At 38.0% G+C, this 144179-nt stretch overlaps 9 protein-coding genes, 1 non-coding gene and 1 pseudogene across 10 annotated transcripts; all 11 read left to right on the top strand.

Annotated features, from left to right (window-relative positions):
- Nucleotides 1-19193: 19193 nt before the first annotated feature.
- LOC100754552 (olfactory receptor 5B3) lies at nucleotides 19194-20120 on the top strand. Its single transcript, XM_027406796.1, has one exon. It carries the CDS (start codon nucleotides 19197-19199, stop codon nucleotides 20118-20120), a length of 924 nt encoding a protein of 307 aa, XP_027262597.1. The 5' UTR covers nucleotides 19194-19196.
- A 5967-nt stretch (nucleotides 20121-26087) lies between these two features.
- LOC100757164 (olfactory receptor 5B3-like) lies at nucleotides 26088-27620 on the top strand. The gene is made up of 2 exons (XM_027406795.1): nucleotides 26088-26975; nucleotides 27600-27620. Exons 1-2 carry the CDS (start codon nucleotides 26088-26090, stop codon nucleotides 27618-27620), a joined length of 909 nt encoding a protein of 302 aa, XP_027262596.1.
- An 8833-nt stretch (nucleotides 27621-36453) lies between these two features.
- On the top strand, nucleotides 36454-37374 carry LOC100756873 (olfactory receptor 5B2). Its single transcript, XM_027406794.1, has one exon. It carries the CDS (start codon nucleotides 36454-36456, stop codon nucleotides 37372-37374), a length of 921 nt encoding a protein of 306 aa, XP_027262595.1.
- An 11342-nt stretch (nucleotides 37375-48716) lies between these two features.
- On the top strand, nucleotides 48717-50993 carry LOC100754265 (olfactory receptor 5B2). The gene is made up of 2 exons (XM_027406793.1): nucleotides 48717-49631; nucleotides 50976-50993. The coding sequence occupies exons 1-2, from the start codon at nucleotides 48717-48719 to the stop codon at nucleotides 50991-50993; spliced, it is 933 nt and encodes a 310-aa protein (XP_027262594.1).
- Nucleotides 50994-61764: 10771 nt separating this feature from the next.
- On the top strand, nucleotides 61765-61836 carry Trnak-cuu. The gene has a single exon. It is a non-coding gene; the product is annotated as a tRNA-Lys (tRNA).
- A 1394-nt stretch (nucleotides 61837-63230) lies between these two features.
- LOC100756581 (olfactory receptor 5B3) lies at nucleotides 63231-64157 on the top strand. The gene has a single exon (XM_027406792.1). It carries the CDS (start codon nucleotides 63234-63236, stop codon nucleotides 64155-64157), a length of 924 nt encoding a protein of 307 aa, XP_027262593.1. The 5' UTR covers nucleotides 63231-63233.
- An 11364-nt stretch (nucleotides 64158-75521) lies between these two features.
- Nucleotides 75522-76433, top strand: LOC100756288 (olfactory receptor 5B3-like). The gene has a single exon (XM_027406594.1). The coding sequence runs from the start codon at nucleotides 75522-75524 to the stop codon at nucleotides 76431-76433; it is 912 nt and encodes a 303-aa protein (XP_027262395.1).
- A 12693-nt stretch (nucleotides 76434-89126) lies between these two features.
- Nucleotides 89127-90053, top strand: LOC100753967 (olfactory receptor 5B3). Its single transcript, XM_027406791.2, has one exon. It carries the CDS (start codon nucleotides 89130-89132, stop codon nucleotides 90051-90053), a length of 924 nt encoding a protein of 307 aa, XP_027262592.1. The 5' UTR covers nucleotides 89127-89129.
- Nucleotides 90054-98798: 8745 nt separating this feature from the next.
- On the top strand, nucleotides 98799-108574 carry LOC100756002 (annotated as a pseudogene).
- Nucleotides 108575-117606: 9032 nt separating this feature from the next.
- On the top strand, nucleotides 117607-118539 carry LOC100753670 (olfactory receptor 5B3). The gene has a single exon (XM_027406790.2). It carries the CDS (start codon nucleotides 117607-117609, stop codon nucleotides 118537-118539), a length of 933 nt encoding a protein of 310 aa, XP_027262591.1.
- Nucleotides 118540-132565: 14026 nt separating this feature from the next.
- LOC100753369 (olfactory receptor 5B3-like) lies at nucleotides 132566-133504 on the top strand. The gene has a single exon (XM_027406828.1). The coding sequence runs from the start codon at nucleotides 132566-132568 to the stop codon at nucleotides 133502-133504; it is 939 nt and encodes a 312-aa protein (XP_027262629.1).
- The last annotated feature ends 10675 nt before the right edge of the window (nucleotides 133505-144179 follow it).

The raw sequence follows: 144179 nt of genomic DNA, 5'->3' as shown, positions 1-144179 counted from the left end.
ATAAACTATCCTCTCACAGGATCTATCTTCTTCCAAGACCATATTAACATTTAATTCATTTGCTTACTATTGCCTTTTCTATCTTCTCTAATTAAACTTCAAATTGAACCACAGAAGTGACTCTAACTCTTTTACAAAGCATGGCCATAGATATCTGATTTGATGTCCTTGTCATTGGAGATTTCAGAGATATTTTAATTGAGTAATAGTAATACTAAGCTTCTAAAGTGATTATTTTAACATGAGAGTTTGGTTATATAGAATTGAGCTCAACGGCACCATGGGGATCTTTGAATTTTTGTAAATCTTGTATGAGATGCATCCACATGAACATGCAGAACATTTTCAGAAACACATAGAATTTTCTGCTTTACTTTCCTTGAAGTATTTTTCCATTTCTTTTGATACACATTTCTCAAACTTCTCACTTTTAGACAGAATAATTTCTTGGAAGTCCTCATGGAGTAGGATATTTCAAACACTATCATAATTGTTTAAAAAAACAGATGTTAAATATAAGATTAATGACATGTTTAATGATAATTTTAAAATTCATGAAAACAAATTATACAACAAACAGAAATTATTTTAAATGACCCAAGTCTAGTCTCAGGTCAAAATCTGTTTGGTGAAACAAATTAATTCATCTTAACACCTGGCAGAACTTTCTTCCAAAAATCCAAGGATCCACACTAAAATTCACATGCAGTGACTCACTACTTCAAAAGCACCTTTAATAACCATGAAATATTACATCTTCTGGATCAAATGGCCCAAGTGACAAAGATACTTCATAGCATAGAGAGTCATTGAAGAGTTTCACCATATAACTTCTACTTAATATTAGGAGAATTTCAGTTAGCTCAGTAAAAGGCACAGAGTAATATGCCTAAAGAAAGAGAAAATTAAACCTATGCCCCAAGTTAGCCACTGTATAATCTCTGTCTCTGTCTCTCTCTCATTTTTTTTTTGTAGAAAGAGAGCCATGTACAACAGTTTGTTCTGCTCCTAAGAGCAAGCATTTTAACATGTCCCACAGCAGCTGAAACAGAAAATTCTCTGAGGTTGGAAAACCTGAACTTCAAATCATTCCCATCTGTACAACTCTAAATACCTTACCTGTAATATTGCTCGCTAGGTATTATAAAAACATTATCAATGGCCTAACAGAACATAAATAATGTATGAATTGAATAAATAAGAAAACACCCCATCAGACAGACCATCAGGCCAAGTGACTTCACAGATGAAATTGAATAAACCTTAAAGACTTATACCAAATTTCTCTGTCATTATAACATATACATGAAATCATATGCATACAAGCAACAACATACGGACTGAATAGATTGCATTTATATATTTTGGAATACACACACACACACACACACACACACACACACACACACACACACACACACAGGGGAAGAGGCAAAATCCATGAATTTAAGAGAAAACAGAAGTATGGAAGGGGATTGAGAGAAGAAAGAAGGGGAATTTAATATAATTGTATTTTAATTTCATTTTTCTATTTTCAACATCTTTGATTTTTTCCATTTTCTTAAAAATGGGTTTCTCAAAGAAACAGCTGACCTGAACAAGAGGAGCTCTTGGTCCCCAGACTGATCACTGGGAAACAATCATGGAACTGATCCAGACCTCAGTGATGTGGGTGTCAGTGAGGAGGCCTCAGAAATATATTGGGGCTCTTGTAGTAGATCAGTACTTATCCCTAGCATAGGAACAGACTTTGGGAATCCCATTTCACATAGAGGGATACTCCCTGAGCCTAGACACATAGGGGAGGACCTAGCCCCTATCCCAAAGGATATGACAGACTCTGAAGACCCCCCCCCCATGGAAGGCCTCACTCTCCCTGGGGAGCAGAAATGGTATTGGATAGGTAGGGTGTTGTTTGGGGAAAGGAGAGGAAGGGAGGGGAGAGGGAACTGGGATTGACACATAAAACAATCTTGTTTCTAATTTAAATTAAAAAATTTAAAAAGTGGGTTTCTTTCTCATATATCAAAATTACAGTTTCCCCTCCATCTGCTACTTTCAGTTCATCCCTATCTTCCATCACATCCAGATCCACTCTCTTTCTTTTTCTCTTTAAAAAAGAACAGACTTTTTTAGTTTTTAAATTTTAATTATCCTAAATTGCAAGTTTTATATCATATTTTATAATTGGTCAAATACAGTGGTTTTAATTTTATTTTAAGAATTTTATAATTTATTTGTTCCATTAGATTACATTTTACATTCCAAGCACAGTTCTCCCTCCCATTCCTTCCTTCTCCCATTCCCACTCTCTTTGCCACCCAGCTCACCCTCAGTCCGTTACTCACAGGTAAGTGCTCCCATGAGGAGTCAACAAAGTCTGGCACAATAGTTTGGGACAGGGCCAAGCCCCTCTCCCATGCATTAAGGCTGAGCATTTCATCCCACCATAGGGAATGGGCTCCAACAAAGTAGCTACCAGGATTGGATCCTGGTCCTACTTCCAGGGGCCCCTCAGATAGTTCAAGCTTCACAGCTGTCTCCTACATACAGAGGGATTAGTTTGGTTCCCTGGAGTCTCCACAGCTGTCAGTCTAGAATTCATGAGTTTCCATGAGCTTGGTTCAGCTGTCTCTGTAGATTTCTCCATCATGATCTTGACCTCCCTTGCTCATATATCTCCTCATTGATCTCTTCAACTGGAATCTTGGTGCTTGATTGTGGATCTCTGTGTCTGGCTCCATCAATTACTGGATGAAGGCCCTATGATGATAGTTGGGGTATTTGTCAAGGAGAACCCTAAGAGGGACACATGGATCACCTAAGGAAGGGAAATTAGATGAGATCTTCTGGGTAAACTGGGGGCAGGGAAGTGGTAAGTGTCGGGGGTAGATGAGAACATGAGGGAATGGGATAGTCGAGGTATGGAGGGATGCAGTGGAAGAGCAATGAAAGATATTTTAATTGAGAGAGCCACTATGGGGTTAGGGAGAACCCTGGTTCTAGGGTAATTCCCAAGAATCCACAAGGATGATCCCAGCTAAGACTTCTAGCAATAGTGGAGAGGATGCCGGAACTGGCCTACCCTTGTAATAAGATTGGTGAATACCCCAAAGAACAGGTTTTTAAAAGATAAAAATAGGAACTATATGTGTTGAAATTGAAGGTTTGCTGGGCCAGCCTCACTCCCCACTGGCCTGGAGATAGATGGCCCTGCCCCTTGCCAGACGTTGTAGCAGGAGAGAGACAGCTGGCTCTACCCCCCATGATAGAATGTACTTCCACACTCAGAAGATGTGTTCCCACCCCTCACAATGGCCATGGGAGAACTGGCACTGTGGCATGGGCCCAGGAGAGTTGGCTCTACCTCTTGCCTGAGAGGAAGTCCCAGTGACCCATACCAACTAGCTCAGCTCTCATCCAGACACATCCTTGGCCCACCCTAACATCTACCCCATCTATAACCTACTAGAATGTTTGAAGGGACTGGTGCAGTGGAACAATAACTGTAGGATATTCATGACTCCATGGGCAACAGCAGGTTATCAGGGTCCAGTGATGGTGGTGTGCCAGAGGCCTTGAATAAGGCCAATTATTCATAGCAATGAGCATTTTGGGGGTAAGGCTGAATGAACAAAAGAGTGTACTACATGGCACATCACTTATCTCAATGCCATGAGGATGAATAAAGATGTGTTAGAAAAACACAGGAGCAAAGTGTTATTTTTTTGTTTGTTTGAAATTGATTTGAGGGTAGTTTTTTTGGGGGGGTGCTGAAGAGGTGAGAGGCAGGTATGGAAAAACTGAGAGTGAGTGGGATTTGGGTGCATGATGTGAGTTTCCCAAAGAATCTATAAAGAATTACATTATAAAAATTAGCAAAATAAAATATATGACAAAACAAATACCACCACTTTGAAGTTGGATAAGGCAAACAAACAGAAGGAATAGAGCTTAAGAGAAGGCACAAGAACAAGAGACTCAGTTGTTCACACACTCAGGAGTCCCACAAATACACTGACCCAGGAGCTGTAATATATATGCTGAGGAGCTTGTACAGGCCCATGTAGACCCTATCCATGATGCCACAGTCTCTGTGAGTTCATATGACCTTTGCTCAGTTGATTTAGAGGACCTTGTCATAGTGTATTCCATCACCTCTGTCTCTTAACACTGTTTCTCCCTTCTCTTTCACAGGGTTACATGAGCTCTGAGGGAAGGGATTTGATGGACATGCTATTTAGAAATATGTGTCTCTCTGCCTATTGTCTGATAGTGGTTCTCTATATTTATTCCCATGATGCAGTAGGTAGCTTCTCTAATAATGGCTAAATAAAGCAGAATTTCACTAGGAATCAATTTATCACTACTTTTTGTTTGTTTGTTTTAAAGACCAGTAGTATTTGGTTTCACCCTAGAATTGTGGGCTATATAGTCTCTGGTTCTTGATAACCCAAGCAGTGTTGGATATGAGTTTCATCTTGTGAAATGAGCCTTAATTCAAATAAGAGGTTGGTTGGTTACTCTTATAAGATTTGTTCTAACAATTACCCTAGAATATTTTGCAGGAAGGATTGCATAGTAGAATAGAGGTTTCATGACAGGGTTGGTGATTACATTTCTCTTTTGGTAGCTTTCAGAGTACTTTCCTGAAACGTGAGCCTGTAGTTTAAGATATCTTTATTCAGAAAATACCAGCCATGCATAAGCCAGAGCATGCCCAGAGGCAGCAAGCTAGGGAGGCCAGAGAGAAGAGGCTCCCACGTGTCTGCAGCACTTTAAGAACCCCCCATGAGTCATCCTGAACACCCCTTGACCACACCCTGACAGGCATGGTTAAGCACACCTGTAGCCAGCCCTTAGGAGGCATAGTTACAGTGTCTCCCTACAATTCCTCTTTTAGTCTAAAAGAGGATTAAAACTTAATAGTGCAAAATATCCAAAATGAACAATCATTAAGGTGAAATACAAGAAGATACAATAATCTGCTATTGAACATCCTAACTATGCCTATTCCAACTAAGCCCTAAAGTCATCTGAAAGGGGTGTCCAACCTGAATGCCTCCTTCTAACCCCAACCCTAAACAATAAAAAAGTTAATCCTAACTAGGCTTACACCACCCTAATAGACAAGAATGGGGAATGGGGGCGTAGCATCTTCCAAGTTACTTCCTGCTGAAATGGGACAATGGTAGCCTTGTGGGGTCCTGTGGGAAGAAAATGTTAGTATAGTCAAAGTCTCTAATGTGTTATATCCAGTCCATGTTAGATGGGATTTGCTTGATTGAAGATCTAGGTTGAAATCCTCAACTTGATTGAAGTCAATACTGGAAGCTCTGGTCAGAGTGCCAGTTGAAATGGAGTAAGTTGGATCCAGTGCAGTCTAGGAGGAATGGCCCAATTCCTTTTCCGGAGCATCCAGGGATTGTTGTCAGGTGGGTCTTCATTGGCTGTATGGGACTCAAACAGAAGTGTTAGCAGAGAAATGTTTTCTTGTGTATGAGTGCATGCTGGGAAAGGCAACCATGGGAAAATAACAATTATGAGAGGGTGTAAACTTTGAAAGAAAGAGCCAAGAAAAGACAAAAGATAGTCCTCAAATTCTTCATTTATTCTGTATTACATCAATTGCCTTCTTGATATAATACAGAAACTCTAAAGTTTAGTTAAACAACATGCTTGGATTTTAGGGGAGGAAAGCCAAATCCAGCTCTAAATCCAGCATTGATTTACTTGAATCGGGACTAGGAAATGATGAAAGTTTACCGTATGACACATTCCTTTTGTTTGATAGTTATAGCTACCTTCTTTTCTTAAGCATCTAGCCATGTAGTGTTCTTGGACTTCTGGAGATGAGTTTTCCTGTGAAGATAGAAACAGACCACTTCCCTTTCCTTTGGGAGGCTTTTATTTAGTTTAGGAGGTATACCTCAGTAAATACCTGTCACTTGTCCTTGTCAAGAAGGTTGTCTTTTTCAACTCGAATCTTGATCAACTTTGATGGTATCCAAAGTTTTTCTTCTTGCATTGGTGGAAACCAATGAAAAACCCCTATCCCAACATAACACATGTCCAGGCTTCAATACCAAGGTCAGTACAAGTTTGAAGTACACTAGTTGATTCAGTTCAGCAGTTTTTTCCATAGTCCAGTGTCTTTCTGTAGCTGTTTGTCCTTTGTCATTGGCATTAAGAAAGTTTAGTGTCAATAAAGCATTATGCAATCTTTGGGGGGGGGTTGACTTACCAGCTTGTCTATGGAGCATCTCCTTAGGTGTCCTATTAGATCTTTCAATGACTGCTTGTCCTGTAGGATTGTGTGGTATACCGGTGACATGCTTTATGTTATAATATTTGAAGAACTGTTCCATTTTTGTGGAGACATATGCTGGAGCATTGTCAGTTTTTATCTGTGCAGGTATACCCATAACTGCCATCACCTCTAGCAGGTGTGTAATAACAGAATCAGCTTTTCCAGAGTTGAGAGCAGTAGCCCATTGGAAACCTGAGAATGTGTCAATAGTATGATGCACATATTTCAAATTTCCAAATCCTGTAAAGTGAAAGACATCCATCTGCCAGATCTCATTCCCCTGAATGCCTTTAGGATTACAGCCTGCTGGCAGCGGAGTTTGGTTATAAAAGGAACAAGTAGGACAGTTTCTCACTATCTCCTTGGCTTGTTGCCAAGTGACAGAGAAATCCTCTTTTAAACCTTTGCTATTTACCTGAAGATTTTTTTAATGAAATTCTGAGGCTTCTAGCACAGTACCAATTAATAAACGATCAATCTCATCATTGCCTTGTGATGGTGGGACTGGCAGACCCGTAGGGGATCTGATATGCATAATGTATAGAAGATTGCTTCTATTTCTGATTGTTTCCTGTGATTGTAAGAACAACAAGGTTAATTTGGTAATATCAGGGATGAATTATGTGGTCTCTCTGTGTAAGATGACTCTCTCTGCATATTGGGAATCAGTAACTATGTTAAGAGGTTCTGTGAAATCAATAAGCACCATGATAATTGAATATAATTCTGTCTTCTGTACAGATGTATACGGACTTTGAACTACTTTACTTACCTCACCTGCTTTATATCCAGCCTTACCTGATTTGTTAGCATCAGTGTAGAAGGTAAGAACTCCAGAAATGGGAGTTTGTCTTACAATGCGTGGAAAAATCCAGACTGTCTTTTTTATGAGTTTAATTCTGTCGGTTTGGGGATAGTTGTTGCTAATTGTTCCCAAAAGGTCAGTAATAGCTATTTGCCAATATTCATTATCCTTCCATAAGGAGGGAATTTCCTCATTAGTTAAAGGTACTATAATTTCTGCTGGATCTGTTCCAGTCTTAATTTGCCCTTTAACATCAAATCAGAATTCTTTTCTATATATGTCTTTAACTTTTTATTCTGTTTATGTGGCAGAAATATCCATTCTAATATAGTGTCTTCCCTCTGCATCAGAATTCCAGAAGGGTATTCTCTGGATGACAATATTCTTTTTTCTACCCATTGTAGTTCTTTTTCTGCCTCGGAAGATATTCGTGGACTCTTTATGTCCTTATCACCTTTCAGCACCATTTTTAAATGTTTTAAGTCATGACCTTCTACCCCAATAATTGTCTGTAACTGAGAAATTTCTCCTAGTAGCTTCTGAAGACTATTAAGAGTTTGATAATGATCCCTACTAATTGTCACCTTCTGTGGCCTAATTCTTTGTAAGTCTATCTTATAACCTAAATAGTTAATAGAATCTCCTCTTTGTATCTTTTCCTGGGCTATCTGTAACCCCCATCTAGGCAGAACTTCCTTCACCATATGTCTAACATACGTTTCAAAGTTTCCTTAATTGGCATCTGATAAAAGAATATCATCCATATACCGATAAACAAGAGATTGTGGAAGTTTTTCATTAATTATTTCCAAAGGCTGTTGTACAAAGTGTTGACATAAAGTAGGACTATTTATCATCCCCTGAGGTAAAAACCTTCCACTGATATCTCCGAACTGGCTGTGAGTTATTAAGAGTTGGTACAGTAAATGCAAATTTCTCTCTATCACTTTCTTGTAATGGTATAGTGAAAAAGCAGTCTTTCAGGTCAATTACTATTATAGGCCATCCTTTAGGTATTAGGGAAGGCAATGGCATTCCAGGCTGTAGAGAGCCCATACATTGAATTACCTTATTTATGGCTCTCAGGTCTGTCAGCATTCTCCAGTTACCTGACTCCTTTTTGATAACAAATACAGGAGAATTCCAAGGGCTGGTAGACCCTATGTGTCCAGCCTCTAGCTGTCCCTATACTAACTTTTCTAGAGCCTCTAGCTTCTCAGAGGTCAAAGGCCATTGCCTTATCCAGACAGGTTCATCTGTAAGCCATTTTAATGGCAGGGCCTTTGGTTCCTCTGATGGTCTATCATTTGTATTTAGTTTCTGTACAGCCTGGATGGTTGGTAACCATTTTCCATAGCGTCTTACCCGATCCTTCCTACTATCCAGCAATTTTCTATAATTTGTATATGACATTGGAGGGATGTTAATTTGAGTATTCCATTGCTGTAAGAGATCATGACCCCAGAGGTTTATAGCTATATTTGCCAGGTAAGGTTTTAGTCTCCCTTTCTGTCCTTCTGGTCCAATGCAGACTACCGAGAAAACACTCTGTTAAACTCTAGATAGTGTTCCAATACCAAAAAACTGTACATTCGCTTCCCTGTGTGACCATTCCTTTGGCCAGGACTTGTGGGTAATGATAGTGATGTCTGTGCCTGTGTCTAGTATCCCGTTAACAATTTCATCATTAATTTGTACCCATAAGTGAGGGTGCTTGACTTTGATTGAGGTCTGCCAAAATGTGTGCTTTTCATCTAGTTCAGTCTTACCTGATTCTTTATCGCTAGCCAAATTACCATCTATGGCATTGTCATCTTTTACAATAGATGAAGAACTATCTATTTATCCTGTGACAGATTGTCTTCTCCAGTTACTGGAAATGACAGAACCTTCTTCGATGTGGGGGAATTCTGGAATCCCCCACTCAGAGTTTTCCGGCTTTAACAGGTTCCCTTTCATGTCCCTGGTCGATCTACACTTATTAGTCCAATGTCTGCCCTTACCACATCTCCTACACAACCCAGAGGGCAGTGGCCTTTCACGTGAGGGATTGTTAGAATTTCTTTGCCTACAATTTCTCCTTATACGTCCCATTCTACCACAGCTGAAACCTCTATTCTCCTGATGCTTCTGTGGACTCCTGGAGAAGGCTTTTCCTATTCGAGGCTCTGGTTCATAGTAGCAATGAACCCTGGCCTCTTGATACCTGTATGGATCCCTGTAAGGTGTCTCTTCTTCCCAAGTCCTTCTGTCATCATCTCTGGGACTCCTAATCTCCTGCTGCCTTTTGAAACCTCTTGGGATAGCTTCTCCTGCCCAGATTCCAGCATCTTGCATATTATAGTCAATGTGGGAAGTATGCAAAACCCATTCTTCTAGTGGAGCTGATCTGATCTTCAAAGGCAAAAGTATTGTTTTGCATATTGGGTTTGCATTGTCATAAGCTAAGGTATACACAATCAAATGTCTTATGGCTCAATCTGTCACTTGTAAGTCTACTGCTCTGGTAAACCGGTCTAAGAAGTTCTTAAATAGTTCTGTTTGTCCCTGTTCTATTCTGGTATAAGCTTCCAGTCGTTCCCCTGGCTCATGAACCTTATCCCATGCATTTAGTGCTGCATTCCTGCATAGGGTCAGCATATGGTCATCATATTCAGCCTGAACCTGTGGCTCAGCAATAATACCTTCTCCTAGAATCTTTTAAAGAGGCACGTCAAGACCATCTCTAATGGCTTGACGCTCTAGGAACTTTCCTTACTCTCTCAGTAATGCCTTCCATTCGATTTGACAAGAATTCTCAAGGACAGCTGACACCAGCCCTACCCAATCTGTGGGCATCAATCTGCTAAAGGTGGCCCATGAATATAATAGCTGTTTTATGTATGGGCTAGAAAGACCATACAAGACAACTGATTCTTTAAAGTGCTAAGATCTTTCAACTGGATAGGCTGCCATACATATGCCACCTGTCCCTGGGAGTGTTTAGTTGGTGACTTTTCTACCAATGTTGCTGGATATACCAATGGTGTACGCATAAGGATGTTAGAATGATTGAAATACCTGTTTGGAGTAGGTGCCTCAGAGTGAAGCGATTGCGTCTCTTCATCCTCAAATCGCTCCTTTAGCCTAGTGATGATGTCCTCATGGGAAGTTTTAATTTCATTCACCATGAAAGATTCAAGGCATGATAGTGAATCCATGAATTGCTGTGACTGTTGTTCTACAAGGTTTTCTAGATGTGTAATACATTTGTCCCTATCTAGAATCTGGGTGTCATGGAGATTGCCATCCAGGAATTGAAATTTAGAATCAAGTTTGTGATTTGCCTCAGCAATTGACTTGATAGACATTTCTAGTTTGTTAGCTCTGTTTTGTAATTCATCTTGCAAGCTTTGAAACTTAGATTCAACTCTATCATCATCCCTCTTGTATTTTTCAGCCATTGATTTAATGGCATTATCCAATTGTTGAAACCTATCCTGGGTATCTTGCATCTTAGTAACAAAACTATAGGACAGAGAGGCTATCTGAGTTTCCAGTTGATCCAATTGTTTAAACCTATCCTGGGTATCTTGCATCTTAGTATCTAGAGAGTAGGACAGAGAGACCATCTGAGTTTCCAGTTGGTTACATATTTTCTTTAATTCATCATGGTCCTCTGACCACCTAGCCTCTAACACCTCTGAAATGGAGCATCTTCTGTGTTTATGTTATTATAAATGCACTGCATTTCAGCTTGGATAGTAGACAGCTCTGCCTATATTGTATAAAACATAAGGCAAAGCTTATCATCTAGCTTATGTTCTACCTGCAGCATAAATGTACCATGGGCCAATCTGGTCTCCAAAACCTCATTACGTAAAGTTTGCATGTCCTGTAGGCAGATGGTGAAATTAGCCTTCTTCCTTTTCCTTAGGAATGACAATATGTATATTAATACATTCACAGCTAATAAGGCAAATAGGTCAATATTCAGCAGGTCAACCTCTTCCTTGAACATTGAATTTACATAAGAATTGGAAAGGTTGCCGAGTGGGAGAGACAATAGAAATTCGGCCATATTCACCAGTGGTATCATCTCCAGATGTAGTAACCACTTTTGACCAGCAGGTGGAGAATTTGTGTTTATTTTGAGTAGGACCTGAAATTTGCTGAAAAATACTAGGTACCTGAAGACCTTTGGACTGTACCTGGAGAGCAACCTATCGTCTTGGCAACAGCCAGGGTTGTATGGAATTTTCATGGTTCCCCTTTGGCCAATAACTCAATTGGGTGTAATCCAATCCTGGTACTGTAAGTTTCATTTGGTGATGAGAGATGGCAAGTTGTAACTCTGGCTCCCCCATATTTGGGAATCCATTAAGGTAACCTTCATGTATTTTAGGAGGTTTCCATTGCACTAGTTTTTCATACCACCCCTCAAATGCCTCTCAATTCTATCTGTCCCTCCCTGCAATCTTTCCCTCAACCCTACATCCCAGTCCCCTCCCCACCTGATAGTTGTTTTTTGTTCCTGTTTCCTCTGCCATCTGTTCCCCATAAAATCCACTCAGTTTCTCTCTATCAGGGAGACCCTTGTGTTCCCCCTAGTCCCTTAAGTTCATATCTAACCTCATTGGGTCTATTGATCTTAGTATAGCTTGGTTATCATTTATTTAGTGGCTAATATTCACCTATAAGTGAACAATACTGTATTTATTTTTCTGGTTCTTGTTTATTTACTTCACTCAGGATGATTTTTTTCTGTTTACATCCATTTGTCTGAAAATTTCATGATCCCAGTCTTTTAAAAGCTGAGCAATACTCTATTTTGTTAACGTACCACATTTTCTTTATCTCTTCTTCTGTTGAGGGACATCTAAGTTGTTTCCAGTTTCTGGCTATCATTAACAGAGCAGAAGTGAACATGGTTGAGCAAGTGTCCTTGTGGTAGAATGAAAGTGTCCTTGTGGTAGAATGAAGCATGTTTTGGGTATATGCCCAAGATTGATATATCTGGCTACTGAGGTAGATCAATTCCAATCTATCTAAGTAACCACCATACTGATTTCCATAGTGGGTATACTTTTCACTTCCACCAGAAATGGGTGAGTGTTTCCCTTATTCCACATCCTCACCATCATGAACTGTCATTTGTGTTTTTGATCTTAGCTTTTCTGACAGGGGTAAGATGGAATCTTAGATTAGTTTTGATTTGTATTTCTCTCATGTCTAAGGATAGTGAATATTTTTTTGTTTCTCAGCCATTTGAGTTTTCTTTATTGAGGATTCTTTGTTTAGTTCTATACTCCATTATTAATTGGACTATTTGTTTTTTGGTATCTAGTATTTGTTACGATAAATCTTTCCACCATAAGCTGCCTAAGCCCCATTGCCACGTGTATGCTTTACGCCAGCCGCCTGCCCGAGTTAGGCCCAAATGAATACATAGAAACTTGTATTAGGTTCAATGTTGCTTGGCCAATGACTAGGATTCCTCATCTGTTAGCTCAGTCTTAATTATCATAAATCTATATATTTTATAAGACTTATCAGGCGCCTTGTTGGCGTCCCTCCTGTCTGGTGGATCACATCGTGCCGCTGGAGCAGGAACGGAGTGGAAAAGAGGGCCCTTCCTGTTTCTCCTTCGCTTAAATATGAGTCTCCTTGCTATGTCATTTCCTGCCTGGATCATCACTTCTCTACTACATTTCCCAGAATCCTCTTTGACTCCTATTCCCGTCTACTTGCTGTCTCATTGGCCAAACAATATTTTATTTAACAATCAATAAGATAAACATACAAAGTACATTCCCAATCATCTCCTCTTTCTGTCTAAATAAAAGAAGGATAACTTATCTTTTATAATAACTGAAGAAAACTATAACCATAACTATCTGTCTTCAACTCTATCAAAGACCACAGAAGGATAATATATAAACTCTAGAATTGATAGGACATCTTGCTACCTGGATAGTCACCCAAAGCTTCTCTGTAATGCTGGGGCATCCATCTTTAGCCCATAGGCCACAGTGTGTCTGGCACACTTCTCCATTTCAACAGGAACCCTTCAGTACTATCTTGTTTTGTAAGTTTGGCAGTCACTTTCTTGTGGGTCCTCTATGTCCAGCTTATACAACAACAAACAGTCCAGGCAAGAGCAGTTTCTTGCCCAAATGGCTAATCTTGCCATGTTGAAATCAAACTCCATAACGAGTTTCTTCGATGCCCATCCTCCTTTCTGACATAATTGGTGTGCCAGGAGCACTTGTGTCTCACTGCCAAGAAAAGCCCTAAGCCATTTAAATGCCATATTTCTGAAGGTCTTGGAAAGGTTTGAAGAATATCTAACCATCTCAAATATATCTCTATATCTAGAAAACCTAACTAACCTAATTATAAGTTCTGACTATTATAGGAAAAAGATCTGTATAAACATAATACCTAAGCAAGAGGAGACATATACATATCACAAAATTGACCTTAAAGTTGTATCAATAAATGAAAATCTATACCAAAGCAAAGTATTCATTCCTATATCCTATTCCCCTTTTCTTTCTTTAAAAAGAGATTGACTGTGCTCATTACCATTTATAACTAACCCCATTTAAATGAAAGTATTGATTAGTTTACATATATTTAGCTATTAGTTCTATATCAGATGTGTAATTGGTAAAAATATTTTCCCATTCTATAGACTTCTGCTTTGTCAGAAAGATGGTGTCATTTGCCATATAGAAACTTTTCAATTACAAGGGGTCCCATTTATCAATTGCCAGTCTTCATGACTGCACTATTGGTGGCCTGTTCAGGAAGTCTTTTTTTGTGCCAATGACCCTACATTCTTTTCTTTCAGGTTCCATGTGCCTGATTTTATGTTGAGCTGTTTGATCTATTTGGAGTTGGGGTATATCAGAGTTAAGAGAGAGTAAAAGCAAGAGCTTATTATAACTATATTTTAATTAATTTCCATTTTTCTGTTTTCAACACAATTTTTATATAAATAAAAACAAAATCTTTGATGCCAAAATCAGATAGAGAAATGTAATATTTTTTGCTACTTGACAGAATATAGAGTCACCTGGGAAGGGAGGGAATGTCTAGTTTAGACTGATATGTGAATTTCTGTGGGGGATTGTCTTGGTTTACTGGAAGGCTGGACACTGTAAGTGGCATCCTTCTCTGGGCAGGAGATCCTGGATTTTGTAAGAGTGGAGAAAGTGAGCTGATCATCATAATGCAGCATTAGTTAATTGTTCTCTGCTCTTGACTATGATCAATTTGAGGAGTGCCTTCAATTTCCTGCAGCCTGGAATTCCCACTATTGATGAACTATAACCTGGAAATGAGTCATAAATTAATTATCTAACTTTTAAATTGCTTTTGTCAGAACATTCTGTTACAGCAACAGAAAATGAAGCTAAGACAGGGCACAATAAAAAGGGAATTGGAAGCTAAATATATCTGATGAGTGTAGATAATATTTCCTCAACATGGTACTTACAAACTTAAGTCAAGAGATGCATCAGAAAAAAGTACTTACCATGATCAAATGGGACCTTTCCCAAAACATCAATAAAACAGACATTCTAGAATTAAGCCATGTATCTATAGCTTGAAATTTTCCCAAGAGAACACACTGGGACAAGGAGCTGTCTTCAATAAATGAGATTGGGAGACCAAGATATCTATTCACTTAAAGAAGAAAACTACATATGTCTTAACTTGCCAGCTACAAGACTGTCTTCAAAAAAATGAGTGACTTAAATTAAAGGCACAAACCATGAAAATACTAGTGGAAAATACAGAGAGACATTGAGGACATTTGAGGTCATTGCACGGCAATGGATGGAGTGTTTTCATTTTTTGTTTCATTTTACAGATGGCCACACATAAAACATAAACAAATAGAAATGAGCACAAAACATGATTGTCTTAAGGTAGAAAGAATATGATTGGCAAAGAAAATAGTCTACAGAATTTTAAGAAAAATTTACAACATAGGAAAATACAGCTAAAATCGTGCATCTGTAAAACATTTCTGATTTGCCGAGTAGAAAAATAATTACAAAATGCAATAGTAAACAATTAAGGAATAGGAACTGATGAGATGGCTTAGTGGTAAATGAGCTTGTTTCCATCCCTGATGGTCTTTGTTTAAATCCTGGGACTCACATGTAGAAAGGAGAGAACTGATTTCTGCAAGTTATTCTGCCTTCTACTTGCAAACACCATAAATGAGTAAATAAACACATAAATAACACACAAATGTAATACAAATTTTAAAAATTAGTGTTCAATAGAAATAATAGACATATTTGTAAAATGTGACATACAATTTTCTGTAGAGTACTATAAGGGACAATACATAAAAGAATGATAAAGGAGCCAGGCATTGGTTGTGCACACCTTTAATCCCAGCACTCGAGAGGCAGAGGCAGGCAGATGTCTGTGAGTTCGAGGCCAGCCTTGTCTACAGAGCAAGTTCCAGGAAGGTTCCAGGAAGGTTTGGGGGTGTCTCAACCACCCCCCCCAAAAAAGAGAGAGAATGATAAAGGATCATTAGATATTATGCCAAGTTACAGTTGACTAGGAACAGCAAGATGTACTATTGGAACAGCAAGATGTACTATTGGGCACAAGGGCTACTATAGATAACAATAATGTATTATGTTTTTGAAAGGACTAGAAGAAAAGAAAAGAAAATTTTAGAAGAAATGAAGAGAAGCCGGACAGTGTTGGTGCATGCCTTTAATCCCAGCACTTGGGAGGCAGTGGATCTCTGTGAGTTTGAGACCAACCTGGTCTACAAGAGCTAGTTCCAGGACAGCCTCCAAAGCCACAGAAATACCCTGCCTCAACGCAGGGGGCCCCCAAAAAAACAAAGAGAAAATTCTAGAAGGAAGGATTTTGAAAGTTATTTTTCCACAAAGGTGTAGTGCTTAGCCTAACTTGAACTTTTACAATATACTTTATGTGTAGAAACCCTGCCTGGTATCTCATTAATTTGTATGACTTTTGTGTTTTCATTTATCAATTAAAAATGAAATTTAACTTCTAAGACATAGAAACTAGATTGGTCCCCAAGGCTGGTTAATTGCTTTTCTCCTAAGAAGACAGGATGAGGATCTTCATATACACTATTGGGACACCATCCTGAGCTCACTGACTGTCTATATTTCTATCCACACAACAATGTATTATTCTTTGAAATCCCATTGTGGCTCACTAGGAACACACTTCATTCCACTATCTATTAGATGCTGTTTATTTTCTGAATGGCAGTCATTGTTAACACATGCAGGTCTTTGACTCACCTGAAGATCAGCTATGGGCCTTCCAGCAAACTGAATGAAAACACCCAAAGATAAAAATCACAGCGACTGACTCTTATCTGGAAAGTTCCTCATGGACTTCTGAATTTATATACAGATACAACCTGGGTACTATGGGAGAGGAGTAATCTTGTCTGGTTTTCCTGTAGTATGTATTCCTAATAAGGAGGTAAGTGACTCTTTCAAGGGAAGAGGAGTAATGCATGATGAATTCAGAACTTGATCTGTGCAGAATTTCTTTCTTCCCCTCTTTCTTTAGACAGGATTGAAACATTGATCATTTTCTAAGGACAAGCTTCTTAGAGAGGATTGTGAAATACTGAATAGTGGAGTTTTAAGATTTTAGAGGGACAATTTTATGTAAAACATTTCCCTACTAAAAACTGGCTACCTATATTTCATGAACATCTTAGCCACAAGTATAATTCCTGAAAAAGAAATGGGATATAGTTATATACATATATGTAATATATGTGTATATATTATGAATGTATAATATATAATGAATTACTTGAAAATAGTTTCTTAAAAATCACTTTGAGATCTAAAACGGTTTAAAGGCTACATGGTTATTATTCTAAAACTAGTTTTGAAATGCTGAGTATACGTGTAGTTGTCAAAATACTGCAGGAGATATAATGATTCATAAAGTCGTTATTCTCAGAAGGAATATAAAATGTAATTTGGTTGATGTAACTTCATTTTTTCCACTATATGTTTGATTTACTTAGAGATTAAAAACAGTCACAAAAGACACAGACCCAGGAGATAAAAAAATCTTTCTGCACACTAGTGAAGGGATAGAAATAAATATTCTTTCAACCACATTTCAACCCTTATGCCTTGAGTTCAGGCTCATTGTTGGATGGAATCATACCTCTTACATCTTGAGTGTTTTTCATACCACTTACAAAAACTAAGATAACCATGTAACTTATTAGATCATAAGTGTTCTTACAAATAATGTAAGAAATAGTACTTCCTATTCAACTATGCACACACACACACACACACACACACACACACACACACACACACACCACACACTATTTGTAGTTAATATAGAAAATGCTAAAATTTATCACATGACATGGATTGGCAACTAAAATGTTTTCAATGTATACATATATAAAGTTGCCAAAGGCTCAAGAAAATGAGGATAGCAAATAATTGTTAGAGTTGATATCCTTCCAAATATGCCAAGCCAAACAAGAAAGTTTAAGTATCATTACACTATAAGAACAACATGTCTATGAGATAAACAAAGTCCATAAAGTAGGTAAATGGACTCCTTGGCCTCTGTTCTTACTGTGGGATGATATCCCTAGAAAAATAAAACTAAAAATTAACAAAAGAGGAAAGTAATATCTAAAATTAGGGATTACAAGAATGAAACTTTTGAAAGGAATATTTCATGTGAGATTGCATGACCAGCACTGATATTCTTAGAGTAAAATCAGATTCATAAGAAGGCACAGACAATCCCAGGGTCCCAAATGCCGAAAAGGCAATTTGGAGGGAAAAATTCAAGACTAAAACTTACCCAGAACTAAAGCTCTGTATGCTATTATCAACTAGCAATAACAACATGGTCAGTAGTACTCACAAACCATGCTCAAAATCCAGAATTTTCTTGCCTTTGATATACTACTTTATTTTCCCAATAATACCCCAAGTAGGCCTCATTACTGTCTTCATTTTGCAGATAGCAATATAGTGTTTAGGGGAGTTAGGTACTTTCTAGGTTGTCAGTGGCTGATCTGGTAAGTATCTCTTACAAGAACTTAACTCTATGTTTTAGTTAATGACATTTCTTCATTCCAAACTGTTTCTAAGATTGAACATTCTAACAAATTTAGAATGTACATTGTTGAACAATATTGATTCAACATAAAACAATCTTTGAGCTAATCATAACGTCATGTTTCTGGATATATCCTTATCAGTGTATCTAGACATGCTATATTAAAATCATGAGAACATGTGTGGAAAGAAGAGTTAAAATGCAATTCAAGCTCATTACTTCATTCAGAACCTTTTAATATTCAGAATAAACATTTCACTGTTAGGGAATACTCACTTGCTTGATTTTTAATGAGAATAACTATATAGTGACCAAGATGAAATTAACAGACAGTATGCTATTCATGTCACTGTGACTAAACAGAAGAGAACAATTATTCATTATAATTAAGTTATTTATTTAGATCATTAGCTTGCAATAAGTGAAAAGTTTACCTGGATCCAAAACAGAAATTGGTAATTATGATATTTAAATATGCATAAAATTTATATCTCTGTGTGTCACAATTTAGATAGATGTAACAATTTATCAGTCATTACATTATGGAGAACAGGCTATTTCTGTAGTAGCACTTATCAGGGAAACACAGTTGAAATTATATATATATATATATATATATATATATATATATATATATATGTTTGGTAGAAAATAAATAACATTCACATGTTTCAATTCCTTTATTACCCTATTCTTAATTAAGAATTATTCCATGTGTGTGAGTGCTTTGCCTACATGTATGTCTGTGCCTAATGTGTGTCTCATTTCTGAGGTGTCCAGAAGATGGTGTCAGATCCCCTGGTACTGAAGTTATAGATGGTTGTGAGCTTCCAGGTAGATGCTGAGTGCTTTGGAATAGAAAGCCAGTGCTTGTAACCGCTGAACCATTTCTCCAGTCCCTTATTCTACACTTTTTTTAAAAAAAAATCTTTAAAGCCTTCTGTTGATTAACTGATATCATTGATGGAGAACAAGACAGAAGCGACATGGTTCATCCTGCTGGGACTCACCAATAACCCACATCTGCAACTTCCCCTCTTCATCACTTTCCTCCTCATCTACACCATCACCCTGGTGGGGAACCTGGGGATGTTTCTACTTATTGTCTTTGACTCTCGGCTCCACACCCCTATGTACACTTTCCTCAGTAACCTGTCCTTAGTGGACTTTTGTTACTCTTCAACAGTCACTCCAAAGGTCATAGCTGGATTCTTTTCAGGAGACAAAATCATGTCCTACAATGCATGTGCCTCTCAGATGTTCTTTTTCGCAGCCTTTGCCAATGTGGAAAACTACCTTTTGGTCTCAATGGCTTATGATCGCTATGCAGCAGTGTGTAAGCCCCTACACTATGCCACCACCATGACAACAGGTGTGTGCACATGGTTAGTCATTGGCTGTTATATCTGTGGTTTATTGAATGCTTCCATCTATACTGTGAATGCATTAAGTCTCTCCTTCTGTGAGGTCAATGTGGTCCATCATTTTTTCTGTGACATTCCAGCAGTAATGATTGTATCCTGCTCTGATAGAGATGTCAATGAACTGATTCTTATTTATGTAGCCAGCTTCAATATCTTTTTTGCTCTTATACTTATCTTAATATCCTACATGTTTATTTTCATCAATATACTAAAGATGCACTCAGCTGCAGTGTATCAAAAGGCTCTCTCCACTTGTGCCTCCCACTTCACAGCTGTTTCCATTTTCTATGGGACAGTCATATTCATGTACTTACAGCCTAGCTCCAGTCACTCCATGGACACTGACAAAATCGCATCTGTCTTCTATACTATGGTCATCCCCATGTTGAACCCTCTGGTCTACAGCCTAAGGAATAAGGAGGTGAAGAGTGCATTCACAAAGATTGTACTGAAGTCAAAATAATGTTACAGCTTTTATTTTAACTTTTAGGGATGCACACCATCTGGAATCATTTTTTTGTCTTAACTCTACACAGAAACACATTTTCCTTACCACACTGAATCCAAGAACTTGAAGTGACATCTTCTCCTCTGCAACAGTTTGTTGGTGGTCAAAAAGATAATATCTTGTTCAGAAGAGTAAAACCTGAATAGCTTGTGAAAAACTCAAATGACTATATTATCATATTCAGTCATTTTTCTTGTAATATTTTTTCTGTCACATCAATAGAAATCTATGTATGCAGGTGCATAGAGAAACCAGTCAAAGAGAAGACACATTCATAAGTTTCTTGTGAAGATGTATTACACAGTTGGGTGTCAGAAAATTTCCAGACTAAAATGTAACATGGATTTGTGCTATTTGTCTACATTTGTGTTATTTAACTGTGCTCATTTCATAGGGATATCCAAATGAACACAACAGATATTTAATGTTTGCTTAATGTCTAAAATATAAGGTTGTATTTAAAGAAGTGCTACCTGAAATAAGAAGACTTACTTTAAAAATGCCAGTTCTCCTTCTCATCTCTAACCCATGGAGGGATCACCTGAATAAAGTTGAAAGTCATGGAAAAAGGAGCTAACTCCTCCTTTAAATTTATTGAGTGATACTTATCCCTCTTTCTTCTACCTTATCCTCTAAACTTTTCACTCTCCAAGAATATACTAACTACATTTTCCTTCCTTATTTTCAGGTATTCAGTTGAATCATTCAACTATATTTCTTGGCTGTTTATCATAGAGATGGTTCAATACAGGTCTTACTATCTTTCCTAATCCCGTGAATTTAGCAAAAATTAAATTTGAAAAGCTAGGGAGATGACTCAGAGGGAAAAGTGGCTATTGTACAAACAGAAGTTCATGAGTTAGATCTCAAGAACCTATTTGAAATCTGAGCAGTATGTCAGGTGTCTGGAATCCTGGCACTGGGATAGCCCAAACCACAAGTGGCTGTTACCTTAACACAGAATCTACTATGGCAATGGGCATGGAGAAGAGTAACTGCTGCATATTTCTGACTTGAATATAGATTAACATAACCACTACAGTTAATTATAGGCAGCATCCCATACCCTGTTACTGAGTAAAAATTCAAAAGAAATAAAATCTCTTTGGAAACAACAACAACACACCATGGCACTACACAATCTTTGCAGTGTTAATCATAATAAACAGTGAATGGAAAGACATCTGTAAAAAAAGTGACTTGTATATAATATATAATAATTATCCATACAAATATTCTATTATTTATAACAATATCAATATGATTGGAGATCATTAAGGTTTAATCATAGATGGGGACATGATGGAACAGAGGAGATTTATCTAAATTAAGTATGTTTGAAAACACCAGGTGGAAGCTTACTTCTTTTTTGTTTCAATTCATTTCTTCTTTTTTCTTTTTGAGATTATAATATAATTTATCGCTCCCATTTCCTCCTCCTAAGTTCTTCAATGGACCCTTCTCTAGTCTCGTGCAAATTCATCCCTGTTATTTACTAATTGTTATTGCATGTATACATGTACACATATATGCATAGGTTCCTAAGTACACCAGTTCAGTCTATATAATGTTGTATGCATGTTTTCAGGGCTGATGTCTTCATGCTGGATGTCTAATGGATAGACTCTTCCCTGGAGAAAACAACTTATGCTCCTAGCTTTTCTCAGTTGCCTGCAGTTCTTTGTGAGGGATATGGACTTTTTCCTGTCCCCTTTGTCATGTCCATTGGTGTCATCCTTTTCCAGCTCATGTTTGGCCAATCATGTAGTTGACATTTCAGGGATGTAGGTTTTGATGTTACTAGGAGACAGAATCTCATAGCAAACTTCCTGATTCTCTATCTCTTACAACCATCCCACATCCTCTATAGCAATGTTCCCCAATACTTAGGTGCGTGAGTATTTTGTATCTATTGGCGCAGGGCTTCACAACTGCTCATTTTGATTGATTATGGTTTTTGATCTTTGTGGGAGGAAAATGAAATGGAATTGTAGGGTGCAAGTGAACTCATATGGAAAATGGCAAAAGGAGGACTCTTTAGGTAGAGTGTGGAGAGAAGTACAGAAGAAACAGAGGGTGTATAAAATAAAAATTAGGAAATATGAAAAGGAATCATGCTATTAACTATTTACCCAGACAAACATTATCATACACACAATTAAGTGTATAAATATACATGTATAGTTAAAAGATCTTTTATCATATGGACTTACAATGGTTCTTCCAAGAGTGAAAGACCTCCTAAGAAAAGCATTAATAACAGACATGAGAAGCCTTCTTTTGATTGTTGGACAGGGATATCTAAGAGACTCCTAAACAATACAGTCTGTTGTTGCTCTTCATTGCTCCATGGGTGGAAGGAGAGTAATTATTGCTGAAGATACCATGCACTTCAGAAACAGAGTCCACAAACCCCTAATCTGAAACTAGCCTGAATATCACCCCCAGATTAGTTTTCATCATAACAGAAGGCACCATGCAAGCCTCCAAAGAATGAAGATAACCAAGTATGATGTCTATGAACCACATAAGACACTAACATTGTATATTAACCCTAAAGGTGCAATAGTAGCAAAAATACCTTGGCAGTAACCAACAGTTCTCTAATTAGACTTGAGACTTCAGTCAACAAGAGATACACAATTCCTGGTACTGGAAACCTATATAACTACTTATTGCCAATTAAGTTATGGGTATTGGAAGAAAACCCACAACCACTAATTCACTAAACCAGCATAATCTATACAACAATACATAAAAAATTGTGCCATGATGTTGTATAAGGAGATACTTGGCTGCTCAACTTGCTAAGAATAAGTGATATTGGGCTTTCAGATCTAAAGGGAGCATTTATGTCACTCACTCAAAGGCTCATCACTCAAAGAACATCACAAAGGAGGAGGTAGAAAGTATATGAGTGCCAGAAAATATGGAGAAGAACTGCAAAATATCTCCACAGTATGAGGCAGTGTTTCTAACTATGCTCTTACAACAGCCGCTGCTTCCTGAAATTTCTTGCACTGAGCTGGGCCTGTCAAAAAAGTATGGCTCATAGAACTTTACACTGCCCTGATCTATTGGCTATTGCTGGATTCTGGGGGACAGACAATCATACTCTTCATTTGTGTACCCACTGGTGAGTCCAACCAGGAGCCAATGGATATTTACAGATCTAGGCCACATACATAGTACTGGTTAAACGCAATGGATCCCCAACATCATGAGTGTGAGTGAGGGACTTTGGTGTGGGGGAGGGGCAGAAGGTGAAGGGAGACAAACTAGGATGAGGTGAGAATAAGACTGAGTAATATACAAGAATGAGGTTGTCAAAGAACAAATTTAATAAAACTTAAGAGATTCCTCACTAATTTGCATAATTTCAATTATTAGCTAAAAACTTTCATTTTATAAATATACCAACTCTTTTGATCCCTGCAGGCATACTAATTGTCTATTCTCTGGGAAAACTGGTTGAGATTTCTTCAAGTATTCTCACAGGGGAAATCTCCAGAGCTTGCCCAATCTGTACAATTCTCCCAAGTTCCTCGTGCTCTGGCCTCTAAATCCCAATCTGACTCTGAATCACATTGTTAGAAAGGACATTCTGCAGGGCATGACTCATTAGACACCATTAATCATCTGAGTGATATTCATCATGAATACAAAAATGCCTTCTATTTACCTGAAGACTCACTGAACTTTTAGCCAACATCAAAGAGATTTCCAAACATAAAGATTACATTGATGAACTTTTCTACTATCAGTGTATATTGATTATACAAAATAATGTGTTTCATTAATATATTTTCTAGACATATATAATGTATGTTGCTCATATTTACTGATAACTGGTTGACTTTTGAACTATACAATTATGTAAGATAGCTATCTGCTCCTATTATTTACAGAAATGCTGAGTTGTATAAGAGAAAGAATTGTATCGTATCTATTTTACCAAAAAGGAGGAGGTAAGTGATTCTTCTCAGGTCAACAAAATTAAAAAAAATTATGTTGATTTGAAACTTGATTCATGCTTGTGTTCTTTCTGCCAATTCTCTTTGTATTAGAGAAGTTGGAGCACATATAATAGAATTTTAGAAATATTGTTACTTTATAAGAACAGAGATTCAAATAACATTTTTAAAACTATGAAGCTTTGGAGTAAACATATCTGTGGTAAAGAAAGTTTGCACTGATCTGTAATAGCCTATTTCAGAATACTAATGAGACAAAGAATGGATTGTAAATAGCCGGGATTTTACCAAACTGAAATACAGACTTCAAAGAATAATTGACAGTAGTCTGCACAAAAATGTAGAAAGGCAATGTTATTCTTTGAGTAAAGACAGAGAAACCCTAGCAAGTATAGAAATGATCACTCTCTGGAATGTGGGAGAAAAAGAAAAAAAAATGGAGATGGAAGCTTCAAGACTTCAAAACTGACATGCAAGTGAAGCCTTGAACTTCAGTATTCATCTTGATCTAACAAATGTGAAGTTCCTTGACCCAGCCTAATACTAGCATGATGGCAGTTGTCAGGCTGTGCTCAACACCCAGTATACCCCTCTCTTACGCGCTTTATTTGCTGAATTCATCTTGGGTTTTGCGAGTTTCGTTATTCTGTGGTTGGAGAAACAATGTTCTGGGGAATAAGGCTACAGTGACTCCTACCTGGTAAGCAATTGCTCCAATATAGATCTTTTTCAATGATGAAAATTCTCTGCCAAATCACTTGATTCACTCACTAGGCAAATTGTATTTTCAGGTTGGACTCATTTCTATAACAACTATCCCTCCAAAACTGCTGTGTACAAGAGCTAAATTCCTCAATCAATTTAAAAGTTTATGATTTAGCGATGACTTTCCAACATGTACAGACGTTGGTGATGTGAAAACTTGTCTGAGATGGTGAAGATGAGACATCATCAAAAATTTAAGAACTTCTTTATGCAAGTTTGTTTGACTTTTGTTATGAGACCATATTTGGTGTATTCCAGTCTTGTCTAATTGAGAAATTTTAATTTCATGAAGACCACTTTTGCTTTTAAGAGAAGGATCCTTTTTACTGGGATTTTTGTTCTTTTTATTTGCAATGAGAGGAAACTATATGGTGAAAAACATGAAATTATTACTTGATCATTACCTTATTAGTTCAGGGTGAAATACTGATTTTTTATTGAATGGTGACAAAAGATTAATTATGAATTCAGGTGATTGGATTTGATTTAAATTCTCTTCAAACTGAGAATTAACTGACATAGAGTCATTTAAAGGTTGTCATGAGTTCAAAGCACAGAGTGCCAATTAATAGTTTAGTAACAAGAGTAAATCACTCAACTTCTTGCACATTACAATTTACATAAAAGTGGCAACTGATAAAACTTATATGTTCATAGGAAGAAACACTTCAAAAATGTTCACAACAGTTGTTAGACAGATGAACAATATGGAAATATCAACTGGTCTGAGTTCAAGGGAGATTACTTGGTAAAAGTTTCCACCAAACAAATAATTTACATTATATTATTAAATTGTCAACATCCCATTTATAAAGTGCACACGCCTTTAATCCCAGCACTCGGGAGGCAGAGGCAGGAGGATCTCTGAGTTCAAGGCCAGCCGGGTCTACAGAGCAAGTTTTTGGATAGGCTCCAAAGCAATACAGAGAAACCCTGTCTCTAATAACCAAAAAAAGAAAAAAAGAAAAAAAAGAAATAATCTATTAGGATTCCTCACTTCATAGAATAAATAACACCATATAATTAGTGCACTCAACTTGATTCTGAAGCCCGGTCTTTCTTTGAAGAAGTTCAAGGCACAAGTCATATATCCATGGTTTCTAGACATAATTAACAGTTTTTATATCATTTTTATTGATCCCTCTTATTCTTATGGTCATAGAGCTTCCAGTGATCTCAAATAATGTGGATGGAGAACCGGACAGAAGTGTCACACTTCCTGCTGCTGGGACTCACCAATGACACAAATCTGCAGCTTCCCCTTTTTGTCACCTTCCTTCTCATCTACACCATCACCGTGGTGGGGAACCTGGGGATTATCCTGTTAATTTTCCTGGACTCTGGGCTTCACACTCCAATGTACTTTTTCCTAGGTAATCTCTCTCTGGTGGATTTTTGTTATTCTTCAGCTGTTACCCCAACAGTGATGGCTGGACTTCTTATAGGAAACAAAATCATGTCATACAATGACTGTGCTACACAGATGTTCTGTTTCACTGCCTTTGCCAGTGTGGAAAACTACCTATTAGCCTCAATGGCATATGATCGCTATGCAGCAGTGTGTAAGCCTCTACACTATTCCACAACCATGACTACAAGTGTGTGTGCATGGTTGATCATAGGCTGTTATGTCCTAGGTTTCCTAAATGCTTCCATCTACACTGGAGATGCATTCAGTCTCTCCTTCTGTGACTCCAATGTAGTCCATCATTTTTTTTGTGATATTCCTGCGGTTATGGTTCTTTCTTGCTCTGATAGGCATATCAATGAGCTGCTTCTTGTTTATGTAGTGAGCTTCAATATCTTTTTTGCTATAATAGTCATCTGGATATCTTATATACTCATTTTTATTTCCATCCTACAAATGCACACAGCTGCAGGATATCGAAAGGCTGTATCAACCTGTGCCTCCCATTTCACTGCAGTCTCTATTTTCTATGGGACTGTCATCTTCATGTATTTACAGCCCAGCTCTAATCATTCCATGGACACAGACAAAATTGCATCTGTGTTCTACACCATGGTTATTCCCATGCTGAATCCTATGGTGTACAGTCTGAGGAACAAGGAGGTCAAGAGTGCATTATTAAAGCTAAAGAGCACATTCACTTTTTGAAGAGAAAATAATCATTAGGAGTTTTTCATTTCTACACTATTTGGGATGCCCAAATATGGGCTTATTCCTCTCAGATCTTGTGTATGTATTGAGTTATATTTCAAGTTCACTCTGAAGTTTTCAAGGTGATTTGTTTGTATATGTAATGGCTAATGTCTGGTAAAACAGGACATGATATACCTAGCAATACATATCTGAATTAGAATAGCTAACATTTCTGGAGGTCAAGACCCCTAAACCCTTCTTTAACATTGATGTATTGTCTCATTTTGTTGGTATATTTGTTACATGTCAATGAAAATGTGAATATAACAAATACTCAAAGAAGTCCATGAACTGAGCAAATTTACACAGTTCTCCCATGATAAGAGACACACTGGATATGCTGAATTTGTTGGAGTTAAATATAATATGGCTACTGTAGAGGTTATTTTGTGTGTTGATTTGAATGTATTACTGGATGTACAGATAGACAGCATGATGCTTTTCTGTGAGGGTAACCCCCCCAAAGTCCAATATTGATAAAGTAAGTTGAAACAATTATCATTTAGATGAGTGGCCATAATTCATTCCATTGAGGTCTCAAATGAATTGAAATAAATTGTAGAAAAGAAAAAAGTTTCCTTTCATCTTCCCCCAACTGGCCTACCTTCCTCCCTTTCAAAGCTTCCAAGTAGCTCTTATAGAACCTCCTTCATTTGGCACTTCCTGTAAGGTTTCTGGATATATTAATGGTGGTTCTCTTAAGACCTTAGGTTGTTCATATTTTACCTGAAGATGCAATGCTGAATTTGGTTTTCCACATAATTTCCATGTAATTTCTCGGTCTCTATAATCTGCTTTAATAAGTTTTTCTAAGGCCTATATCTTAGCACTCATATCAACCAAGTTTTTTAGAGATAAACCAAGAATTATCAAAAGAACAACAAAGATTATCAAAATAACAATAAACAAGATGAGGCTGGGGAAACCCATAGAAACAGCTGACCTGAACAAGGGGGAGCTCATGGATCCCAGACTGATAGCAGGGAAACCAGCATAGAACTGAACCAGGCCCCCTGAACGTGGGTGTCAGATAGGAGGTCTGGGCAGTCTACGGGGCCTCTGGTAATAGATCAGCATTTGTCCCTAGTGTAGGAATGGACTTTGGGAGCCCATTCCACATAGAGAGATACTCTCTTAGCCTAGACACATGGAGGAGGCCCCAGGTCCGGCTCCAAATGATGTGACAGACTTTGATGATCCCTGATGGAAGGCCTCACCCCCTGGGGCGTGGATTCGGGATTGGAAGGGGGGGGTCGGTGGGAGGCATGGGAGGATGGGAGCGAGAGGGAACTTGGATTGATATGTAAAACAAGATTGTTTCTAATTTAAATTAAGAAAAAGAGAAAAAAGTTTTTTAAAAGAGAAATGAAACTGTTTCCAAGGAGAAATTTGTAACCAACAATTATATCAAATGGGTTATTTTCATGTCTTTATCTCTATAATGTCATTGTTCAGGTGTATATGCATTTTGTAGATGTGACTGTAAATGAGGTACAATTGATTTCAACCAATTTGATGGTTAAGGCTATCCACTACCATTTGTTCACAATTTATAAATAATACTGTTTTGAATTTTTTGTTCTACCACAAAGTTTATTCTCATAGAAGAAAACATAATAAATACTGATATACAGACAACAACAACAACAAAACAAAAACCAATTAACAGTATGCCTTTCCTGGTTGATTATCCCTTCATGTTCCATTTTAAAACTATCTTTTGTTTAATCATATTCAGATCTAATTTTATCCATTTTAATAGTGTTTTCCATTTTTTAGTGTGTGTAAAAACTCTCTTTTTAAACTAATCCTTTCCTTTAAGAATTCCCAGTAAATTTACCAAATATGCCAACAGTGTCAGTGAACTGTGAGGCTTAGCAGATCTGAATCAGAGAACTAACATGTCGCCCTGAGCTCAGAGTTTGAGCTCCAGGAGAAGGACTGTAGGAAAAGCCCAAAGGCCTCCTGAGTTTTGGTGGCAGCTGAAGACTGTTTAGAAAAGCTATAACTGAAAAATCCCATACTTGCTCAAAGATTTTAGGAGAAAACCAAAAACAATACCTACCTGGATGGGCAGGGACTCAGACAGAAATCCTGCCAGCAGTTCAGATTTGGGCTGAGCTCAAAGTGATTTTTTTCATGAATTCCTACTTTAATGTTGGGTACCAATATGTAACATGAAAAAATAAAAGATCCAGAAACAGATATTGGGGTTCAAACCTGAAGCTGAAGATCAGAAAAGCAAAGTACCTGGTCACTAGCTGATGAACTTATTGCCTTTATATATTGTGTATACTTATTGTATATAGTTTTCCTTATATTAGTTGCAGGGAATTGTGGTGATATATTATTTATGTTTTACTAAAGCTTGCCTGAGGATTCAGAAAGCAAAGACAGCTTCAAGCTATAGAGATCAGGCAGTGGTGATACACACCTTTGATCCCAGGACTCAGGATTAAAGGTAGACAGATCTCTGTGAATCCAAGGTCACCCAGATCTACACAAGTTTGATCCAGTCCTAAAGAGAAACATCTCACACAAATATCTCAGCTCCTGGGACCACACATCTTTAGTCCTAACTCTAGAGGTGTATAAAAGATAGGACCAGGGTCTTGCATAGTCAGTATTGAGCATTCATTCTCCAGCCACATTGTGGATAGGATGGATTCATTCTTCAGTCACACTGAGCTAGAAAGCCATTCAATCTTAGGATTCTACAGCCACACTGAGGAGAGGCAGCAGAATCAACCCATTCAGCCTGAGGTCCTGGTAAGAGCTAGTGGCCCACTGCTTTGCTTTTCTAATCTTCAGCTTGAACCTTGAACCCCAGTATCTGTCTCTGGGTCTTTCATTTTTTGTGTTACATTAAAATAGCTAACTTGATCCCTATATGTTACTTACAAGTATCTTATCCCCAATATAGACTTAGAAGTTATAATTTGTCTCAGGAGGGAAATCTCCAGAGCGTGCTCCAGCTGTGTAATCAGCTCACTATCTCAATACAAAGACTTTGAACAAGTATGATTCCATTTGATATCATGTTAGAGGTAATGCACATTCAACCTCTCCTTCAGAAAGTCCAATGCTAATTATAGTTTCTCTGTGATATACCAACAATCTTGACTCTCTTTTTTGATAGATATGTAAAGGAACTGTATGGGAAACCAGGTTAAATCACTTTCCCCACCTTATAATTACCTTAATGTCTACAGTATCATTTTCATCACAATTCCGAGGATGCCTGATGTTCAGAATATTGGAGGCTGCATCCACCTGTGTCTCCGACTTCACTGATGTCTGCATTTCCTATAGTACTGTAATCTTCATGTATTTGAAACCCAGCTGAAGTCATAAAATGGGCATTTACTGAATAATGTTTGTGTTCATCTGCATGCTGAAACTTCAGACATATAATCTGAGAAACAAGGCCAAAATCACATTTGTGAAGATTATTATGAAGGAAGAATACTATTTTTTATTGTCATACCTGTGTGGGACACACAGAATTAGAATCATACTCATTGAGTTATTTAATGCACTGCTTGCATTTTTTTGTTCCTGAGGTTACCCTGTCCTCTGCAGCAGTGGGTTCTTTTTTTTTCTGGGAAAAGAAAACATCATGTTAAAAATGTAGCATTTAAAAGAGAATGCTTTGGTTATCTTTGCCTATTTTTCTTTAAAAAACATTACCAATATTTCTGTCTGATTACTTTATTTTGTACTTTTTGTACCATTACATTGACAACTGGTCTGGATTTAGATACACCATGGAAACACACCTCAGTATATCTATGAGGTTATTTCTAGAAAGTTTCAGCTGAAAGAAGATCATCACTCTGACTGTGGGTGTTACAATCCAATTGCCTGTTATTTTAGCACAAGTAAAAGTAGGATTTAGGTGGGTCCCAGAATTAATTTGTATTGCTCCTAACTGTAGATACACTGTTATTTCATTTCCTGCCATCACGTCTTCTCAGCCATCATGGTCTGCAATATTATCTTAAGCCCGAACTCCAGATGAACCTCATCTTATGTTTCTTTAAGATTATAACATGAAATAAAATCCATATAAATTTGGACACAACCTATTATTAGAATGAGAAATCCTGATTATTCAAATTATTCTAGTAAAGACTCTTTTGGAGTGGGTGATGCACTTTAGAAACTAACAATTGATGGGCTGAAGTGTACACTCTTGAACACTTATCAACCATATCGTGTAGTTCTGAAATGAGAAAACAATGATTTCTGCTTGGTAATGAAAATAAAAATATCAAATAGTATTCATTGCTGTAGATAGCCCAATCCATGAATCCTCTTGAGCTCAAGGGGTAAGTGTCATGTATCAAATCAGCTGTGTAGGTCTGGAAATGACCCCAATGCCTGGTGAACCACAGAGAGAGGATTAGTGCCTTTGGAGAGAATGGAGGAGCCAGCAGCATATGTGTGCCCTATGGGCTTTATCAAAAGCCCTGTTTCTTTTTAACACCAATGATTCTTTTCATGGGTTTTAAAACTATATCAACCACTGTAGATTCAATTCTTGTCTCTGAAATTCAGAAGTGCAGATTATTTTCATAAAGTCACATTAGCTGGCATTTAGATTTGCTTCTCACATACATAGTTTTCAGCTATCCATATGGGCTTTAGGCAATAAATTTAAAACTCAAACAATCAGTTAGTCAGAGGAGCTACCTTCTTATACTCATTTTACATTAGATGTAAAAAGTCTAAAATAGAATTTATTCATGACAGAGAGCTAAGATTTTCCTTTAAAGGGACATTGTTTTAGATCTTATCTGTTACTTTCCTTAGCCTTCACATGTCATTAAATGCCAATACAATTAATTTTCATATCTGTGAATTGTGAATAATAATTCATTGACTCATGATGCCTAATAATAATGTGGCAGGGTTTCTAGGCTGCTGATAGAAACATGATGATTGGTTTTATACTTATTTTTAGTTTTGAGATTATAATATAATTATATTTCCCTTTTGATTTCCTCTCTCTAAACCGTCCCATATACTATTTCTTGTTCTTTTTGAAATTCATGTCCTCCTTTTATATATATATATATATATATATATATATATAATATATATGTGTGTGTGTGTGTGTGTGTGTGTGTGTGTGTGTGTGTGTGTGTATGTGTGTGCATCTGAGTGTCTGTGTGTATGAGTGCATAATTACAACTACTCTGTATGATATTATTTTTACGAATGTTTCAAGGTTCACTATTTTGTATTGGGTAACTAATTGGTAAGTGCTTCCTGGGGAAGGTCCTGCACTCAGAATTCCTTAGCCGCTGCTGATTGTAGTTTCTTTGTGTAGAGCTGAGGCTTCATGGGCTTTTCTCAATCCACATTAGCCTATCTATTGATGTTATTCTTGCTCAGCTCATGTTTGCATAATAAAGTTGATGAACCTTTATGAGTGTAGCTTCTGACATTCTCAGAAGATACAACCTCACAATTAATTAGCTAATCCACTGGCTCTTATAATATTTTTATTCCCTCTTTTGCAATGATATTTGAGCTGTGAGTATGAGAATTGTATTGTATATGTATCCATTGTGACTGGGATCCACAACCATACATTTTGATTGCTTGTAGTTTTCTGTAGTGCTCTCTTTTTTTGGCAAAGAGAATTTTCCATGATGGGACATGATTACACTGATCTGTGGGTATAAAGACAAGTATTTAGAATGCAATTAGGGATCATGTCACTACTGAAACAATATGTATATTCTGCAAATCTGCTTTGTTTTATATCTTGAACCAGAACTAAGTTGATTAAGTAGGTTTTAAAATTAATGCATGGAGTTTTGAGAAAGACATTGTGGGGATATGGGAATATATGGAAATGAAGGAATGGGGGATAGATTTGGCTAAAATATATTGTGTACATACATGAAATTCTCAAATATTTAAACATTAATAAATGCAAAACTCTGCTAAGATTACTTTATCAGCTATTTAAGTTTTCCTTATTCCTAATAACCAAATGTTTGCATCAGCACAAATGTTCTGTTGCAAACCAGAAAAAGTAATATGCAATATTCATATACTGGCACATTCCTCTTGCTTGAAAATGATTCTACAGGATGGAGAGATGGCTCAGTGGCAAAAGGGCTTTCCATATAAGTAACATACATGAAGACCAGAGTTCAGATCTCTATATCACACATAAATGACAAGGTGGTCATGGCAACCTGCCTATGATTCCAGCAATCTGAAACAAAGACAAAGGATCTACTGAGTAAGTTGACTAACTAGACCATGGTTATTGGTCAGCATTAAGTTCAGTTGAGGGACTCTTCCTCAAATACTAAGATGGAGAGCACTCACAGACATGTCCTGACATCATCCACTAGTTCTCTCTCTCTCTCTCTCTCTCTCTCTCTCTCTCTCTCTCTCTCTCTCTCTTTCTCCCTCTCACACACGCACGCACGCACGCACGCACGCACGCGCGCACACACACACACACACACACATACACACACGTGAATGAACACAAACATGTTCACCAATTCATGCCTGGGAAGAGGGAAACTCAATTGAGGAACTGTCTCCATCAGATTCACCCATGAGTATGTCTGTGCGGTGTTTTCTTGATTGCTAATTGACATAGAAGGGTACTATCCATTGTGTGTGGTGACACCCTAGGCAGTTGGATTTGGAAAACATAAGCAAGGTGGCGAGAAAGCCAGAAGGACCAAACCAGTAACAACTTCTTCCATGGATGCTGTTTCTGTTTGTGCATCCAGGTTTTTGGTTTGGCTTCTCTCAGTGGTGTATTGTGACATAGAAACGTAAGTCAAATAAAACCTTCCTTCTCCATGTTGTTTTTAGTCAATAATTTATCACAGCAACAGAGAAAAAAGCAAGAACATGTATATACTCACTCAATGCAATTTGCATACATGTACACAGACATTTTAACACACACACACACACACACACACACACACACGATCGAGACAAAAAAAACCCAAAAATATCCCTGTATCCCTGTCACAAATGGCATTGCAGATGGCACTTAATTGCTAAGTGAAACACAGACTCAAAAGACATATACTTCAGGGGTATGGTTAGGGAGTTACAGCAAAAATGAAATCAGTTGGATAATTTAATTCACAAGATGGGTTGTAGGTGGAAGGAAGAGTTATCAAAGAAAATTTCAGATGATTTGCCTTACTTGATTATGTATTGGAAATAGGGCTAGATATTTGACATCATTCTTAGGACTATATACTACTATTTAGGTATTTGTACTGACCTGCTCCTTTGGGGTCATGACAGGATATACCCTTAGCTGCTGCTGCTAAGAGAACCACCTGTGCCTATTCACTACATTCCCTTTTAAAATGGCCCTAACCACCATCTCTCTCTCTCTCTCTCTCTCTCTCTCTCTCTCTCTCTCTCTCTCTCTCTCTCTCTCTCTCTCTCTCTCTCCACCCTCTCTGCCTTTCTTTTTTTGCTCCCGTTCCCAGAAGTTGGTCTTCCCTGTCCCCTTTTCTTAATTAAAAAAAAAACCCTCAGCTTACTCTGTTACATGGCATCTTTCTTGCACCACTTTTCAAAAAAAAATTACAACACTTTACACTAAAATTTCTGCACCTCACAGAGCATTAATTAACTATTTTGAAAAACAAGAAGTAACAAGTAATGCAAACACATTGGTATACACTGAAGTAGCCAACCTGATCCCACAGGTTGTTTAATTGCTTCCTGTTCACCATGCAGAGTCAGAAGCATCACACAACCTCCTGGGAAGAAATCCCCAGAGCTCCCAAGTCTGTATGATTCATTCCAGGTCTCCAAGCATTAGTCTCTGAGATCTAATAGGACTCTACATCTCATCATTTTATAGGAAACAATCTTCAGGTCATATCTTTTTGGTCTCTACTTTTCATTTCAGTGATAATGGTTCTTAGTATAAATGGCCTTCTGACATGTGGGATAGTTGTAATGCTCAACCATGGTAAGGCGTATTAGATTGCTCACTTTTTTAAAATAGTTAATCTAAAATCATGATTTGCACAAATGTCTCAATTCGTTGATTTTAATTAAATGTCTGTGTATTTGTGTCTCTGAGTGTTTATGCATGATTGCCAGTGTCCCAGGGCTAGAATAAAAGGATCTTTCTCCCTGGAGCTGGACACAAGCTATCCAATGTGGGTGCTGGGACCAGAGTTCAGATTCTCTGCAAGAGCAGTGTTCTCTTTTAATCTCTCAGCCAGTCCTCCAGCACATCATATCCAGGTTTTACAGCTAGAACTTGTAAAATTGGGGCAGAAATGATATTGTGGTTTTTTATGCTAAAAGAGATGAGGTGAGCAACCTATCTTTGAAGAATACCTGTATAACCAACTTGTAAACTAGTCCATTCTAATATAGATTCTTCCGTTTTTCCCAGTTTAGTGAATTTGAGATCTTTTGAGTACAATTTGAGAGAGTATACCTATAATCATATCTAGGCAACACTCCATGTCTAACTTAAGGGTTGCATACTGACTATTAATCTGTTTTTATCCACAATAAATGACAAGCTGGAATAAGCATTTTAGCTAGAAGAGTAATTCATACAAAGGCATGGGGAGTTATATTGAGTATGGATTACTTAAAGGTTAAAATTGATTTCAACCTTTTTCTAAACAACTAATATCAAATTGAAGTATAAAAATAAAATCTGCCAATATAGAGAATTTCTTGATTGTCATTTACATTATACTTATTTCTGCAGAGGTACAAAGAAAAAATGATAAACGTTATATTATCACTATATTTTTACAATCAGAGGAGGATGTTAGGAAGTAAACAAGTAAGTATAAACCATACAAAGAATGAAGAAAAGAAAATGGTTCTTGTTTGTATGATAAATTGTACTAATTGAATAAATGGGTGAGAGTGTGTTTTATCATATCACGGCAAATGAATATTGTGAAAATAACAACATTACTGAGTTTACAAATAGACAGCAAGATAAATTAATTTACATAGTATTTTGGGGGGCAAATCATTAAAAATTTACTGAGTGGAGGTGACAACCTTCACTGAGTTCACAAGTGAACAGCAAGATAAATTAATTTACACAGTAGTTTTTGGGCAAATTATTTAACTGTTTAAGACTTAGTTAACATATAGATAAGGCTGTAAGTTACATGATTCATTAGCACTTTTCAGAGTCAACAGCATCTGACTGTGTACATAATTAACACAGTGAATTGGGATAAAATTCCTAGTCTTTTGTAGAGTATCTTTTGGATCATATGGCTCTTAAAATGCATGTCTATATCTTGTGTCAGTAATTTGCAAATTTGTAATTGTTATGATTTTATTCCTATTTTTATTATCACAGAACATCTAGTGCTGTAAGAAGACAATGATGGAAAACAGGACAGAAGTAACACATTTCATCCTCATGGGACTCACTGATGATCCAGGCCTGCAGCTTCCCCTCTTCATCACCTTCCTCATCATCTACACCATCACCCTGGCTGGAAATCTGGGGATGATCCTGCTGATTCTCTTGGACTCTCGGCTCCACACTCCCATGTACTTTTTCTTGGGTAATCTTTCCCTTGTTGATCTTGGTTACTCTTCAGCTATCATTCCCAAAGTCATGGCTGGGCTTCTATTAGGAGACAAGGTAATTTCCTACAACAACTGTGCTGTTCAGATGTTCTTCTTTGCAGGTTTTGCTACTGTGGAAAATTTCTTGTTGGCCTCAATGGCTTATGATCGCTATGCTGCAGTATGTAAGCCCCTACACTATGCCACTACTATGACTACAAATGTCTGTGTGTGTCTGATCATAAGCTGTTATGTCTTTGGTTTCATGAATGCATTTGTCTTCATTGGGGATACATTCAGTCTCTCCTTCTGTAAATACAATGTGATCCATCATTTTTTCTGTGATATGCCTGCCATCATGTCTCTCTCTTGTTCTGATAGACGTGTGAATGAGCTGGTTTCGGTTTGTCTAGCCAGCTTCAATATCTTTTGTGCTCTCATAATTATCTTAGTGTCCTACATGCTAATTTTTATTGCCATTCTAAAAATGCACTCAGGATACCAGAAAGCTATATCCACCTGTGCCTCTCACTTCACTGCTGTCACTATTTTCTATGTGACTCTTATCTTCATGTACTTACAGCCAAGTTCCAGTCATGCAATGGACACTGACAAAATTGTGTCTGTGTTTTATACTATGGTCATCCCTATGTTGAACCCCCTGGTCTACAGTCTGAGGAACAAGGAAGTCAAAGGGACATTTAGAAAAATTGTTCATCTAGAAAAATAAATTTTCTCTATATACCTTAATCTTTTCTTATACACACTTATTAGAATCATTATTATCTAATTACCTCCATGTCCAGGGTTAACCAATGCTTTTTGAAGTGCCTGAGAGGTGACCCCTCCCTCTACTTTTTACTCAGAAAAAGGAACATTATGTTTAAAAGCATGGCCTGAATGAAAATGCTTTTGATATATTTGATTCTGTTTCGTCAAAAATGTCATTACTGATACTGATACATTTAATCATTTTCCCTGAACATTTACTATAACATATCATGATGATTAATCCTCATTGCCAACAAGACTGGATCTAGTATGTTTGTGAATACTTTTCTGAGTAATGCCATAAAGGTGATTCCTGAAAGTTCAACTGTAGAGAATACCCACCCTCTCCAGTGAGTATGACCATTCCATAGACTGAGCACCTCTGATGATTAAAAAGGAAAAAGAGGACTAAGGACCAGGAACTATTTCTGACACTCCTGACTGCACAGAAACATGCATCCAGCAGCTTTAAACTCCAGCTACCATGCCTTCTTTAACCTCATGGAACATATATATTCTTTGTAAGCCTTGAGCCAAAATACACACTTCTGTTTTTTAAAATTGCTTTTGTTGTGTACCTCATCACAGCAACAGGAAAGGTAAGTGACAGACTTAACAATAAAAATAAATGTATGGCAAAAATGAAGAAATCCATGAGTAAGAGAAATGTTTAAAGATGCTGAGTGAGGATTCATGAAAATACATTTGGAAAATTAAACAGAATGGAATGGTGTGTGTGTGTGTGTGTGTGTGTGTGTGTGTGTGTGTGTGTGTGTGTGTGTTCATGTGTTAACCATACAAAAAGAAAACCTGCATTGGTCAGAACAAGGTTTTATAGTTACTGTTGTATTGTATTGTGTGTATTGAGTGTGTCTGACTATGGGTAGTCTATGCAGATAGACTATTACCTGACTCAATAGAATTACTATTTCCTTGAAGATATACTCAAACCACTGAGGGTTGCAGAAATAGAACACTACATTATATAAAGAACACAATTTTTAAATTAAAAAATCTATGTATACTCACTTTCAAACATCAGAGTTATTGGATCTTCTGTTTTTCACTCCTCCAGTTTCATATGAGTCACTAGTTGCCTACTCCCAACCCCTGACTGTTAACACCACATCTTTAAAATCAGAATAAATTGTATCATAATCCTTCCTGTTACACAGCTTTCAGATAGCATTTCACGACACTGCTTAGGATCCATACTTATTCTCGCATATCCTATAACAAATATCACATTGCTCTATACTTGTCCTGTGGATTTGTTTACTAGAGAATGTTAATAAACATGTTAAGAATCTTGATCTAGTTTTAGTAGATGTATTAAAATATAAATTCTGTAAGTTTAAAAAATTCATTTCCGCCAGGCAGTGGTGGCACACGCCTTTAATCCCAGCACTTGGGAGGCAGAGGCAGGTGGATCTCTGTGAGTTCGAGACCAGCCTGGTCTACAAGAGCTAGTTCCAGGACAGCCTCCAAAGCCGCAGGGAAACCCTGTCTCGAAAAACCAAAAAAAAAAGAAGAAGAAGAAGAAGAAGAAGAAGAAGAAGAAGAAGAAGAAGAAGAAGAAGAAGAAGAAGAAGAAGTTCATTTCCACTCGGCCTTAATTTGAGAAAATACTGGTGAGTGTAATATGTTGTAGTTCTGAACTGACTATTTTGACTACATATATGAATATATGCAATATGTAGATCTAATAGAAATTTATACTCAATTTTTAGTCATTTGCACAACCAGTTCATTCATATTGACACTTTTAGGAGATAAAATCAGAGATAAAATATTGTTTTTGAAGATTGAAACATATTATTAAAAACAAGTCTTATACTTTAGAACAAAAATGTGGTCAATTTGGCTAGCTGCCTAGCTGAATGTTGAACAACAATATTAAATCCTTATCTACTACCCTGCACAAAACTGAAATCCAAATAGACCAAAGCTCTTAACATAATACCAGATACCCTGGATCTGATAGAAGTTAAAATAGGTATGGGCACCAATAGTGCAAACATTAAGACCTACAACCAATAAGTGATACCTTATGAAGGTGAAAAGTTTCTGTACAGCAAATGGCAGCAGAATTCTAGAAAAGTGGCAGACTACAGAATGAAAAAAAAATCTTCACCAATTATATATCTGACAAATGGTTACTAACAAGAATATAAAAACAATGAGAACATCAAAGACTTAGCATCAAAATTCTTCCAGTCTTACTTAAAAAATGGGGTATAGAACTAAACAGAGAGTTCTCAAAAGATGAAACACTAATGACTGAGAAATACTTAAAGACGTGTTCAACATCTTTGCCATCAGGATAATGAAAATTTAAACTACTTTGAGATTTAATTTTACATCTAGCAGAATGGTCAAGAATGAAACAAATAACAGGGTATTCTGGCAACAATGCATGGAAAAAGAAACACTTATTCATTGGTCGTGGGAATGCAAGCTGGTATGATCATTATTCTTAAAAATGCTGAGAAAAGATCTACCCCAAGATCCAGCCATCCCTCTCTTGGGCATATGTCCAAAGGACTCCACATCTTAGTACATGGATACTTGTATAGCAATAGTCACTGATGTCATACACAATTTCTAGAAAATGGAACCATTTTAGATATCCATAGGCCAATGAATGGGCAATGAAAATGTGGTTCATTAATATAATAGAATATTATTCAACTGTTAAGAAAAATAACATTTGCAGGTAATCAAATGAAGTTAAAACAGTCATCCTGAGTGGTGTAACCCAGATTCATGAGACAAGCATTACTTGTTCTATAGAATATAACCTTTAAGCTTTAGATAAGTGTGTTTCATTTATTTCAACCACAGGGGATAGAAAGCTGGTAAATAACCAGAGTGGGGGGAGGAGATCACCTAAGGAAAAGAAATAGAATATAGTGTTATAAAAGAATAAAGTGAGCCTGCTGTTGTAATCCCTTGACCAGAGCACATCACTCCATCCCACCACATAATCCCCAGAGACTTGGGGACATTCAAAACCATCCAGTGCTGCATCTGCCACCATCGGAGCCTTGGTTCCAACTGCACTAGGAGAGGTATGGCCATATCCTGTCCCCCACCCCCACTGGAGGCCCTTGACAAAGTCACTTAGCCTCATTCCACCCAACAAATTCCCAGAGACTTGTTTGCAGCCCCAAACCATCTGGCATTACTAAAATTTAAATTACACATAAACCCTGATGCACTTGTAGTGGGAAACTTTGACACCCCACTCTCAACACTGGACAGGACTAACAGAAAGAAACATAACAAAGAAATACAGAAACTAACAGAAGTTATAATCAATTGGGATTAACAGACATCTATAGAACACTCTGTCAAAACACAAAAGAATATACCTTCTTCTTAGTACCACATGGAACCTCCACCAAAATTGACCACATACTTGGCAACAATGCAAACCTCAACAAAGATAGAAAACAAAACAAAACAAAAACAAAAAATCTCTGAAAACCTAGAATAACCCCCTGTATCTTATTGGATCACCATGGTTTAAAGTTAGAATTCAACAGCAACACAAATTGCAGACAGCCTATAAACTCATGGAAATTGAACAATGCTCAAATACATCACTCCTAGGTCAAGGAACAAATAAAGAAGTTAAAGGCTTCCTAAAATTAAATGAAATTGAAGGCACAGCATACCCAAACTTATGGAACACTTTGAAAGCAGTGCTAATAGGAAAGTTCATAGCACTAAGTGCCCACATGTGGAATTGGAGAATAGTCACACTAGAGACTTAACAGTACACCTGAAACCTCTAGAACAAAAAGAAGCAAACTAATCCAGGAGGAGTAGATGCCAGCAAATAACCAAAGTGAGGGCTGAAATCAATAAAGTAGAAACAAAGAAAACAATACAAAGTCACTTACAATTTGTGAAAATCAACAAGATAGGTGAACATTTATCCAAACTAACCCAATGGCAGAGAGAATATGTAAATTAACAAAATCAGAAATGAAAAGGACATAACAATAGATGCTGAGGAAATCTAGAGAACCATCAGGTCATACTTTTAAAATGTATATTTCACAAAATTGGAAAATGTAAAAGAAATAGACAATTTTATGGATAGGTATCACTTACCAAATTAAATCAAGAACAGATAAGCAATTTAAATAGATCTATAACCCCTAATGAAATAGAAACCGTCATCAAAAAGTCTCCCAACCAAAAAATGTACATGGTCAGATGATTTCAGTGCAGAATTCTGCCAGAAATTCAAAGAGCTAATACCAATACTCCTCAAAGTGTTCCACACAATATAAACAGAAAGGTCATTGTCAAACTCTTTTATGAGGCTACAATTACTTTGTTACCCAAACCACACAAGACACAACTGAGTAAGGGAACTATAGACCAATCTCCCTCATGAAGAGTGATGCAAAAATACTCAATAAAATACTGGCAAATAAAATCCAAGAACACATCAGAAAAATCATCCACCATGATCAAGTAGGCAGAGATGCAGGTATGTTTCAACATATGAAAATTTGTCACTATAATCCATTATATGAACAAACTGAAAAAGAAAAACCACATGATCATCTCACTAGATGCTGAAAAAGTTTATGACAAAATCCAACACCCCTTCATAATAAAAGGTCTTGGAGAGGTCAGGGATAACAGAAACATACCTAAACATAATAAAGGAAAAATACAGTAAACCAACAGCCAACATCAAATGAAATGGAGAGAAACTCAACATGATTCCTCTAAAATCAGGAACAAGACAAGGCTGTCGACTCTCTCCATGTCTCTTCCATATTGTATTTTAATTTCTAGCTAGAGCAATAGGACAATAAATGGAGATCGACTGGAAAGGAAAAAGTCAAACTTTCACTATTTGCACATGATATTATAATTTACATAAATGACCCCAAAATCCTACCAGGGAACTCCTATAGCTAATAAACACCTTCAGTAAAGTGGTAGAATACAAGATTAACTAAAGAAAAAATCAGTAGCCCTCCTATATGTAGACAATAAAGGGGCTGAAAAATATCTACCACATGATCTAGCAATTCCACTCTTTGGTAGTACCCAAAGAAGCACATTCATACAACAAGGACATCTGTTCAATCATGTTTATAGCAGTGTTATTTGTAATAGTCAGACCCTGGAAGCAACCTAGATGCTCCTCAACCAAAGAATGAATAGAAAATATGTGGTACATTTACACAATAGAGTACTACTCAGTGGGGTAAAACAAACAAAACAATGAAGTCTTGAAATTTACAGGCAAATGGATGATAGAACTAGAAGAAATAATACTGAGTGAGGTCACCTGAACACTAAAACAAACACGATATCATTCACATCTCCTGTTTCTTATCATTTTATCTCTAGTTATTCTCTTAGCAATAGAGCAAGGGGTGGTTCAATCTTCATCTATTACCCTACACCTACTTTTCCCTTTTACTTTATGTGTTTTTTCCTCTATTGTTAGGCATTGTCTTAGTTTGGGTTTTTAATCGCTGTGAAGAGACAAGATGTTCTTCTGCCACCAAGGCATCACCACCTAACTTTGCTACTCCTGTTGGGAGCCATTTTCTTCCAATCCACTTCATTTCACTCCCTGTCCACCAAAAGCTTATAGCCATATCATAGATCAAAAAATGCATTCAGTCAAACTTCAAAAGTCTCCATTGTCAGTAATAATCTCAAACTTGTTTCAAAGTCCAAAGTCTCTTCTGAGGTGGATAGCAATCTTAATTGTAATCAAAATTCCCCGTGTTAAAATCAAAATAAAAAAGCAGATTACATCTTTCTAACATATAGTGGCACAGAATATACATTACTTTTCCAACATAGAGGGAAGGGAGCACAGCAAGGAAATATTGGACAAAAACAAGTATGAGAACCAACTGGACAAACTCCAAATTCTATAGCTCCATGTCTGATGTTGAATGCTTTCAGATGTCCAACTCTGTTAAGCTTGTTGACTGGAACACACTTCTTTTGAGGGGGTTGGTTCCCTCTCTGTTAGCAGTCTCCTCAGCATGTATCCCATGACTATGGCATCTGTAACACCTTGGGTTCTCTAAGGAAATCCTGGTTTCAACTTCACTGCTTCACACAATGATCTCTCTACTAGTCTTCCATTTAGGAACACTCCTGACAAACGACTTGACTCAGTGGGCTTATTCCATGACTCTTTTCTTCAATCCTTAACTCTGAAGCCAGAACCATGTGGCCAAAGCTGTCAAGTTTTGCACCTTGCTTGGGCTGGAACATGATCCCCTTGTTCAATCATATCTTCAGCTTTCTGTTTTCAATAATTTCTCTTACTGCTTAAGCTTGGCTATCCTGAAACTTACTCGGCAGACCAGACTGTCCTCAGAAATCTGCCAGTCTCTGTGTTCTCAGTGTTAGAATTAAAGGTGTGCCCTACCACATCCAACTCTAAGCTTTAGTTTCTTTCCACAAATTGGAAATTTAGCTGGGTAGGATCTTGCCCTGAAGTCATCATTCCCTGTATTCCATTTCATAATCTGTTTATATCCTTGAACATAGGATTTAGCTTCATTCCACTTCCTGGTGCTTTTATTCTCTTCAAAATTTAAATTTTGTAATTTACTCTAGAGGATCAGTTGCTTCTTCCATCATGAATATTCATTAGAGTTACCACCACTAATATTCATACAACAAAGTCTATGCTAGGCTTTTGGGATTTCTTCTGCCAATGAAATTAATCCAAAACTCTTCATTTTAGCCTCAGGCAGACTCTTGAGACAAGTGTGAAAGGCAATAATTTTTTTTTCACCAGAATATGATAAGAACAACCTCTAGGCAACATACTAATATTCTTCTTCCCTGAAACCTCTTGTGTGAGTGCACCCCCCTCCTGGTTCAAATACCTCTTAGAACCACCATTTTCCATGTTATGACTAGTTTGGCCCATTAAACAGTGCCGAAAGCATTCTACCACTTTCCAAACCCAAAGTACCAAAGTCTAAATTCTTCCAAACGCATGATCAGGCCTATTACAGCAATAGCCCAGTTTCTGGTACCAACATCTGTCTTAGTTTGGGTTTTTATTATTGTGAAGAGACAACATGATCATGGCAACTCTTTAAATGAAAACATTTAATTGGAGAGGCTCACTTAGAGTTTGTGAGGTTCAGTCCATTATCATTATGATGGGGATCATGGCAGTGGGCAGGAAGATATGGTACTGGAGGTAAGGTTGCTACATGTTGCAGGCATCAGGAAGTAAGCTGACTCTCACACTGATGGGAGCTTGAGCAAAAGAGACCTCAAAGGCTGCCCTCACAGTGCCACCCTTCCTATAACAAGGCCTCATCTCTTAATAGTGCCATGGGAGGGGGCATTTTCTTTCAAACTACCATAGATACTGCCTGTTTACAACTTCTCTGTGTATAAAAACTAAAATATAATGAGACAATAAAACAAAAATAAATATACAATCAAATAAGATAAACAGCCTTTCATTATGCTGTTAAAAATTCAAGAATCATTCAACCTGATGTGACATATGGCTTAGGTGGCAGAGATCCATTCATGGCATCTGGGTTCTATGTTATGGCCTTCTGTACTCTGGTCCCTACTGAAAATAGTAGCTTATACAATTATTTGGCAAATGCAAAATAACATGCTGTGATGAAGAATATCACACAGCCCTCAGAAGCAATGCTATACTGTGACTCTTTTCCATTGGAAGAAGGGTTCTTCATAGTGATTGCATAACAACTGATTACATATGAGCCTTTTATACTTATGTGAATATCCAAGTTCTCTTATTAAAGATTCCTAGTTTAAATGTTTCCTAAATGAGCATGCTTTGGCTAGGCATATCAACTGAATGAGGCATACCAACATGCAAAAAGACTAGGCACAAACCCTATTCAAGGCTGGATTAGGCAAGCTAATAGGAGGAAAGGGGTCCCAAAGGCAAGCGAAAGAGTCAGAGATATCCCCACTCCCATTATTAGGAATCCCACAAAAAAACCCAAGCTGAACAACCACAACATACATCTAGAGGACCTAGTGAAGACCCACCCAGGCTCTGAACTTGTCACTTCAGTTTCTGTGAGCCCCTAAGAGCCCTGCTTAGTTGATTCTCTTGGTTTCCTGGACCCCTTCTGGTTCCTATAATCATTCCTACCCCTCTTCCATGGGGTTCACTGAGCTCCACTTAATGTTTGCTGTGGGTTTCTGTTTGTTCCTATCAGCTGCTAGAGGAAGCCTCTCTGATGGTAATAGGGCTAAGCACTGATCTTTGAGTATAGCAGAATATAATTAGGAATAATTTCAATGACTTTTTTAAGCTGAAGCACTTACAAGCTATATATTGCTCATTTCCTTTTGTTGTCTCATTAATCATGTACATTTTTCATAGTTTGTTTTGAGTTTATTGGAAATTTTGTTGCTATTCACCTACTGAGTCATACCTTATGTGAATGCTAATTTCTTGGTTATATCAATTGCTGTCATTCCAGTATTACAGACATAGGGGTTGTGTAGTTGCACGTGGTGTGTGTGTGTGTGTGTGTGTGTGTGTGTGTGTGTGTGTGTGTGTGTGTTCTTCTCTATGTTTATATTTTTTGGCTTGTATATATTTTGGATGGGAGAGAGGTTTATTTCCTTTACAAGTTTCATTATGGGAAATAATTGAAAATTTTGTATAATCATGTGTAATTAAAGGTGTGAATCTATCTCTTGTTGGTAAAAGTTCAATCCCAGGATTGAAGTTTGATGGCATACATGCAGGTGTTAAAGAAGAAAACTATTTTCTGAGGAAGGAGCATTGTTGGAGGAAGGAATGGTACCAGCATGAAGCGGTATAAGGTTATTCAGTAATGGAAGTTGACCAACAAGAACAAAGGTATAAATTCCATGATTAAGAGCTCATTACTTTGCATATAAATACAGAAAAATATATATAAAATACAGAAAAACCTTACTCAAAATGTACTATATAAGAGAAGAAATTATTTTCATAAAAATAAAACTAAGCAAAATAGAACATACATTAAAACTATTTCCTATGATATTTAGAAGCGTATTATAGAATGTCCTGAAAAGAAAGTAAAATAAAAAGAATAATTACTATTTTTAAATTTCAAAACCAACTAATAAAAGTAATGCAAAATGATGTATGCATATTAAAGTAACCAATGTGATTCCCTTGGGTCATTTAATTGCTTTTTCCACATAATATAAGGACAGAAACTATAGGTAGCCTCTTGGGGGAAGTCTCCAGCACTTTCCAGGTCTGTATAATTTGCTTCAGATTGGCATGTGTGAGACTATGAAACACAAATACAACTCCATATTGCAATTTTGAAGGAATGAACTTCATACCATGCTTCATTGATCAATGTTTTATTTTCAGTGCTAATAGATAACTATAAAGCCTTCTGACCAGAGGATTAGCCAGAAGTCTCAACCATGGTGAGAAAAAGTATCAAAAGATAAATATTAGATTCATATACTTCTAAATTGTTAATTTTGTCTTCAGATTCTCACTGATATCTCTTGTTCAGCCTTATAGCTAGAATTTGCAAAATCTGTTGTAGATGTGACATAATAATGACATTATAAAGAGAAAGAGATCATGGTTAATTTCAACAATGATCCATGTTAACGCTCATTCTTCTATCTTTGGTGCAGAGAACTGAGAATACATTGTACAACTAGGAAAATAGGTGCTTATAATCACATTTAGGGTACATTTCATTGCTGACTTTATATTAGACTGACTGATCTATGTGAATAAACTTTTCTTCTCAAGATATCTGGTAAGGGTGAATATCTAATAAGAATTGTAATTCATGTCAATCCACAGACAGATGTTTCCACTGTAACTATTGAAAAAGTGAAAATATATTTTTCAGGAGAGTCCAAAAACTAAGTTCTAAAGGAGTTATATGTACACACATTTCACTATAGGCAGTTTACTGATTGCCCTCATGTGATATGCAAAGATGAGATTTAAAAAACTGGGATGAACGACACAGATTAGTTTATGTTTTATATTTTGAATATGTTCATCTTTCATATTTACAATATGTTCATCTGTCATAGGAGTTAATAAAATAAACAGACAACATAAAGCATATAAATAATGAAAAAAAGGGAATGTTCCTATTTAAGTGATAAAATAGCCCTGAATGAATCAACAAAGACTGTGTCTTGTGATTTCTCTGAATTCATATCATTGAGAGGACACAATAAATGCAATCTAACTATTTAATTCAGTTGTTGGCAGGTGACAAATATGAAAGTGTCAAACTTTTACTGAGTTTAGAAGTGAACCCAAATACTTATTTATTTGTTGTTTATTCAGTAATTTGTTTAAGAATTAATTAGTGTAAGGGCAAAAGATTTTCTTTTTATTTAAAAATTTTTATCCAACATATTTTGATCATGTTTTCCCCTCCCATAACTACTTCTAGATACTCCCTACCCAACCAACTTTATATCATCTATCTATCTATCTATCTATCTATCTATCTATCTATCTATCTTATATCTTTCTATTATATATCTATCATATATCTTTCTATCATATGTCTGTCTGTCTCTGGCTATCTATCTATCTATCTATCTATCTATCTATCTATCTATCTATCTACCTCTTTCTTACAATCATAAAACCTCACAAAATAAGGGAGAGGGAACTGGGATGAACATATAAAAAGAAGCTTGCTTCTAATTTAAAATTGGGTCTAATTACCATTATAAAAATAAATATATATACAACAAAACAAAATAAAAATAAAATATTATGCCAAAGTTCTAAAAAAAGAAAATCAAATGAAAAGCAATGAAACAAAAAAATTAAGAAAAATCCCCAAATAAAAATTTCATGAAATCCATGGAGTTCATTTTGTATAGACAAACTACTCCTGTGCGTGTCCTGCTCTAGAGTGTGGTTGATATATCCAGTGAGACTACATTGGAGAAAAGTGAGTTTATCTTTTCCAGTGTGTGTCATTTATAGATAGGTTCTTGGTTACAAGACAGAGCCTGTGTCCACTTTCCCTCTCCATGTTGGTGACCCTTCTGGCTGGAACTTTTGCATGGTGCCATAGTCTCTATGGGTTAGTAGCATGTGACATGTATGTAGCAAACACATTAAATTGGCATTCAAAGCCCAGGCTTTGGTAGAAAATCTTTCCAAACAAGTTGTTAGTACAGTGGATGTCTATATCCCATGTTCATATTTCCCTATTTAAGGTTCATTATTACCATATTCTTTTTCTTTCTCATTGCCACAGAACACCAAGCAGCTGTAAAATGACAATAATGAAGAACAGGACAGAAGTCACACAGTTCATTCTCATGGGACTGACCAATGACCCAGGCCTGCAGCTAGCCCTCTTCATTACCTTCCTCCTCATATACATCATCACCCTGATTGGGAACTTGGGGATGATCATGTTGATTCTCTTGGATTCTCGGCTACATACCCCCATGTATTTCTTCCTTGGTAACTTGTCCCTGGTTGATTTTGGTTACTCTTCGGCTGTCACTCCCAAAGTCATGGCTGGGCTCCTAATTGGAGACAAGATCATGTCTTACAATGACTGTGCTACTCAGATGTTCTTTTTTGCAGCCTTTGCTACTGTGGAAAATTTCTTGTTGGCTTCAATGGCCTATGATCGTTATACAGCAGTGTGTAAGCCCCTACACTATGCCAGCTCCATGAATACAAGTATGTGTATGTGTCTGATTATGGCCTGCTATGTCCTTGGCTTGGTGAATGTCTCAGTCTACACTGGTGATATATTCAGTCTTTCCTTCTGTAAGTCTAATGTGGTTCATCATTTTTTCTGTGATATGCCAGCAGTCATGGCACTTTCTTGTTCTGATAGACATGTTAATGAGCTAGTTCTTATTTGTCTAGCTAGCTTCAATATCTTTTTTGCTCTCATAATAATATTAGTATCCTATATTATAATTTTCATAACAATCTTAAAGATGCACTCAGGATCAGGGCATCAGAAGGCTATATCTACTTGTGCCTCCCACTTCACTGCAGTTTCTATTTTCTATGGAACAATTATATTCATGTATTTGCAGCCCAGCTCTAAACATGCAATGGACACTGACAAAATTGTGTCTGTGTTCTACACCATGGTCATTCCCATGCTGAACCCTCTAGTTTACAGCCTGAGAAACAAAGAGGTCAAGAGAGCATTCATGAAAATGGTTCTGAAGGAAAAATAATTATTATGATTATAACATTCAATGTTTTGTGACATAGATGATTAAAATTCATTCTTATCAGATCTTCTTATTACTTGGTTGTGTTTTAACCATACAAGTTCAAGATCTGACTTTTTATTCATGCCTTTGCATATCATTTTCTTCTAGGACTCAAAGAACATTATATGTAGAAGCATAATGTATCAATAAGAATATTTTTGATTTTTTGAGTTTGATTTTTCAAAAATATTTTTACCATTATTAATATACTCAATTATTTATTTTCACATTCTTCTTCTGCTGTATCATGATAGTTAATCTTCATTGTCAACTTGACTAGAGTTTAGTCCCTATTGAAATATACTTCTAGTGATGCTCACTAGGGTGATTCTATGTTTGCTCTATTTTATTGCAGCAGCCATAAGAATAATGAAAGTTTTGTTGGAAGAATTTATCATTAAAAGTTCCTATCCCTGAAATTCTCTTTATTTTAACATTTTCATTGCTAACTGAATTTCTATATTTGTTTCCTCTTTTTTGAATATATATATATATATATATATATATATATATATATATATATGAATATACATGCATACACACACATACATATTCAGGAATTTATGTTTTTCTGTTATCTAAAATGATGCTCTGCAGGTTGTTTAGAATATTCTGTTATAGGGCCACCTGTTATTCTGTCCTCTGCTCATAATTACAAATTTAAGATCATTTGAAAGATTATTTCAGAGAGCAAACCAAAATTAAAAATGTATTGCCTCCACAACCTTCAGAGGACATATAAGGATTATTAATTTTTTTGTAAGAAAGACCTGATACAACTGTTTACCATATATCCTTAAAAATCTATGTCACCATGTCTTACACTATTGTATTTATAGAAAATTAATTGATATAGAAGACCTTTAATGCAACCTGCCACTACATGCCTTACTATTAAGTCTACTGAAGTTTTTATAACTAGATCACTAAGTTCATTTAGCAAATTGTCATGATATACTAGTTTTGTATAAAATTTGGGGCATGGGAGAATGATTAAGTTCCTGCGATATAATCACCCATGTGTAAAAGCTGATGCTGTAGCCAACCATAACATTGTGGGAGCATTTCCAGGAGAAATAAAAATATATTCCTTTAGCACTCATTGTCAGGGATGAACAAAATCATTTTCTATCAATACAGCTGTGAACCAAGTACCAGAATGTGTGTCAATCATTAGAATGATGAAACCATAGCTCATATAGTAGCTTTAATTTGAGTCAACTGCTAATTAAGTTCATCTTAATAATTCTCTGTTAAATTCCAAGAGCCATTGTTTTTCCTTCAGAGGCCAAGAGAATGAACTAAATAGTACACAGTGAGGTTACATACCCATTCATCTTTTAAAATCTCAATAGTGGCACAATTACTACAATCTTCCAGTAATATTATACTTTTTTTGGTTTGCTGTTTATCAGGCAGTGGCAGTTCTAGTGTCTTTTCCTTGTCCTTTACCACAATTTTTAATAACTTTGGAAGGTTCATGTAAACAAGTTAAGTATACCATCTGCTGAGGTTAACTGTTCCAAATATGCACTGTAGAGTTTATGAAATAATATTGGATTTGTTGCTGATTAGGTGGGTTGATCAGGAGGCAAGCCCAGTACAAGTCTGAAGCTAAAACCCGACCTCCATAAAATCATATATTTAACTGGTGAACCACAATAGAATTCTTATTCTAAAATTAGTCTCAATTGAGAGAAATGACTGGTGTTATCTCCAAATTTTAGTTATCTCTTGTATCTATTTCAATATTATCCTGATAAATGACCATAAAAAACCTTGCAAGATTTCCAACAATGGTTTAGAAAAAAAGTTGGACAGTGTATATGAGTCTTCAGTCTATAAACATACACACAGATTTCATTGAGAAACATTTATTACTAGTTTTTATGATTCTAGTAATATTGGTCACCTGACCTAGACTTTCTTATAAAAGTCACATAAAAGCATATTAGTACTTCCTTTTCATTTTGGTTTCAGGGACAGCATAGTCAACTAGTCAATATCACAGTAATTTCATATGCAAAACAAACTGCTACTGCTACTGACTACTTTTTTGAATATTCTTTCCTTTTTGGAAATTTCACTTATTGTCTCTTTCACAATGGAGAACTGTACCTGTTCTCTACCATGTACCCATTGTCACTTTCACAATGGAGGGCTGTAACTGATCTCTACTATCTTAAAATTGAATCAATTTCAATAGTTTTACTTTTCTTTACTGAGTGTCCTTAATTATCAATTTAATTTGGACATCAAAGGAAATGTGATGACAGAGCTTTTTTTGTTTTTTTTTTTTTTTATTTTTGAGACAGGATTTCTCTGTTTAACAGTCCTGGCCATCCTAGAACTCACTTTGTAGATTAGGCTGGCCTCAAAATCACTGAGATCTACCTGTCTCTGACTGCCAAGTGCTGGGATTAAAGGTGTGCACCCATCACTACCCAGCCAATAACAGAGATTTTTATTTTTATTTTTTCTTTTATTGAAAATAGATTTTGTTATGCCATAGATTTTGATTTCCTTCCCTTAGCTTCTCCTACCTCCTCCCCACCCACTCTAATATCCAGATCCACATTCTTTCTTTCTCTAAGAAGGATTAAAGAAAATAAAATGAACAAATCAAAATTGGAGAAAACAAACAAATAAGAAAAAGAGCCAAAGAATGCTATATACACACACTTGCACACACAGAAATCCCATAAAAGCACAAAACTGGAAGCAATAATACATGTGCCAAGGACCTGTAAGGTTAAAAAATGCCTTGACAACATTTTGAACCAAAAATGCCATTGATTTTGGTTTGCTTTAGCCATCTACTATTGGGCATGCAGACTACTCTTAAGAGTTTTTTGTTTCCCTGGTGAGATTGCCTTGGATAAAGTTAAATTTTCATTTACAAGCAGTTCTCAATTGGACATAATTCTTGGTTAGGGAAGAAGTCTTGTGTCTACTCTCAGCTCTAAGACTCCTGATGCAAACCATTCCAGTCCCTGTGCATGCTGCCACAGTTCTGTGAGTTCATATATGTTCAGTCTTCTTGTGTTTAAAAGGCCTTGTTTTCTTGATGTCCTCCACCCTCTCTGTCTCTTACTCTATTTTTGCTTCCCCTTCTTCAGAGTTCCCTGAGCCTGAGGAAAGGGATTTGATGAATACATCCTGGTTATGAAAGAGTGTTCCAAGGTCTCTCACTGTCTGTGTATTGCCTGGCTATGGGTCACTGTGTTTGTTCCCATTTGCTGTAGGAAGAATGTTCCTATTCTCTGATGATGGTTGGGCAAGACACTGATCTGAGTATAGAAGAATATCTTTAGCAGCCATTGTCATCCCATGTTTCTTAGAAAACAGTAGAATTTAGTTTTCTCTAGGTTTCTAGCCTGGCCAGTCTCAGATTCTTCACTGCAAGCAGTGTTGGGTATGGGTTTCATTTAAGTGGATCTTAAAACTGTAATCCTAGGGTTTTTATTGCTGTGATGAAACACCATGACCAAAAAGCAAGTTGGGGAGGAAAGAGTTTTTATTTGGCTTACATTTCAGCACTGCTGTTCATCACTGAATGAAGTCAAGACAGGAACTTAGGCAGGTAAGGATCCCCAAGGCAGTAGGGGATGCAGAGGCCATGGAGAAGAGTGCCTTACTGATTTGCTTCCCATAGCTTGTGCATCCTACCTTCTTATGAAACCTAGGACTCCAAGCCCAATGATTGCACCACCCACCATGGGCTGGGCCATTCCTCATTGATCATTAAATGAGAAAATGCCTTATAGTTGTATCTCAAGGAGGCATTTTTTTCATCTGAGGTTATTTATTTCTGATGACTCTAGTTGGTATCAAGTTGACACACAAACCACCCAGTACAGTTGTTTATTGCACACATTTTGTCCCAGTATTGCACCAGCATATCTTGTTGGCAGATCATTCAAATAGATCTACTGGTCTGCAGCTGGGTTGCTGTTTACCTTTTTCCTCTGGTATTATTCATAGTATCTTCCAGTATTGTGAACACTAGTCTGCATCAGTGAAGGTTCTAGGTAAAAGGCCTTGTTTTCTTGATGTCCTCCACCCTCTCTGTCTCTTACTCTATTTTTGCTTCCCCTTCTACTTCTATTATTGCTTCTACTTCTCTAAGTTCGGTGAATTGTTTAAGTGTTGTCTTTGGCAATAGGGCCTCACTTTCAGTTTGTGAATTGTTTAAGTGTTGTCTTTGGCAATAGGGCCTCACTTCCAGTTTGTGAAGAGCAATCAACAATCTTGGCAGTTCCAACGGGACTCCTTTGGTCAACAACTCAAATAGATGAAACTCATTTCCAGTAATGGAGGTTTCATTTAGGTAGGATAGGTGCCCCATTGAATATCTATCTCCCTGTTACTTAGTGGTTTCTTTTAGATAGTTCTTATGGAATAATTTTGTTGTACATTATGTGATGTGTCTTTGCTAAGGCACTTTCTTATTGGTTTAATAAAGATTCAAATGGCCAATAGCTAGGAAGGAGAAGATAGGTGGGACTTCTGGGAAGAAATAGGAACTTTGGGAGGAAGCAAGGAATTATTCACCAGCAAAATTCAGAGCAAATCAGATGTACAGTATAGAGAAGAGATAAAGAACCATGTGGCAGAACACAGGTTAATATAAATGGGTTAATTTAAGTTGTAAGAGCTAGCTAGTAGCCGGGCGGTAGTGGCACACGACTTTAATCCCAGCACTCGGTAGGCAGAGGCAGGCGGTCTACAGCCTGGTCTTGAGACCAGCCTGGTCTACAAGAACTAGTTCCAGGACAGCCTCCAAAGCCACAGAGAAACCCTGTCTCGAAAAATATTTGGAGTTGGTGGTCCAAATGTGCCAGCTGGCATTCTACTCCCTGGGGACAAGGTAGAAATGCCTGCTCAGTGATGATCCATAAGGTTTCCAGAGCTGGGGTGGATAAATGCAGCTTCCAGCCAATGCATTCAAGGGCACTGCTCACTTTCCCTTCTCAGGGGCTCAGTGTGACTGGATTTATGTTGATATCTTTGATTCAACTTAGACTTAAGTTTTGTGCATGGTGATACATATGGAACCTATCTGCAATCTTCTACATGTCAGTATCCAGTTATGCTACCAAAATTTGTTGAAGATGTTTTCATTTTTTCATTGTATAATTTTATCTTCTTTGTCAAAAATTAGTTGTGTATATTAATATCAGGCCAGAATAACAGATGACTCTATAACATAACAACCTGCAGAGCATAATGATATTGACAAAACTAACTTCAGAAAAGAGGAAACAAATATAGAAATTACGTTGGTATTGAAAAAGTTCAAGTAAAGACAATTTCAGGGATAGGAAATTTTAATGATAAATTCTTTCAGCACATATCCCATAGCAAACTTCCATTATTTTTTTTTTTAAGACAGGGTTTCTCTGTGGCTTTGGATGCTGTCCTGGAACTAGCTCTTGTAGACCAGGCTGGTCTCAAATTCCCAGAGATCTGCCTGCTTCTGCCTCCAAACTGCTGGGACTAAAGGCATGTGCCACCACCGCCCAGCTTAACTTTCATTTTTCTTATGGCTGCTGTAATAAAATACATCAAACACTGAAATACTCTAGTGGGCATCTCTAGAAGTATATTTTATTAGGTGATTAGAACTCTAATCAAGTTGGCTATGTTCATAGCAGCATTATTTATAGTATCCAGAACCTGGATGCAACCTAAAGGACCCTCAACTGAAGAATGGCTAAAGAAAATGTGGTACATTTACACAATAGAGTATCACTCAGCAGTGAAAAACAATAATATCTTGAAATTCACAGGCAAATGGATGGAAATAGAAGAAACCATCCTGAGTGAGGTAACTCGAACACAGAAAGACAAACATGGTATACACTCACTCATAAGTGGATATTAGACATAGAGCAAAGGATAACCAGCCTACAACTCATAACACCAGAGATGCTAAGATACAGGGTGGATCCTAAGAGAGAAATACATGGACTCCCAAAGAAGGGGAAAAGGACAAGATTTCCTGAGTAAATTGGGAGCATGGGGAAGGTGGGGAAGGAGGGAGGAGAAAAAGGAGGGAAGAAGAGTAAGGGGGAGGACATGAGGGATTAGGAAGGTTGAGTGGGGGAAGCAACAGGGAAGGAGAGCAAAGAAAGAGATACTTTAATAGAGGGAGCCATTATCGGTTTAGGAGAAATCTTCACTAGGGAAATCTCCAGAAATCCACAAGGATGACCCCAACTAAGAATCTAAGCAATAGTGGAGAAGCTACCTTAAGTGCCCTTCTCCTATAATGGGATTGATGACTACCTTAAATGCCATCCTAGAGCCTTCATCCAGTAACTGATTGAAGCAGAAGTAGGGATTCACAGCTGAGCAGTGAGCCAAATTCCTGGAATCCAGTTGTAGAGAGGGAGGGGTGATAAGCAAAGGCGTCAAGACTATGCTTGGGAAACACAGAAACAGATGACCTGAGCAACTGAGAGCCTATTCCCTATGGAGGGATATTTCCTCAGCCTAGATACATGAGGGAGGGCCTAGGTCTTGCCCCAAATGATGTGACAGACTTTGATGATACCCCATGGTGGGGGGAGCCTCACCCTCCAAGAGTGGATGGGGGTGGGGTGAGGAGATGGTGTAGGGAATGGCAGGACAGGAGGGAGAGGGATTGATATGTGAAATAATTTTTTATAATTTAAATTAAATTAATTAAGCCGGTATTGGTGGTGCACACCTTTAATCCCAGCACTCAGGAGGCAGGGGCAGGGGTAGGCGGATCTCTGTGAGTTTGAGACCAGCTTGGTCTACAAGAGGTAGTTCCAGGACAGCCTCCAAAGCCACAGAGAAGCCCTGTCTTGAAAAACCAAAAATTAAATAAATAAATAAATAAATAAATAAATAAAATTAAAAAAGAAACTGGATAATAGCATAGTAGAGAATTTGCAGCACACCTGAAAGCTCAAGAACAAAAATAAGCAAACTTGCCTATAGGGAGACACTGTAGCCCAGTCTCCTAGTAGCCCATACAGAGAATCATTAGGTCATGCTTTGAAAACCTGTGCTCCTCAGGTTGGAGAGATGGCTCAGAGGTTGAAAGCAGTAGCTACTCTTCCAGAGGTCATGAGTTCAATTCCCAGCAACCACATGGTGTCTCACAACCATCCATAATGAGATCTGGTGCCCTCTTCTGGCCTGCAGGCATACATGCAGGCAGAAACCTGTATAAATAATAAATAAATACATCTTAAAAATTTCTCACATGAAAAGAAGTTAAATGCTTATTTTTTAAAGAAAAACTGCACTCCTCAAAATTCAAAAATCTAAAGGAAATGGGCAGTTTTTTAAATATATATCACTTTCCAAATATAAATCAAGAACAGATAAGCAATTTAAATAAACCTATAACCCCTAATGAAATAGAAGCAGTCATCAAAAATCTCCCAACCAAAACAGGTCCAGGTCCACATGGCTTCAGCACAGAATTGTACCAGAAATTCAAAGAAGAGCTAATACCAATACTCCTCAAATTGTTCCACACAATAAAAACAGAATGGTCATTGTCAAAGTCTTTTTATGAGGATACAATTACTTTGGTACCCAATCCACACAAAGGCACAACTAAAAAAGAAAATTACTGACCAATCTCTGTTCTTAACATTGATGTAAAAGTACTCAATAAAATACTGTCAAACTGAATCCAAGAACACATCAGAAAAACTCAACATGAACACCACTAGGAAATGTTGGATCTCATAGAAATTGAGAATTGAATAGTGGGGACAAGAGCTTATGGACAATAATGTGAAGGAGCATCAGCAAAGTCTGGAGAGCAGTTATTTATTGTGAATAGCAGTTTTGGTGGGCTATTACACAGCAGAATGACTATAGATAACATTGAGGAACAATGTGTTTCAGAGAAGAGAAACATTTTAATTTTCATCAGAAAGATCCAATGCATCTTTGAAGAAAGATAAATTTAACCTTATTTAAATATCAGATAATCTATATACATGTAGAAATATGTCATGGTGTAATGTTCTCAGATATATATTATGATGGTTTTACTTATTAATAATTATATGTTTTTTAAAGAGATAATAGTCATCTTGATCCCCATAGGCAAGTTAATTGCCTCTTCTGTAGGATGGGTGGATGCATGGGTTACATATCCTCTGGAGGGAAATCTCTAGAGATTTTTAACTCAGTGTAATTATTTTAGTTTTCTATGAATTACTCAAATTGATTCAGCATCATGTATTTTCTAAGGAGTGTTCTGTATACTATATATACTCCATTGGAATCCTTTATTTGTCTGAATGGTAATCATTGTGAATACATAACAGCCTTTTCCTGACCTGATGAAGGTTTGCTGCTAGGTTTCAACCATGGTGAGAAATGAAATCAATGAAAAAATACGTATTTTTTCAAAAACCTATCTCTTTATGTGATGTTTTGTGGTTCTCTTTTATTTGCAGACTTAGTTTATGAATTATGAGAGAAAAGAAATGTGTCTTTTGAAAATAAAATGGTAAGTAACTCTTCCAAGGATACAGAAAGAATACAAGATATATTCAAAACTTGACCATCTTGCTATTCTTTCCACCATTTTTCCCTGAATTGAGAAGTTAGAATATTTTGACTCCTTCTGAGAGTGACTGTCTGATAGTGAATACTAAATAAAATATAGCTGAATTTATGACATCAAAATTACTTTCTGAATTGAATATTCTTTGTCTTCTAGCCAAGTGGCATGCCATATTCTACAAATATTGAAATGAGAAGTAAAATTTATTTAACAGTGTGGGGAACCTCACTCTACTATGGGATATGAAGGTAGGAAAAGACAATTTCAAAGACTTATAAGTAAACTGAGGTGAGACTGGAGCATATATGTCAAAATTCTATCATTTTACAAGTCATGGGTCCCTTAATAATGTAATAAAAATTATATTTTGTTTGTTGAGGAAATGATTATGTTGTACACTGTATGATTGCATTTCACTGTAGGTTTGAAACACACACACACACACACACACACACACACACACACACACACACACACAGTCCAAACCAGATAAATTAATCATCCTGATTATTGTTCATACTACCTCTATAATTTTAATACTTCACATGGTTCCTCAAATTCTCACTTCCCTTACTGATGAGAGAAAAATAATTATGTTACCTACCTCACTCCCACAACATCCCATATGTAAAAGTCACAAAATAATATCTTTAAGGGTCAGGTGGATGAGCTAAAATTCCCACAGATTTAATAATAAGGAAGACAGAGTAGTTAGGAAATCTCTCCCCTCCAAAAGCTGTAATTCAAATAAGGAAATATTAAATATGGTTGTTACACTATAAATGTTCAAATCATTATTTTAGAAGACAGACGGGATGTGCCAACACAACTGGCATAAGCATTAAGTGTCAGTTCAGGCACCCTTTCCATTATTGCTAGGGTAGTCTTTGCGGATTCCTGAGAGTTTTCCTGGGACCAGGTTTCTCCCTACATCCATAATGGTTCCCTCTATTGAGATTTCTCATTCCTTTCTCTCCTTCTATGTCCCTATCCCAACTCAACCATCCTATTTCCTCATGTTATCCGCCCCTGTTCCCATCAACCCTTTCTTCTCCCCACACACCATGATTTACTCAGGAAATCTTATCTATTTTCCCTTCCCAGGGGCATCCATTCATGTATCTCTTAAATGTATCTCTAAGGGTCCTTGTTGTTACCTAGCTTCTCAGGGGTTATGGACTGTAGCCTGGTTTTCCTTTTCTTCATGTCTAATATCCACTCTTGATTGAGTACATACTGTGTTTTTCTTTCTGGGTCTGTGTTCCCTCACTCAGGATGTTTTCTTTTTCTACTTCCATTCATTTGTCTAAAATGTCAAGAACTCATTGTTTTTGTACCACTGATTAATACTCCCAGAGTCCAGTCAAAGAGAGGGAGGAGAGATTATATGAGCAGAGGGGTCAAGATCATGATGGGAAAACCCACAGAAACAGCTGACCCAACCTAGTGGGAGCTCACTGACTCTGGACTGATAGCTGAGGAACCTGCATAGGATGTAGGTTACAGTTTTATGGCTTGGGCAGTCTGTGGGATCATGATTTATCCCTAGTGCATGAACTGACCTTTTGGAACCCATTCTCTATGGAGGGATACCTTGCATAACCTTGGTAAAGAGGGGAGGGGCTTGGTCCTGCCTCAACTTGATATTCCAGACTTTTTTGACTCCCCATGAGAGGCCTTTCTCTAACTGAGGAGTAGATGGGGGTTTGGTGGGGGAAAGGTGGGGGTGGGAGGAGTAGAGGGAAGGGGAACTGCTGGTGGTATATAAAATGAAAAAAATTTAAATAAATAAAAAATTTCAAACAGAACTAAATGTAGCCAATAATGTGGGACTTTTTCAAACCTCAGTCTCTATATTAGACTGTCGTATGAATGTAACCAAGGAAAAATGACTATTAAGAGTGAGTAAATCTTTTGCCAAGATGAAAATGAAAATTTCATGGAAGAAAGAAATTTTTCAAAATCATTTTCTTAGATTGAATTATGGAAGCAGCAGTTGTATATATTACATAGGAAATATAAATGCTGGAGGTGTAGACACACAGTGACACCAATGTCTAAGGAAAGGTAAATTGGGCAGGGAAATGTCAACACTTCATTCATGACAAATGAAGCAATGCATCAGCAGTACTGACCTTTGTAAGATTAATGTCTCTTTATTCCAGAAGACACCAAGGTAAAACACAGGCCAGAGCTAGGTTATAGAACCCAGTCAGCATGGCCAGAACAAAAGGGCCCTGGGTCCCCACGTGCAGCCCCTTAAGAAGCTCCCTTACGTCACCACGGCTTTCCTTCACCACGCCCTTCTGGGCGAGTCCCCGGATCCACCTGGTACCTGCCCCAGGACTATTGGGCAGGGCTAGGGTGACTCCCTACAATTCCCCTTTTAGTCTAAGAGAGGATTAAAACTTAATAGTGTAAAATATCCAAAACTAACAATCATAAGGGTGAAATACAAGAAGATACAATAATCTGCTATGGTACATCTTATGTCTATTTTAGCTAAGTCTTAAAGTCATGTGGAAAAGGTGTCTAACTTGAACACCTTTTTCCAATCCCAACTCTAAACAATAAGAAGGTCATTCTTAACTAGGCTTACACTACCCTAATACACAATAATGGGGAACGGGGGCGTAGCATCTTCTAGGTTACTTCCTGCTGAAATGGGACAATGATAGTCATGTGGGGGCCCTGTGGAAAAAAAAATGCCAGTACAGGGAAAGTCTCTAATGAGTTATGTCTAGTCCATGTTAGATGAGATTTGTTTGATTGAAGATCTACGTTGAAATCCTCAACTTGATTGAAGTCGTTACTCGAGGTTCTGGTTGGAGTGTCAGTCGAAACGGAGGGAGTTGAATCCAGTGCAGTCGGGGAGGTGTAGTCCAATTCCTTTTCCGGAGCATGCAGGGATTGCTGTCAGGCTGGGTCTTGTTGGCTGTATGGGACTCAAACATAAGTGTCATCAGAGAAATGTTCGCTTGTTTATGTATGTGTACCGGGAAAGGTACCTTGACGAACCACGATTATGAGAGGGTGTGAAAGAAAAAGCCAAGAAAAGACAAAGATAGTCCTCTTATTCTTCATTTATTCTGTATTATAGCAATTGGCTTCTTGATATAACACAGAAACTTTTAAATGTTGTTAAATAACATGCTTGGATTTTAGAGTAGGAAAGCCAAATCCAACTCTAAATCCAGTCTCGATTTAGTTGAATAGGGACCAGGAAATGAATAGACATAGAGTTATTAGAGAGACAGCTGTAAATTTTACCGTATGGCACATTCCTTTTGTAGCGATGGCTCAGTGGTTAAGAGCACTGACTGTTCTTCCAAAGGTCCTGAGTTCAATTCCCAGCAACCACATGGTGGCTCACAACCATCTTGAATCAGATCTGGTGCCTCCTGCTGGCGTGCAGGAAGAAGACTGTATACATAATAGATAAATAAAAGTAAAAAAAAAAAAAAGAAGCACTCATTGATCTCTTAAAAAAAAAAAAAAAAAAAAAAAAAAGCCCGGCTAGCTCAGTCGGTAGAGCATGAGACTCTTAATCTCAGGGTCATGGGTTCGGCCCCACGTTGGGCGCCACGTGTAAGATTAATGTCTCTTTATTCCAGAAGACACCAAGGTAAAACACAGGCCAGAGCTAGGTTATAGAACCCAGCCAGCGCGGCCAGAACAAAAGGGCTCCGGGTCCCCACGTGCAGCCCCTTAAGAAGCTCCCTTACGTCACCACGGCTTTTCTTCACCACGCCCTTCTGGGCGAGTCCCTGGATCTACCTGGTACCTGCCCCGGGACTATTGGGCGGGGCTAGGGTGACTCCCTACAGACCTTCGTCAAAACATGGTGTCTATTGTCCCATCCTAATAATGATGTGAAATATGTGACCCATACTACCCATTTGAAAGTTGACTTTCTTTTACATACTACCATATTTTTCTGAGAATATTAATGGAAAGTAGGTATTATTTATAATCTTCACTCTTCATATGGAAGTATGATGTTAAGAGATAAATGGCAGATAGCTGTTGAAAGAATCTGCATTTGTCCTACACATAACTGGGGATACACATCACTTAGAGTTGCCTCTGCTGGTTGAACTTGCCCTCATAATTCTCCAGTTCTCTCACAGTTTGTTCATTCCTTGAGATGTAACATGATTTTGAAGTTAAACTCATCTTTAATATTCGTTTATAATTGTAGATATGCAAGGATATGCAGGTAATAATAACCATGCACTAGTTCAGAAAAAAGGATACCAGTCAAATGAGGGTCATAAGTTAAATGTTGGACATTTTGTCATTTAAAGAGGGATTGTGTCATACTTCAGGATTCTATTTGCTTGATTTTATCTCCATTGACTGTTAGAAGTATTTTGAGCCACATGTAAAACTATTTACGAGTTCAGTTAATTGGAATTTAAGTTTAAATTTATTTTAACTTGAACTATTTTAGACATACTTAGGAATTATTCAGCCTGAGTTAAAATTTCACATGGTTACTGAGGCAAGATTATAACAAAGGATTATATCAGTATGAATGAATTGCTCACTTTCTTATGCTTATTAATTTATAGACATGTAACCAGTAACATTTTTGAGGTGTTATTGTGAGAGCACAATCAAAGCATCTACAGCAATTTTGACAGGTAAGCATATGGAAGTGTCAGGCTTTACTCTAATTAGAAGAAATGAGCTGTTGAATACATTCATTCACACTAATCATTTACATCAAATATTAGTCTGTATGTCTGTTTGCAAATTGACAAATTGTTAAAATTATATACATGATTCAGATTTGATACTGTGGAATGCAATTGGTACTTTCAATTTGGGTTTCAAGTTTGCACATTCATTTGGAAAATCTTGAGGTAAAATTTGTAGTTACAAAGGCAGAGTGAATATTGTCTTCATACCTTCTGATTACCATTTTGTTTCTTTATCACATTGCTCCCCCCTTTTTTCCACAGAGATTGTATAACATGATGAACAGGACTGAAGTGACACACTTCCTCCTGCTGGGACTCACTGATAACCCAAGTCTACAGCTTCCCCTCTTCATCACCTTCCTCTTCATCTACACAATCACTCTTGTGGGGAACCTTGGAATGATCCTGTTGATTCTCATGGACTCACGACTCCATACTCCCATGTACTTTTTTCTAGGTAACCTGTCTCTGGTGGATTTTTGTTACTCTTCAGCAGTCACTCCAAAAGTCATGGCTGGTTTTCTTATAGGAGACAAGGTCATTTCCTACAATGACTGTGCTGCTCAGATGTTCTTTTTTGCAGCCTTTATTACTGTGGAAAATTACCTCTTGGCGTCAATGGCTTATGATCGCTATGCAGCAGTATGCAAGCCCTTACACTATGCTACCACCATGACTACAAGTGCATGCACATGGTTGATCATTGGCTCTTATGTCATTGGTTTCCTGAATGCCTCCATCCACATTGGAGACACATTCTGGCTCTCTTTCTGTGAATCTAATGTGGTACATCACTTTTTCTGTGATATCCCAGCAGTCATGGTTCTCTCTTGTTCTGACAGACATGCCAGTGAGCTGACTCTTGTCTATATAGTGAGCTTCCACATATTCTTTGCCTTCATAGTTATTTGGATATCCTACACATTCATTTTTGTCACCATCCTGAAGATGCAGTCAACTGCAGGACATCACAAGGCTGTGTCCACCTGTACCTCCCACTTCACTGCAGTCTCGATTTTCTATGGAACTAGTATTTTTATGTATGTACAGCCCAGTTCCAGTCATTCCATGGACACTGACAAAATTGCCTCTGTGTTCTACACCATGGTCATCCCCATGTTGAACCCTCTGGTTTACAGCCTGAGGAACAAAGAGGTGAAGGGCGCATTCACAAAGATTGTTCTGGAGGCAAAATGATCTTTTTGACTCTGATTTATCATTTCAGAGATTCATGATACTTGGATACAGTCTTTTCTAATATTATCTAGTTATTGAATTATATTTAAAATCCACTTTTTATGCAAAATCCAGGAACCATTGTTTTACAAAAGCAAACAAATAAAATAAAATAGAAAAAGTTGTGTCCAGAAACACATATCTGTATGAGAATGTGTAAAACATCTCAGGGGATGTTTACATAAACATTCAGCCAGAATATTGATGAATTATCTTCATTTTCTAGGCACCTCAAAGTAACATATTAATACAAAAGCACATATAAATGCAGAAATAAGCATTTGAACAGAAAATATGCATGTGGGCAACTTATAATGAGAGACACTAAGGGATGTGGTTTATGTTTTGGATTTAAATGGAACATGCCTTCTCTGGAGTTTGATATCATTGGTTAATTTTACTGGATTCACATTTACTCAGGTAAATAATAAGATATTTATATACTCATGTCTGAAAAAAGTTTTCTTGAATCTTATACTCACAGCAGTAGATTTATAAAGATTTTTTCTCATCAATGTTTGTGACCAGCATCTCATCCATTGTTGGCTCTACTGAATAGAACAGAAATCAGACAAAGGGCCACTTCTTCCTCTCACTGTCTTTGTAGCTGGTTCTCTCCTCTTACCTTTTCTTCTCTTCCATTCTCTCTCCCCTCCTATCTTCTTCCTTTCGCCTTTCTTCATTCCCTCCCGATATCCCTCTTCCCATCTTTCCCCTCCTTTTAATTGAAACATATATCCTCTTTTACTCTTTGATATGAGTACTTCTCTCTAAGCGTCAGGATTTAAGTTAGCCCTCTCACTCTCCCCTTTCTTCGCATGCTGAATTCAGTCAATTAACTACTTGTTTTCTTTATTCCTTAGATTATTAGGAATTTTGGGGGGGTTTATACACTTCATTATCACATGAAACCATACTCATAATAAATGTCCTGCTTCATAAATATGTGTGTGAAATACACACACTTTTATATGCTTTTGTTTCACTGGAGAACACAGAAAAAATTCAGATGTATTAATTGCTGAAAATTTTAATTCTGATTTGACATAATGATATAAATTTTTCATATCATTTAATTATTTCATTGACATTCTAGTAGTCCAGTTTCAGAATAATCATTGTTAAATGACAGTGTGTGTTATTTTTGTATATTTTACTGAAAGATGAACTATTCTGACATCTCCTATTAATTAGTACTCCTGCTTGATCATGTCCTTTAATACAGCCAATAGATTCATGTTTTAATTTTCATAAGGATAACTTGTCAGAGTATACATAAACATAATAAAGTTTTGAGAACAATCTTTTTATCTATTACTACATATTCTAGACTCATTTAAAATGTTTTTAAGCTGATTATTTGGGAATTTCTCATCATGAACCTCAATCCTTCTGATTTCCCAGTCCCTCAATATCCATCCCTTACCCCTGTAGAATGTCCCCCATAGGAAAAATGTAAGAAATATTAATTAAAAACAAAGCAAAACAAAAAACCACTTTACTTCTCCATCCTTCCTGCCTCTCCAAAATCTCTTCATTCATCTTAATGTCATTGGGACCTGCATTGTATCACACAGTATATCTTTTATTGCTTTACTTGCCAATGTTCATTGCAATGAGTTGTTGGTCTGGTTCAAAGCCTCTGGCTTCTGGTACACAATACTGGATCCTTACTGAAACTACTCCCAGATATCTTGCCATTGCCCAAATCATGAAGATCCTGTAGCCATTGTTCTGTAGGACCAGTCCCTTCACACCCTCCAGTAGGTCATGGATCGTGTGGTTGCTGGGGTGGGGCAACTCAAATCCCTGGATGTGCATCTGATTGGTAGCTGATTTGGTCAGTCTGGGCTGCTGTGGATGCCTCCCTCAAGTGAGGGGTGGACCCAGTTCTTATACACCAATGCCAACAGGGCCAGCTCTACCATTCCTGTAGTGAGGGGGTGGGGCCATCTCTCCTGAGTGTTGGTCCAGTTCTTCCATGAATGACAAGGCCAACTCTTCTGCTGCAAGGGGCCAGAGAGGAACAGGACCAGTATAGGGTGGTGCTGTGTCAGCATGACCCTCAGATTTCCACATATGATGGGGAATGTACTGTGTATGTTCATCTTATTGATTATTGAATTAAATACTGCTTGGCCAATGAAACAGCAAGTTAGACAGGACTAGGAGTCAAAGAGGATTCTGCAAAATGTAGTAGAGAAGTGGTGATCCAGGCCGGAAGTGACACAGCAAGGAGACTCATATTGAAGCAAGGAGAAACAGAAAGTGTCCTTTTTCCCCTTCCTCCTCCAGTGGCACCATGTGAGCCACCAGCAAGAGAGGGTGCCAGCAAAAAGCATCTTCAATAAGATAAGTCTTATAAAATATATAGGTTTGTGATAATTAAGACTGAGCTAACAGATGAGGAATCCCAGTAATTGGCCAAGCAGCATTTGTACCTAATACAAGTCTCCCTGTGCATTAATTGGGGCCCTAACTCTGGCAGGCAGCTGGCATAAAGCATGCACGTGGCGGTGGGGCTCGGCGGCTTTTGGCAGAAAGATTTATCGTAACACACATGCATTGGTTCCTATGGTCCCTGTGGTATCATATTCCATGAAGATCAGCACAGACCCCAGCTGCAGGAGGGCCATGGACCTAGACATGGTCCTAGGCAGCAGCTCTGGCCTGGATGTTACCACGGCACCAGTAGCTGCCCACATTACCCAGATCAGTTTAGCCTCAGTGGCAGCATGGCCCTAAGACACCAACATGGTTTCTGGTAGCTGACTAGATGCCAGGTATATGCATGGCCATTAGTAGTAACAGGAGCCATGGATATCTCTACAGACCCTGACAACATTAGGGCCACAGACCCAGGCATGGCCCTCAGCTGTAGCTCAGTCCCTGATCACCATGGCCCCAGGTGGCAGCACAGGCCACCCAGATCAGAATGTCTCAAGCAGCACCATGGTCCTCTGACACCAACATGGTTTCAGCTGGCTGAGCAGACCATGGGCATCATCTGAATGACCCTTCGGTATAACTGAAATCATGGTCATCAACTTAGACCCTGTCTTTTGTAGGACCTCAGACCCTGTCTTCTCTAAGACCACAGACCCAAACATGGCCCTCAGTTGAAGCCTGGGTCCAGATGACACCATGGCTCCAGGTAGCATCATGGCTCTTGGACACCAACATGGACCCAGAACAGTGAGGACCCAGTGGGTCTATGGTTGTCTTTCACCACCTGTGGCTATGAGGACCCTGACAGGGGTATGGATATCTTGAGCCAAACCTGTGTCATAATGCCTCTGGCATGCCTCTGGCTATGCTTCACCAGCCTGGGCTCCAAGGCAGGCCTGTGGCTGTTTTTCAGTGTCCTGGGTATGAGGATCAAGATAGACTGTGGATTAATTTAGCCAGCACTGGGGCTTGACAATCCAAATGAGCTCATGGCTGTCTTTCACCCTCCTGGGCCTTGAGGAACCAGACATGCCTCTGGCTGTCTTTCATTGTCCTCTGTGAGAATACGCAGGCAGATAGGGGATGTACTCAGACATCCCAGGGCCCTGACAACCAAGGTGGGCCTGTGCTGGCCTTTCATATTTCTGAACAGTGAGGACCCAGGCAGGCCTGTGTTTGTCTTCAGCCATCCCAGAGAAGTGAGGACTCAGGCTTGCAAGTGACCTTCACTCACGATGGCTATGGGAACCTAGGTGGGCCTGTGTATATCTTCAGTCAGTCTGGGGCAGTGATGACAAAGGCTTGCCTCTGGCTGACTTTCACTCACATGGCTCTTGAGGTCCCAGGTAGGCGTGTAGTGTCCTTTCCATGTACTGGGTGTGGGGATCTAGGTGGGCTTGTGGTTGTCATTTGTCCACATGGGCTATGAAGACTTGATCAGTTCTGTAGATGTCTTTCACATGCCTGGCCTGTGAGGATACCCAAGGGCCTATTTATGTCTTCAGCCATCCCCAAGTCCTGAGTACCCAGGCCAATCTGTAGCAGCTGTCTTTCACCCACCTAAGCCCTGAGGACCCAGGCAGAATGTGAATGTCTTCAGCCAATGTGGGGCCATGGTGCCCCAAGAGGGTCTGTGGCTATCTTTCATCCATCAGGGCCTTGGGGACACAAGCAGGCCTGTAGATATCTTCAGCCAGTCCTTGTAACGTTAAGTCTTTACTCCATCCACCCAAGCTCTGCCACCACGTGTGTGCTTTCTGCCAGGCCACCTGAGTTCTGCCTGCCACTGCCACATTAAGGTCCCAAGTAACACAGAGAGACTTATAGTAGGTACAAATGCTGCTTGGCCAATGCTAGGTCAGTCTTAATTATCAACTATAACCATAAGACTTATCTTATGGAGGCAGCCTTCTGCTGCCGTCCTCTTCCTAGGCTCATCACATGGTGACTCCAGAGCAGAGAGCAGGAGGAGGAGGAGGAGCAAGAGAGAAAGAGGACGACTTCCTGTTTATGCTTGCTTATATATGAATCTGCTTGCTATGTCACTTCCTGCCTGTATGACAAGACTTCTTTTTACTACATTTCCCAGAATCCTCCTGGTCTCTTAGTCCCACCTAACTTACTGCCTCATTGGCCAAACAGTACTTTATTCAACAATCAATAGGATAAACATACACAGAAGGACATTCATTACCCATCACGTCCTAGGCCATGAGGACCTAGGAAGGCTTGTGACTGCCTTTCACTATCTTGTGTGTGAGGAACCAGGTAGATTATGGATGTATTTAGTCAGCCCTGAGATGTGACTGGGCCATGAGACTTACGAGGGCCTATGAATGTCTTCAGCCAGGCCTGGGCCATGATGACTCAAGTGTGATTCTGGCTGTTTCACCTGTCTGGGTCTTAAGGAACCAGGCTGGCCTGAAGCTATTTTTCACTGTCCTTGGTGTGAAGACCCAGGTGGACTATGGGTGTATTCAGCTATCCCAGGGCTGGGGCTGTCTTTTACTCACTTGGGCCTTGAGGACATGGTGGGGGAGGCTATAGGTATCTTTAGCCATCCTCAGGACAAGAGGATCAGGCATATCTCTGGCTGTGTTTCATCCTCCTGGGCCATGAGGATCCAGTCGAGCCTGAGGCTGTCTTTTACCTGCCTGGGCCTTGAGAATCCATGAGGGCCCTTTTACCCACTTACGCCGTGAGAACTTAGGCAGGCCCATGGATGTCTTCAGCCATCCTGGGGTCATGATGATTCATGCTTGCTTCTGGCTATCTTTCATCTTCCTGGGCTTTGATGAACCAGGCAGGCCTGTGGCTGTCTTTCATCTGCCTGGGCCTTGGGGATGTGGGGACCCAGGCTGGCCTCTGGTTGTCTTCAGCAAGCCATGGTCCAAGAGGATCCAGGGAGACATCTGGTTGTCTTTGACCCAAGTGGGACATGGAATCTAGGTGGTCCTGTGGCTGTCTTACCTACCTGAGTCATGGTGACACATGCATGCCTTTGTCTGTTTTTCAAACACCTGGGTCTTGAGGAATCATGTAGGACTGTGGTTGTCTTTTACTGTCCCAGGTGTGAGAAGCTAGGTAAAAAGCCAGCCCAGGACTGTGACAATGTAGATGTGCTTGTGGCTGTCTTTCACCTGCCTTAGCCTTGAGGACCATTGAGGACACGAGGCTGTCTTTCACCCACTGAGGAAGTGAGGACCCAGGCATGTAGATGGAATTTCTTTTCTGCCTGGTCCTTCTGCTGATTAGCCCCAAATAAGCACACAGGGACATATTAATTATAAACTGTTTGGCCAATGGCTCAGACTTCTTATAGCCAGCTCTCTCTTAATTATTTACCCATTTCTATTAATCTAAGTACTTCCACATGGTCTTATCTCACCAGAGAAAGGTCCAGACCTGTTGCTCCTTTTTCAGTTACATGGCATCTCCTCTGCAGCTCACTCTATCCTTCCTCTACCCAGCATCCTCCTCATCTGGTAGCCCCACCTATACTTCCTGCCTGGCTACTGGTCAATCAGTGTTTTATTCATCAACCAATAAGAGAAACATATATACAGAATAACATCCCCATCACAGGCAGGCCTGTGGTTATCTTTCATCTGACTGTTCCTTAAGGATCCATCCAGGCCTCTGACTGTCTTTTACCTACCTAGCCAATGAGGACCCAGGTGGATTTGTGGCTGTCTTTCACTAGCTTGGGCTGTGAGGACCCAGGCAGGCCTGTGGATGTCTTCAGCCAACCCTGAGCCTTGATGACAAAGGCATGTCTGTGGCTGTCTTTTCCTGTTCCAGATGTGAGGACCTGAGGAGATTACAGATGTATCCAGCCAGCCAGGGATGTGCTGACCCAAGTGTGCCTGTGGGCAATTTTTCACGTGCCTGGGCCTTTAGCACTAAGGCATACCTGTGACTGTCTTTCACCTGCCTGGACTACAAGGACCCAGTCTTGCCTGTGAATATCTTCAGCTATCCTGAGACTTTGTGGACCCAGGTGATCTTGTGTCTGTCTTTTACCTGCTAGGGCTGTGCAGATCCTAGCAAGTCCATGGATGTCTTATGATAGCCCAGGATCTTGAAAACTCACATGGGCCTGTGGCTTTCTTTTACCTACCTGGGCAGTGAGGACCCAGGCAGACTTGTAGTTGTATTTCACCCACATGTGCTATGAGACCCCAACCATGTCTCTGCAAGTTTTCGGTCAGCCCAGGTCTTTGATGACTTAGTTGGGCTTTTGGCTTTCTTTTACCTGCCTGTGCAATGAGGATATAGTCTGACTTGTGGGTGTCTTCATCAAGAATGGGATGTGAGGACCTAAGTATCCTGTAGCTGCCTTTCACCTGCCTATGCTATAGTATTCTATACCCTCTGTATTAAAAAAGAGGTAATGTGTACTTTCTTTTCTGAAAGATCTAGCATTCATTTTCTATATTAGTTGACTCTCATTCTCTCTTTTCTTATCCCCATTCTTATTGTTGCTTGTTCTTTATATTTACTATAATGATCTTGCCTCAGGACCTTTCACTTCCCTTTGAGAATGGCTCTCATTCCTTTCAGACCTTTTTCACATGTAACTTGTCACTGTAAGGGTCCAAGAATTGTTGAAGAAGACCCTACTCAAATAGCATGTGAAAGCAAAGAGCATTTATTCTAGCATGAGGGGTTCTACCATTTACACAAAATGGTGACCCCCAAAGGAGTATACAGGCCCCTTTTAAGCTCAGTTATGAGAATTCTAGGAACAGTTATGTCATCTCAAATATAATTGTTTAAGGAGGGTGTAGTACATTTTTAATTGGTTGTGGTTATAGTTTTACTATTTTATAACATACTTGGGCAAAAAAGGTATTAGAGAGGTTATAGGAACTTTTCTTTTTGGACACTGCCTTGAGATACTGTGGGGACTGGCTGAGGCCTAGTACATGCTATCTCCCTCATCTTTGTGTATGTGTTGTCTCATTTTTCTTTTAAGAAACTGAAACTCAGGCCCAACTGTAAAATGGGGAATGTGGAATATTCCTTTGCACTATGTGAATATGTGTCCCTGTGATTGCTATATTTTCTCTGAGTTTGTCAAATGTAAATGGACTAGACATTGTTGACAAACTTATTGCCTGTATATAGTGTATATAATTACTACTTATTGTATGTAATTTTTCTTATGTCAATAGTTTTTCTTTTGTGTTAGACAAAAAAGGAGAATTGTGGTGATATATTATTTATAATTTCCTAAAGCTTGCCTGAAGATTGAGGAAGCAAAGTCAGTCTCAAGATATAGAGATTAAAGGTACACACCTTGAATCCCAGGACTCAGGATGAAGAGGTAGACAGCTCTCTGTTCTATACAAAAGTGAAGAGTAACAGAGCTCATGCTTTTGATCCTAGCACCTGGGATCACACACCTTTAGTCCCAGGATTAGGGAGGTATTTAAGACAGGAACATGGTCTCAGAGCTGGGATTTATTCTCCATTGACTTTGAGGATAGGAAGGTATTAATTCTCCAGTCAAATTGAGGATAGGAAGACATTGAAGTCTCGGGATTCTCCAGCCATGCTGAGGAGAGGCAGCAGTCTAAGGTTTTATGCAGCCAGTACTGACTTTCAGTTTAATATAGCATAAGAGCTAGTAGACAGTTACTTTGCTTTTCTGATTTCAGGTTGAAGTTTGAACCCAATATCTATCTTTGGGTCTTTTATTTATTGTGTTATACTTCCCTTATTGCTTAAGCTACACGATATCTGTACTGCCATCTCCCACTTGGATGTCTCTCATCTTGTGCATTTTTTACAAATTTTACATCACAGTTTATTTTGAGCTTATTTGAATTTTTGTAGCTATTTACCTATTGAGTAACACCTCATTTGCATATTAATCTTATTGGTTATATCAATCGCTGTCATTCCATGATTACAGAAATAAAAAGTGTGTAGTTGTGTATGGTGTGTGTGTATGTATATGTTTGTGTGTTTGTTTAGACAAAGATTAGATAGACAGAGAGTCAGAAAGAAGGAGACATTTGTTGTTTGGAATTAATTCCATGCACTTATGGAGGCTGAAAAATCCACTTTGAAATAATTACACCATTAACATTTAATAGAAAAAAACAATCAGCACCAGTTTCAGCTCCCAAGAATATATTCCCCCATCTGCCTTCAAAGCTGGTTGCTGTCTTTTTTAAATCTTCAAGTTCTCCTACTTTTTGTGACTTCCATGTTTTGTGATGGAGAAATCCTCCATCTCCTGTCTAAGTATCTTTTCCCTGTGGCTATAAAAACTTGTGTTTCTTGAGGTTCTGTGACATTACATTTGACCTATAGTTTCATTGTAGTGTATGTGTGCATGTTTCTTTATATTTACCTTTCTTAGTTTGTATATGTTTTTGGACGGGAAAGGTACATTCCATTACAAATTTGCATTTTAGAATATATTTAATAATTCCTATGATCATATATAGTTAAATACATGAATCTAACACTTGTTCCAAAACTTAATTCTTAGGATTGAATTGAGATGGTAACACTGTAGTTGTTAAAGAACAAAACTGTTTTCTGAAGAAGGAGCATTGCTGGGAGAAAGAATGGTGCCTGCATAAAGTGGTATAAGGAGATAAAATAATGGACTAGGGAGGTGAACCACCAAAAACAAAGGTATAAAAATGCCATAGTGAAAAGTCCATTACTTTGCACACTGGTTTGAAGTACAATAGAAACTGTGGTAAGGATTTATTGTATGAGAAAAGAATCTATTTTCTATTAAAATAAAATACCCATTAAAATTATATGCTAAGAAAATTTCTCGATATATGTTATAGAATGTTCCCAAATGAGCATAAAATAAAAAATCATTACACATTTCAAAGTTCAAAACCAATTGCTAATATTAATGCAAAAAGATGTATGCACAATAAAGTAACCAATGCAATTCCCATGGGTCATTTACTGCTTCCACACAATGTAGGGCAGAAACTGCGGGTAGACTCCTGAGGTAAGTCTCCAGAGCTTGCCAGATCTGTATAATTTACTCCAGATCTTCACACAAGAGTTTCCAAATCACAAATACAATTCCATACCACAGTTTTGAGGAGATAAACTTCATGCCATGCTTAGTTGGTCAATGTTTTTATTTCAGTTTTAATAATTAATCATAAAGTCTTCTGAAAACAGGATTAGCTAGGAGCCTCAACCATGGTGGGAGAAAATATACAAAGATAAATATTACACTGATAAACTTTTGAATTAAAAAATAAGCATTAGACTGACATACTTCTAAATTGTTAACTTTGTTTTGAGATTTTCAGTGAAGTCTTGTAATTAGTCCTACAGCTAAAATCTCCAAAATATGTGGCTGGTGTGACATTACCTATGAAGAAGAGAGAAATTATGGTCAACTAGGATATTGATGCATGTTAATGCTCATTCTTTTATTTTTTCTGCAGGTAACTGAGAATTTGTTGAATACTACTAAGGGAGCATATGCCTATAATCACATTTATGTCACATTCCACAACTGGACATAAGAGCAGACTGAGTGATCTGGGTAAATAAATTTTTCATCCTCAAGACAACTGGTAAGGATGAATATACAGTAAGAAGTATAATTCATGTCAGTACAGGAGCAGATACACTACTGAAAAATAAAAATACTATTTCCCATAGTTGAAAAATAAAGTCATGTATATATATATATATATATATATATATATATATATATATTCACCATAGGTAAAAGAAAATTATTCTTTTTTACTTTTATTTTTTTAATAATGAAAATGATTCTTTTTTAAATGATAAAATGGCCCTTAATGAATTAACAGAGTGAGACTTTGTTTAATCATTTTCTTTTATTCATATAATTGACAGAAGAGAGTAAATTCAATCTAACTGTTTAAATCAATTCTTGGCAGATGATAAATGTGGAATTGTCAAACTTTATTGAGTTCAGAATGAACTAGAAGGTATATTTATTTGTTGTCTATTTAAATTTTTAATAATTAGCGTGCATATGAAAAAATATTTTTCTCTCTAACTTTTTTCATGCAATAAATTTTGATTATCTTTTTCTCCTCCCCTAACTCCTCCTAGACCCATCTCTACCCCCAAATGTTATATCTGCATCTCAAAAAATCCCACAAAAATAAAACTCAAACCAATCAAAATGCCAAAAGCATAAAAATTGCCAAAAATACCTCCCAATTTACAAAAAAAAAGGTCAGAAAATCTATGAAGTTCATTTTGTGTAGGCCAACTACCCCTAGTCCTGATACCTGCTGGTTGATATGCCCAGTAAGACTGTTTTGGAAAATGGAATTTTATCTTTGCCAGTGTGTATTATTTATAGAAAGCTTCTTCTTATAAGTCACAGTCTGTGTCCACTTTCCCTTCTCCATGTTGAAACCCCATCTGGCTTGAACTTATGCATCCTGTCATAGTCCCTGTGAGTTCATATCTATATCTGTCCTGTTGTGTCTGGAAGATACTGTTTTCTTGGAGTCATCCATCCCCTTTACCTCTTACAATCTTTCCACATTCTCTACCACACAGTTCCTTGAGCCCCGTGGGGAGGGCTTTTCTGGGGACATCTCATTTAGCATAAGGTGCTCCAAGGTCTTTCATTCTTTGCCTACTGACAGATACAACTTTTAAATTGAATGTACTCTTCATAAAATCTTTTCAGATTTACTAGCTATAGATATATGTAGCTAGCACATTAAACACATTAAATTGGCATTCAAAGTCCAGGCTTTGGAGAGATTCTTTTCAAAGAAATGAATGTCTATATCTTGTATTTATATGTATCAATTTTATGTTCATTATTATATTATTTTTCTTTCTAATTGTCAGATAGCATCCATAGTCTGTGAGAAAACAATTATGAAGAACATGACAGAAGTGACACAGTTCTTCCTCATAGGACTCACCAACACCCCAGGCCTTCAGCTTCCCCTTTTTATCACCTTCTTCTTCATCTACATCATTACCCTATTGGGGAACCTGGGGATGTTCCTTCTGATTCTCTTGGACTCTCGGCTTCATACTCCCATGTACATTTTTCTGGGTAATCTTTCCCTCGTTGATCTTGGCTACTCTTCAGCTATCACCCCCAAAGTCATGGCTGGGCTCCTAGTAGGAGACAAGATAATGTCTTACAATGACTGTGCTGCTCAGATGTTCTTTTTTGCAGGATTTGCTACGGTAGAAAATTACCTGTTGGCTTCAATGGCCTATGATCGCTATGCAGCTGTGTGTAAGCCCCTACACTATACCACCACCATGACTACAGGTATTTGTGCATGGCTGATTACAGGATGCTATGCCTGTGGCTTTCTGAGTGCCTGTATCTATACCGGAAACACATTAAGTCTATCCTTTTGTAACTCCTATGTGGTCCATCATTTTTTCTGTGATATGCCAGCAGTCATGGCTCTCTCTTGCTCTGATAGTCATATTAATGAGCTAGTTCTTATTTGTCTAGCCAGCTTCACTATCTTTTTTGCTCTTACAATAATATTGTTATCCTACAGCATAATTATTATAACAATATTAAAGATGCATTCAGGAACAGGATATCAAAAGGCTATTTCCACCTGTATCTCCCACTTCACTGCAGTTTCTATTTTCTATGGAACAATTATCTTCATGTATTTGCAACCCAGCTCTAGACATGCAATGGACACTGACAAAATTGTGTCAGTGTTCTACACCATGGTCATCCCCATGCTGAACCCTCTAGTTTACAGTCTGAGGAACAAGGAGGTTAAGAGAGCATTCATGAAATGGTTCTAAAGGAAAAATAACCATTATGGTTATGACTTTAAATATTTTGTGATATACAATATTAAAATTCACATTTATCAGATCTTCTGATTACTGTGCTATACTTTGAACATACTGCTTCAAGATCTGAGTACTTATTCATGCCTCTGGATTTCATTTTGTCCTGGGAATCAAGGAATATTATGTTTAGAAGCATATTTTAGTTTGATTTGTCAAAAACATTTTTACCTTTATTGATACATTCAACAGTTTCTTTTTCCTTTCTCCTCCTGGTATAGTATCATAGTTAATCTTCACTGTCAACTAGACTGGATTTGTTATCACTATTGAAATATACCTCTAAGGTTGTGCACTGGACTGTTTTAAGTTTTTCTATGCTTTGTTTCAGCAGCCATAAGAATCTAATGAAAGTCATTAGCTTATCTTTTTTTTTGTACTCAGACATTACTTTGTACTCAGCTATGACTATGACTATATATTGGGAGAATTTACCACAAAAATTTCCTATCCTTTAATTGTCTTTATTTGAATGTTTGTCATTGCTAACTTAATGTCTGTATTTGTCTTGTCATTTCTGACGTTAATTTTGTTAATGTACATATATTCAGGAATTTATATTTTTTATGTTTTTCAAATGATGATTTGTAGGTTGTTTAATATATTCTGTTATACAGTGATCTGTTGTTCTAGCCTCTGCTCAGACTTACAAATTTCAGATCATTGGATAAGCTTTTAAAAGATGCTTTTATTTATTTTGTAGTATGTGCATTACAGGAAACAAAACACAAAAAGCCAAGAACAGTCTCCCAGTCACAAGCAGCTCAGCTTGCTGTGTCCTTCTAGATGCTGCAATGTACACACATTTAGGGAATTAAGATTATACAATATGTATCAAGCTTTCCCCCACATTGTGAATATCCACCAACTAAAAACCCCAACTCTACATGAGTATTTTGATAACCAAGAGTACACCACACCATCTCAATCTGTCAGACAAGACTGTAATTCTGTCTTCCTTGGCAACAAAAATTTCATAGAAGACAAAAATGGCAGCAGGCTTCTAGATAGAAGTACTGGCGAAGTTACAATTAAAATTCTGCATTCCCTTAATGTTCACCTTATAAGGAAACACAAAGCAACAGACCAACTGAGTACAGCATTCCTAAGTTTATCACCAGATCTATATACTAAAATACGAAGGTGTGTTCCTGCTCAATAAATGTATTCCCATGGAGCACCGAAGATGCACCTATGGCAGGGGTCCTCAGGATGTCAATCTCAACACAGCACAGTGCCGCAGATCTCGCCCTGTGAACCTCTCTGCCTCACCAGTCAGCCAAGCAACATGAATTAACTCACACTGTCCAGACATGGCATAGCAATTCAGAGGCACCTTTTCTGTCAATCTATGAAGCTATACTTTTAACCATATGCTCTCCTTTAGGACATTCATGAAGTTCAGATGTTGTGGGATGAACTTTGTACACAATAAACACAAGTATCTGCACATATGGATCCCTGGGTACAGCTGTTTTCTAGATGGGGTGGTCCTAGCAAAGAGCTCTTTCTTCATCCGTCCTCTTCTTTGCCCGACTCCTGTCCAGGATGCTGCCAGTCATACAAAGGTCACCCCCAGAAGACAGCCCTTCTTTTGGGCACTGGGACTTATCCTCTAATACTTGGCAACATTCAACATTAACTGAAATGTACACAGGAACAGTGGCTAGGCCAGTGGAACCAACCAACAGGCAGTGCCTTGCCCTGCACTATTCTTTCCCCTATTCGCCTCCACCTGGTAACAGTATCTGCTCAAAGATAAAGCTCAACAATTCCACACCACCCATAACCATTCCTATGAAATAATAATCCTTAAAAGGTGTTAACTCTTTATTTTTAACATGTGCAGTTTTTTTTACATTTAATTAGTACTTGTGGGCACATGCATGCCACTTATATAAGGCTATAAGATAATTTGTGAATTACTTTTCTCCTTTCATTATGGGGATCCTAGAGAGCAAACTCAGGCTACAAGCTGTGTGGCAAGCCCCTTTATGTGCTGGGCCATCCCAACAGTCCATTATGCACATTTTCTTACTGTCTATGTAGCCCTGGCTGGCCTGGGACTCACAAGATCCACCTGCCTCAACCTAGGATTAAAGGTATGCATTACCACACCATATCTATTATGCACTTAAAAGTCTAAAGACTAGATGTTTCCACTAACACTTCTGTTTCCCCAGCATATGTACAATGCAGTGCAGTAAATAAACTGCACATATCTCTATACAGCAACATTCTGGTCTAGACCCTCTCCCCATCTCTCTCAACCCAGTTTATGTAACTTATGTTTTTTTTTTATTTTTTTGTGAGGATATTAACAATTTCACATCCTAAATGGTTTTGAGTTTTTTCCTATGAATTTTAACACAACTTTAAAACATGTCTTTTCACTAACTCTACTTTGTCACACATTGGCAGCCTCTTCACCATTTAGGAAGACTAAGTGCTGCATATTTGGACTTGTTTGTCCTATTATACACCACACATTGCAAAAATAAGATGCACAGATAAAAGGGACAATGGCTAATCTTCATTACCAAAACTTACATTAGTATTAGGCCCTTCATAACTCTTTCTTTCTCCCTCCCAAACCAGCACACATCTATATTGCTCAGAAGTGATTTTAGCATTCCATTTCCAAAAGACAGCATTTCACCACCAGTTTAAACAGAATAATCTACAGGATAATCTACAATATGTATTATTTACTGCATGTACCTTTAACATACTTTGTGCATTTCTAAACCCCTAGAAGGACTAGATGTTTCAGATGAGGACATAAATGTGTCTCCTATATACAGAGTAGTGTTGAAACCACACACATGTAACAATGAGTAGATCTCAAAGTGTCCTCTGCTGAGAGCATTCTGGTCTCCCACCTCCTTTCTCTCTAGCCCCTCCCCTGTATCATGTGACACAGGCACCTGACATTTGGATGATACTTTCACAACTCCTTTCAGAAGACAACCTTGTTATGGCTTTTAATACAGAGTATATAGAATGGGCTAGTTTACTGACTCTACTTTTGCCATACACTGGCAACCTCTTTAATACCTAGAAACTAAAATTAGGACTCCTTTGTCCAGTATATACAATATATACAGTATAGCCAAGTTAAATGAAGCAAATACAGGGGGTGATGGGTAAGCTAAAACTATCTAGCACACTAATGGAATCTTTTTGCAGTTTCTTGCCCCCCACCTCAATCCACTGAACAAGTACAGCTGGTACTGTTCTCAGAGGTGGGTTAGCAATTCTACTTCTAAACATAGTATCTCCAGTTTTTCAAAACTTATTTACATGAAGTTTTATTCTACTACTTCTACTTTTGAATGTAAACTTATCTGCTATTCATACTGCACTAGTAAATAAAACTATGTAAAGCAATGGTTATAATCTGAGGTATCTTCTAAACGTAACCATCTGGGCTTTGACCCACTTTCTTCTTTTCTCCCTTCTCTCTGCCGTCAAACCAGTGACAAATATAGGCATATGCAATGCTTAGAAATTGCTGAACAAATTCATGTCCCCAAATCATTCACACAGCAATCTTTCCTATAAATTTTAACAGTGTACACAATGTGCTAATTTTGTCATACACTGGCAGCCTCTTTAATATTTACAGAGTAGAAGCTGACATATGTCCATTATATATAGTATACACAGAGCAAAACAAAATGCAAATATATAGAAGTGGCATTTGCAAAGGTCCCATATAAAAAACACTACCTCGATGTCTCCCAGCGCTTCCTCCAGAGCACTGAGTAAATACAGACAGTACTGCTCAGAGGGGCTCATAATTCTACTCCCAAAGACAGCATTTCATGAATTTTAGCAAAAGGATATTTACAAAGTGATATTTTACTACCTCTACATTTAGCATACGTTGGGCACTTCTAAACATCTGGATAGACCAGATGTTTCAAATAAGGACTGTTGTCCACTATGTACACAGCACACATGTTACAAGAGTAATAATTAAAAATTTAACACAAAAAGAAAAAATTTAACACAAAAGTACAAAATATTGTTCTACTACCTCTACTTTGTCATACACTGGCAACCTCTTTAACATCTAGAGTGACTAGATGCTGAGAATAGGACTCCTTTGTCCTTTATATATACTATGTACACAGCAAAGCCAAACGAAATGGGACAGTAGGTTTTTTTCCACCCATGGAGCACAATGACTTAGAGCTGTACATTTCCTTCTCCTGGAAACCAGGGAACAAACACAATGTGGTCAAATCAGGAGGGCTTTGGCTATTCCTCCCCAAACAATATTTCAAATGAATCCTAACAAAAATGTATTTACATAATGTATTGTTTTACTACTAATAAAATATGTCAGGCACTTTAGAGTATCTAGAAAGATATTTCCCAAAAAATACTTGGCATTGTCAACACACACCACACCACACACACACACACACACACACACACACACACACACACACACACACACGCACGCAAGCACACACACACACACACGGGGGGGGGGCGATTGAAATGAATAAAATGCATACACAATGCCATAGAATACAAAGACGTCTTCACACGACCAATCTGGCTCCGGACCTCCTCTTCCTCCTGCTGGGTCCTCTAACCTATTGAACAAACTAGGACGAGTGTCGCTCCTGGGGTCTTTTCTAGAGGTGGCTTCAACAATTCCATTGCAAAGTCACTTCTGGAAGACACGTCTACGATGTTTTTAAAGACGACTGGATACACACATGTGATGTCCTACCTCTACTTTACCCTGCGTCGGCAATCTCTACAGCTAGCTAGATGTCCAGATTTAGCCAAAGGTCTCTATAAAGGGTCGGGGGGAAAGGTAGAGCAGCTTTTCCATATTATATACAAGGCCTTCTACGGCGGCGGGTGCATCTTCGCCAGCGTTTCTGACCGGCCGCATGCGATGTCACGTCCCGGCTTCTCTCGGGTGGAAGGAGGACCCGCGCCCCCACGATCCGTCGTTCCTCCGGCCGCTATGCTTCCTCCAGGATCGTGGAGAACTCTGTTGATCCAGGTCTAAGGGTTCCTCAACCGGGCGGGTCCCTCGCAGCGATGGCCCAGTGCTCTGCGCAGATCCGCCGCCTCAGGCTGCAGAGGCCCCGAAGGGCCAACCTTGGCCTTCGGGTGGCCACCATTCTTCCAGCCATGCCACGCCCGCCCACTCCGGGGGGAGTCCTCCAAGGCCGGCTGGGGCTTCTGCATGGTCCGGCCCTGGAGAGCAGGGGTCCGGCGGGGTCGAGGAGGCCGCGCGCAGAGGGCGCCGCCATCCCGGGGCTTCATTGGCGGAGGAAGAGTCTCTGTTGGGTCGCGGATCGGCCGGGCCGGCGCCTCTGTGAGGGCTCGGGCTCCTGGGGTCCCCAGGGCCGGAGCTGCTCCTGCCCACCCCCACCCCACCCCGGCTCACCCGGAGCAGGCCAGAGGCGGTGGGGGGCGGGGGGGGGCGAAGGAAGGAGGAGGCCACACTCCCTAGCTCGCCTCGCTCTCTGCCGGAACTGACTTGGCAGTTCTCCTCGCTTAAACAGCTCAGTACTTTTTTCAAATTCTATCTACTCATTTGTCTGCAAATTTCATGATGTTATTTTTTTGACAGATATGTAAAGCAAATGTACATTTTCTTCAGCTCTTCTTCTGTTGAGGGACATCTAGGCTGTTTCCAATTTCTGCCTATAATTAGTAGAATAGCAATTAACATGATTGAGAAATTGTCCTTGTGGTAGGAGGAAGCATCCATTGGATTTATGCCCAAGAGTGATAGGGATGGGTCTTGAAGTAGATCAATTACCATATTTTTCAGGATCTGCAACATTGATTTCCATAGTGGCTGTACTTTGTGCTCTCACTTGCAATAAGTCGGTGCTCCTCTTATTCAACATCCTTACCAATATGAGCTATCACTTGTATTATTGATCTCAGCCATTCTGACAGGCATAGGAGCTTTAAATTAGTTTTGCTTTGCATTTCCATGATAACCAAGAGTATTTAACCTTTCTTTGTTTCTCAGACAGCCATTTCCTAGATTAAGAACTTTTAAGATCTCTACTTTTTTAAAAATACGGATTTTATTTTTTAATATATATTTCTTGAGGTCTTTACACATTTTCCGGGATTAGTCCTCTATCAAATGTGGAACTGGAAAAAAACACCCCTTTCCCCTTTTCCTATTCTGTAGGTTGTTGCTTTGTTGGACAGCATCATCTGCCATGCAGAAACTTTTCAGTGTTATGAGGTCACACTTGTTAATTGTTGACATTAGTGCCTGCACCATCATTGTCCTCTTCAGGAAATTGACTTGTGAGCCAATAAGTTGAAGGCTAATCCCTAATTTTTATTCTATCAGGTAAAGTGTGTCTAGTTTTATGTTGAGGTCATTTATTCATTTGTATTTGGAATATATCAGAAGGGTTGGATAGAAGAAAGAAAAAAAGGGAGAATTTAATATAATTACCTATTTCTATATTTAACATGTCTTAATTTTTTACTACATAAAAGCTATAGGTGAGGAATAAATTAATTCAAAACATTCTATGGCACTAGCTTTAACTCATTATCAGTGTCAGATAGGAATATGTGATGGTTAGTTTTGGCAGCTTGACAAAATCTAGAGTCACCTGGGAAGGGAGTCTCTGTGAGGAATTGTCTAGATTAAGCTGACCTATGAATGTCTATGGGGGTTGTTTTGAATTATTGGATGATCTATGCACTGTGGGTGGCATTCTTCTTTGAACAGGGGATCCTGGATATTGTATAGGGGATCCTGGATTTTTATAAGAGTTGAGAAAGTGAGCTGATCATTTGCATGCAGCATTAATGTATTGTTCTCTGCTCTTGATTGTGATTAATTAGAGAAGCTACTTCAGTTTCCTGCAGACTTGAGTTCATTGTAATGATGCACTATAACCTGGAATTGTGACCCAAGTTAACTACCTAAATTTTAAGTTGCTTTTGTCAGGACATTTTATTACAACTATAGGAAAGGAAGCTAATACAGGAAACAATGAAAGGTAATGTGGCAACTCAAAATCTTTGATGATTATAGGTAAAAAATATCCTTGACAAGGTACTTAGAAACTAAGTCAAGAAGTTCTTTAGAAAAAGTACTTACTATGATCAAATTGATCCCAAAGATTAACAAAACAGAGATTCTAGAGTTAAAGTCATATATCCATAGCAAACTAATGCTTGAAATTTTTCCAAAAGAATACGCTGGAAAAAGTGACTGTCTTCAATAAATATATTTAGAGACCAAAATATACACACGAAGTTGAAAACTACATACAGCTCACCTTGCCAGCTACAAGACTATACTCAATATAAAGGAATGACTTAAATGAAAGACAAAATCTCTAAAAATAATAGAGGGAGACACTTGAGACATTGCATTGCAATGGAGTATTTCTTTTTCTTGTTTTGCTTAACAGATGACCACACAGAAAACTTAAACACATAGAAACAAAGAAAAAATAGGATTGTCTCAAGGTAGAAAAATTCTGCTTGGTAAAGAAAATGGCCTACAGAACAAATTAGATACTTTACAAAATGTAAAAAACAAGTAAAAATTGTGCACCTTAAAAGAGGTTGATTTGCAGATAAAATATAATTATAAAACTCAATAATAAATAATTAATTAATGGGCAGTGGTGAGATGGCTCAGGGGGTAAAGGATTTTATTTCCAACTCTGATGATCTGTGTTCAATTCCTGGAACCCACATGTGTCAAGGAGAGAACTTATTTCTGCAAGTTATTCTGCTTTCTATACACAAACATCATAAGTGAGTAAATGACTAAATAAATAAAACTTTAATGTAATAAAAATAATGGTAAATAGAAATTAAGTGGACATTTTTGTAAAACATGACACAAAACATTCTGCAGAGTGTTATAAGAGACAACATATAAAAGAATGATCAGGAATGATTAGATATTATAACAAGGTATAGTTTGCTGAGAACAAGAAGTTGAGATGTGTTATTGTGCATGGGGTTACTATAGATCACAATAATGTATTATATTTTTGGAAACAGTAGAAGAAATGTCAAAAGGAAAAGATAGAAAGAAGTAGTTTTAAAGTTTCACCACAAAAAAATTGCTGAGAAGACAGGCATTCTTGACCTAATTTGAACTTTTTATATCAGACATTGGGTATAGAAACATTGCATGATACTTCATTGGTATGTGTGACTTTTGTGTTTCCATTTACCCTTTTAAAGGGAAATTTAATGTCTAAGATCCAGAAACCATTTTGGTCTCTAAGGCCTGTTAATTGCTATTTCCCTAAGAAGACAGGATGAAGATCTTCAGATACACACTGGGGCAACTCTCCAGAGTTCTCTGGTTGTTTATATTTCTCTCTACATCTCCATTCACTAGCCTCTGAAATACCAATGTGGCACACCAGGGGACACACTGAATGCCATTATCCATTAGATTTTATTTATTTTCTGAGTGGCAGTAATTGTTAACACATGCGGATCTTTTATGTAACTTGATGATCAGCTATGGGCCTTCAAGCAAGGTAAGGGAAAAACCTCACCAACAATCTTCACATTGATTGACTATTATCTGGCAAACTCTTCATGGGTTTCTTTACTAACTTCTGTTTTTCTTTTTTCTTTAAGTATACAGATATAACCTATGAACTATGGGAGGGGAGTGATGTTGTCTGGTTTTCCTGTACTATGTTTTCCTAACAAGGAGGTAAGTGACTCTCCTGAGGAAAAATGAGTAATACATGTTGAATTCAGAACTTGGTGTGTGCAGAAGTTCTGTCCTACACTCTTCCTTTATACAAGATTGAAACATAACCACTTTCTAAGAGCAAGCTCTTGGAAGAGGATACATGAGAGTTTGCCCTACTAAAAACTGACAACCTACATTTCATAACCATAATAGTGAGAAGTATATTCCCAACAAAAAAGTGGTCTTTGTATAGCTACTATGAGTTTCTTGAGAACAGTTGTTTGAAAATAGTTTTGATAGTTAAAACAGTTCAAAGGCTAAAGGTTATTATTCTAAAACTAGTTTTGAAATGTTGAATCTAAATATTAATGTCAAAATGCTACCAGATAGTTGATGATTCATATAAAAATTATTCTTCTTAGAAAGAATATAAAATGTAATTTCATTGTTGTAACTTTATTTTGTTCAGCAGAAGTTTAATATACTTGGATATTAAAAAATCACAAAAGACACAAACAAACCCAGAAGATAAAATAATCATTATGCATACTGATGAAAGGTTAGAAATAAATGAACATTCACTCAATCCTTATATTAATTTAACCCTTATGCCATGAGGTCAGGCTCATTATTGGATGGAATATTTTAAATTCTTTAATTACTACTCATATTTACATATCCATCCCCTCATTCCCTCAACTGCCCATCCTCCCATGTCCTCACCAACCACCCCAACCCATCCCCCAACTCTTCCCCAGGGATAGTGAGGCCCTCCACCAGGGACCTTTAAAGTCTGTCATATCATTTGGGGGAGGGCCTAGGCCCTCCTTGCTGTATCTGGGCTGCAATAGTATCCCTCCATAGGGAATGGGCACCCAAAGTCCATTTGTGCTCTAGGGTTAAAGACTGGCTCCACTGTTAGAGGTCCCATAGAATGTCTTGACCTCCTAACTGGCACCCACATTCAGAGGGCTTGGTTTGGTCCAATGCTGTTTCCCCAGCTTTATGATTAGGGTGTCCATGCTCTCACTAGGTCAGGTCCACTGTTTCTTCGGGTTTCTGCAGAACCGTCTTGGCTCCTTTGCTCATCCCTCCTCCCTCTCCACAACTGGATTCCAGGAGTATGGTTCAGTGCTTAGCTGTGGGTGCCTGTTTCTGCTTAGAACAGCTACTGGATGAAGGCTTTAGGAATGGTAACCAAGATAGACATCAATCTCATTATAGGGGAAGAACATCAATGGCATCTTCTCCACCACTGCCTGGATTCTTAGTTTGGGTCATCCTTGTGGCTCTCCTAACATTTCCCCTGTACCAGACCTTAACTGTTGAACCCTAAGTGTTTTTCATACTGCTTACAAAAATCAAGATTACCATGAAATTTCTTAGATATTAAGTTTTCTTATAAATTAAGTAGGAAATAATACTTTAAATTCTACTTTACACACACACACACACACACACACACACACACACACACACACACCATTTGAAAATAATGTACAAAATGTGAAAGTTATCATATGAGGTTAGATTTGCAACTAAATATTTTTAGGTATACGTACATAATTAAAGTGGTCAAAATCTGAAGAAAATGATGGTAGCCAATAACATAGTAGATATCCTTCCAAGTATTTCAAGCCAAACAAGAAAGTTTAATTATTATTAGAGTATAAGAATGCTATGTCTATGAGATAAACAAAGCTCAGAAACCCTGAGCTTGGGCTCCAGGGTTTCTGTTGTTGCTGATGGATGATATATTTAGAAAATGAAACTAAAATTTAAGAAAAGAGGAATATTTCATCTAAAATTATGGATTACCAGAATGAAATTTTGTAAACAATGATTTCCAGTGAGATTTCATGACCAACATTGATATGCTTAGAATAAAAACAAACAGATTCATGACAAGACACAGTTACAGTGTTACAAATGCAGAAAGGGTAGCTTGGAGAAGGAATGCTCAAGACTTAACAAGAACTAAAGCTCTATATGTTATCACATAGTAATGAAAACTAGATCAGTAGTACTCACTAAGGCATGCTTAATAACCAATGTTTTCTTGCCATTTATATACTACTTCATTTCACAATAATACCCCAAATATCCCTCATTATTGTCTATATTTTGTGGATGGAAATATGGTGTTTAGAAGAGGTAGGTGTGTTCTAGGTAGTCATTGGATGATCTGCTATATATCTCTTTAAAGAACTTGAGCTGTCTGTGTTTTAATTAATGACATTTCCTCATTCTAACTTCCCTATGTAGCTGAATATTCTCCCATCATAACTTTAAGATCAACAAATCTATTATATACAGCATTGAGAAATATTGATTCAAGATAAAGCCTTCTTTGAGCTAATCATAATACCATGCTGCTGGATATACCCTTATCAGTGTATCTAGAGGTGTAAAATTAAAAGCATGAAAACATGTGGAAAGAATTAAATGTCATTCAAGCTCATCACTTCATTAAGAACCTTCTAATACTAAGAAAAAGCATTTCACTGTTAGGAACTACTCATTTGCTTGATCTATAATGAGAACAGCTATATAGTGACCAAGATAAAATTACTACAGGGTGTGCCACTCAGTTTATTTGATTAAGCAAAAGAATAAAATTACTCATTATAATGAAGTTATATTCTATCAGTAGGTCAGTTCCACTGTTTCTGAAGGTCTCTCCATCCCCGTCTTGGATCCTTTGCTCAGCCCTCCATAAAACTGGGGAAACAGCATTGGACAAGACCAAACCCTTTGAATATGGGTACCAGGTAAGAGTCCAAGACAGTCTATGGGTCCTCTAACAGCGGAGCCAGTCTTTCTCCATAGAGCACAAATGGACTTTGGGAGCCCATTCCCTATAGAGGGATACTATTGCAGCCCAGATACAGCAAGGAATGTCTAGATCCTCCCCCAGACAGACTTTAAAGGTCCTTGGTAAAAGACCTCACTATCACTGGGGAGGAGTGGGGGGGGAGGAGTGGGTTGGGGTGGGTTAGGTGGGGAACATTGGAGGATGGGAGGGTGAGGGAATGAGGGGATGGATATGTAAATATGAGTAATTAAAAATAATAAAAAATGAAAAAAACAATGAAGTTAAATTATTTCAGATCATATGTCTGCAATTGGTGAAAAGTTTACCCAGTTTCAGAAGAGAAACTGCCAATTATATTACTTAAATGTGCAGAAAATTTATATCTCTTCTGCCTCCTAATTTACATGGATGTAAAATTTATCAAAGTCATTATATTATTGACAGAGCACAGGCTGTTTCTATAGTACCTCTTGGTAGGGAAGCACAGTAGTGTTAGTTTTAATGAGCCCAGGAAAATTGAACTGGGACATAGATACATTAAAATAAACCATGTTCAAAGAGTTACTAAACTCTCTACATATTGCTGACATGTATTATGCATATTCAGTTTTTGAGAGAAAAACAATTAAAATTCCCCAGATCTCAATAACTTTATTACATTGATCTAAAAGATTAAAAAATTAATTCTAGACCTAGAGAGAGAGTTCAGCAATTAAGAGCACTAGCTGCTCTTCCAGAGGTCCCAAGTCCAATTTTCAGCAACCACATGGTGTCGCAAAACCATCTGTAATGGGTTTGGATGTCCTCTTCTCATGGACCGAGACAGAGCACTCATGTACATAAAAAGTACATACATAAATAAGTCTTGGGAAAAAACTTAAAAAAATAATTCTATGTGTATGGGCGCTTTATCTACATGTATGTTGGTGCACAATGTGTGCCTCATGCTTCAGGAGGCTGTAGGACAGTGTTAGATCCCCTTGTGCTGGAGTTCCATATAGTTGTGAGCTGCCATGCATGTGCTGAGTCCGTTGTAATAGATAGGCAGTGCTTGTAATTGCTGCACCACCTCCCCAGCCCCTTATTGTACTCTTTAAAAAATTGTTTAAGGTTTTCTATTGGTTAACTGATATCATTGATGGAGAACAGTACAGAAGTGACATGGTTCATCCTGTTGGGACTCACCAATAACCCACATCTGAAGCTTCCTCTCTTTATTACCTTCCTCCTTATCTATACCATCACTCTGGCTGGGAACCTGGGAATGTTTTTATTAATTCTCTTGGACTATCGACTTCACACTCCCATGTACATTTTCCTCAGTAACTTGTCCTTAGTGGACTTTTGTTACTCTTCAACAATCACTCCAAATGTCATAGCTGGATTGCTTACAGAAGATAAGATCATGTCCTACAATGCTTGTGCTTCTCAGATGTTCTTTTTTTCAACCTTTGCCAATGTAGAAAACTACCTTTTGGTCTCAATGGCCTATGATCGCTATGTAGCAGTGTGTAAGCCCCTGCGCTATGCCACCACCATGACAACAAATGTGTGTGCATGTATAGTCATTGGCTGTTATATCTTTGGTATCCTGAATGCTGCCATCTGTACTGTGGATGCATTAAGTCTCTCCTTCTGTGAGACCAATGTAGTCCACCATTTTTTCTGCGATGTTCTAGCAGTAATGATTGTATCTTGTTCTGAAAGACATGTCAATGAACTGGTTCTTATTTATGCAGCTAGCTTCAATATATTTTGTGCTCTTCTATTCATCTTAATATCATACATGTTCATTTTTACCAACATACTAAAGATGCACTCTGCTGCAGGATATCGCAAAGCTCTCTCTACTTGTGCTTCCCACTTCACGGCTGTCTCCATTTTCTATGGGACAGTCACATTCATGTATGTGCAGCCCAGCTCTAGTCATTCAATGGACATTGATAAAATTTCATCTGTGTTCTACACCATGGTCATCCCCATGCTGAACCCTCTGGTCTACAGTCTAAAGAATAAAGATGTGAAGAGTGCCTTTACAAAGATTGTAGTTAAGTCAAGATAATGTTTATGGCTATGATTTTAACTTTCTGCTTTGCACAATATCTGGGTTAATTCCTTTTATCTTAACGATATACTGAATTAGATTTTCCTACACTCCACTGGATTCAAGAACTTGAAGTTACATCTTACCTCAGCAATAGTGTGTTGGCTGTCTATAAGTTAACATTTGTTCAGAAGAGTGAAACCTATATAAAATACTTATGGTAATTTTATGCCAGTTTGTTGAAAAAAATAATTGGTTGTGTTATCATATTCAATCATCTCATTCAGTACTCTTTCTGTCACATCAACACAAATGAATGTAATCAAGCGCATAAAGTAACCCACTGAAAAGATGACACACTCATATTTTCTTGTGAAAACTTACACAAATGATGTCAGAAAATTTCCAAATTAAATTTAGCATGACTTTGTTAGGTGTCTACTGTTTTGTTCATTTAATTGTGCTCAACTCATAGGAATATCCAGATGAATATGGTAAACATTTAATTTTATTTAATATCTAGGATACAATGCTGTATTTTAAAAGTTCTTCTTGAAAGAAGCAGGCCCAGTTTTAAAAACATTAATCTTCATCATCATTTGACCAACTGAGTGCTCTCCTGGACAGAGTCAAAAGTCATGGAAAAAGGAGCTACTTCATTCTTTAAATTAGTTACCGAGTCCTAATTATCCCCCTTTCTTCTCCCTTGCCCTCTCATTTCCTCAGTATCTAAGAAATACACAAATTTTAGTTTCACTCCTCATTATGAAGCATTTGAGTTCAAGTTGAATCATTCATCACTATTTCCTGGATTTTCATCTTAGATATGTTTCAATACTCTTTTTGCTGTCTTTCCCAATCTCATGAAATTAGAAAAAAAATCTGTAAATATTATGAGATAACTCATGGTTAAAGTACTTGCTGTGTAAAATCTGAGCGGGTGTGCCAAGTGTCTATAGTTCTGGAAGTGGGATAGTCAACTTAACACAGAATCTACTATAACAGAGGCATTGAGAATGCTAGCTACTGCATACTTCTTGCAGGAATATAGATTAACCTAAGCATTACAGATAATTTTAGGGAGAATCCCATATCCTATTACTCAGTAAAAAGTCAAAATAAATTAAATCAGTTTGGAAATAACAGAAATATCAACAACAATAACAAACTATGGCACTACACAATCCTTGCAGTTGTATTCACAATACACAGGGAATGAAAAGAAATCCCAAATCTCAGGAGATTGCCGAGTAAAGCAAATATAGTAAACCAATGACTTGTATGTAATGTATGCTAACTATCCATGCAAATGTTCTATTATTTATAACACAAGAATGTGACTTGAGATCATTGAGGTTTAATCAGAGATGGGGAGGTGATAGAACAGAAAAGGCGTGGTAACTAAATGGTGTATGACAACATCACATGGAAATATGCTTCTTTTTTGAAATTCACCTGTTCTTTTTGACATTATAAGATAATTACATCACTTATCCCTTCCCTACCCTACTTCTCAACTCTTCAGAATAACCCTCTCTACTCTTCTTCAAAATCATATCCTCTTTTTTACTAATTGTTATTACATGCATCCTCACATATGTATATGAATATATTTCTAAATATAACCAGTTCAATCCATATAATGTTACTTCTATGTATATTCAGGGCTGATGGATTGGCACTGGATATCTGTTTAATATGGTCTTCCATGGGGGAAAACTACTTCTGCACCCAGTTTTTCTCAATAGGGTATAGTTTTTTGTGAAAGCTGGAGGCCTCATAAGCTTTTTATCTGTCTAGATTGGCATGCTTAGTGTTGTCATCCTTTTTCAGCCCATGATTGGATAGTCATGCTGGTGAGATATTTATGGATATAGCTTTTAATGTTGCTAGGAGACAGAATTCTATAGAAAATACCCTGAGTCTCTGTTTCTTTTTTTGTTTTGTTTTTCCAATTTTTATTTAAATTAGAAACAAGATTGTTTTACATGTTAATCCCAGTTCCCTCTCCCTCTCCTCCTCCCCTGCCCCCCTACCTATCCCATTCCCTTTCTGCTCCCCAAAGAGGGTGAGGTCTTCCATGGGGGATATTCAGAGTCTGTCATATCCTTTGGGATAGGGCCTAGGCCCTCTTCCGTGTGTCTAGGCTGAGGAAGTATCCCTCTATGTAGAATGGGCTCCCAGAGTCCATTCCTATGCTAGGGATAAGTACTTATCTACTACAAGAGGCAGCATAAATTCCTGAAGTCTCCTCACTGACACCCACCTTCATGGGGTCTGGATCAGTCCTATGCTGATTTTCCAGCTATCAGTCTGGGGACCATGAGCTCCCCCTTGTTCAGGTCAGCTGTTTCTGTGAGTTTCACCAGCCTGGTCTTGACCCCTTTGCTCATCACTCCTCCCTCTCTGCAACTGGATTCCAGTTCAGTTCAGTGTTTAGCTGTGTGTGTCTACTTCTACTTCCACCAGCTGCTGGATGAAGGTTCCAGGATGGCATGTAAGTTAGTCATCAATCTCATTATCAGGGAAGGGCACTTAAGGCAGCCTCTCCACTGTTGCTTAGATTGTTAGTAGGTGTCATAATTGTAGATCTCTGGACATTTCCCTAGTGCTTGATTTCACTTTAAACCTATAATGGCTCCCTCTATTATGGTATATCTCCTCTATTCTTCCCCCATCTCAACCTCCCTGCTCCCTCTTGTCTGCCTCACCCTCTTCTTATCCCCTTCGCTTTCTGCTATCTCCCTCTCCCCTCCCTCCGTGCTCCCAATTTTCTCAGGAGATCTTGACCCTTTCCTCTTCTCTTTTTTCCTAGCTTCTCTGACAGTGTGGATTGTAGGCTGGTAATCTTTTCTGTATGTCCAAAATCCACATATGAGTGAGTATATACCATGTTTGTCTTTTGTGATTGGGTTACCTGGCTCAGAATGCATTCTTCTAGTTCTTCCATTTGCCTGTGAATTTCAAGATTCCATTGTTTTTTTTCCCTGCTTTGTAGTACTCTGCTGTATAAATGGAACACATTTTCTCTATCCATTCTTCAGTTGAATGGCGTATAGGTTGCTTCCAGGTGTGGCTGTTACAATAATGATGCTATGACCATATGCCCTTGTTGTATAAATGTGCTTCTTTTGGGTATATGCGTACGACTAGAATTGCTGAATCTTGTGGTAGACTGATTCACATTTTCCTGATGAATCGCCGTACTGATTTCCAAAGTGGCTGTAAGAGTTGGCCCTCGAACCAGCAGTGGAGGAGTCTACACCCTCTCCAGCATAAATTGTCATTGGTGTTTTTGATTTTAGTCATTCTGACAGGGGTAACATTGGTATCTCAGAGTTGTTTTGAGTTGCATTTCTCTGATGGCTAAGGATGTTGAATACTTTCTTATGTGTCTTTCAGCCATTTAAGATTCCTCTATTACTAATTCCCTATTTAGTTCTGTATCCCACTTTTTAATTAGATGATTTGGTGTTTTGGAAGATAGATCCTTGTGTTATTTGTAAATTTTGGAGAACAGCCCTCTGTCAGTTGTGGGTTTGGTATCTTTTCCCATTCTGTGGGCTGCTTTTTTGTGTTTTGGACTGTGACCTTTGCCTTACAGAAGCTTCTCAGTTTCAAGAGGTCCCATTTATTAATTGTCAAACTCAGTGCTACAGGTATTATGTTGAGGAACCAGTCTCCTGTAGCAGTTCATTCAAGGGTACTTCCCAATTTCTCTTCTAAGAAGTTCAGTGTGTCTGGATTTATATTGAGGTCTTTGATCCATTTGGATTTATGTTTGGGGCATGGAGATAGACATGTATCTGTCTCCAGTCTTCCACATGGCAGAAACCAGTTATGCCAGCACCATTTGTTGAAGATGCTTTCCTTTTTCCACTATAAAACTTTAGCTTCCTTGTCAAAAGCAGGTATTTATAGGTATGTGGATTAATTTTGGGGTTTTCATTTTGATTCCATTGATGTACCTGTCTATTTTAGTGCCAATACCAAGCTGTTTTCAGGACTATAGCTCTATAATAGTGCTGCAGACCACTCAGGGATAGAACCACACTGCAGGAGAATCAGGGTTTTGGTACTCAGGTTGGGATGGATTTGGCATGACAGACAGACACAAACACAAGAGAGGTTTGATGCTGCTGCAAAAATCTTTACTTCATCACTTTAACTTATACAAGCAATACAGGAACTTCAGCTTTGGCTTGAGTACAAAAAATGTGTATCATAGACATTACTGGCTCTAAGCAAATGTTAAGACGAAAGTACATGACAGGAAGCAGTTTTAGTCAGAATTATCTCGGCCCCAGACAGTGGTCAAGTTGCTGAGCTGGCTGTGATTCTGAAAATATGATCATGCTGAATGTTAGGATTCTTTAGGCCAATTTACAAACTTCATAAAGCAATCAATAAAATCCCTTTTATCCCCTGTATGTCTCCATACAAAGTCTTCTGATTGATAATGTAAATAGCTATACATTTGCCATAAAATATCTCTTTTGTCAGCATGACATATAAGGTGGTCTCGCTCTTTTTAGTTTCTCTCACAAGCTAAATGATATATACAATCTCTTTTCACCCCCAATGACAACCCAGCAATTAAAGTCTTTATCTTAAGCTCCTGTGTATGGCAAAGGGGCAGCTGTTGTCTTATAAAAATATGGACCTTTGTTCCTTAGGGGCTGCCACCACTTCCTATTAATCTTGTAATAAGTTCTGCCTAATTCAACCTTTATAGGAATTCCAAGCTCCCCTAAGTTTTCTGAATCATCTCCTTCTTGAACTTCTCTTTTACTTTTCCTAGACATCTGGTAAGACAACTCTGCTTGCTGGAGTTGATTCATAATTGATCTGAAGCTTTTATTTTCTGTTATAAACATTTCAAATAGAGTTCTAACTAACACAGGGCTTCTAGTAGAAATGTCCTTATCCTGAGCCACCCTAGCAAGGAACTGCTCCACTTGGACCACAGGTACAAACGAAACTTCAATGATAGCATACTGTATAGAAATTGTTGGGGAGGTGCTATCAGTTCCTGGAATCAAAATATCTATAGGTATTTAACCTTTCTTCAACCAACACCTGATCATCTGCTGATGCTGAGAAGGTCAGACCAGTCATAAGACAAAAGACAAAACCAGAAAACAACCCACCACAGACAGCGAGACACAGAGAACATCTTGTCCTTTTAGATTCCTTCCAGGGACATCCAGGAGACCTAACTACGCAAGCACACGTCTCAGGTCTGGACATGTTTTTAGCAATATTTGCTTCATGCCATGCAGACTCTACTGGAGTGAGTGTGGCATAATAGATCTTGAAGTCAGGGATGGAGGAAGTTCCTTTATTGTACAGGGTTGTTTTGGCTAGCCTGGGTCTTTTGTTTCTTCATAAAAAGATGAGTATTGTTCTTTCAATGTCTGTGAAGAATTGTGCCAGTATTTTGATGGGGATTCCATTGAATCTGTAGATTGCTTTTGGCAAGATTGCCATTTTTACTATGTTGATCTTCCCTATCCAAGAACATGGGAGATCTTTCCATTTTCTGATATCTTCTTTAATTTCTTTTTTAAAGACTCAATGTTTTTGCTTTATAGGCCTTTCACTTGTTTGGTTAGTGTTACCCCAAGATATTTTGTGTTATTTGTGGCATTTTAAAGGGTGATATTTTTCTGATTTCTTTCTCAGGCCATTTATCTTTTGTATATAATAGGTCTACTGAATTTTTTTAGTTAATTTTGTATCCTGCCACTTTGCTAAAGGTGTTTATCAGCTGTACAACTTCCCTGGTAGAGTTTTTAAGGTCACTTATGTAAACTACTATATCCTCTGCAAACAGAGAAAGCTTGACCTTTTCCTTTCCAATTTGTATACCCTTATCTCCTTTTGTTGTCTTATTGCTCTAGCTAGAACTTCAAGTACAATATTGAATAGACATTGGGAGAGTAGACAGCCTTGTCTTGTTCTGATTTTAGAGGAATCACATTGAATTTCTCTCCATTTAGTTTGATGTTGGCTGTTGGTTTATTGTATATTGTTTTTATTATGTTCATGTTATCCTGTTATATCCTTGTTATCCCTGATCTCTCCAGGACCTTTATCGTGAAGGGGTGGTGGATTTCGTCAAAAGCTTTTTGCATCTAGTGAGATGATCATTTGATTTTTCTTTTGAAATTTCTTTATATGGTGGATTACATTGATGGATTTTAGTATATTGAACCAACCCTGCTTCCTGGGGATGAAGCCTACTTGATCATGGTGGATGATTTTTCTGATATGTTCTTGGATTTGGTTTGCCAGTATTTTACTGGGTATTTTTACATCAATGTTCATGAGGGATACTGGTTTGTAGTTCTCTTTATTAGTTGTGTCTTTGTGTGGCTTGTGTACCAAGGATATTGTAGCCTTGTAAAAACAGTTTGGCAATGAACCTTCTGCTTCTGTTGTATGGAACAATATGAGGAGTATTGGTATTAGCTCTTGTTTGAATTTCTGGTAGAATTCTGCAGTGAAGCCATCTGTCCCTGGGCTTCATTTGTTTGTGAGAGTTTTGATGACTGCTTCCATTTCCTTAGGGGTTATAGGTTTGTTTAAGTTGCTTATCTGTTTTTGATTCAGTTTTGGTAAGTGATGTCTATCTAGAAAATTGTCCATTTCTTTTAAATTTTGAAATTTTGTGGAATACAGGTTTTCATTGTATGACCTGAAGTTTCTCTGTATTTCCTCAGTGTCTATTGTTATGTCCCCCTTTTCATTTCTGATTTTGTTAATTCGCATATTCTCTCTGCGCCTTTGGGTTAGTGTGGATAAAGGCTTGTCTATCTTGTTGATTTTGTCGAACTTTTTGTTACATTGACTCCTTGAATTGTTTTCTATGTTTCGACTTTATTGATTTCTGACCTCAGTTTGATTATTTTCTGGTGTCTACTCACACAAAAGAATATACCTTTTTTTCAGCAACACATGGAACCTTCTCTAAAATTGACCACATATTTGGCAACATAGCAAACTTCAACAGGTACAAAAAATTTGAAATAACCCCCTGTGTCTTATCAGACCACCGTGCTTTAATGTTAGAATTCAACAACAAAACAAATTGCAGAAAACCTAAAAACTCATGGAAATTGAATAATGCACAATTGCACCATTCCTGGTCCAAGGAATAAATAAAGAAAGGAATTAAAGACTTCCTAGAATTAAATGAAAATGCAACCACAACATATACAAACTTATAGGACACTTTGAAGCCACTACTAATAGGAAAGTTCATTGCTCTAAGTGCTCACATGAAGAAACTAGAGAATAGTCACAACAGAGAATAAACAGCACAACTGAAAGTTCTAGAAAAAATAGAAGCAAATTCACCCCAGCGTCTCTGTCTCTTCTTGTCATGTTGAAGGCAAACTCCATAATGGTTTCTTCAATGCCCATCCTCCTTTCTGATGTAACTGGTGTGCCAGGAGCAGTTGTGTCTCACTGTCAAGAAAAACCCTAAACCATTTAAATGCCATATATTCTGTAGGTCTTTGAAAGGTTTGAAGAATATCTGTCCTTCTCAAATGCATCTCTCTATATCTGGGAAACGTAGTAAACCTAATTATAAGTTTTGACTATTATAGCTGACTATATAATCTGTATATAATTATGTATTACATTTTAAAAGATCTGTATAAACACAATACCAGACAAGAGGACACATATACATATAAAAATTTGACCTTAAAGTTGTATCCATAAATGAAAATCCATACCAATGTAAAGTATTCATCTCCATATCCTATTCCCCTTTTTTTTCTTTAAAAAGAGATTGACTGTGATCGTTGCCATTTATAAGCAACCCCAATTAAATTAAAATAAACATTTATGAACAATATTTGGGAATTTGGATGTCCTTCATTCCAAACTGCTTCCTGCTGGATGGGGGCGATGTCATGGAGATCCTGAAAAAAACACAGAAATCTGGCCAGGTCCTTTTTTTTGTAGTCTGCATCATCTCAGCTGTTTTGGATGTAGGATCAGTTGGGCCATTGCTTCAGGGGGTCTTGCTTTATCAAACCATATTAGTCTGGAAGGAACCCATAGCTTTCCATTTTCTGTGGAAACACAAGCAAGAAATCTTTTTGCAAGTAGCCTGTCCTTAGACTTAAATTTTGAAGTCAAAGCTTTTTTAAAATGTTTAAGTTGGATTAATTTAGCAGCACTGGTAATTGAATGTATTGTAGCAGCTGTAGCTCTTTCTTTGGCAATCAAACAATTTAAAGAAAACAATATAGCATTAGTATCCAGATTCTGTGTATTTTCCATCTTTACATGGCTTTCATATTACTCTATTTCTTTTACTTTTATTTTTTTTCTTTTATGAGACATGGTTTCTTTCTATAATTTTGGCTGCCCTTGAATTCACTCTGTACTCCGGGCTGGCATTGAAGTCACAGAGACCTGTTTGCCTCTGCTTCTGGAGTGCTGGGACAAGCCTACAAATATTTTAAACACAGTGTAAACCTTTAGAGGTTTTTCTTCTTCTGAATCTGTTTTTAATGTAAATCTTTACCTTATTCTGGCCTTGCATCTTTTAACTGTTAAACAACACTGCTAAAAATCAAAGTGGCGGCTTTTTTAGCCACTGTCTATCCAAGATAGCAGAGGTACTGTTACCACCAGCTCTGAGAGCTGTGTTCACTGCCTTGGTCTATGCTGCCATCAAGGAGCATGCTGCTTATTGGAGATGTGGTCACTACCACTGCCAGCTGCATGGGACACGAACCTATGACCCTGAGAGTAAGAATCTCATGCTCTACCTACTGAGGTAGCCAGGCCTCTTAAAGAGTCCTGCGTTTTTTTTCCCCTTGCGCTGAGTCAGGAAACCTCTCCTAAAGTAACTGCTTGAATCTGCTTGTCTCTAGCAAAACAAGAACCCACCCAAGAAAATGCTGCTACCAAGAACTCATGCTTGTCTCTGTTCTTTTGCTGCTAAAATCTCTTTTTAAGTTTTTGTGAAGTTTACATGGAAGTTCATAACACTACCGCCATCTGCCCAGGTTCTGCCTCCCACTTGACTAGTTGCTGAAAGGCAGATCTAGGCAGTGAGAGTGCAGAATCCTAACCCTAGAAATCTTGAGGGCTGCAGGCCATCTCGGGAATGCCTAGTCTAACCCGCAAGAGCGCAGGACAGCTCTGATGTCACACAGTGGCTCCACAGGGCAGGTTGCTGTGGCAGGTTCACTGCTTCCTCTGGGAACCTCAGGGTGTGGGGTAATGGTGTTGCAACAGAGTTTTATTTTGAACCCATGGGCAGGTGGTGGCTTCTGGCAGGATTTATTCTCCTGCCATATCAGCACCCAGGTTACTTTTCATCTTCGCCTGTGGCACTAACTGCCACAGAGTGTTTCTGGCACCGTTTGCAATGAGAGGAGCTCTGTGCAGCCCCAGCACCTGCTGTGTCCTGGCAGCCTAGAGGTTTCTTTCCTCCGAGTGTGGTCTCTGCCTGCACCATTTGGACCAATTGTGGTTTCTACCCCATGGCTTCTGGGACTTGAGACTGAGACAAGGCATACCACATGTGCCTTCAATGGGTATCCTCCATTTTGGAAACCTAAGGCTCCTCCCCTTCCTTATTAGCATTTACAGCCACCATAGGCATGGCCCACTGTGAAGCCCCTTGGCAATGGATAATGCTCAGCCTTGCTGGGAGAGTTTGTTTTCCTCTCGACCTCCGTCCATGTGCTGAGCACTGCCGTTGCTCATGAAAAAGATGCAGTTTCTGCCCTGTTGAGCCACAGGGTTGAGAGTCATCCGCCTGTACTCAGAATCCCACTATAACCCTGCAGGTTATCCAAAACTTTTCTGATACCAACAGTCAATCCCTCCTGTCCATTCTAACTCACTTCGGGAAGGGGTTTAGGTATTTTTCAGGTAGTCTTGAGATGGGCTTCACGTCCAGTTCCTGCAGCTGAATGCTGTGACTTGCTCCTGCCTGCCTCCCATGCACTGCCCAGCCACTGCTCCACCACAGCCTGCAGCCACCCAAAGCAGCTGCACATCCTTCAAAGGGACCACTCACCACCACCTGCCGGTGTCCAGCCTCGATGCTGCCTCAGACACCTGCCCAGCCACTGCAGCATCATAATCAGCATCCTTTGCCACCTGCTGGTCAAACACAGTTACTGCAGCTGTATGGTACAGGTAAACTTGCAGGATGGCAGAATAACTGAGCATGTGGAAAGTTGGGAATATTCTTGCTAATTATATGAATTCAATGTTAGAGGAGGCTTATGAATTGTCAGTGATGTACCTGTATTAGCAATCAGCTTTATAGTTCATGTGATATCTCTAACCAGAGGATTGAGACACAGGAAAACGGACAGTCTAGCAAATTGGATGCAGTATATAAAAGCCAGCCAGAAAATTCTAAAATAGAAGACATGGAACATTTATTTATGAAAGGAAGTTGAGAATAGCTGTAATACATTACTAACTGGAGTAGAAAAGACAAATACCCAAGTAGAAACCAAACTTTGATCAATGTCCAATTATTTGAATGCAAAAATAGCTAGGAATTGAGTCAGGATTGGTGACCTAGGACAAGCAGTTAGCTCCATGCCTGAGGAATCTATTGCTGCAAATGACAAGCTAGAGTCTAGGATTAGATATTTGGAAGGCAGTTTATATGCCATTCAGATGCTGTCTAATGATGAAAACATTAAAGAATTAGAAGCACAGGTAGATGTAAAAATACAGAAACTTACTGATTCTGTGAAACTCTTAGAATCTAACATGACTCATGAAATTCAATCTCTGCATGAGACTATGGTTACAGGTTATAAGCTTTGGATGATACAGAATTAAATTACTCTCAATCTGATGCTCCTACTCCATTAAAATGCCAGGAAAACTTTCCTAAGTTTGTCATATGTACACCAATGTTGTTTCCAGAAATTATGACAGAAAAAAATGCCATCTAAGAAGCATCCACATGGTCAGATGACATATCAGTAGGAACCCATACAATTGAAAGACTTTAAGGGAATTAAGGAGTCAGTTGTTTCATATGGTCTCCATAGTTCCTATGTGAAAAGAATTATTGAATTCATGGGTGACCTTTAATAGGGTGACGCCTACGGATTGGGAATGCCTAGTATCTGCTGTACTTGAATATTCATCTCAGATACAGTGGAGGGCTCTTTAAGGCCTTAGAGCTTCAAGGAATAAAGAATGGTTATGAAGCTCCCCTGGCTAAGATGCTGGGTGAGGGCATTTATGCTAATCTACAGGCTGAATATGATGACCGTATATTGTCCTTATTCAGGACAGCAGCCTTGAATACCTGGGACAAGGTTCGTGAGCCAGGAAAAAAGGTAGAAAGTTAAATCAGGATAGAACAGGGACCAACAGAACAGTTCCATGACTTTTTACAAAGGTTAACTAGGGCAGTAGAATTACAGGTAACATATCTGGAAACCAGAAAATCAATCATATACACAATAGCTTATGAAAATGCAAATCCAATATACAAAAGAATACGTTTGCCTTTAAAGATCAGATCAGCTCCACTGGAAGAATGGGTTTTGCATACAGCTAACCTCTACTGTAATGTACAAGATACAGGAGTTTGGGTAGGAGAGGCAATCTCAAAAGGTTTAAAGAGATCCAAAGAAGTTAAATGTTCTCAAGGTAATGACACAGGAGCTTGGGAAGAAGTACCTTACAGAAGTCAACATAGGTACCAAGAGGCCAGAGGTTATCACTACTATGAACCAGGACCTTCAGTGGGAAGAGCCTTCCTCAGGAAGCCAAGAAGGCACTAGGAACCTAGATGTTTCAGATGTGGCAGAATAGGATATACTGAGAGAAATTGTAGGAAAAGGAATTCTGACAATGCCTCATACAGAAGGCCACCTCCTTCTGGATTGTGAAGAAGATGTGGTAAGGGCAGACACTGGACCAACGAATGTAGACTGACCAGAGACTTTCAAGGAAACCTGTTACAATCAGGAATGCTTTGAGGGGGACTCTCGAAGGCCCCCACATCGAGAAAGGTCTGGTCATTCCCAGTCACTATGGAGGACAATCTTTCACAAGAAGAATAGATGGTACATTGCCTATTGACAAAAGTGATACTACTCTAGATGGAAGTTTGGCTAGTAATGAGGAATCAAACGTGACTAGAGAAGATGATATATGCATATTTTGGCAAACTTATATTAATGATAAGAGGCCTCAGTTGAAAATAAGAATTAATAATAAAGTTATTACTGGTTTGGTGGACACTGGGGCAGATGTAACTATTATTACCCAAAAGTCCTGGCCTCAGAGATGACCTCTTAGAGAGGTGAATGTACAATTTTTAGGGATTGGAACTCTATCTAGAATTCGACAGAGTGTTAACTGGATGGTCTGCATTGGACCAGAAGGACAGAAAGCATACTAAAACCTTATATTGCAGATGTAGCAATAATATTCCTCTAGTAGTGGATACAAATTATATACAATCTTTAGGTGGCAGAAAAAATTTGGTAAGCCGCTATGGAAGACAGTTACCAACCATTCAGGCTGTACAAAAACTAAGTACAAATGATAAAACTACCCTTAAAGTTGCTTACAGATGAACTTGTCGGGGTAGGACAATGTCCTATGAACTCTGAGAAGCTAGAGGCTTACAAAAGTTAGTACAGGAACAGCTTGAGGCTGGGCATATAGAAGTATCTACCAGCCCTTGGAATACTCCTATATTTGTTATCAAAAAGAAGTCAGGTAAGTGGAGAATGCGGACAGATATGAGAGCTATCTATAAGGTACTTCAGCCAATGGGCTCTCTGCAGCCTGGAATGCCATTGCCTTCCTTGATCTCTAAAGGATGGCTGATCATAGTCATTGATCTGAAAGATTGTTTCTTCACTATACCATTACAGGAAAATGATAGAGAAAAATTTGGGTTTACTATACAAACTCTTAATTCACAGCCAGTTAAGAGATTCCAGTGGAAGGTTTTGCCACAAGGAATGCTATATCGTCCTACTTTGTGCCAGCACTTTGTACAACAACCTTTGGAAACAATTCGTAAGAAATTTCCACAATCCCTTTTTTACCATTACATGGATGACATTCTTTTATCAGATTCTAATAAGGAAACATTGGGACATATGTATAATGACATATGTTATGCCTCGTTTTGGGTTACAGATTACCCCAGAAAAGATACAAAGAGGAGATTCTGTTAATTATTTAGGTTACAAGATAGACTTACAAAAAATCAGGCTGCAAAAGGTACAAATTAGAAGAGATCGTTATCAAACTCTTAATTCTCTTCAGAAACTATTAGGGAAATTTTTCAACTACAGACAATTATTGGTGTGGAAGGACATGACTTAAAACATTTAAAAATGGTCTTTAAAGAGGACAAGAACTTAAAATGTCCACGAATATTATCCAACGAAGCAGAAAAAGAATTACAATGGGTGGAAAGCAGAATACTGGATGCACATGTAGATCATGTATATACTAATCTAGACTGAATTCTGGTCATATTACCCTCCAGAAAATACCCTTCTGGGATTCTGATGCAGAGAGAAGATATTATAAAGGAATGCATATTTCTGCCACAGAAACAGAAGAAAAAGTTAAAGACATACATAGAAAAGATTTCTGATTTGATTCTAAAGGGCAAATTTCATCAACTGACTGGAAAAAATCCAGCAGAAATAATAGTAACTTTAACTAATGAAGAAATTTCCTTCTTATGGAAGGACAATGAATACTGGCAGATAGCTCTTACTGACTTTTGGGGAATGATTAGCAACAATTATCCCAAAACTGACAGGATTAAATTCATATAAAAGACAATCTGGATCCTTCCTTGTATTGTAAGACAAACTCCCATTTCTGGTGTTCTTACCTTCTACACTGATGCCAACAAATCAGGTAAGGCAGGTTATAAATCAGGAGGGGTAAGTAAAGTAGTTTAAAGTCCATATACATCTCTATAGAAGGCAGAATTATATGCCATTCTCATGGTACTTATGGATTTTACAGAGCCTCTTAATATAGTTACTGATTCTCAATAAGCAGAGAAAGTTGTCTTACAAATTGAGACTGCAGGATTTGTTCCTTATAATACAGAATTAACTTAACTACTTATACAATTACAGGAAATACTCAGAAACAGAATTAATCATATATATATATATATGATTATATATATGATTAATATATATGTGATATGATATATTTATGATATATATTGATATATATGATAATATATATTATATATATATATATATATATATATATATATCACATATCAGATCCCTTATGGGTCTTCTAGGTCCACTAGGATAAGGCAATGATGAGATTGATCATTTATTAATAGGAAGCATGCTAGAAGCCTCAGAATTTCACAAGAAACATCATGTAAATAGTAGAGGTTTGAAAAAGGACTTCTCCACCACTTGGCAACACCCAAGGAAATAGTGAGAAACTCTCCTACCTGTTCCTTCTATAATCAAGCTCCATTGCCAGCAGGCTATAATCTTAAGGGAATTTAGAGAAATGAGGTTTGGCTGATGGATGTCTTTCACTTTGCGAATTTGGAAATTTAAAATATGTGCATCATACTATAGATACATTTTCAGGGTTTCAATGGGCTATTGCTCTTAGCTCTGAAAAAGCCTATTCTGTTATTACACATCTGTTAGAGGTGATGGCCATTATGGGTATACCTGCACAAATAAAAAGCTGACAATGCTCCAGCATATGTCTCCACTAAATTGGGACATTTTTTCTAATATCATAACATAAAGCATGTAATTGATATATCACACAATCCTGTAGGACAGGCAGTGGTAGAAAGATCCAATAGAACACTAAAAGAAATGCTCCATAAACAGGCTGGGGGAACAAACCCCAAAACATAGGTTACATGATGCTTTATTAACACTAAACTTTCTTAATGCTAATGAAAAAGGACAAACAGTGCAGAAAGACACTGGACTACAGAAAAAAAACTGCTGAACTGAATCAGCTGGTATACTTCAAAGATGTACTGACCTCTGTATGGAAACCAGGACATGTGTTCCATTGGGGAAGAGGTTTTGCATTTGTTTCCACAGGAGAATAAAATTTTGGATACTATCAAAGTTAATCAAGATTTGAGTTCTAAAAGAAAAACCTCTCGATAAGAAAGAATGACAGGTAACATACCATGGTATATCTCAAAACTGTATAGAAACCTCCCAAAGGAAAGGGAAGTGTTTTGCATTTATCTTCACAGGACACCTCATCTCCAGAAGTCAAAGGACACTGAATGGGTAGATACTTAAGAAGAGAAGGTAGCTATAACCATCAAACAAAAGGAATGTGCCATATGGTTAACTTTAAAGCTGTCACGTAGAGAACTGTTTCTGTCTTTATTTCCTAGTCCCTATTCAATTATACCAATGCTGGCCTTAGAGTTGGATTTGGCTGTCCTCCTCTAAATCCTAGCATGTTGTTAAAATAAACTTCAGAGTTTCTATTCAATATCAAGAAGCCAATTGACATAATACAGAATTGGGGAAAGATTAGGGACTGTCATTTGTTTTTTCTTGGCTTTCTTCTCTCAAGGTGTACACCTCACATAATTACTATTTTCCCATGGTTGTCTTTCTTGGTATGCATACATATACAAGCAAACATTTCTGAAGACCTGCCTAACAGCAACCCCTGGACACTCTGGAAAGAAATTGGCCACACCTCCTTGGGTACACTGGATCCAATTTGCTTTGTTTCAACTGACACTTCATCCAGAACTTCGGATACTGACTTCAGTCAACACAAGAATTTTAATCAAGATAAGGACTTCAATCTGGACCTTCAATCAAGTATCTCCCACCAGACATGATCTGGATATAACCCATTCAGGACTTTCACTACACTAACATTTCTTCTCACAGCACCCCTCGAGGCTGTCATTGTCCCAGTTCAGCAGGAAGTAGCATGGAGAACACTATGCTCCCTTTCCCCACTATTGACACCTAGTTAGGGCTAGTTTCCTATTGTTTAAGGTTGGGTTTGGAAAGAGGTGTTCAAGCTTGGGCGTTTCTTTTGGATGACTTCAAGGTTTAGTTGGAATAGTTATAGTTAAGATGTGACATTAGTAGATATAACTTCATATATTTCACCCTTATCATTGTTAATGATAGATAATTTACACTGTTAAGTTTTAATCCTCTTTTAGACTAAAAGGGGAAATGTCAGCCTCTAGGGGGCTGGCATAGGTGACACAGACCATGCACACTTGGTCAAAGTGATGTAGCAAGTCCTTAAATATAAGGGTCACACACAGGCGGCTCTCTCTATTCGCTGGCTTACCTGGTGGTATGAGACTGACTCTATTGAGTGAGTACTTCCCCAATGAAACATCTGCTCATCAAACTTGCTCTGACTCCTTAGCAGTCCACATATATTGTGTTTCACAATATGATCCCATCTAAGAATCTAAGCAATAGTGGGGAGGCTATCTTAAATACCTTTCTCATATAATGAGATTGATGGCTACCTACCTTATATGTCATCCTAAAGCCTTCATCCAGTGGCTGACAGAAGTAGGAGACATCCATAGCTAAGCACTGAGCCCAACTCCTGGAATTCAGCTGCAGAGGGAGGAGTGATGAGCAAAGGGGTCAAGATCAGGCTGGGTAAACCCACAGAAACAGCTGATATGAACAAGGGATAGCTCATGTTCCCCAGACTGACAGCTCTGAAACAGGTATAGGACTGAACCAGGCCCCCTGAACATGGGTGTCAGTTAGGAGGCCTGGACAGTTTTTGAGGCCGCTGGTAGTAGGTCAATATTTATCCCTAGAGTATGAATGGACTTTGGGAGCCCATTCCCCATAGATGGATACTCTCTGACTAGACACATGGGGAAAGGTCTAGGTCCTGCCCCAAATGATGTGACAGACATTGATGACCCCCATGGAATACCTCACCCACCCTGGGTAGCAGAAAGGGGATGGGATGGGGGTTCAGTCGGGGCATGGGAGGATGGGAGGGAGAGGGAACTTGTATTGATATGTAAAATAAGATTGTTTCTAATCTAAATAAAAAAGAGATCCCCATTTTCAACTGGAAGCTTTTTATTTTTTATTTTTTTGTATCTGCAATGGTTAAAAGTACATGGCAAAATATATGAAATTATTACTTGATCAGTTACCCTATTACTTCACTGTGAAAATGTAAATATTGAGTTTCATGAAAGGTGACAAAAAGTAATTACAAACTTAAGTGGCTAGATTTGATTTAAATTCATTACAAACTGAGAATTAACAGTCACTTCAAATCATTTAAAAGTTGGCATGAGTTCAAAGCAGATAATGCCAATTAATAGTTTAGTAACAGGAATAAGTTATTCAACCTCTTGTACTTTGTAATTTACATAAATGTGGTAATCCAATTAATACATTCCTAAGAAAACCCAATATAAACATTTCAAAAAGTGTCCACAACAGTGTTTATGAGGGGAGCAATAAGGAAGTGTCACCGGTTCTGAGTTCAGGAGAGATTACTTGGCAAAAGACTCAGCCAAACAAGACATTTCTATTAAATTACTAAATTGTCAAAATCAGTGTTTATAAAGAAAGTTTTAAAATATTCTACATTATCTATTAGTTTTCTGCACTTCATAGAATAATTAATGCTATATAATTAGTTTACCCAACTTGATTGTGAAGCCTGGATTTTCTTTGAAGAAGCTTAAGGCACAAGTCATATATCAGTGGTTTCTATGCATATCATATCATTTTCTTTTATAATTTTGTTCCTTTTGTTCTTATGGCCACAAGAACATCCATTGATCTCACATATCTTGGATAAGGAATAGGACAGGAGTGTCATATTCCTCCTGCTGGGAGTCACCAGTGACCCAGGCCTGCAGTTTCTGCTCTTCATCACCTTCCTCCTCATCTCAACTCTGGTGAGGGTGACCTGGGGATGATCCTGATGATTGTCCTGGACTCTTGGCTTCACACTCCCATGTACTTTTCCCTAGGTAACCTGTCTCTCATAGATTTTTGTAATTCTTCAGCTGTTATTCTAATATTGCTGGACTTCTTAAAAGAAAGAAGGTCATGTCCCACGATGAGTTGCTGCACAAATGTTCTGTATCATTGCCTTTGCCAGTGTGTAAAACTACCTGTTAGCATAAATGACATATTATCACTAGGCAGCGGTGTATAAGCCTGTACACTATTCCACAACCATGACTACAGATGTGTATGTATGGCTGCTTATAGGCTGCTATGTTCTAGGTTTCATAAATATCTCCATTTACACCGGAGATACACTCAATATCTCCTTCTGTGAGTTCAATGTGGTCCATCATATTTGGTGATATTCCAGCAGTCATGGTTCTCCTCTCTTGCTCTGATAGGAATATCAATGAGCTGCTTATTCTTTATGTAGTAAGCTTCAATATCTTTGTTTGCTACCATGGTTATTTGAGTATTTTACATACCATCCTATGTATGAAGCTCAGGACATTGCACGGCTGTATCCACTTGGGCCTCTAATTTGAATGCAGCCACTATTGTCTGTGGGACTGTCATCTTCATGTATTACAGCCCAGATCCATTCATTCCTTGGAACAGTTAGGTCTGGGCATCCCATGGTTATATGTTCTTTGTTTTAACTTGCTATATGTTGTCATTCTCTGTAGTAGCCTTTATGTGCTACAAAAATAAACTTCTTTAATGAAGGATGAGAGATATGGTTATTTTGGGTGTAAGAATAACTATGTAGAATAGAGTTGGAATCTTCATTTAGACAATAGAAGTGGCAAAAACTCCTATTGGTCTATGATCTCCCAAGCCACAAGTTCTTGACTAAATTTACAGTGTCAGTCATAAGTTCCCCTCTATTGAGTATGCCTCAAGTACACTTAGACATTATTAATTGCTCTCAAGGTATTAATGCCAGAATTACAACATTGAAAATATCTTTCAGGTTGTTCTCCTTTGGCAGCTCATGGAGTACCTTTCAATACAATGAAAGCTTGTCATGAGGGAAGAGGCTTCCAGGTCACTACCAGCTTGATGCTCAAACTTCTGGGTCTGAAATAAATATTGTCTTTATCAATAAGGTCTTATTTTCATATTCTAGCAGACAACAATAGCCTGTGGTTTTTTGGTAATCTCTTAGAATTTGCAACCCATAACTGAAAGGGAAGTTTCCCATACCCAGCACTGGGATTTTTGTTAGATACTCCATCATGGATGGAGCATTTTCACCTCATTTGGGACAACTCTATTTGAACTACACACATACACAGGCTCATGTGCACACACACAGACATACATGCACAAACACACAAATGTGTATGTTAGCTCACAAAATAATATCACTCTACGGCTTTTTCAAACATCCTTAGTGCTATTTATCTCTCTTCCCCACATCTTCCTCTCTATTACCCTCATCTCTCTCTCCTTTTAAGTCCCTACTGTGATTTCTTTTACCCATTCATATCACAGTATTTTGCTATCCACTTCTCTAGAACCTCTCTCAACATGCTCTTTTCTACTTTCTTGGCTTCTAAATTTACTCTAGATCATGTGCACAAATCTAAAGATGCAGAGGTAGGGTCAACTAATAAGAGAAAACATACATTGCTTTTCTCTCTGGGCCTGAGTAACCTCACTCAGTATACTTTCCAGTTCAATACATTTGCCTACAAATTTCATGAACTCATTTTTCTTTTGCCACTGAGTAGAATTCCATTGTGTATGTGTACTACATTTTCATTACCTACTCATCAGCTGGTGAACATCTATCTAGGCTACTTCCATTTACTAGTTTGTTGTGGATAGAGCCTCAATGAATGTAGCCTGAATAAGTATCTCTCTGGGAGGACATAAAATGCCTTGGACTCTTATTCTCAGGCAGTTGAAGGCAATATTTTCAATAGCATGTCACATTACCTTTTTTTCAATTTATCATTCATTTCATTTCTTTCCTACTTATGCTTCTGCATGTCCATCACATAGTTGTAGAAGTAATTTGGTTAAGATTTTGATCCCACATGGAAGGCCTCACCCTTCCTGAGGAGTGACTGGGCAGAGGAATGAGCAGAGGAATGAGGGGTCGGTGAGGGATATGGGAAGATGGGAAGTGGAGGGAACTGGGATTGATATTTAAAATAAGGATGTTTCTAAATTATAAAAGGATTTTTCTCTATCTTGTCACAATAAGACAATAGCTGTGGAAGCATAATCTTTTTTGCATTTTCTAGGTTATTAAATTTGGATATTTCTGAGGAAGTAGAAAGACAACAGAAACATGGAGTGTGTTCTAACAAATAGAACAATCTAATAACAAAAACAATGAAATTGTCCCAGCGGCCCATTACATACATTGATTATACAAAATTCTTGGATGAGCTGAAACATGTTGGTAGGCAGATATAGTAAGTACATACCAGTGTTTTTTTTTATTATTTTGGTTTTTCGAGACAGGATTTACCTGTGTAGCTTTGGAACCTATCCTGGCACTCGCTCTGGAGACCAGGCTGGCCTCTAACTCTCAGAAATCTGCCTGCCTCTGCCTCCCAAGTGCTGGGATTAAATGTGTGAGCCACCAACACCCAGCCATCATACCAGTGGTTTTATGGTCCATATTTTATCAAATTTTACATATAAAGGCATTAATGATCCCATGGATGCTGACATATGGTAGTGTAATGCTTTCTTTGACATAAATGCCATTTTATGTACTTCTAAAAAACTTGAGAGAATGACAACACAATATCTTCAGCTTCACTACTGGGAAGGTCGATGAGAAGAATAAGTTCATTATGCAAATGTGAAGAGAAGGAAGCTTGATATTCAGAACAATGTTTAACCAAGCAACAAAGCTGTACTTCTTGGAACAATTTATTACTTGATAAAAACATTTGATGATCCAGCCACTAAACTACTAAACATAATTCAAAGAAAGTTAAATCATTAATTTCTTAGTTCTTTCAAAGTTCACTGTAGCTTCATGCAAAATGACCAGGGCAAGAAAACATACAGGTCATCTGTCAGCTGCCGAAACATAAAGAAAATGTGAAGTGTGAGCATCATTGAACTCTGTTCATGCTTAACAAGTAAACTGCCATTTGCTGCAACATGGATGGAACTAAAGGTCACTATGTTAGTGAAATGGGCCAGAGTGACAAACAGTTGCTTACTGACCTCATTCATATATGGCACCTTTAAAACTGTATCTCACAAAAGATGACAATTGAATAATGGTGACAAGAGATTACAGACAAAGGGGTGAAGGGACATCAACAAAGGCTGTATAGTTGTTATTAACTGTTATCAGAGGTTTTAGTGTGCTATTACACAACAGGATGACTTTAGATAACATTCAAGAACAATGAGTGAACTCCAGAGAAGAAAAAACATTTGAATTTTCATCATAAAGATCTAATGAACTTTGGGAGAGAGATATATTTAGTCTCATCTAAATGTCACATCACAATATATACATACATACATATATGTATATATGTGCACACACACACGCGTGCATGTATAAATAATTCATGGTATAATGCACTTTGATATATCCTAATGTTCTTACTAATTAATGAAATAATAAAATTTACTTTTTAAGAGATAATAGTCATCTTGATCCCCAGAGGCAGGTTAAATACCTCTTCTGTTTGTGGGTGGTTGGATGCTTGGGTTATATATTCTCTAGAGGGAAATATCTAGAGATTTCTAACTCACTGCAATTATTCCAGTTTCCCAAAGTGACTCAGTATCATGTGTTTTATAAGAAGTGTTATGTATACCATGCTCAATTGGACATCCTTTATTTGTTTGAATGGCAATCATTGTGAGTACATAATAACATTTTCTTGACCTGTGTTATTTGTGGACATAATTATGACTTGTGAGAGAAAAGTAATGTGTCTTTTACCAATATAAGGGAGTTGAGTGACTCTTTCAAGGATACAGAAAGAATACGAGATACATACAGTATTTGATATGTGTGCTGCTATTCTTTTCACCATTCTCATCTGCATTACAAAAGTTAGAATATTTTGACCCCTTCCTGAGAGAGATCTTCTGACAGCATTTACTAAATACAATATAGCTGAATTCATGACTTAAAATCACATTCTGAATTAAATATTCTTTCTCTTCTAGCAAAGTGGCATGTCATTTTGAATACATGTTTCACAAGTATTCAAGTGAGAAGTATAATTTATGCAACTGTAGTATGGAATCTTCCTCTATAATAGGTTCTTTGGGATAATGATACTTTCAAAAGACTTAGTAAACTGAGGTGATATGGAGCATATATGTCAAAATGTCTAATTTTGCAATTCATGTGTCCTATAAAATTGAATAGGAGTAAGGGAAATGATATTTTGATTGATGGTGTAATGACTATCTTCTGTACAGTATCTTTGCACTTTACTGAAGGATTGAAGCACACACACAAACACACACACACACACACATACACACACACACACACACACACACACAAAGAAAAAATACACACACATGAAGTCCAAACCCAGATTAATTAATCATCTTGAGTATTTTTATACTGCTTCTATAAATTTCCAACTGCACATAGTTCTTCTAATACTCACTTCCCTTACTGATAAAAGAATAAATATGTTACATAGCTCACTCCCACAAAATCCGATTTGTGGGAGTCACAACCTAATAATTTTTTCCTTTTTTATTCTTTAATTACTACTCATGTTTACTTATCCATCCCCCCATTCCTCACACTCCCATCCTCTCATGTTTCCCAGCAATCCCCCCAACCCATCCCCCAACTCCTACCCAGGGATAGTGAGGCCCTCCACAGGGGACCTTCAAAGTCAGTCATATCATTTGGGGGAGGGCCTAGGCCCTCATTGCTGTATCTGGGCTGCAATACTATCCTCCCATAGGGAATGGGCTACCATAGTCCATTTGTGCTCTAAGGATAAACAGTGGCTCCACTGTTAGAGGTTCCATAGACTGTCTTGGCCTCCTAGCTGGCACCCACATTTAGAGGGCTTGGTTCAGTCCAATGTTGTTTACACAGCTTTATGACTAGGGTCTTCATGTTCTCAGTAGGTCACTGTTTCTGTCTGTTTCTGCAACACTGGCTTGGCTCCTTTGCTCACCACTCCTCCCTCTCCACAACTGGATTCCAGGAGTGTGGTTCAGTGCCTAGCTGTGGGCACCTGTTTCTGCTTCGAACACCTACTGGATGAAGGCTCTAGGAATAGTAACCAAGGTAGACATCTATCTTATTATAGGGGAAGGACATCAATGGTATCTTCTCTACCAATGCCTGTGTCCTAACATTTCCCCTGTGCTAGACCTCCCTCCAAACTTGTATTGTCTCCCTCTATCAAGGCATCTCCTTACTTGCGCTCCTCTATTCCTCCCCTGCCTCAGTCCTCTTGTCCTCCTCCCCCCTCCCTTTCTTTCTTTCCCACTTCCTTCCTTTCCCCGCCCCGGCTCCCACATTGCTCAGGAGATTTTATTCTCCTCCCCTTCTTTGAGGGACTATGCAATCTTCTCTTGGTATCCTCCTTGTTTCCTAACTCCTCTGGCAGTGTGGATTATAGACTGGTAATCCTTTGCCCCATGTCTAACAATCATATGGGAGTAAGTACATACCATGTTTATCTTTTTGTGATTGGGTTACCTCGCTCAGAATGGTTTCTTCTAGTTCTATCCATTTGCCTGCAAATTTCAAGATTCCATTGTTTTTTTTTTTCTGCTGAGTAGTACTCCATTGTGCAAATGTACCACATTTTCTCTATCCATTCTTCAGTTGAGGGGCATCTAGGTTGCTTCCAGGTTCTGGCTATTACAAATAATGCTGCTATGAACACAGTTGAACATATGTCCTTATTGTATGAATGTGCCTTCTTTGGGTATATGCCCAAGAGAGGTATTGCTGGATCTTGTGGTAGACTGATTCCCCTTTTCCTGAGAAACGCTGTACTGATTTCCAAAGTGGTTGTACAAGTTTTCACTCCCACCAGCAATGGAGGAGTGTTCCTCTTTCTCAACCTCCTCTCCAGCCTCTCCAGCATAGACTATCATTGGTGTTATTGATTTTAGCTATTCTGACAAGAGTAAAATGGTATCTCAGTGTAATTTTGAGCTGCATTTCCCTGACAGCTAAGGATTTTGAGAACTGTCTCAAGTGTCTTTCAGCCATCTTAGATTCCTCTGTTGAGAATTCTCATTTAGTTCTGCATTCCACTTTTAAATTGCATTGTTTGGTGTTTGGGTGGCTAGGTTCTTGTGTTCATTGTATATTTTGGTTATCAGTCCTCTGTCAGATGTGGGGTTGGTGAATACTATTTCCCATTCTGTGGGCTTGCATTTTGTCTTGCTGACTGTGTCCTTTGCCTTACAGAATCTTCTCAGTTTCAGGCGGTTCCATTTATTAACTGTTGATCTCAATGTTTGTGCTACTGGTGTTGTGTTCAGAAAGTGGTCTCCTGTACCGATTTGTGCAAGAGTACCACCTACCTTCTCTTCTGGGAGGTTCAGTGTGGCTGAATTTATTTTGAGGTCTTTGATCCATTTGGACTTAAGTTTTGTGCAAGGTGATAAATATGGATGTATCTACAATATTCAACATGTCTGAATCTAGTTATGCCATTACCATTTGTTAAAGATTCTTTCTTTTTTCCATTGTATAACTTTAGCTTCTTTGTCAAAAATCAGGTGTTCGTAGGTGTGTGGGTTAATATCAGGGTTTTCAATTCGATTCCATTGGTCAACCTGTCTATTTTTGTGCCATTACCAAGCTGTGTTCAGGACTATGGCTCTGTAATAGAGCTTGAAGTCAGGGATGGTGATGCCTCCACAAGTTTCTTTATTGTACAGGGTTGTTTTGGCTATCCTGGGCTTTTTGATTTTCCATATGAAGTTGAGTACTATTCTTTCTAGGTCTGTGAAGAATTGTGTTGGGATTTTGATGGGGATTGCATTGAATCATTAGATTGCTTTTGGCAAGATTGCCATTTTTACTATGTTGATCCTATCTAGACAAGAGCATGGGAGATCTTTCCATTTCTTCTATATTCTTTAATTTATTTCTTTAAAGACTCAAAGTTCTTATAATACAGGCCTTTCACATTTTTGGTTAGTGTTACCCCAAGATATTTTATGTTGTTAGTTGCTATTTTAAAGGGTGATGTTTCTCTGACTTCTTTTTCAGCGCATTTATCTTCTGTATATAGTAGCCCTACTGATGTTTTTGAGTTAATCTTTTATCCTGCAACTTGGGAGGGGGTTTATCAGCTGTAGGAGTTCCATGGTGGAGTTTTCGGGTCACTTATGTAAACTATCATATCATCTGCAAATAGTGAAATCTTGACTTCTTCCTTTCCAATTTGTATCCCCTTGATCTCCTTTTGTTGTCTTATTGCTCTAGCTAGAACTTCAGGTACAATATTGAAGAGATATGGGGAGAGTTGACAGCCTTGTCTTGTTCTTGATTTTAGAGGAATAGCCTTGAGTTTCTCTCTGTTTAGTTTGATGTTGGCTGTTGGTTTGCTGTATATTGCTTTTATCATGTTTAGGTATGTTACTGTTATTCCTGATCTCTCCAAGACCTTTGTCATGAAGGGATGTTGGATTTTCTCAAAGGCTTTTTCAGCATGTACCGATCAGTATGTTGTGTCTTCATTTTGATTTAATTCTTTAAAGGAAGTCTTTAATATTAAAATCAGAAAGAAAATTTAGATATTAACAGTGTTGGTTTCTTTTGCCCAGATGAAAATCAAAATTTCACGAAGGAAATTTTTCAAAATAAATTTCTCAGATGGTATTACAGAAGTAGGAACTGTACATTCGGAGTAAAGAGAACTAAATACTGGAAGGTGTAGACACTAACTGATACCAGGGTCTAAGATACAGAAAATTGGGCAGGGAAATGTCAACTCTTCACTCATGACAAATGAAGTTTTGCATTTCCAGTATTGGCCTTGATCAAAACATGCTTTCCATTGGCCCATCCTAATAACAACATGATAGACTTTGTCACCTGTGATAAACACTGAAAATGGCTTTCTTTTATATACTAACTTATTTTATTTTTATTTATTTATGTAGTATCACAACAATGTTAACATAAAGTAGATATTATTAATAATCTGAATTTTTCTGATGGAAATATGATGTTAGGAGACAAGTGGCAACATCTGTTTGAAGAACCTGAATTCTCTGCTGCACGTAACTAGAGATATACAAAACTTAGAGTTGCCTCTGTTAGTTGAACCTGCCCTAATAATTCCCCATTTTAAGAATGCCCTAGGATAGTATATGATTCAATAGGTGAACTCATCTTTAACTTCAGTTTATAAACATATGTATGCATCAATGAGCAGGAGATAATAATCATGAGCTAGTGCAGGAAAAGGTTACATGTCAAATAGGAATCATAAATTCCCTATGGTGAGATGCCATGTTCAGGCTTAATGCATGGGAGAAGGGCATGGGCCTGCCCAATCTATTGTGTCAGCCTTTGTTGACTCCTCATGAGAGCCCTTACCTGGGAGGAGGAGTAGACTAGGGGTGGGCTGTAGGGGGAGGCAAGGAAGGGAGTGGGAGAAAAAGTGTGAGGAAAAACTGTGATTGGATTTTAAAATGAAATTTAAAAGAATAAATAAATTATAAAAAATAATTAATTAGGGCCGGAGAGATGGCTTAGCGCTTAAGAGCACTGACTGTTCTTCCATAGGACCTGAGTTCAATTCCCAGCAACTGCATGGTGGCTCACAACCATCTGTAATGAGACATGGTGCCCTCTGCTGACATGCAGGCAGAAGACTATATACATAAGAAATAAAGAAAATCTTAAAAAATAATTAATTAATTGCTGGCATTGTTGTCATTAAAAGAGGACGCAAGTCATACTTCAGGATTCTATCTGCTTGGTTTTACCTCCACTGTGAGTTTAAAGTGCTGTGAATAACACATGGAACTAGTTAATAGTTCAGTAAAATTGAATCAAAGGTTTAAATTTAATTTAACTTGAATCTACTCAGACCTACTTAGGAATAATTTATTCTGAATCAAAAATTCATATGGTTATAGAGATGAGATTGCAACTAAGGATCATAACAGTGTGGATAAATTTCTCACTTCAAGTGCTTAATAATTTATAAAATGTAACAAGAAACATGGTTGAGAGGGTATTGTGCAGGCAAAAATCAATGTGACTACAGAAATTTTTGACAGGTACTCCAATGGAAGTGTCAGCTTTTATTGTAATTAGAAAAATAAGCTTTTAAATAGGTTCATCTACACTAATCATTTTCATCAAATTAGTAAATTGTCATTTTGTCTGCTTACAAATTGATAAAATGTTAAAATTGTACAGATGGCCGAGATTTGATATTGTGCAACCCTCTATACATTTGATACATTTAGTTTGTTTTTCAAGTTTGTACATTCTTTTGGAAAATATTAAGGGAATATATATAGCCACAATAGAAAAAGTACACACTTTGTTCGTAACTTTCCATTAACATTTCCTTTATTATATTGTACTTTTATTACTGCAGATATTGTAGAACATGATGAAGAACAAGACGGAAGTGACACACTTTCTCCTACTGGGACTCACAAGTGACCCTAGCCTACAGCTTTCACTCTTCCTCACCTTTCTCATCATCTACACTGTCACCCTCATAGGGAACCTGGGGATGATTCTGCTGATTGTCCTGGACTCTCATCTTCACACTCCCATGTATTTTTTTCTAGGTAACTTGTCTCTGGTGGACTTTTGCTACTCTTCAGCAGTCACTCCAAAAGTTATGGCTGGTTTTCTTATAGAAGACAAGGTCATTTCCTACAATGACTGTGCTGCTCAGATGTTCTTTTTTGTAGCCTTTGGTACTGTGGAAAATTACCTCTTGGCATCAATGGCCTATGATCGCTATGCAGCAGTATGTAAACCCCTACACTATGCCACCACCATGACTACACGTGTGTGTACATGGCTGATCATTGGCTCTTATGTCATTGGTTTCCTGAATGCTTCCATCCACACTGGAGACACATTCTGGCTCTCTTTCTGTGAATCTAATGTGGTTCATCACTTTTTCTGTGATATCCCAGCAGTCATGGTTCTCTCTTGTTCTGACAGACATGCCAGTGAGCTGATTCTTGTCTATATAGTGAGCTTCCACATATTTTTTGCCTTCATAGTTATTTGGATATCCTACACATTCATTTTTGTCACCATCCTGAAGATGCAGTCAACTGCAGGACATCACAAAGCTGTGTCCACCTGTGCCTCCCACTTCACTGCAGTCTCCATTTTCTATGGAACTGCTATTTTTATGTATGCGCAGCCTAGTTCCAGTCACTCTATGGACAGTGACAAAATTGCCTCTGTGTTCTACACCATGATCATTCCCATGCTGAACCCTCTGGTCTACAGCCTGAGGAATAAAGATGTAAAGGGTGCATTCAGAAAGATCATTTGGGAAGCAAAATCCTCTTGACATTGATTTCTCACTTCAGAGACTCATGATACTTGGATTCAGACTTTTCTGATATTTCTTGTTACTGAGTTACATTTAAAACCCACTGATGGGGGAAGTACTTCTGTGTATGTTTATCTTATTGATTGTTAAATAAAATACTGTTTGGCCAATGAAACAGCAAGTTAGACAGGACTAGGAGTTAATGAAGATTTTGGGAAATGTAGTAGAGAAGTGATGATCCGGGCCGGAAGTGACATAGCAAGGAGACTCATATTTAGCAAGGAGAAACAGGAAGGGTCCCCTTTTCCCCTCCGCTCTTCCTCCAGTGGAGCAATGTTATCCACCGGCAAGGAGGGATGCCAATAAGGCATCCGGTAAGATAAGTCTTATAAAATATATAGATTTATGATAATTAAGACTGAGCTACCAGATGAGAATCCTAGTCATTGGTCAAGCAGCTTTGAACCTAATACAAGTCTCTCTGTGTATTAATTTGGGCCCTAACTCTGGCAAGCAGCTGGCATAGAGTGCACATGTGGCAGTGGGGCTCGGGGGCTTTGGGCAGAAAGATGAATCATACCAGAACCCACTTTTTGTGCAAGTCTATGAAACATTTTTTTTTTTTTTGCAGAAACAAACAAACCGAAAGATTATTTTCAGAAACATGTACCTAAATTATGGTGTATAAAACATCAGGGGTTGCCTACACAAACCTTCAATCAAGATATTGATGAATTTATTCACTTTTCTTCATGTTACCCTAGCAAGTTAAGATGAAAGCTCATAAGTGTAGAAAGAAGCTTATGAACAACAGACAAGCATATGGGCAATGTAAGAAGAAAAAACTCATGGACATGAGTAATTTTTCAGTTAAATTGAACATGGCAGCTCTGGATGGCGGTGGGAGGGTAACTTGGGTAAAACACTAAATGAATCTATTTAGTTAACAAAAATCATGTATATTAAATATACATGTATATTAATATTATTATTAATATTAATATTAAATGAAGCACAGTCACCATAATTTTATTTTTTTACATAATAAGTGGTACTCAGTTTGGGAGACTGGCATGCTTGAATATTCAGGGTTGTACATCCTTAGTACCCATGGGATTTCATTGGCATTTAAAAGCCACAGGCAGATTTCAATGGGAGGTGGTACAGCAACCAATGACAAAAGGAACTCTTAAAGAAATCTCTCTAGCTTGGAGAGATCAGTATGCTTTTTTTACACTGGGTTAAGAGTGTTTGGATGCATGCCCCTTAAGTATGGATGCCAAGTTTCCTAAGTAGCATAGCTGCTCAAGTGGAAGTGTTATTTAAATCTACTAACCTATTAGTTTCCACATCAGTCACTCACAAGATTGGACTGGTTTCATTATTGCCAGCCACATATCCAGGATTTAAAATGACAGTCATATTCCTTATCTTGTTTTCTCTTCCACACATGATATCAGGAGTAAAAAGGCACATATTGTTTGACAAAAATTTCAAAAGTATCATTCATGATGTGATGATTTATCTTATCTGTCTTATGACAAAGCACCAATAAAATGTAGAGAAAACAGACATTTATTTATCAGATTTTAGAAAGTTGGTCATCTAAATTAAAATTGCCAACAATTTGATCCTAAGTTACCTGAGGGCTCATTCCTTCTTTGCCTTCTTTTTGCTCTATTTCTTCATGATAGAAAACAAATACATATAAGCTGAGGAATTCTTGTTACTATAAAGCACTAGGAGAAGCTTAGAGAATTCCCTGTTAGGTGAGGGTGACCTAGGATGGGGAAAAACATGCCAGACAGACAGCTTAGTGAGAAGTTTTACTAGAAAGGGAAGGGACAGAAGAAAAATAGGAAAAGAGCCATAGAGACACAGAGACAAAGTAGACAGAGAAGAGTGAGACAGGAAAAGTCCCTTCTGCTCCAGGGGAACAGGGGGAAAGAGACAAGTGTGAAAGTCCTGTGTCTGTCTTTTAAAGGGGTCCTTTCCACCTGTATGCAGACTATCAAAGATGGAATCCTAGGCTGATCAGGGTATTGCCTGAATGCATTCTGCCAGATGACAGGAGCAGGCTAGCTCAATGCCTGAATCCTTACCATTCTCACAGGTGTGAATTCTGAATCCTAATTAAGTGGAAGAAGGAAACACACAAAATGGTCTATGCTAACTCCCTAATAGCCATGTACTTGCTCACTGATCCTTAATGATAAGGAAATAGTTCATTGTCTCCTATGAGTTGAGCACACACTGCCACACTGAGGGTTGCTTCATGTACCAAGCATCTCCCCTAAAGGTCTCATTTATTAATGAAGCCACCTTGAGTCTTAGGCTCAGCACATGAATTTTTAAGGTGATATATAATTTCAAAGCTTCACAAATTTATTACTTATTAAATTTGAAAACAATCATATTTTACATATCAATCACAGTTCCCCTCCCTTCCATCCTCCCCTAACCCCTACTGACCTCCCTATCCCATGCTCTATCCACTCCCTAGGGAGGGTAAGGCCTTCCATGCGGATGATCAAGGTCTGTTACATCATTTGGGGGAGGTCCTATGCCCTCCTCCCTGATTTTGGCTGACAGAGTAACCCTCCACGGGAATTGGTCTGTCACACATTTCTTGATATACTCCATTTTATTCACATGCTTCATTTTCAGTGTGCAATGATGATATTTTATGTTTTTTTTTAAATTTTATTTTATTAGTTCTAGTTAGGGAACAAGCTTATTTCAAGTCCCTTCTCCCTCTCCCTCCCCTCACCCCCAAACTTTCTCCCCCACCCCCAGCCCACCCCCCCAACCCCATCCACCCACTACTCCCCAGGCAGGGTAGGGCCCTCAACGGGAGCTCAGCAAAGTCCACCAAGTCTTCCTATGCTGATCCTGGGCCCTTCCCCATGTGTCCAGGGCCAGAGTGTAACCCTTCATATGGGATGGGCTCTCAAAGTCCCTTCTTGCACCAGGGAAAAATACTAATCCACTACCAGAGGCTCCCTGGAGTGCAGAGGCCTCCTTATTGACATCCATGTTCTGGGGTCTGGATCAGTCTTGTACAGGCCTCCTGGACAGCATCTGGGGTCGATGTGCTCTCCCTTGTTCAGGCCAACAGTTCCTGTGGGTTTCTCCATCCTAGTACAGACCCCTTCGTTCTTCATTCCTCCCTCTCTTCAACTAAATTCCCGATTTCGGCTCATTGTATATCTGTGGATGTCTGTCTCTGTTTCCATCAGCCACTGGGTGAGGGCTCTAGGATGGCATAAAGAGAAGTCATCAATCTCATTTTAGGGGGAGGGTTTTTAGGTTATCCTCTCCACCATTGCCTGGATTGTCAGATCGTGTCATCCTTGTAGGTCTCTGGAGATCTCCCTGGTTCCTGATCCCTTCTCGGGCCTACAGTGGCTCCCTCTGATATCGTATCTCTCATCTTGCTCTCTTTCCTCTATTCTTCCCCCAACTCAATGTTTCTGCCCCTCCATTTCCTCTCCTCTTCTCCTCTTCTCTTGCTCTTATTGTAGCAGCTCCTTCCCCCCCCCACCCTCATGCCCCCAATTAGTTCGGGAGTTCATGCCACTTCCATTCCTGGGGACCATTTAACCCTTAGAGTCCTTCATGTTTCCTAGTTTCTTTGGTGAAGAGCATTATATACTGGTAGTCTTTTGTTCTATGTCTAAAATTCATATATCAGTGAGTACATACCTTGCTTGTCTTTTTGTGACTGGGTTACCTCACTCAGGATGGTTTCCTCTAGTTCCATCCATTTGCCTGCGAATTTCAAGATTCCATTGCTTTTTTCTGCTGAGTAGTACTCCATTGTATAAATGTACCACATTTTCTCAATCCATTCTTCAATAGAGGGGCATCTGGGTTGTTTCCAGGTTCTGGCTATTACAAACAATGCTGCTATGAACATGGTTGAACATATGTCCTTGTTGTAAGTACATGCCCTATTTGGGTATATACCCAAGAGAGGAATGGCTGGATCTTGAGGTACACTGATTCTCATTTTTCTGAGCAACCGCCATACTGATTTCCAGAGTGGTCTTACAAGTCGCACTCCCACCAGCAATGGAGGAGTGTTCCTTTTTCTCCACATCCTCTCCAGCATAGATTGTCATTGGTATTTTTTATTTTAGCCATTCTGACAGGCGTGAGATGGTATCTCAGAGTTGTTTTGAGTTGCATTTCTCTGATGGCCAATGATTTTGAGCACTTTTTTAAGTGTCTTTCAGCCATTTCAGATTCCTCTGTTGAGAATTCCCTATTTAGTTCTGCACCCCACTTTTTAATTTCGTTGTTTGGTGTTTTGGTGGCTAGCTTCTTGAGCTCCTTATATATTTTGGAAATCAGTCCTCTGTCAGATGTGGGATTGGTGAAGATCTTTTCCCATTCTGTGGGTGGTCGTTTTATCCTACTGACTGTTTCCTTTGCCTTGCAGAAGCTTCTCAGTTTCAGGAGGTCCCATTTATTAATTGCAGACCTCAATGTCTGTGCTTCTGGCGTAATGTTCAGGAAGTGGTCTCCTGTGCCAATTTGTTCAAGGGTAGTTCCCACTTTCTCTTCTAGAAGATTCAGTGTGACTGGATTTATGCTGAGATCTTTGATCCATTTGCACTTAAGTTTTGTGCATGGTGACAGGTATGGATCTATCTGTAATTTTCTGCATGTCCGAATCCAATTGTACCAGCACCATTTGTTGAAGATGCTGTCTTTTTTCCATTGTATAGATTTAGCACCTTTGTCAAAAATAAGGTATCCATAGGTGCGTGGGTCGATATCAGGGTTTTCAATTCGATTCCATTGGTCTATCAGTCTATTTTTGTGCCAATACCAAGCTGTTTTCAGAACTATGGCTCTATAGTAGAGCTTGAAGTCGGGGATGGTGATGCCTCCAGAAGATCCTTTATTGTAAAGAGTTGTTTTGGCTATCCTGGGCTTTTTATTTTTCCATATAAAGTTGAGTATTGTTCTTTCAATGTCTGTGAAAAACTGTGTTGGGATTTTGATGGGGATTGCATTGAATCTGTAGATTGCTTTTGGCAGGATTGCCATTTTTACTATGTTAATTCTACCTATCCATGAGCATGGGAGATCTTTCCATTTTCTGGTATCTTCTTTAATTTCTTTTTTTAAAGTCTCAAAGTTCTTATTGTACAGATCTTTTACTTTTTTGGTTAGTGTTACCCCAAGATATTTTATGTTGCTTGTGGATATTGTGAAAGGTGATGTTTCCCTGATTTCTTTCTCATTGGATTTATCATCTGTATATAGTAGGGCTACTGATTTTTTTGAGTTAATTTTGTATCCTGCTAACTTGCTGAAGGTGTTTATCAGCCATAGGAGTTCCCTGGTAGAGTTTTTCGGGTCACTAATGTAGACTATCATGTCGTCTGCAAATAGTGAAAGTTTTACTTCATCCTTTCCAATTTGTATCCCTTTGATCCCCTTTTCTTGTCTTATTGCTATAGCCAGAACTTCAAGTACAATATTGAAGAGATATGGAGAGAGTGGACAGCCTTGTCTTGTTCCTGATTTTAGAGGAAACGCTTTGAGTTTCTCTCCATTTACTTTGATGTTGGCTATTGGTTTGGTATATATTGCCTTGATCATGTTTAGATATGTTCCTGTTATTCCTGTTCTCTCCAAGATCTTTATCATGAAGGGATGTTGGATTTTGTCAAAGGCTTTTTCAGCATCTAGTGAGATGATCATGTGGTTTTTCTTTTTCAGTTTGTTTATATAGTGGATTACATTGATGGATTTTCGTATGTTGAACCATCCTTGCATCCCTGGGATAAAGCCTACTTGATCATGGTGGATGATTTTTCTGATATGTTCTTGTATTCGGTTGGCCAATATTTTATTGAGTATTTTAGCATCGATGTTCATGAGGGATATCGGTCTGTAGTTCTCTTTCTTAGTCATATCTTTGTGAGGCTTGGGTATCAAAGTGATTGTAGCCTCATAGAAAGAGTTTGGCAATATCCCATCTGCTTCTATTGTGTGGAACAGTTTGAGGAGTACTGGAATTAGCTCTTGTTTGAATTTCTGGTAGAATTCTGCAGTGAAGCCATCTGGCCCTGGGCTTTTTTTGGTTGGGAGGCTTTTGATTACTGCTTCTATCTCATTAGGGGTTATAGTTCGATTTAAACTGTTTATCTGATCTTGATTTAATTTTGGTAAGTGATATTTATCCAGAAAGTTGTCCATTTCCTTTAGGTTTTCCAATTTTGTGGAATACAGGTTTTCAAAGTATGACCTAAAGATTCTCTGGATTTCCTCAGTGTCCGTTGTTATGTCTCCCTTTTCATTTCTGATTTTGTTAATTAGCATGCTCTCTCTCTGCCTTTTGGTTAGTTTGGCTAGAGGCTTGTCTATCTTGTTGATCTTCTCAAAGAACCAACTCTTTGTTTCATTGATTCTTTGTACTGTTTTCCTAGTTTCTACTTTGTTGATTTCGGCTCTCAGGTTGATTATTTCCTGGCGTCTACTCCTCCTTGGTGTGTTTGCTTCCTCTTGCTCTAAAGCTTTCAGTTGTTCTGTCAATTCTCTAATGTGACTTTCCTCCAGTTTCTTCATGTGAGCACTTAGTGCTATGAACTTCCCTCTTAGCACTGCTTTCAGGGTGTCCCATAAGTTCGGGTATGTTGTGTCTACATTCTCATTAAATTCTAGAAAGTCTTTGATTTCTTTTTTTATTTCTTCCTCAACCCAGGAATGGTGCAATTGGGAGTTATTCATTTTCCACGTAAATGTAGGTTTTCTGCAATTCGTATTGCTGTTGAATTCTAGCTTTAATGCATGGTGGTCTGATAAGATACAGGGGGTTATTTCAATACTTTTGTACCTGTGGAGGTTTGCTTTGCTGCCAACTATGTGGTCAATTTTTGAGAAGGTTCCATGTGGCGCTGAGAAGAAGGTATATTCTTTTGTGTTTGGATGGAATGTTCTATAGATATCTGTTAAACCCAGTTGTGTCATAACTTCTTTCAGATCCTTTGTTTCTTTGTTAAGTTTCTGTCTAGTAGTTCTGTCCAGTGGTATAAGGGGGGTGTTGAAGTCTCCTACTATAAGTGTGTGTGGTTTTATGTGTGGTTTGAGCTTTAGTAATGTTTCTTTTACAAAAGTGGATGCTTTTGTATTAGGAGCATAGATGTTCAGGATTGAGACTTCATCTTGATGGACTTTTCCTGTGATGAGTATGAAATGCCCTTCTTTATCTCTTTTGATTGCTTTCAGTTTAAAGTCTAATTTGTTAGATATTAGTATTGCTACCCCAGCTTGTTTCTTGAGCCCATTTGATTGGAAAATCTTTTCCCATCCTTTTACTCTGAGGTATCGCCTGTCTTTGAATTTGAGGTGTGTTTCTTGTAAACAGCAGAAGGATGGATTCTGTCTTCGTATCCATTCTGTTAGCCTATATCTTTTTATGGGTAAGTTAAGACCATTGACATTCAGGGATATTAACGTCCATTGTTCATTGGTTCTTCTTAGTTTTGGATTTATTGTTGGTGGTATCATTGCGTGTGGATTTTGCCCTTCTGTTTCTTTTTGTGTTTGGTGAAATTCGATTAACTACTGCCAGTGTTTTTGTGAGTGTAGTTATGTTCGTTGGGTTGGAGTTTTCCTTCCAGAGCCTTCTGTAGTGCTGGATTTGTTGATATGTATTGTTTAAATCTGTTTTTGTCGTGGAATATCTTGTTTTCTCCATCTATAGTGATTGAAAGTTTTGCTGGGTACAGTAGTCTGGGTTGACATCCATGCTCCCTTAGTGCTTGTAGGGTATCTATCCAAGACCTTCTGGCTTTCAGAGTTTCCATTGAGAAGTCGGGTGTGATTCTGATTGGTTTGCCTTTATATGTTACTTGGCCTTTTTCCTTTGCTGCTCTTAATATTTTCTCTTTATTCTGTAGATTTGGTGTTTTGATTATTATGTGTCGGGGCGACTTCTTTTTGTGGTCCAGTCTGTTTGGTGTCCTGTAAGCTTCTTGTACTTTCATAGGCATATCCTTCTGTAGGTTGGGGAAGTTTTCTTCTATGATTTTGTTGAATATGTTTTCTGTACCTTTGAGCAGTATTTCTTCACCTTCTTCTACACCTATTATTCTTAGGTTTGGCCTTTTTACGGTGTCCCATATTTCCTGGATATTTTGTGTTAGGGTTTTGTTGGACTTGAGGTTCTCTTTGGTGGATGAATGTATATCCTCTAGCGAGTCTTCAGTGGCTGAGATTCTCTCTTCCATCTCTTGAATCCTGTTGGATACACTTACATCTTTAGTTCCTGATCGTTTATCCAACCTTTCCATTTCCAACATGGTCTCATTCTGTGTTTTCTTTATTGTGTGTATTTCAGCTTTCATGTTTTGAACTATTTCAAGAGCTTCCTTCACTTGCTTGGATGTTTTTTCTTGGCTTTCTTTAGATTCTTTAAGAGATTTATTTATTTCTTGAATTTTTTGGTTTGTCTTTTCCTCCAATTCATTTAATTTTTTGTTTGCTTTCTCTTCTATTTCTTTAAGGGATTTTCTTGTTTCCTCTTTAAAGGTCTCTATCAACTTGCTGAGATAATTTTTGAGGTCCATCTCATCTTCATGCTCTGTGTTGGGCTTTTCAGCTCTTGCCGGAGTGGAGTCCCTAGGTTCTGGTGGTGTCATGTTGGTCTTTGTGTTGTTGAGTGAAATCTTATTCTGTCTTCTCCCCATATCCTTTTAGTGGGTGCGGGTGGGTTCTCTCTATCTCCTCTTGTGGCCCAGTGGTGTGTGGGGGCTAGGAATTCGATGTCCACAACTCTAGATGATCTTGACGCTCCTGGTGGTCTCCTCGCTAGTTCCTAGTTTCTCGGTCGTTCGGCGGAATGGAAGAGTGGGGTGCTACCAGATTTGGGGCACAGGGAGCTCCTCCCTGCCTGGGCTTGTCTGGCCCAAGCCGGCAGGCACAGGCGGGGGTGGTGGGATGGGGGTGGTGGGGTGTTCTGGTCTGGGGTCGGGAGCGGGCAGGAGCTCACTCACCTAGTTCCAGGTCAGTCTGCAGCGGCGGAATGTAAGAATGGGGTGCTAGCATATTGGTGGGGCAGGGGTCTCCTCCCTGCCTGGGCGTGTCTGGCCCAAGCCGGCAGGCACAGGCGGGGGTGGTAGGGTGTTCTGGCCTGGGGTCCGGAGCGGGCAGGAGCTCACTCACCTAGTTCCAGGTCAGTCTGCGGCGGCGGAATGTAAGAATGGGGTGCTAGCAGATTGGTGGGGCAGGGGGCTCCTCCCTGTCTGGGCGTGTCTGGCCCAAGCCGGCAGGCTCAGGCGGGGGTGGTGGGATGGGGGTGGTGGGGTGTTCTGGTCTGGGGTCGGGAGCGGGCAGGAGCTCACTCACCTAGTTCCTGGTCAGTCTGCCGATATTTTATGTTTTAATATTGCCAAATAGCATTTTGGATTTCCATTGTCTTTTTCCTGATGGATATAGATTCATTAGTGCTTGGTACCCTTAGAAAGCCAAGCCCATTTACACCAGAAAAAAATCTTGGTTGAGTTCATCTCTAGGAATGCCAATCTCATAGTCAAATTCTGTATACAAAGGGATATGAACACAAACAGAACTAATAGAAGATTTATTTCCTATGAGAAATTTGCTTTTCTGGCTATCAAATATGAAAATTCTATACATGCAACTGAGCCAGAATGTGCCAGATTAAGGAAAGTCAATGCTTTTGAAAATTGTAGAACAAGGAAATTGAAGTAGTAATTAACCCAACACATCTTACACTTGTGTGTCTTCCAACTGTATGCTCTTTGATAATAAATGATATCTTGATATATTTTATTGCCACTATCAGAGTAATAATTGTGACTTATGTATTATTTGAACTCCATAGGAAAAACATTTATCTAAATATACTATGACAGTACTTAATTTTAAATTGATCTTCATAGTTAATTCAACCAGAATTTTTAAATCATATTGTAATTTATATTTCAAACCCATTTTATTTTTCAAGGACATTTTTAATATTTTAAGAGTTTGTTTGTGTGTGGGGGGGGGGTCATATATGACTTCAGGTGCCTGTAGAGACCAATGGCATCAGATCCACTTGAGCTGGAGTGACAGGTCAGTTGTCTGCCCCCTGACATTTGTGCTGGGAAACAAAGTTTGATTCTTTGCCAGAACAATAAGTGTTCTTAATCACTTGCCAATCTCTCTAAATTCCTGGATTTTATTCTTTAACTGACAAATAATACTGAAGCATATTATAAATGCAAAACACATGGATTTGAGTTTCTTTCACACTCATTGAGAACAATTGAAAACTTGAACATTCATGCAGAAAAGGGGACCCACTCTAAAGTTTCATTACATCTCTACTTAAAACATCTCCACCTGTACATTGATCAAAAGATGATCATTTTGGCCCTAGAGATTTATTTTAGGTTTTTACAACTTGTATAAGACAACCTCAGATATATTGGTGTAGGTATTGTGTAGAACATATGCAAGACACATTACAAAAATGTATGTGGTCTCTGGAATATAGATAGTATGCGTCAATGGAAACACCTTAAAAGGACACATAGCCTGTAATATGAGCCCAAGTGAACAGTGAGAATAACCATCCTGTCCTGTTTAACCATGATGTTTAATTCATTACATGATAATTTCATGTATTGATGCAATGTATTTTGATCATATGCCTCCACCACATGCATATGCCTTCTACCTCTCCCAGTGATTCAGCTTTTCTCTCAACTTAATGACTTCCTTATTTCACTGTCATTAATAACTCTCTAAGTTCAATCAGAAGCACTTCCCATAGACATATGAGTAGACACAGTTTTAATTGCTTCTTTTCTAGAAAGGATATTAGGAGTTGCTGGTATTCCCATAAAAGACATCTCTAGGGATGTCCCAGTCTACACAGTTTTTCTTGTTCTTCATGCATTAGCTTCTTAAATAGCAACATGCTTGATGTCATGTTTCAGAAGAGTTCATCTATGCATCTGAATGGTATTCATAGTTATCTCTTTCATGGCCAACTCATGACTGAATATGTCCTGTCAGACTTCATGAATGGATAAGGAACAATACTCAAAGGTAAAAGCTGTATTGACAGAACTTTTAATTGTATGATGCCATGTAGACCTGTCATCTTTTTCTTCATTCACAAGTGATAAATTTAGTGAGATATGAAATCTTCTAGTTTTTGATCTGTAAGTAAGGCAAGTGACTGGCCCTTCTTTGAAAAAGGATGACTTTATAGAGTTTAAGAAGTAGATTTATATTCATATTTCTCTTTCTTCTTTTCTTCAATGTCCCAGAAAGCATGAAAATATTCAATCACTAACAGAGAAAGATCTGTGTAACCAGCATTCTGTGGTTGACTTGATGATCTCATACTCAATGTCAGAGTTCTCCTTTCTTTCAAAGAACTGATGGCCTAATGTATTGCATAAACATTTACAGTGAGACTTGAAATTTATGGAAAGTGAGTTGTTCAATAACACTGTGAATAACATTAAAAGACAAAGGGATGAGGCAAACTCTTTCTTTATAAAAACTAATGGTTCAAGGTATGAATGCAAATAGTACCATTTTAGGAAATTTAGATCTTCTCTTAACTTATCATGTCTATGAACCTTGCAAGAACCAAGACAAGACACACTGAATATCTGTGATTTTTTTCTATTTTTTATTTATTTTACTATTATTGCAGATAAAAGCATAAAAACACAAGAGAAAACTGATCTTTTTGAAACTTCAAAATTACTGTATGATGCACTAAAAAATTTAAACAGTTCCCTTCCAATCATATACAGATAATCATTACATTAAAAAAGTATTTTCCATTAAAAAAGGTTTTTCTGAAGATATGAGGCTTAAAAATAACTTGAATGTTTCCAAATTAAAGAAATAACTTTAGAAAAACTGATAACTTCTTAAATTTGGATTTTCTTCAATAATACCTCCAAAATCAACATTAATAATACCTACTTATACACTTCAGTACAAATCTCTTATTAATTGTATACTATAGTATTTTCTGAAAGTATTCTAAATAATAGGTGTATAACCTGAAATATTCAGAATTTAAGTAGATTTCTGGTGAGGAATGAGTGTTTCTCTGAGGTAGATGTCCTTTCAAAGTTTCAACTCAACAAAAAATAAAAAAACACCTTCCAATTTGCAGCCATTTTGAAAGCATGAAGGATGATAGTTTCATCTTAGGAATTAAGGAGCAAACTAAGTGATAAAATAAAACTCAGTATCTAAGGAAACAAAACAAATATAGAAGTTGAAACATTGTTATTATATGACAGCCAGGTCATCTCAAATGATTTCATAAAGTAGAAGGCAATTCTAAAAGATTGGTGAGAGACAAAATTGCCAATTTTATTTTGACATTGGTAACTTTAGTATGCTGTGAAAGGATGAAAGTAAGACTAAGTTGAAGGAAAGTAGAAATTTACTAAATGAAAAAATGCTTTACAAGGAAACTGGGTCCTGGGAATTGTAGCGGCAGCAATCAGTGTTTTCAGAGGGAGCCGGAACACTCTAGAGAGCATAGATACTCAGTGGTGCTACTGCAGGAGGAAAGACAACATGAGGAGGGACAGGTCAATAACATTTGCCGTGAAGCCCTGCTTCCCAGAGTCCATGTACAGCAAATCAGCACAAACCAGAAGATCACTTCCTATCCAAACATAACATGAAAACTAACAATCCATGTATGTGGTCAACATCAACATTTTACTAGCATTTTGTCTTCTCACAATCGTATCCCAAGTTTGTTTGATTACTTTGTTTTCTTTCAGGGGTCAGGGAAGTTAGCATGAATAGAATGAGTCCCATAGAGTGAATGGACCAAAAATCTTTGTGTGCTGTAGCTTATGATTATCTGCCTGCAGCTAGCTATTAGAACTGCATCAAGCTGAAGTGGCTACTGTCACCTGGGTTATCCTACCATACCTTCTGCACATGGAGATATGCTACATCTGTTACCGATATTCCCACCATCCCCTATTCAGCTCTATTCTCATTAGTAAAATACTTTAGAAATAAACTCAGAATGATGTTTGAGATTAATTTTATTAGAGCTTGAGAGAAACGCAGGTAAGCTTAAAAGCTAGCAGCTGCTGTAGTAGGGAAATGGAGAAAATGTATAGAGAAAGACATACATTTGAGTTTTGTCAAAGAAATGTTCTCTGTTCAGCAATGGCGGATTTTAATCAGCTCCATTGAGAAAGAGGATGAAGGAATCATAGAAAGAATGAGAAATCATGGACTTTCTGAATATGTATGCTTATAACAGTGTCTAAAATACAGATAAAGAAAATGAACAATGAACTTAGTGGCAAGCAAAAAATACCAGTTTTATTCTGCACTTTATTTTTGGCCCCTGTATTTTGGGACAACAGAGTGTAACAGAAATGTGTCCTTTGAAATAGAAACAGAACTCTGTAACTCAAAAAAAGGTTGAGTTGTTGCCAAGGCAGCCATGTAATTATGTTTAATGTTATTTTCAATTTAATTAAAGTCTGACTGAATTCTGAAATTTGAGAATCAGAAATAATTAAATAAATTCAAAGACTAACCTTTCAAAATTTAACATTATGCATAAATTATTGAATTTCTTGTGTTCCATAACTTACATCAACACAAGTTGTAATATCATTGAGATGATTAAGAGTCATCACCTAAAGTGGCTGTCTAGAGTATTCCTTGAAAAGTGACCAATAGAGAAAGTGAGATATAAATTGTAAGAGGTAAATTTGGAGATGATCCACACATTGTTTTTATTATTATTAAACGGTCCCCATATACTTATGACTATACAGAATACAAAATTAAAATTGGGTAGAGCTCCATTAATAATCTTTAAAATCTCTTAAATAAAACCCTCTCTATAGATAAAACATTAGATTTGATTTGGGTAAAGGTTCATTTTCCAGAGAATTCAATGTACAGATTCCTGATCAAAAGGCAAAAATACTCACTAATGATTTTCTTCATCATCATGTTTCTCTGTTCCCATGGTTATGGACCATCTTATGATTGAAAGATGACATTGATGAAGAACAGGACAGAAGTGACACACTTTCTCCTGCTGGGACTCACTGATGAACCAGGACTACAGATTCCCCTTTTCATCACCTTCCTGCTCATCTACACCATCACCTTAGTGGGAAACCTGGGGATGATCCTCCTTATTGTGCTGGACTCAAGACTTCATACACCTATGTACTTTTTCCTAGGCAATCTGTCCTTGGTTGATTTTTGTTATTCCTCAGCTGTCACCCCCACAGTCATGACTGGCCTTCTTATAGGAGACAAGGTCATTTCCTACAATGACTGTGCTACTCAGATGTTCTTTTTTGTAGCCTTTGCTACTGTTGAGAGTTATCTCCTGGCCTCAATGGCCTATGATCGATACACAGCAGTGTGTAAGCCCCTGTACTATGCTACCACTATGACTAGAAGTGTGTATGTGTGTCTTTCTATAGGTTCCTATTTCTGTGGTTTCCTGAATGCCTCCATCCACACTGGGGACACTTTCAGTCTTTCTTTCTGTGGGCCCAATATTGTTCATCACTTTTTTTGTGATCTTCCAGCAGTTATGGTTCTCTCTTGCTCTGATAGACATGTCAGTGATTTGGTTCTTGTTTATGTAGTGAGCTTCAATATCTTTTTTGCTCTGTTAGTTATCTGGATATCGTACATACTCATTTTTGTCACTATCCTAAAGATGAAGTCAAGTGCTGGATATCAAAAGGCTGTATCCACATGTGCCTCACACTTCACTGCAGTGTCTATTTTCTATGGGACAAGTATATTCATGTACTTGCAACCCAGCTCCAGTCACTCCATGGACACTGATAAGATCGCATCTGTGTTTTACACCATGATTATCCCTATGTTGAACCCTCTGGTCTATAGCTTGAGGAACAAAGAAGTGAAGGGTGCATTCAAAAAGATAGTTTTGGAGGCAAATTCTTCATGACTTTTATCTCTCACTTCAGAGACTCATTATATTTTGACTTATTCTATCTGATATTATTTTTGTCACTGGGTTCTTATAAACTCTACCTTTTGAGCATGTCCGGAAAAAATTTCTTATACAGAAAGAAACAAACAGAAAATTTTATTTCCAGAAACACCTGAATTATTTTGTGTAAAACATCAGGGGTTGCCTACATAAACCTTCAATCAGGATATTGATGAATATATTCATTTTTCTTCATCTTGTCCTAGCAAGTTGAAATTAAAGTACTTAAGTGTAGAGAAAAGTTTGTGAACAAAAGACATGCATATGGGACAACTTAAGAAGAAAGACACTTATGTACATGATTAATTTTGTTTAATTTAATATGGCTGCTCTGGAGTGTGATATAATATTTTAATTGGACTTGATTCCGATTAACCCAGGTAAATATGGGAGATTTGCTTCTTTGTGCCTGAAAGGGTTTCTCTAAAAATTATCTTCTACTAGCTGCAGTGAATTTATAAAGATTTGCCCTCATCAATGTGTGTTAACAGCATCTCATTTATTGTAGGCTCTCTTGAATAGTAAGAACAGAAGCCAGATAAAGAACCTGTTATTCCTCTCAATGTCTCTGTAGGTGCTTCAGTTCTTTTCCCTTGTCTTCTCCCCATTGTCTTCCCCCATCCTCTGCTTTTCCCCTTCTCTTTTCTCTTTCATCTCTTTGCTTTTTGCCCTCTTTTATATAGAACATATATCTTTTCTCATTCTTTGACATCTGAACTTCTTTCTGAGCTTCAAAGTTTATGTTACCCAGCTCACTCTTCCCTTTCTTAGGATATTAAAATCAGATTGTATTGACTGTATACTTTCTTGATTCTCTAGGTTTTAGTCAATATAGTGGGGTTTACACACACTCCACTATCACATGAAACCATAATCATAATAAATATTCTGCTTAATACTTATGTGTGTTTAAATTCATTCAATTTTGTTTATTTTCACTTTTGCAACACAGAATATAATCCATCAGCATTTATTACTGGTAGTTCAATTTTTACTTTGCATATAATAATGTAAAAGCTACATATTAGCTGGGTGTTGGTGGCGCACGCCTTTAATGCCAGCACTCAGGAGTCAGAGGCAGGTGAATCTCTGTGAGTTCGAGACCAGCAAGAGCTAGTTCTACAAGAGCTAGTTCCAGGCCAGCCTCCAAAGCCTGTCTCGAAAAAAAAGCTACATATTAATTATTTCCTTATTGCCATTCCAGGAAACAGTTTCAGAAGATTCATGATTAAATTAGTGTTAATATTCCTCTTGTATATTTTAATGAAAGATGTACTTTTTTGACATTTCCTGTGGATTAGTACTTCTACTTGATGATGATCGTTCATGTGGTCAGTATGTTCACATTTTACTTTTCAGTAGGACACCTTGTCAAAGAACATACAAACATAATGGAAATTTAAAATTCAATATTTTTATCTATTACTAAATAGTCTAGACTGTTATAACAAAAGAGAGATAATGTGTTTTTTCCTTTATGAAAGAGCTGGCTATTTCTTTTCTACATTGGTTTATTTGCATTCTCTCTTATCATGTCTTCAGTCTCATTGTTGCTTGCTGTTTATTGTTACAACTATGTTCATGCCTCAGGACCTTTGAGAAAGGATCTCATTCCTTTCAGGACTTTGCTCAAATGTTATTGTGTCAAAGAATCCTGCTCTCACTACCTTCATGACTGAGTTGTGCTCAACTCACTGCCTATAGTGTCCTGCCCTCGAATGTCATTCTCAATAGTTTTGTTAGCGAAGACTATGTATTCACATTGTCAATACCTATTAATCTTTCTTATGTGGAATATAAATTTCATGGGAGCACAAAATATTTTGTTTGAATATATTGTTCAAATATTTTTCTACTTTCATACACACATGCTCATATACACAGAAGCCACATATATGCATACACATGTATTTGTGATAGAAAGTGACAGATGAATTAAACAGTAGCTTAAAACACTTGTGTGTATGTATAAAATTCTAAAAGAGACCTTTTTTGTATAATTTACACATACTGATAAAAATTGTGATGTTTTCTATTATGTCAGAAGTCTTTGCCAGTATAGCTTATCTAAAAATAACTGATGAATGAGTAGCATATATGGGGAATTTAGCTTAACCCATATTTTGAATCATTGTATCATGTGTTATGATAGTAAATCACACACAATAATTACCAACTGCATCTACATTCAGCATACGTCAAGAGACATTGCTAATTTCCTGTTCTACTGAAACATTATTTTGTATGTTCTCACTAAATTTCCACTTGTTACTTCTATTCCTAATTATGTCCTGGGATTCCCTCTACCAAGTAGAACATCAGACCCTCTAATAAGTTTTACTAAGAATTGATGTTTAATTAAGTGTCATGTAGCATATCGATTAAATAAATGTTAAATATCATTAATATGTTAAATATATCATGTAAGTAATTGATATTAGTATTTGCGAAATCCCACAACTAAGTAAAATATTTCAACTGACATATAAATACTTTCCCCTACACCCTTAGATTAGTGTGTCCTCTAAGTCCTCATAATGAAGCTTCTTGTTTGAAGCAGAGACTGTTAGAGATGTTACAACTGGTGTAAGTGCAGGGAAGTGACTCTGGAGGGCTCATTTCCAAATGGGACACCTGTAATAACCTAACTTTCTTTGGAGGGTGTCTATTGATATGTTTTTCATTCTAAGTATGAAACTTTGCAATTGCACACTTATAAATAGTACTAAATGGCCTCTGTTAATAAAATTTTTACAAAGGAAATGACAGGAAAGCAACACCCATGATGCATCAACAATAATGCTGCCCAAAGACACCCAAACAAATGGCAATATCAATACAAATACTATGCAAAAGGGGAACAAATCTCATCCCATGGAAGAGTACTGCCAGCAAGTAATGACTGAGAGAGGGAGAATTAACTTCCCCAGGTATGACAACCATAATTAGTTATCCAATATAAACTGTTTAGACCTGAAATTAAACACAAAGCAAACTAAATGAACTCACAAGCTTTATTAGCATATATATATATATATATATATATATATATATATATATGAAAGAAACCATTAATTTGTCTGGGTGAGGGGTATGTGGGAGGAGTTGGAGCTAGGAGGGGAGGATGCAATGTAATATAACATTCATTATTTTGTCAATTAAGTTTGATATGAATTAGAAAAATACACATGTTTGCTAGTGCTTGGGGATTTTGTAGGAACATGTGTAAATGGATATCACCAAATTTACATTGGCTGAATACAGGAAAGTTACAATGTTTTGAGGTGAATTTCAATATTCAAAATTAATGAAATTTATTTAAAAATTCATGTGAGTTTTGTACGGTTCCAAGCAGAATTAATGGAACTCATCAGTGAGGCTTTTACAGGATTTTGGAAGCCTAAGCCGAATACAGGGTTGCCTTATGAAACCTTAATATGAGAGGGGGAGGTTAGTCCTACCAAACTTGATATACCATGCTCTGATGACACTCATGGCAGAGAGGAGGTTTGGGTGAGGGAATGGCAGGAGGAAGGGGAGAAACTTGGGTAAAACAATTAATGAATAAATTTAGTTAATAAAAATCATGTGCATTCAATGAAGCACAGTCACCATAATTTTATTTTTGTTTTAAATAATAAGTGGTACTCAGTTTTGGACACGGGCAAGCCCGAATTTTCATGTTGGACAACATTAGTACCCATGAGAATGTATGGTTCATTGACATCTGAAAGCAATAGGCAGCGTGCAATGGGAGTTAGTAGAGCAATGAAAAAATGAACACTTAAAGAAATATATCTAGCTCAGAGAGATCAGTATGCTATTTTACACTGGTTTAACAGTGTTTGGATGAATGGCCGTAAAGTATGGATACCAAGTTTCCCAAGTAGCATTGCATGTTCAAGTGGAAGTATAATCTAAATATACTATCCTATTGGTTTCTACAGCAGCCACTCACAAGATTGCACTGGTTTCATTATCCTCAGCAACATATCCAGGAGTTAAAATTGTATCATATTCCCTATCTCACTTTGTCTTCCACACATGACATCGGGAGTAACAAGGCAATTATGTTTGGCAAATATTTCAAAAGTATTATTCATGATATGATAGGAAATGTTCTGTCTGCCCCAGGGGAACAGCGGGAGAGAGATTGGGAAAGAGAAGAGAGAGTGGGAAAGAGAAGAGTGTGAGTGGGCCTCTGCCTCCCGAGTGCTGGGATTAAAGGCGTGCGCCACCAATGCCCGGCGCGGTGTCTTTCTTTAAAAGCAGTTCTTTTCACCTGCATGCAGACTACCAGTCATGGAATCCTGGGCTGACCAGGGTACTGCCTGAACGCTTTCTGCCAGGTGACAGGAGCAGGCCAACATGATGCCTGAGTCCTTACTGTTCTCACAGGTATGAATTCTGAATCCTTATTAAGTGGAAGAAGGAAACACACAAAATAGTCTAGGCTAACTCCCTAATAGCCTTGTACGTGATCACTGATCCTTAATGGTGTGGAAATGGCTTCATTGTCTCCTATGAGATGAACACACACTGCCACACTGAAGGTTACTTCACTTATTAATTATTTCTCCTAAAGGTCTCATTTATTAATGAAGTCATCTTGAGTCTTAGCCTTCAGTACATGAACTTTTAAACTGATACATTATTTCAAATTTTACCATGTATTTCTTTTTAAAATTTATTTATTTAATTTGGAAACCATCATATTTTATATATCAATCACAGTACCCTCTCCCTTCCATCCTCCCCTAACCGTCACCGACCTCTCTATCCCACCAACCATCTACAACCCAGGGAGGGTGAGGCCTGCCATGGGGGATCATCAATGTCTCTCACATAATTTGGGGGAGGTCTTAGGCCCTCCTCCCTGATTCTGTGCTGACAGAGTATTCCTCCATGGGCAATAGGTTATAACACATACCTTGATATAATCCATTTTATTCACATGCTTTATATTCAGTGTCCAATGATGATATTTTATCGTTTAATGTTGCAAAATAGCATTTTGTTTTGCCATTCCCTCTTTCTTGATGAACATAGATTCATTAGCTCTTGGTACCATTTAGAAAGCCAAGCCTATTTACACCAGAAAAGCATCTTGGTTGAGTTCATCTCTAGCAATATGCTCCTTAAATCCCAATCTCATAGTCAAACTCTGCTTACAAAGGGATATGAACACAATCAGAACTAATAGAAGATTTATTTGCTATGAAAAATTTGCTTTTCTGGCTATCAAATATGAAAATTCTATAGATGCAAGTGAGTCAGAATGTGCCAGATTAAGGAAAGTCAATGCTATTGAAAATTATAGAACAACAAAGAAATTGAAGTAGTAATCAACCCAACACCTCTTTCACTTATATTTCTTCCAACTTTATGCTCTTTGATAATAAATGATATCTTGATGTATTTTATTGCCACTAACAGGATAATAATTATGACTTTGCATTATTTGAACTATATTGGAAAAACCTTAATCTAGAAATACTATGACAGTACTTACTTTTAAATTGATCTTCATAGTTACTTCCACCAGAATTTTTAAATCATATTGTAACCTACATTTGAAACCCATTTTATTTTTCAAGGATCGTTTTAATAATTTTAAGAGTTCGTGAATCCATATGTATGTGTGTATTTGTGTGTGTGTGTGTGTGTGTGTGTGTGTGTGTGTGTGTGTGTGTGTGTGTTTGTGTGTGTGTAGGGGGTTGGGGAGTGGTCATATATGAATGCAAGTGCCCAGAGACCAATAGCATCAGATCCCCTTGAGGTGGAGTGACAGGTCAGCTGTCTGCCCTCTGACATGTATGATGTATGCTGGGAAACAAAGTTCGATTCTTTGTAGGAACAATAAGTGTTCTTTCTAGCTTCCTGAATTTTATTCTTTAGCTGATAAATAATACTGAAGCATATTAACAATGCAAAACACATGTATTTGAGTGTCTTTCATGCTCACTGAGACCAATTGAACACTAGAACATTTCATGCAGAAAAGGGAATCCTCTCTAAAGTTTCATTACATCTCCACTTGTCCATTGATTAAAAGACCCTCATTTTGGCCCTTTAGAATTATTTTAGGTTTTTACAACTTGTATAAGATAATCTCAGACATATTGGTGTAGGTATTGTGTAGAACATATGCAAGACACATTACACAAAAGTATGTGGTCTCTGGAATATAGATAGTATGCATCAATGGAAACACCTTAAAAGGACACGTGCCTGTAATATTAACCCAAGTGAACATTGAGAATAACCAGCCTGCCCTGTTTTTCCATGATGTTTAATTGATTATGTGATAATTTCTTTTATTGATGTAATGCATTTTGATCATATACATCCACCACTACCAGTCTCCCACCTATCCCAGTGACTCTCACCTTTTCTCCCAACTTCATGACTCCTGATTTCACTGTCATTAATTACTCTCTGAGTTCAATCAGAAGCACTTCCCACAGGCATAGGAGTAGACACAGTTTTAATTGCTTCTTTCCTTAAAAGAAGATGGGGATTTTCTGGTATTCCTATAAAAAAATCTCTAGGGATGTCCCAGTCTAACCAATTTTTCTTGTTCTTCATGCATTAGTTGTTGTGTCTCAGCATGTCTCAGTCCCAAACCATGGAAGCCACGAAGTTCGGCCTGAGTGGGGGAGCCTGGACTTGAAAATTCCTTGCACCCCAACGGTGATAAAGCCCAGACACAGGCTTTAGAGAGCTCTCAGTTCCATGCTGCAAAACTGGAGTCTCTCCTTTATTTAGTATCTTACTGGCTGTAATCTAACCATACTTCCCTGACCAGGAGGCCATTTCTCTCTCATCTCCCTAGACCTTATCAACCAATTTCTCTATTATCTCTCCTCCTTTTGACCTCTGCTCCCAATACCTCCTAACCATCTCTGTCCTCAGTTGTCAGGTACACTTAGCCCTCCACCCTGATGCAGGCCTATTCAAATGCTTAGTTCTTCAGAGATGCAAAACTCGGGGAAATTCTCCACTGAGGCTATGAAATTCAACAGTAAATCAGCTAGCATCTGCATTACAATGTAGACTGGAGCTCAGGAGCTTTGGACCCGAGAAATCCTCTAATAGCCCAATCTTCGGCTCCATACAATTAGCTCTTCTTCCACAAGCTCTTACACCTGGGGTTTTTCCACTATGCTGTAAGGCTTCTCTCTCCTTGGAAGTCAGCAGATGAATAAAGATGGAAAGACACACATAGCACAAGCGGCCAGCCATCTCTGTGTTTAACTAAATCTCCAGGCTTTCCCCCAATATTCAGACTTAATCGTGGCACAGACAGCACAAGTGGAGGCCCCACCAAGATCTGGAAAGAACGGGGATCCTGAGCGATTGTCCTTGGAAGAGTAGCCAGCAATTAAGTTTTATGAAGGTGACTGGTAAGGATACTGGAAGGGTACCTGGGCTCCTCAGAGTGATGGATTAGGAAAGGTATTGGAAAATGGGTGCCTCAACTCCTCAGAGAGTTGGATTGGAAACAGAGAAGCCCTGTCTCAAAAAGAAAACTGCAGTTAATGGAATTGTTATGAAAAGTAAAAATAATGTAAAAATAGAAAATGAAAAGTAAAGTTTTAAAAAGAAAATAAAAAGTAAAAAATACACAGTGTTTTAAAAAAGAAAATAAAAAGTAAAGTTTTGAAGAGAAAATGAAAGGCAAAAAATGCAGAGAGAGTCTGGATGCTGTATGCTATTGTGCTGGCTTTGAATTGTTTAATTGATAAGGAAAGAGCAATAGCTGCTAACAGACATTTGATAATAAATGCTGCTAAATTAATCCAACTTATGTATTTAAAAATGACTTGACTTCTAAATATAAGGACAGGTTTCTTAGGAAAAGATTTTCTGCTTTTGTTTCCACAGAAAATGAAAAGCTGTATATTCCTTTCAGACTAACATGGTTTGATGAAGCAAAACCCCCTGAAGCAATGGCCAGGTGATCCAATATTGAAGAGACCTGGGATGATGTAGTCACAGACCACTACAGACAGGATTTCTGGTTTTTCTTGGCATCCCCATGGTATTTCAGCACCCCCATTAAGCAGGAAGCAGTTTGGAAAGAACAACACCCACATTCCTAAATATTGCTTATGAATGTATATTTTCATTTAAATGAGATTGGTTATAAATGGCAATGACCAGGAATATTAGCCAGATGATAAAGAGAAGTGAGTTAACCTTGAGAGTAAAAATGTATGTACTTAGAGATATGAGACAGAGAATAATTAGTTACATGATTGTATATTTTCTTGGTATATTTTAATAGATAGGAGAGTGGAAGTAAAGCAAAAGACAAGTGCAGAAAATTTCAGAGTTTAAAAGTTTAAAAGGATCCTTCCTTTTCATAGAAGCCATCACTTCAGGTTTATCAGAGTCGCCCCAGGCCTTTGGGAAACAAAGGTGTGACCACGCATACATGCAGAACAGCATGAAATATCTGTGCCTGAACTGGTTAGCAATGTAATGGACACCAGAGACCTACTAGATGAACAAAAATATACAGGGCAGAGTGATTGGGATGAGTATAGAGTTGCCAAGTATCAGGATGGAGAGGCTTCACCTCCTTCATTTTAAACTGGGAATACAGAGAGGCAGAATCCCAGTGGTAAAATTCAGCAGGAACTAAGAGGCTTGAAAGGTTTAGTGGAATCACTCTCACAGGAGATAAGAAATTTGCAGGTTTCCCCAGATCAGAGAAATGTTCCTTTGTCTGTGAAAGCAACAAGCATGGGTCAGCCTAAGGAACAGATATCCTTTGAGTGGTGGCATGGCAGCCACAGCAGGTCATATGTCTTCTATGCAAGCTACTATTAGACAAGCAGTGGATAGAAAGAGATGCTCAGGGATTTCGGACATTTCCTATATAGGAGCACAAATATTCTCAGAGAAACAAACAAAATGCAGACGCCAATACCATTTAAGCAGTTCAAGGATCTTACTAGCACATATGTTCATTATACATCAACATCGGTTTTCACCCAGATGCTATAGGGATTGCCCTAGGAATTTGGAAGCAGATAGCGAAGGCCTGCGGGTCATGAGGAGATTATTTGTTATATAGAGCAGGGACCTAGGGAGTTATTTCAGAATTTGACTCTAGGCCAATGCAGACATTACTGAAAAAAAAAAAAAAAGATAGAGACACAGGTGTTGGACCTTTGATTGAAACAGCTAGTTTATGAGAATGCTAGTACAGCATGCCAGGCTGTGCCAAGGTATCACAGGAAGAAAGCTGACATAGACAAGTTCATGAAGATTTGTTTAGATATCGGAACAGCTTACACTCAGGGATTAGCAAAGGCAGCTGCCTTGCAGGAACTTCAGTTAAAAATATGTTATGCCTACAGAGAAAGAAAGGAAGAAAGAGGAAGAAAGTCACAATGCCTCCTAGAGGTTGCTTTAGATGTGGTCAGGAAGGGCACCGGGTTAGACAGAGTCCCACCAGAGGAGAAAATAGGGAACCAGGTTTGTGCCCGAGATGCAGGAAACGAAAGCAGTCACAGATGTTGTACAGCGGGGCAGAGGGAAAGGCAAGGAAGGTCAAGGCAAAAACCTAAGAAACTTACAGCCTTGAGAGCTGCTACCATGGCTGACATCCATCCAAATGCATAGAAAATACTATTAATACAGCTAATCAAAAACTGTTTTAAGACCTTGTGGAACAAGAAAGACAACATAGACAAATTTGGATTTATTCGAATTTGGGATGCTCTTAATTCAAGGATTGGTCATAGATATTGTGCTACAAGAGATTTCAATTAAAGAAGTTTCATTTCAACAAACTAATCATAACCTAGGCAAAAGGAGAGGAGAGAGATGTGTGCATGTTCTGTGTGTATGGTGTGGCCACACTGGTATGTATGAAATGTGATTGTGAGTGCCTGAACTTTGACAAAAGGAACTGCTTAAATTGCCTTGGATATGAGTAAAGGGATATTTAGATGGCTTCGGATAGTGTTAAAAGGCTACCAAAATTCCTTTAAACATAGTTAAAAAGAGCATCCAATCAAACAGTCAAGGTCTTAACTAGAAAAGATTGGCAATTGAAGCCCTCAGAGCCAGTTGGTGAAAAAATAGAAAAAGGCTATGGCTTTGACTTAAGAGCAAAAGAAATCTATACAGATAATTTTGTAGGTTTAACAAAAGAGAGGTTACAAAGGGCCTCATAAAAATTTTATTAGTTAAAAAAGAAAATCTAAAAAATAGTAATTAATTTATGATTAAGAAAAAGGGTTTTGAGAAAAAGCCTCAAAATATCTGCCCTTGTTTGATCTCCACCTGGGAAGGAGTCAATATAGATGCAAATTAGGTCCTGTTGGCTAAGATACAAATAAGACTTTGGCAGCTATTGAGAGCTTTATAGGTTGGATTAGAAAAGACTACTGACAAACTTCACATAATTTTTAAAAGTTGTTTTGGGACATATGTTATAGCCTAAAGAAATTAAGCCTTAAAAATTAGAGATTAGTTTGCAATCTTTAAGTGATTTTCAGAAGTTGTTGAGAAATATTCAATGGTTACATCCTTTTTAAAGGACATTTACTGGAGATTTAAAAACTTTAATTAAGATTCTAATTCAATTCACATAGACAGTTAACTAAAGAAG

The sequence above is a fragment of the Cricetulus griseus genome, chromosome 3, assembly GCF_003668045.3.
Source record: "Cricetulus griseus strain 17A/GY chromosome 3, alternate assembly CriGri-PICRH-1.0, whole genome shotgun sequence".
In the NCBI taxonomy this organism is placed as follows: domain Eukaryota; kingdom Metazoa; phylum Chordata; class Mammalia; order Rodentia; family Cricetidae; genus Cricetulus; species Cricetulus griseus.
The sequence above is the reverse complement of the archived record's forward strand: the minus strand, read 5'-3'. Positions and strand labels throughout refer to the sequence as shown.

What these genes read in the sequence shown, in the direction of transcription:
- LOC100754552 (XM_027406796.1), top strand. Translation starts at nt 19,197, where the DNA reads ATGGAGAACAAGACAGAAGCGACATGGTTCATCCTGCTGGGACTCACC.
- LOC100757164 (XM_027406795.1), top strand. Translation starts at nt 26,088, where the DNA reads ATGTGGATGGAGAACCGGACAGAAGTGTCACACTTCCTGCTGCTGGGA. An exon ending in ACAGTCTGAGGAACAAGGAG is followed by an intron (nt 26,976 to 27,599) that starts GTCAAGAGTGCA and finishes CATTCCATTGAG; the next exon opens with GTCTCAAATGAATTGAAATA.
- LOC100756873 (XM_027406794.1), top strand. Translation starts at nt 36,454, where the DNA reads ATGATGGAAAACAGGACAGAAGTAACACATTTCATCCTCATGGGACTC.
- LOC100754265 (XM_027406793.1), top strand. Translation starts at nt 48,717, where the DNA reads ATGACAATAATGAAGAACAGGACAGAAGTCACACAGTTCATTCTCATG.
- LOC100756581 (XM_027406792.1), top strand. Translation starts at nt 63,234, where the DNA reads ATGATGAACAGGACTGAAGTGACACACTTCCTCCTGCTGGGACTCACT.
- LOC100756288 (XM_027406594.1), top strand. Translation starts at nt 75,522, where the DNA reads ATGAAGAACATGACAGAAGTGACACAGTTCTTCCTCATAGGACTCACC.
- LOC100753967 (XM_027406791.2), top strand. Translation starts at nt 89,130, where the DNA reads ATGGAGAACAGTACAGAAGTGACATGGTTCATCCTGTTGGGACTCACC.
- LOC100753670 (XM_027406790.2), top strand. Translation starts at nt 117,607, where the DNA reads ATGATGAAGAACAAGACGGAAGTGACACACTTTCTCCTACTGGGACTC.
- LOC100753369 (XM_027406828.1), top strand. Translation starts at nt 132,566, where the DNA reads ATGACATTGATGAAGAACAGGACAGAAGTGACACACTTTCTCCTGCTG.